Source organism: Ochotona princeps, chromosome 12 (genome assembly GCF_030435755.1).
Source record: "Ochotona princeps isolate mOchPri1 chromosome 12, mOchPri1.hap1, whole genome shotgun sequence".
Classification (NCBI taxonomy): Eukaryota; Metazoa; Chordata; class Mammalia; order Lagomorpha; family Ochotonidae; genus Ochotona; species Ochotona princeps.
This window is the reverse complement of record NC_080843.1, coordinates 180428-316591: the sequence shown is the minus strand read 5'-3', so window position 1 is coordinate 316591 and position 136164 is coordinate 180428. Positions and strand designations below refer to the sequence as shown.

The 136164-nt window shown below is 57.8% G+C and overlaps 8 protein-coding genes across 19 annotated transcripts in view; 4 read left to right on the top strand and 4 right to left on the bottom strand.

Moving 5' to 3' along the window:
- Nucleotides 1-29433, top strand: part of TMCO3 (transmembrane and coiled-coil domains 3) — a 31499-nt gene extending 2066 nt beyond the window's left edge. Inside the window, exons 2-15 of one of the 4 annotated variants that reach the window (XM_058670725.1) lie at nt 2707-2762; nt 3549-4075; nt 4693-4737; nt 5267-5446; nt 6312-6503; nt 7082-7210; nt 11074-11166; nt 13571-13757; nt 17730-17847; nt 22031-22226; nt 25820-25970; nt 27076-27155; nt 27966-28115; nt 28810-29433. In XM_058670725.1, coding sequence (XP_058526708.1) covers nt 3629-4075; nt 4693-4737; nt 5267-5446; nt 6312-6503; nt 7082-7210; nt 11074-11166; nt 13571-13757; nt 17730-17847; nt 22031-22226; nt 25820-25970; nt 27076-27155; nt 27966-28115; nt 28810-28923 — 2082 coding nt within the window. In that variant the 5' untranslated portion in view covers nt 2707-2762; nt 3549-3628 and the 3' untranslated portion in view covers nt 28924-29433. The remainder of the gene's footprint in view (nt 1-2706; nt 2763-3548; nt 4076-4692; nt 4738-5266; nt 5447-6311; nt 6504-7081; nt 7211-11073; nt 11167-13570; nt 13758-17729; nt 17848-22030; nt 22227-25819; nt 25971-27075; nt 27156-27965; nt 28116-28809) is intronic. The other 3 variants (XR_009246403.1, XM_036493402.2, XM_058670726.1) reach the window with 3 other exon arrangements.
- Nucleotides 29434-35189: 5756 nt separating this feature from the next.
- On the top strand, nt 35190-49524 carry TFDP1 (transcription factor Dp-1). 5 transcript variants are annotated; one of them, XM_058670730.1, is made up of 12 exons: nt 35190-35261; nt 36139-36212; nt 42211-42277; nt 42798-42904; nt 45131-45252; nt 45692-45857; nt 45954-46097; nt 47093-47161; nt 47611-47762; nt 47833-47999; nt 48280-48358; nt 48756-49524. In XM_058670730.1, exons 2-12 carry the CDS (start codon nt 36201-36203, stop codon nt 48904-48906), a joined length of 1236 nt encoding a protein of 411 aa, XP_058526713.1. In that variant the 5' UTR covers nt 35190-35261; nt 36139-36200; the 3' UTR covers nt 48907-49524. The 5 variants fall into 5 exon arrangements, with proteins under 5 accessions (XP_058526713.1, XP_058526711.1, XP_058526714.1 ...); XM_058670728.1 differs by lacking the exon at nt 35190-35261 and adding an exon at nt 35268-35405; XM_058670731.1 differs by lacking the exon at nt 35190-35261 and adding an exon at nt 35481-35619.
- Nucleotides 49525-50855: 1331 nt separating this feature from the next.
- Nucleotides 50856-54094, bottom strand: ATP4B (ATPase H+/K+ transporting subunit beta). The gene is made up of 7 exons (XM_004577346.2): nt 53983-54094; nt 53109-53237; nt 52794-52907; nt 52509-52708; nt 52021-52077; nt 51255-51350; nt 50856-51017 (listed from the first exon to the last, which is right to left on the bottom strand). Exons 1-7 carry the CDS (start codon nt 54092-54094, stop codon nt 50856-50858), a joined length of 870 nt encoding a protein of 289 aa, XP_004577403.1.
- A 2355-nt stretch (nt 54095-56449) lies between these two features.
- GRK1 (G protein-coupled receptor kinase 1) lies at nt 56450-63295 on the top strand. Its single transcript, XM_004577345.2, has 7 exons — nt 56450-57239; nt 57787-57914; nt 58021-58178; nt 60380-60463; nt 62029-62153; nt 62364-62565; nt 62938-63295. Exons 1-7 carry the CDS (start codon nt 56541-56543, stop codon nt 63234-63236), a joined length of 1695 nt encoding a protein of 564 aa, XP_004577402.2. The 5' UTR covers nt 56450-56540; the 3' UTR covers nt 63237-63295.
- Nucleotides 63296-67215: 3920 nt separating this feature from the next.
- TMEM255B (transmembrane protein 255B) lies at nt 67216-74150 on the top strand. Its single transcript, XM_004577601.2, has 9 exons — nt 67216-67270; nt 69839-69981; nt 70331-70393; nt 70877-70966; nt 71247-71327; nt 71892-71977; nt 72907-73066; nt 73266-73409; nt 74016-74150. Exons 1-9 carry the CDS (start codon nt 67216-67218, stop codon nt 74148-74150), a joined length of 957 nt encoding a protein of 318 aa, XP_004577658.1.
- Nucleotides 74151-78243: 4093 nt separating this feature from the next.
- On the bottom strand, nt 78244-89666 carry GAS6 (growth arrest specific 6). The gene is made up of 15 exons (XM_012926320.3): nt 89434-89666; nt 89105-89271; nt 85724-85748; nt 85499-85561; nt 83657-83779; nt 83245-83367; nt 82854-82976; nt 82107-82228; nt 81911-82029; nt 81559-81748; nt 81199-81363; nt 79748-79916; nt 79421-79596; nt 79045-79276; nt 78244-78542 (listed from the first exon to the last, which is right to left on the bottom strand). The coding sequence occupies exons 1-15, from the start codon at nt 89510-89512 to the stop codon at nt 78370-78372; spliced, it is 2049 nt and encodes a 682-aa protein (XP_012781774.2). The 5' UTR covers nt 89513-89666; the 3' UTR covers nt 78244-78369.
- Nucleotides 89667-101434: 11768 nt separating this feature from the next.
- C12H13orf46 (chromosome 12 C13orf46 homolog) lies at nt 101435-106173 on the bottom strand. 2 transcript variants are annotated; one of them, XM_058670723.1, is made up of 7 exons: nt 105842-106173; nt 105328-105379; nt 104646-104814; nt 103703-103750; nt 102183-102292; nt 101817-101896; nt 101435-101456 (listed from the first exon to the last, which is right to left on the bottom strand). In XM_058670723.1, exons 1-6 carry the CDS (start codon nt 106014-106016, stop codon nt 101830-101832), a joined length of 621 nt encoding a protein of 206 aa, XP_058526706.1. In that variant the 5' UTR covers nt 106017-106173; the 3' UTR covers nt 101435-101456; nt 101817-101829. The 2 variants fall into 2 exon arrangements, with proteins under 2 accessions (XP_058526706.1, XP_036349296.2); XM_036493403.2 differs by lacking the exon at nt 101435-101456 and having other exon boundaries at nt 101805-101896; nt 102183-102247; nt 105842-106171.
- Nucleotides 106174-106721: 548 nt separating this feature from the next.
- Nucleotides 106722-132312, bottom strand: RASA3 (RAS p21 protein activator 3). Of its 4 annotated transcripts, none has more exons than XM_058670496.1 (22): nt 131694-132307; nt 126844-126938; nt 125718-125794; nt 124905-124985; nt 124695-124767; nt 124330-124406; nt 122436-122540; nt 120846-121002; nt 120327-120475; nt 119625-119739; nt 119361-119435; nt 118884-119007; nt 117674-117780; nt 117147-117224; nt 116574-116651; nt 116057-116130; nt 115186-115292; nt 114733-114815; nt 113856-114022; nt 112299-112402; nt 108819-109002; nt 106722-107692 (listed from the first exon to the last, which is right to left on the bottom strand). In XM_058670496.1, exons 1-22 carry the CDS (start codon nt 131827-131829, stop codon nt 107617-107619), a joined length of 2322 nt encoding a protein of 773 aa, XP_058526479.1. In that variant the 5' UTR covers nt 131830-132307; the 3' UTR covers nt 106722-107616. The 4 variants fall into 4 exon arrangements, with proteins under 4 accessions (XP_058526479.1, XP_058526478.1, XP_058526481.1 ...); XM_058670495.1 differs by having other exon boundaries at nt 113856-114064; nt 131694-132306; XM_058670497.1 differs by lacking the exons at nt 106722-107692; nt 108819-109002 and adding an exon at nt 110425-110812 and having other exon boundaries at nt 113856-114064; nt 131694-132312.
- Nucleotides 132313-136164: the final 3852 nt, after the last annotated feature.

Sequence of the window (136164 nt, the reverse complement as noted above, 5' to 3'; positions counted from 1 at the left end):
CAGCCCGTGAGGAGCCCTTGTGTCAGCCCTGACTCCTGTCCCCGTGTGGGGTGCAGCCCGTGAGGAGCCCCTGTGTGAGCCCTGACTGTCCCCGTGTGGGGTGCAGCCCATGAGGAGCCCCTGTGTGGGCCCTAACTGTCCCCGTGTGGGGTGCAGCCCGTGAGGAGCCCCTGTGTGAGCCCTGACTGTCCCCGTGTGGGGTGCAGCCCGTGAGGAGCCCTTGCTCCATTTTGTTGGCTCTGCCTGCCTGAGCCCTGGCTGCAGGATTTCACTGTTGTCAGCCTTTATGTCTTTCACCTTGCAGTCTGGGACCGAGCTTCACTTGTCACACAGTCTTGTCACCCAACTTGTTGCTGTGTCAATAGCTGAAAATTACAGAAATGTAAAGACCTCATGGTCAAAGCTAATTACAGGTATATTTTCTTTGGAAGTGACAGTTATAAGAACTGAGGGAGACAGAGAAAGGGATCTTCCTATTGCTGGTCCACTGCCCAGGTGGCTATAGTGGCCTGGGGCTTGTGTCAGGCCCAAGCCAGAAGCCTGGAACTCAGTTCCTGTCTGTCACGTGGGTGCCAGGGCTCAAGCACTTCTTGGGCTATCCTCCACTGCTTTCCCTTCCCATCAGCTGGATGGGAAGTAGAGCAGCCTGGGCTGTGAACCAGTTCTCATAGAGGGTGCTGGCTTCTGCTTAGTCCACTGTGCCTCAATACTGGCCCCTGAATGGTCTTTGTATTTTATGTTTTTTAAAGATTTATTTTTATTACAAAGTCAGATATACAGAGAGGAGAAGAGACAGAGAGGAAGATCTTCCGTCCGATGATTCACTCCCCAAGTGAGCCGCAACGGCCGGTACGCGCCAATCCGAAGCCAGGAACCAGGAACCTCTCCCAGGTCTCCCACGCGGGTGCAGGGTCCCAATGCATTGGGCCGTCCTCGACTGCTTTCCCAGGCCACAAGCAGGGAGCTGGATGGGAAGTGGAGCTGCCGGGATTAGAACCGGCGCCCATATGGGATCCCGGGGCGTTCAAGGCAAGGACTTTAGCACTTTAACTGCTAGGCCACGCCACCGGGCCCCCTGAATAATCTTTTTAATAACTAAGAATAGCAATGATAACACTGAAATGAAGTATGTTGACTAGTTTACTAAAAAAGAACAAGAAAAAAACCTACACTTCCGTTTGTCCATAAAACTTTGTAGATACATTTGGAAGTAAACAGATAAGTGTTTAGGAAAAGACATGGCCGTTTTAATGGTTGATAAACAATTTTGTGTGCTAAGTGTTTCAGAGGAAAGTTGGTGTGACCATAATTTGAGTCCTCAGAGAAATGAGCAGTGCTGTAGGTGTAGCTTGGACAGTGCCAGGTGTCAGCAGCCTGGGCAGGGCTGGACACGAGGGTGCTATAGGCTGGGGTCCTGCAGCTCGGGGCCATGGGACAGCCATGCAAGGCCGCTGGGCAGGGCTAGACACAAGGGTGCCGTAGGCCGGGATCCTGTGCCTTGGGGCCATGGGACAGCCTTGCAGGGCCACTGGGTAGGGCTGGACACGAGGGCACCATAGGCTGGAGTCCTGTGCCTCTGGGCCGTGGGACAGCCATGCAGGACTGCTGGGCAGGGCTGGACACAAGGGCACCATAGGCTGGGGTCCTATGCCTTGGGACTAAGGGACAGCCATGCAGGACTGCTCAGTTTCCGTGTAAGTCCTGGGTGACCCAGATGGGCACCCAGATTCAGCACCTGGGCAGCTGAATGAGTCACTGAACTCACACATCCGTGTTTGCTCTGCGTGGCAATGAGCTCGGCTTGTTTCCCAGGTGGCAGCTGTTCCAGGAGCACAGCCGTGCCACCTGCCGTGCAGGCCAGCAGCAGCCAGCTCCACTGGGTAAGTCTTTCCTGCGAGGCTTGAACTCATCTCCTTGAGAGGTAGGGTCTCCAGGGTCTTCAAGTCCTACACTTAGCCCACTGTAGACTTCCCTTGACTGGGTTCTTGGCCTGACCACCAACAAGTGGGACCGACAGGACGAATTGAGGGCAGCTGAGTGGAGCTCCAGGATCCTTACGGAATATGGGTGGTTGCTGTTGGCGGTGCTCCTTGAGGTGACGGTGTTGTCTAGAAATCTCTCCCTGTCTGCTACACCTCATCTGTTTGCCTGGAAACTAGATGGAAGTGATAAGAGTTAACAATAGCAGTGACATAGCAGTATGTTTACTATTTGTGAGACCAGACCCCTGGGGGGGAGTATTGGTGTATTTGATGTCTGAGTAACACAGCAGGGTAGCATGTGGGGTGTCACTGTTCAAAGCAGGGTGTGTGTGTGTTTCCTCAGGTCTTTGTTGAGAGGGGGCCTGTTCCCCACGGAGCTGCTTTCTGTATCAGGGCTCTGATTTTCCCTTGGGGATAGAACTCTACAAGTGACAGTTCCAATGTCCTTGGGCTTTGGCGCTCAGCACCCGCCAGTGGCTGGTTCCCTGGGTGTTTCTTACCATTTAGTTCTGCTCCAGGCTCAGTCTCCAGCCCCACAGCTCAGCATTTCCTGGTGAGCTTTGCTGACTGCTGCTGCCATCCACTGCCTGCTAGAGGCTCTGAGCTGCCCTGCACATTCTCCACACTGCCCGTGGAAGCCGCCTCATTTGTCCAATATCTGCCTAAAAGGGGGGCTCCCCACACACTGCACCTGCCAGGTTGACCTGTCACTATGCTGTTCTAGGTTCCCCGGAAACAAGGATGAGAAGCCACCTGCAGCTCCGTGGTCCAGACATCCAGGTATACTCTCCTTGCCACCTTTACTGCCTTATCAGCCCTGACTGTGGCTGACTGGACCTGACCAGAATGGCCAGGCTGCATGCCCAGCAGGCTCTGTACACACTATGGTGGCAGGGCCTCAGGGCGTACCCAGCTGGTGACTCACGGACCACTTCAGTGGAGTTTGCTCCTGCCTGCTGTACAGGGCATGTGTGGCAGACAACGTTTTGGTTTTGTTTTATTTTCTAAAGATTCATTTTTATTGGAAAGGTAGATTTTACAGAGAGAAGGAAAGAGAGATCTTCATGCACTGGTTCATACCACAAGTGGCCACAACAACCAGAACTGAGTGATCTGAAGCCGGAAGCTTCTTCTGGGTCTCCCACATGAGTGCAGGTCCCAAGCATTTGGACCGTCCACTGCTGCTTTCCTAGACCATAAGTGGGAAGCTGGATGGAAGTGGAGCAGCTGGGACATGAGCTGATACCGATGACATGACATGACATGAACATGGTGCTGACAGGTAGAGGATTAGCCAGTTGAGCCATCACACCATCCCAGATGGTCTTTACAAACCACATTGGCTTTGGGGTTACCAACCTGGGATCTCAGCTTGGTGCTGAGCCCGGCAGGCCCTTGCTCAGCTTATATTACACTTGAACTCTGTTTTGAACTGGGTACAGGGTTTACAAGTGATTCTGGCATGGCAGGGACTGTCCTCAGAAAGGTGACTGTTGGGGAATTGAGTGCTGACATGCTGGTGATGGGTCCTGTCCTGACATACCTTGCCACAACCCTGTTTTCCAGCTGAAGATGCAGCTGTAAAATGCAAGCTCTGCCTGGCAGAGGCCCCTGTGCTGCCTGCCCGTGGCCTCTCGGCCTCGATCATGAGGATGCCATCGGGACAGCCTCTCTGCTGGGCGCTGCTCTTGGGCCTGCCCTGGCTGGCCGGCACGGCCGAGCATGAGGAGATGGCCAGGCATGTCATCAAGCTGCACCGTGGCAAGGCTGCTGCCATGGCCCCCCGCCGGCAGTGGCTGCTGGGCGGCTGCAGGAGGCTGTCTAGCCTCCTACATCAGAAGAGTGTGGTGCTGGACAAGCTGAGGAATGCTGTCCGGGCTGTGGAGCGAGATCCCAGGCTGTCGGAGGAGGAGAAGCTGTTCCAAGTGCATACATTTGAGATTTTCCAGAAGGAGCTGAATGAAAGTGAGAACTCAGTCTTCCAGGCCATCCACGGCCTGCAGCGTGCCCTGCAGGGTGATTACAAGGACGTGGTGAACATGAAGGAGAGTAGCCGGCAGCGGCTTGAGGCTCTGCGGGAGGCTGCCATCAAGGTAAGGCTGGGATGCGAGGCAGGAGGCAGGGCTGCTTACGGTGGGAAGCCCCTCAGGCAGGGAGAGACCTGCTGCTGGGGTTCCCTGAGCAAAACATCCCTTGCTCAGCCTCAGGGTCCTGCAGGGGAACCGCCTGGTATTCTGCCCTCATCCCGATAGGGCTTGCCCACAGCACTGTCGGAGGACACTGTAGACCAAGGCTCTTGGCCTGGACCCCGCTGTGTGCAGCCTCCGTCAGTGTTTGCCATGGCGTGTGGCGGGTTCCTTCCATCGCTATCCAAGGTTAGCGTTGAACAGTGTATGTGTTTCCAAGGAGGACATTGTCCCAGCTCACTCGAAAGGATGAGAATAGAGTCTCAGGCATGATGTTAGGTATGCCTCCTTCCCACACCGTAGGCCAGACCCCTGTCAGTTGTGTGGCCTCCTGAAAGTGTCATTTCTCTGGCCCCTGTGGAAACTCCAGCTGCTGCCACAGCCTGAAGGGACATGGGTTGGCATTGCATCTTCCTAGGAAAACCTCAGCTTAAAATGGGAACGTGTAGACTTCACTCAATTTTCTGTACCAAAATATGATTCTTTGGTACAAATAGGGTAATCAGTCTGATGTTTTTGTCAAGGTTTGTGAGAGCCCTGACCAGTCTCCTGCTGCCTGTGGTATACAGGTGTGTGAGCTCGGTCAGTTGTCTTGCCCATGTTGTGTGTGTGTGTGTGTGTGTGTGAACCCCATGACTGCTGTCACACATGGAGAGAGACCAGAAGCCATCTCTGGTCGGGGGACTGCGACCTCGAGATTCTGATGTAGATTGGGCTCCAGGTTTGTCATGAAGCAAATCAGACACAAGCCGGAGTGACCTCAATCCACTTACCTCATACCACTTGCATGACTCTTGTGTGCCAGCTGAGCCTCCTGTCTGGGATTCACCGGCATTTGCACCTGCAGCTGTGTCAGAGACACACGAAGGTGGCAGTGGTGACAGGGTACCTGCAGCGTCCTTATAGATGTGGACGAATGTTTCAGAAGTCAGGGCAGCGATCATGTGCAACTGTGTGTGTGAATGGCTGTCCGCAAATGCTGGCTGGGCTCAGTGCCGTGTGGGCACAGCTGGGTAGGGCTGGAGTTGCACCTTCTCCACCAGCAGCCTGCAGGGTGGTGATTGCCTAATAGTCTCACTGTTTCTTACAAATGCTTAGGAGGAGACTGAATATGTGGAGCTTGTGGCTGTGGAAAAGCATCAGGTGGAAGCTCTTAAAAACATGCAGCATCGCAACCAGAGCCTGTCCATGCTTGATGAGATCCTGGAGGATGTGCGCAGGGCGGCCGACCGCCTGGAGGAGGAGATCGGCGAGCACGCCTTCGATGACAACAAGTCGGTAGGGCTGCGTTCACAGGCCATGGTCAGTGCTGGGAGCGGAGGCTGGGGATGGCTGGCTCTGTCCCCAGGACGGAGAGGACCTCTTTTTATTGCCCCCAGTGCCTCGTGGCGCTGCATGTAGCTGTCCCAGCTGTGCTGCCAGTGGCACTGGACCTCTGGTTGCCACAGGCTCAAGCAGGCGAGTCCCAGGGCTGAAGGCTAGATAGTAAACTTTGCTGGAAATGGCTTTTGCACCCGGCTTGTGGCCTTGGCTGCCCGCTCGTCACAGTGTGTCCAAGATTCCAAGGGAAAAGTCAAGATTTATGCTGAAAACTGGCAGTGACAGTCTGTGTGGACAGATGCTCGGAGTCCTCCGTTACGAAGCAGACAAGACACTGTCACTCCCATCTCATTTCCTCCATGTCTCTACCTGATCCCTTGGGGGCCCCATCTGTAAGAGGCCACACAGGACTCCTCACCACCATTTTCTCAGACAGCTGGACAGCAGACAAGAGCAGGAAGGGCAGAGGAGAATGGATATGGATGCTTGCAAGCTGAGTGGTCTTGGGGGCAGGGGGCTTGAGAGCCCTGGGCTGCTGACAGAATGCCCTGAAGTTGATACCGGCAGCAGCAGAAATCTGGAACCTTCTGATCCTGAAGGTTGCGTCTTGAGCCAGTGGACAATTCACAGAGCGCTAGCACACTCCCACCATCCCCCACGGCCATGCTCCCATGTCTGTCCCACTGTGGCCGTCCTCCATGGCCATCGCCCGTGGCCATCTCCCATGGCTGTACCACAGAGCCATCCTCCTGGGGTCACTTGCTTTGCAAATTCTGAATGTGAGATTGTCTGATTGCTGTTGCACATGCCCTGTCTCTTTCAGGTCAGAGGGGTCAATTTCGAGGCCGTCCTGAGGGTGGAGGAAGACGAGGCCAGCTCTAAGCAGAACATGACAAGGCGAGACACACAGGGGGACCTGGGACTCAGCATGCTAATCGACTCCCAGAACAACCAGTACGTGCTGACCAAGCCCAGGGACTCGACCATCCCGCGGGCTGACCACCACTTGATCAAGGTGGGCACCGTGGGCCGGGCATGTCTCGGGTGGCTGAGCACTGCATGGGGTGCTGCCAGCATGCTATGTTCTCCTTGATTAGAGTTGTCTTGCTCAGCTTTCCCCTTGTTTCCTGGTGGAACAGGCATGTCCATATTTAACGTGAAATGTGGGAAAACTGTGCTAGATCCTGTCCCCAGCTGTCTGAGAACATAGTGGTGGGGAGTCCTGTGTGGCCTCTTACAGATGTGGCCTCTTACAGATGGGGCCCCCAAGGAATCAGGCAGAGCCACAGAGGAAAGGAGATGGGAGTGACAGGCTGCGGTCCAGAGGGAGGCCAGGCAGTGGCCTGTTCACTCGAAAGGGAATTTGTGCAGGAATGGCCCCCGGCCCAGGGTCCTGGGGGACGAGGGGTGGGGCAGGAGCAGTGGAGGCCCCTCCCGTAGGCTGGGCCTCATTGGCCAGCACGTGGGCGGCTGCCCTGGGGTCCTCCGGGACATCCCGGGGGGGAGGGGTCACTGAAGCTCCCCTCCTGGCCCCTGAGAGGTGGTCAGGGCTGTGGCTCCTGCCAGCGCATGTCTCTGCTTTACTCTGCCCAGGACATTGTCACCATCGTGATGCTGTCTCTGCCCTGTGGCTGGCTCTGCACTGCTGTCGGCTTGCCCTCCATGTTCGGCCATGTCATCTGTGGGGTCCTGCTGGGGCCCTCTGGACTCAACAGCATCAAGGTGAGAGGCTCTGTCCATGGGTGGGGGACATCACCTTGATGTGAGATGTCCACATGGCCTCTGGCAGTCAGAAGGTTGCCCCATCCTGGAGAGATGAGAAAGGAACATCTGTGGAGACTAGAGGACCCCGAGGGTCTGTCAGAGACCCCGTAAGCTGGGAGGTCCCTGTGTTCATCAAGCAGGGTGGCCTGGCCAGGGAGCACTGACCTGATTCCTTTCAGGTCGTCTCCTGTGAAGATGGACCAGACCCTTGAAGAGGCCCTGGGCAGCGGTTCATCCTGAGCTATCCCTGGGGTGTGGAGACTGGCTAGGGCCTGAATTGGCAGCTGGCTGTTGCTGGCACAGGCAAATGCCCCTGCTGGAAGAAAGGGCCCCTCTGCCTTCGGGGGCTTCCAAGGCCAGCATGCAAGCACACACGATGTGGGCGAGTGGGGAAGGCCATTGGGAGCCCCCAACCAAGGGGCAATGCTGTGAGGTGGACAGAGCCATGGAAGCACATATATGATGGACAGGTGATGTGCTGCAAATATATGCGCACACACACAACACACATGGACAGTGAGCTGCAGACCGACACACACACAGTGAGCTACAGACACACGCACAGACAGACAGTGAGCTGCAGACAGACACACACATGGACAGACAATGAGCTACAGACACACACACAGACAGTGAGCTACAGACACATACATACACACACAGACACTGAGCTGCAGACAGACACACACACAGACAGACAGTGAGCTACAGACACACACACAAAAACAGTGAGCTACAGGCAGATACACACATGGACAGACAATGAGCTACAGACACACACACACACACACGGACAGTGAGTCGCAGACACACAGACAAAGAGTGACTACAGACACGCACATACACACACAGACAGCTACAGACACACACACACGGACAGTGAGCTACAGACACACACACACACATGGACAGGTAACCACAGACAGACACACATGGACAGTTACTACAGACACATACATGGACAGTGAGCTACAGACACACACGCACACATACACATGGACAGTGAGCTACAGACAGACACACACACGGACAGACTGTGAGCTACAGACACACACACGAACAGTGAGCTGCAGACAGACACACGGACAGTGAGCTACAGACACACATATACACACACACAGACACACAGACACACACACGACAGTGAGTCGCAGACACACACAGGGATAGTGACTACAGACATACGCACATACAAACACACGGACAGTGAGCTGCAGACAGACACACACACAGTGAGCCGCAGGCAGACACACACACAGAATGAGCTGCAGACACATACACACACACACGGACAGTGAGCTACAGACACACACAAGGACAGACAGTAAGCCGCAGACAGACACACATGGACAGTGAGCTACAGACACACACACACGGACAGTGAGCTGCAGACAGACACACACACACGGACAGACTGTGAGCTACAGACACACACGGACAGTGAGCTGCAGACATGTTCCCCCTAAAACTCTTGCACTGCCTTGAAAGCACATATATGATGGACACATATGTGGTTCACATGCTGACCCAGGTCAGAGAACCTCCACAACTCATGACTGGGTCTGTGCCCGGCTGCCTGGGCCCCTGGGCTGCACTTGGCCTTCAGCGCTGAGCTCATGACAGACTCTGGGAGGAGTGTCCAGTGTCCCTGTCTGGTTGCTTTTCCTGACTGAGAGCTGAAGCAAAGACTCCCCGCCTGACCCACTCCTGCTTTCCCAGGGTTTGCAAGGAGAACCGTGTTCTTACAAACAGTAAAACTGGCTCCTAAGCAGCTGGACACGGGACTATGCCAATTCCTATGTCCGACTTCACAAGCAGGAGACAGGCCCAGGAGCACGCACTGGCCCTGGGGCTGGGACAGAGGCACCCCTGGCCGCACTGTTCACCATTGCCGGCAGGAAGTGGGTGGGCTTGACATTGTTAAGGAGCATTGGTGCTTGTCTTTCCTAAGGATTTATGGATGTATTTGGAAGAGAAAGTGAGAGATGGAGGCCCTGGTTCACCCTGCAAGTGGCCACTGCAGCCAGGCAGGAGCTTGGAGCGGCAGCTGGTTCTCCCGTGTGAGTGCAGGGAAAATGCACTGGGCCATCTCCCCCTGCCTCCTGAAGCCTCGTGGAGAGCAGCCAGGACTCGAATGGAGCTCATGGGGGGTGTCAGCTTTGCTGGTGGCAGCATGACCCTCTGTGCTACAATACCAGCCCAAAGAGGCATAGGTTTTAAACTGTTGAAGTCCTAAATTGCAGTCTAATTTTAAGAACTGAAGAAAATAAAAGTCATAGCAAGGAAATAATGACACAGACACAAAATGAGACGTGAATGAGCAAACACCCATCTCGGCACACGCAGAGGACACGGTGCTGCCCAGCGTTACTTATCTGCTTTAAGCTCTTTTTCCCCATTTTATTTGAAAGGCAGATTGACATGGAGAAAGAACTCCTGTCTGCTAGTTTCCTCGCCAACAGGCCCAACAGCTCCAACAGCTCCAGCCAGGCCAAAAGCAAGAAGCAGGAACTCGGCATGGTTGGCTGTGTGAACAGCAGGGTTCCACATGCTTGAACTGAACTGATGCTGGTATGCTCCCAGGGTGCGTGAGCAGGACGCTGGGCGTGGTGTCAGGCAGGCACTCTGATCCCAGGGTGCGTGAGCAGGACGCTGGGCGTGGTGTCAGGCAGGCACTCTGATCCCAGGGTGCGTGAGCAGGACGCTGGGCGTGATGTCAGGCAGGCACTCTGATCCCAGGGTGTGTGAGCAGGATGCTGGGCGTGGTATCAGGCAGGCACTCTGATCCCGGTGCAGGCTGAACTGAACTAAACACCCATCTTACAAAGTGAGGTTTGTAGGGAGTGCTCAAAGGAAGTCCTGTAGACCAGAGGTCTGATAAGGATGAAATACAGGAAGGGCTGCCACTGTAGTAGAAGAGGTTAGACTGCCATCTGTAATGTTGGCATCCCATGAGGGCACAAGTTCAAGTTCTAATTGCTCCACTTCTCATCCAGTTTCCTGCTAATGCACCTGGGGGAAGCGACACAGTGGCCCAAGTGCTTGGCCCCTGCCCCCATGTGGGCAGAACTGGCCCCTGTCTCCTACCTGGTCCAGGCCTGGCTGTAGTGGCCACTGGGGGAGTGTCCTTCTCTCCCACTCTTTCTACTTTTCTTTTCAAATAAATAAGATAAATCTTGAGAGAGTAAAGTGACCGTGAAAGGCCAAAGAGGACAGCACGAGTTTTGAGGAGCTCCTCAGAGGCATCAGTCACATGGGAGCAGGTTGTGTGTGGCAACACATGTACACACCCTCTTCCCAGATGAGTGTAAGCAGTTCAGTGAGGCTGGTCCATTTCTGGTGGGACCAGGAGACTGTCAGCCTCAGGGGGAGCAGGAGGGAGGTGTCTTCTGCGCGGACTCACTGCTCTGACACACTGGGTCCTAGCACAATCAAAGCCCATGAAGGCAGGGCTGCAGCAAGTCCAGGAGTAGCGTGCAAGAGGCAAAAAAAGGGTGAACGTCTGGGACCAGGTAACCCAGATTCTCAGCTGCAAGAGAGCTGAGAACTGCCTCCGCCGGCTGTGTGTGCATGTTCCCTGGAGTCTGAGCCTCTGTGTGTGTGTGTGTGTTCATCTTCTCTGGAGTCTGAGCCTCACTCAGCTCACCTCTGTGTGTGTATGTGTGTGCATGTTCCCTGGAATCTGAGCCTCTGTGTGTGTGTGTGTGTGTTCATCTTCTCTGGAGTCTGAGCCTCACTCAGCTCACCTCTGTGTGTGTGTATGTGTGTGCATGTGTCCCTGAGTCTGAGCCTCACTTAGCCCACGTCTGCTTGTTTTTCAGTCGATTGTGCAAGTGGAGACTCTGGGAGAGTTTGGGGTGTTCTTCACCCTCTTTCTGGTCGGCTTGGAGTTCTCCCCAGAGAAGCTGAGGAAGGTGAGCCCCACAGCTCAGGCTGTCCCTGTGTGATGGTTGTGGAATAGAAGGTACTGCTTGTTGGGTGTCTTGTGTAGAACATAACACACAGAGAGGAGCTGTGATATGGCCAGCTGCAGAGCTGCTCTGAACGCAGGCTCCCCCCTACTCCAGCTTCCTGCCAAGGTGTCCCCTGGAGGCAGCACAGAGTGGTGGGCAAATGACACGTGTTGTGAGGTCCAACGCAGGCCTGGCTGTAGTGTGCCCTGAAGAGTACCAGAGGCTGGGAGCACTGTGTGTCTTCAGCTTCCCATGCTCTCGGGGAAGCAGCACATCCCTGGGCGTTGCATGTGTGGGGGTCAGCACTGTCAAGCCTGCCTCTCCGGAGGAAGCAGGCCCTGCCTGGACCAGAACTGTCTTGGCCTGTACTGTGAAATACGGGGCTTCTGTCCCCTTGTGTTGTGTGGGCCTGTATGGGTTTCTTTGTCAGACCCACGGACGCTTACAGCAAGCAGTGATGGGCAGGGTCTTCACGGGGCACTGACCACTCCATGTCCAGTGAGAAATTTCAGAGGAGTTTGTGCTGGCTCTACATTTTCCAGGTTACTATATTCCTTTCTGTAGTATCTGAAATGTAGCAGGAATGTTGCATGGCATAAAGTGAATGTTGTACATTTTTTTAAAGATTTTTTTTTTTTTTTTGGAAAGGCAGGTATACAGAGAAAAGGAGAGACAGAATGATCTTCCGTCCAACAATTCACTCCCCAAGTAGCTGCAATGGCTGGAGCTGTGCCGATCCAAAGCCAGGAGCCCGGAACCTTTTCCGGGTCTCCCACGTGGGTCTGGGGTCCCAAGGCTTTGTGTTGTCCTACACTGCTTTCCCAGGCCACAAGCAGGGAGCTGGATGGGAAGTGGAGCCACCGGGATTAGAACTGGCACCTATATGGATCCCGGTGCATACAAGGCAAAAACTTTAGCCGCTAGGTTACCACGCTGGTCCCCAATATGGTACTTTTGAAAACCTGAGGCAGAGACTTCCCTGTTGGACTCACTGCCGGGTGCCCATAGTACCAGAGCTGGGCCAGCCAACGGCAAGAACCAGAAACAGTCTGGGTTTCACACTGTGTGTTGGGGACATGCAACAGCCAGTCCCTGCCGCTTCCCAGCGTGCGCACAGGCCAGGGCTAGCTAGCTGGGACTCAGACCCAGGCATTCCAGTGTGGACCAGTGTGCCAGATGTCTGCCCCAACGTGGTAATTTTAAACTTTTAAACAATAATGAAGAAGAATATCTTTACCAGTGTTAATGCTATGTTTTCCATCTGTGTTAATGCTATATATATAGTATTATATGTATATGTGTGTATGTGTGTGTATATTTATAAATATAGATATAAATTTTTTGGAAGAGTGGTATATATTTTGGAAGAGTTACAGAGAGGGAGAGACAGAAATTTTCCATCTGGGGGTTCCCTCCCTAGATGGCCGCAGCAACCATAACAAGGACAGGTCAATATCAGGCGTGGGTACAGGGCCCAAGTATTTGGCCCATCCTCCACTGCTTTCCCAGGTCATAGGCAGGGAGCTGGATGGGAAGTCAAGTAAGCAGGACAGTAACCCGTGCCTATATGGCCTGCCAGCACCACCCCAGTGCTTTTGGGGAATTTTGTACCCAGATGACTAAGTTGCTCCTTGGTGACCTAGGCTGGGAAGGAAGGGTTTGTTGCTGCCACCTAGTGGCAAGCCTGGGAATGTGGTGTGCTTGAAACAGGTTTCATTGCTGGGTCCCTTGTTTGCTATCCCTTTTTACTGCTGGGCTGCAGATGAACAGCCATACCATAGCACAGCCTGAAGGAGCCAGCAGGTCGCCCCTCACATGGAGGTGAATCCCTGTGGTTTCCTCAGATGCTGGTGGCCGCAGCGAGGCCCCCAGGGACCTTACACCCTAGAGCGTGTCTCAGGTACGTGGCCCTGTGGCAGAGTCTGGCAGGCAGCTCGTTAACTGAAGCCATCAGAGTCTGACGGGAAATGCACAGGAAACTTCTTCAGCAGTCAGGCTGAGAATTTAAACCCAGAAACTACTGGTCATTTGCCTGAGCTGCTGCACCGGTCCAGGCGTGTCACAGGTCTTGCACTTTCCACTGAGTCAGGTCTAGAGCTGGAAAGGAGGACCAGCCAAACACAGTTGGCGGCTTGTTCAGCAGGCATTCAACTCCCACAATCCCTCCCACACCTGGGGGACCTGTGTGCAGGTGCCTGCGTCCTGTTCTGATGTTCCTGTCCCCTGGGAGCTGCAGGTGCTCAGCCTGGCCAGGCACAGGGTCGTGTCCAGGTAGTGGTGCCGAGGGGTCCTGTGTGGACAGTGTGAGCCACAGCTGTGTCCCCACACGTGGACGCTGCTCAGGCCTGCTGGCTCTGTCTCATAGGTGTGGAAGATCTCCCTCCAAGGGCCGAGCTACATGATGCTGCTCATGATTGGCTGTGGCCTGCTCTGGGGACACCTGCTTCACATTGGGCCCACGCAGACCGTCTTCATTTCCGCCTGTCTATCCTTATCCAGCACACCCCTCGTGTCTAGGTTCCTCGTGGGCAGTGCTCGCACTGAGAAAGAAGGTGGGTGACATACAGCACACACGGATAATGGGTTGTGTGGGTGAGTGTGTGCCTGGCACACAGTGATGCTACGTGTGAGTGAGTGTGCCTAGCACATGGGTGACAGTGTTCTGGTGTTTGTGCAGTGTTTTACTTACCTGAGAAACAGCAGGTAGCGGAACGTGAGGAGAGCAAGTGCTTCTGTCTGCTGGCTCCTCCAAGCCCACGACAGCCAGAGCTGGGCGCTCGTACCCCCACCCAGGTCTCCCAAACGGGAGGCAGGAACGCAAGGAGTTGAGCCATCACCTCCTGAGAGCTGTGCTAGCAGGAAGCTGGATTGGGCGTCCTGCCCCCAGACTGAATGTCCATGTGGTGTCCTTCAAGGGTCAAACTACAGCTTGAAGTGAGGAGGCAAAGGGGTCACACCTGCTCGGGCTGGGTTGGGCTGAGGCCTCCTCAGGAGCTGAACCAAATCTGTTGGAGCCGTGTATACTTGCAGCTGTTAGAACATGTGGCCTGAGGGGGACAAAACTGTGATTTATAACAACAGCATTAAGTCCCAATTCTTAGGGGAAACTTCTCAGAGCGTGTGACTACTGGGGATTAAAAATCACAGAACAGGGGCCGCTGTTGCGGCAGTGTCCACATGTCTTCTGGGCACTGGGACTCCACTTCCCATCCAGCTCCCTGATTGCGTCTGGGAAGGCAATGATGGCTCAGGTGCTTGGGCCCCTGTTCCCATGCGGGAGGCCTGGGAAAAGTTCCTGGCTTCAGGTCAGCTCCGGCTGTTGCAGCCATTTAGGGAGTGAGCCAGTGAATGGAAGCTGTCTCCCGCTCCCTTTCCTTGGAATGCTGCCTTTCAGCTAAATCAGTATTTTTGAGAATCACAAGCATTACCGAGCACATTGGTGCAGAGTCTGTGCCCATGGATAGGAAGCGTTTGTGAAAAGAAGCTGTTTTCCCCAGATCAGTAAACTCGTGGTTATTTCGTAAGGCAGCTGGTTGTCCATGAAACTTGTCCAACTGACCCTTAGAGGTTACTTTTGTCAGTAAGCTACAAGCATGGCTGACCCTGGTCCTGCCTGGCCTCGGCCCCTCCTGCTTTATGTCTTTGGCCTCCTCCACTTCCTTGCTCTGCGCAGGGACTAAGTCTGCAGTGTTTGCCTCTCCTAGCTCGCTGGCCTGTAGGAGTGGCCACCAGCTGCACTCATTTTTGGGGTGGAAGCCTCATCTAGGCAGGGAATGTTGAACTCAGAATGGAAGTGACCGGGATGCTAGGCCAAGCCTCATGCGGTTAGATTGATCTCCATTGTCCTCCAAGCATCCGTGCAGCTGCATGTGATGTGGCCATGCTCAGGGCTATTGGATTCTGACGTGTGGTGTCCATTTGAGCATCCACAGGGCCTCTCCCAGGGGCTGCTCTGGGAGGGCATACCCACACTGCCAGGAAACAGATTGGTATCTTCCTGTCCTTTGCTCAGTTACTCTGTGGTGTTCCTGCCTTCCCGTTCGTTAAGTTACTGATGCCTGATGGTCACTTCCAGGCTTTGGAGGTTATCTCACTGCTGCACTTGACACTAAGTGTGAATTGTTGCCCAGGTATGGGTTGCTCCAAGAGGTGCTCATGGATCTCGGGAGAGGCACATGTCCTTCTGAGAGCTGTTCAGTGGCCCTGGCTGGTAGGAAGGAGACCAGAGGCATGGCTGACAAGCCTGCCCGCCGCCCAAGTCCAGCCCAACCATGGCAAGTTCCAGAATGTTCCCTGGCTGGGATGTGGCTCCAGAGAGGATGGGGCAGAGCAGAGGAGGGACACTGCCAAGCAGGTAGTCTGGGGAGAAAATCAGAGTCCTCCCATTGGTTGTTGCTGTTGAGTTTCCATCGTGGGCAGCAAACCCCTCTCCCCTGGATTCTGAGTTCCTGCCTCAGCTCAGGGCTCTTCTTCCCTTTAGGAGGGGTGGAGCCTGGGGCAGTGGTCACCTTTGCCCTGCCCTTGAAGAGGCACAGCCTCGCAAGCTATCTCTGAGGTGTCATTGTTAACGTTGGCACCTTTACTCCTTGTCTGAATCTAACCTTGCAAGGACAAGCTACAAGGAGCTAGCACTGCCTTGTGGCCAGGAGAATCCTTCCAGACCGCGAGACTGACCACAACGTGACGGGGAGCCATCCTCAAGCCAGGCTCACCCAAGCACTGGTAGAAATCACATTTTGACACCTAAGCAAGAGGAACAAGCCTTTACAGCCACGAAGAGGAACTTTGGGCGACAGGAGTGCAGGAAACACTGAACCCAGAAGAAAAGAGAATAATGGCACATCAAACTTGATGTCTTTTTTTTTTTTTAAAGATTTATTCATTTTATCACAGCCAGATATACAGAGAGGAGGAGAGACAGAGAGGAAGATCTTCCATCCGATGATTCACTCCCCAAGTGAGCCGCAACGGTCGGTGCGCACCAATCCGAAGCCAGGAACCAGGAACCTCTTCCGGGTCTCCCACGCGGGTGCAGGGTCCCAATGCATTGGGCCGTCCTCGACTGCTTTCCCAGGCCACAAGCAGGGAGCTGGATGGGAAGTGGAGCTGCCGGGATTAGAACCGGCACCCATATGGGATCCCGGGGCGTTCAAGGCGAGGACTTTAGCTGCTAGGCCACGCCGCCGGGCCCAAACTTGATGTCTTTTAAAAAATACGTCTATTTTTATTTGAAAGGTAGATTTTTATAGAGAACAGGAGACACACAGAGGGAGGTTCTCCATCTGCTGGTACGCGCCCCACATTACTACAGTAGCCAGAGCTGAGCTGATCCAAAGCCAGGAGCTTCCTCTGAGTCTCCCATGTGGGTGCAGGCTCCCAAGCACCTGGGCCATCCTCTACTGCCTTGCCAGGCCCTTGGTAGGAAGCTGGATCAGAAGCGGAGCAGCCAGCACTTGAACCAGTGCCTACATGGGACACTGGCGCTGCATATGGAGGATCAGTCCAACACATCACCACGCCAGCCTCAAATTTATTTTATTTTTAGTTTAAAGGCACAGTTACAGACACTTCCATACACTGATTCACTCCCCAGATGGCTGCAACAGTTAGAGCCCAGCTGATCCGAAGCCAGGAACCAGGAGCTTCTTCTGGGTCTCCAGTGTGGGCTCCAGGGTTCCAGGCACCTGGGCAATTCTTTGCTACTTTCCCAGGCCAATGGCAGGAAGCTGGATGGGAAGTGGAGCAGCTGGGAGTCCAATTGGTGCCCATAGGGGATTCCCACATTGCAGGTCAAAGCCTGCCTCATCAGTGTCTTTTATTTACAAAGGAATTTTTATAAGTCAAATGGTAGGGCAGACATTTGCTGTGGTAAACAAGTGGATATGCAGAACATGTCAGGTACCTGAACATGTCAGGTGAAGCTGAACAAAGTGTAAACTCAGGAGAAAGGCAGGCAGGGGCCCTCAGGCTGACATCCCGTGTACCCGGAGGAGCCCTAGCTCGGACTCTTCCTCAACCCTGGGAAGAAGTATCATGCTGAAAGGAAGTTTTGCTTCCAGACAGGAGGCCTAGAATGTTGGTGCAGGTCTGTACACACAGCCATGGCAGCTGCACCCTCAGTAGCAGAAGGCTTGTATCAGCCCAGTGCCCCTCACATACAGGCTGGGGTCAATGTCCTACACTGTGGTAGGATGCTGCAGAAGTGTGTTTCTTTAAAGATAAATTCAATGGAATAAGTGACAAGAGATCTCCAATGTGCTGCTTCACTTCCCTAATGACCACTAGGCCAAAGCTAGGAGCCAGGTGCTCTGTCTGGGTCTGCCACGTGAGAGGCAGGACCTCAAGCATGCCAACCATCCCTGCTGCCTCTGGGTGCGTTAAGAGAGAGCTGGATGGGATGCTGAGTAGCCAGGACTCAAATCAGCACTTCGAAGTAGGCTGCATCTGATGCCCTCAAAGATGTTACAACCCATTCTTATTTGTCGCTCAGATGTGTGGATAACTGTGACTTCTTTCTCTGGCAGGTGACATTGACTACAGCTCTGTGCTGCTGGGAATGCTGGTGGCACAGGATGTGCAGCTGGGTCTCTTCATGGCCTTGATGCCCACACTATTGCAAGCGGGAGCAGGCACGTCCTCCAGGTACATGGTGTACATACAGTTGTCCTGGTTCTGTCGTCTGTGAGGGTGTGAGGAGAGGTACCAGGTGCTCTCCTACTACCTTTGTCCCTGAACACGTAAGCTCTTAGTTGCTCTGCTAGTCTCACTGTCCTAACTTAGTTGTCCATGAGGGCGTGAGGTGGCCCTCACTGTCCTAGGCCCACTGTCCATGAGGGCGTGAGGTGTCACTCACTGTCCTAGCCTAGTTCCGTGAGGGTGTGAGGTGTCACTCACTGCCCTAGCCTAGTTGTCCATGAGGGCGTGAGGTGTCACTCACTGTCCTAGGCCCATGAGGGCGTGAGGTGGCCCTCACTGTCCTAGGCCCACTGTCCATGAGGGCGTGAGGTGTCACTCACTGTCCTAGGCCCACTGTCCATGAGGGCGTGAGGTGTCACTCACTGTCCTAGGCCCACTGTCCATGAGGGCGTGAGGTGTCACTCACTGTCCTAGGCCCACTGTCCATGAGGGCGTGAGGTGTCACTCACTGTCCTAGGCCCACTGTCCATGAGGGCGTGAGGTGGCCCTCACTGTCCTAGGCCCACTGTCCATGAGGGCGTGAGGTGTCACTCACTGTCCTAGGCCCACTGTCCATGAGGGCGTGAGGTGACCCTCACTGTCCTAGGCCCACTGTCCATGAGGGCGTGAGGTGTCACTCACTGTCCTAGCCTAGTTCCGTGAGGGTGTGAGGTGTCACTCACTGCCCTAGCCTAGTTGTCCATGAGGGCGTGAGGTGGCCCTCACTGTCCCAGCCTAGTTCCATGAGGGCATGAGGTGTCACTCACTGTCTTAGGCCCACTGTCCATGAGGGTGTGAGGTGTTACTCACTGCCCTAGCCTAGTTCCATGAGGACATGAAGTGTCACTCACTGTCTTAGTCCCACTGTCCATGAGGGTGTGAGGTGTCACTCACTGTCCTAGCCTAGTTGTCCATGAGGTTGTGAACTGGCCCTCACTGTCCTAGTCTAGTTCCATGAAGGCATGAGGTGTCACTCATTGTCCAACCTAGTTGTCCATGAGGGCATGAGGTATCACTCACTGTTCTAGTCTGGTTGTCCATGAGGGCATGAGGTGTCAGTCTTGGGGTTCAGTGCTGCTGGTTTCCCTCTGTGCTGTCTCCCATCTTTGTCTGAGAAACATTGACACTTGTGTGTGTTTGTGTTCACACAACATAAACAGTGGTTGTTGACATTCTCTTTGCTTCCTCCTCCCTGACCTGAGGCTGCTTAAATGCAGGGCTCGGTTTCCAACTGTGGAGGCTTCGCTGCTTCTGCTCATGCCTACTGCTGGTAGACTGACAGTACCCTTGTCTGCTGTGTAAACTTTCCTGTTTTTTTCTTCCAATTTTGATAATTAGATTAGATGTGTAGTGAACAGTGTCACAGATAGAATCATCTTGTGTTAATATGGTTGCATTTGCCAGATTTTTCTGACTGCTAAATATAAGGATGTTTTCACTCCCATTGTGCAAGTTTGTAGTGGCCCCTGGGTCTGGTATCTGAGGAAGGCGCCGAAAGGTGTGTGGAGCCAGGAAGTAGAAACAGGGCAAACATACTTCTGAGGGGGAGATGGAGCACACATGTGCCTGAAGGAAGACAGATCACACATCTGAGGGGAGACAGGACACATGCATCTGAGAGAAGATAGGACATACATATGTTGGGAGATGGGACATGTGCATCTGAGGGGAGACGGACTCACATCTGAGGGGAGGTGGAGGGCACACATCTGAGGGGAGACGGACTCACATCTGAGGGGAGGTGGAGGGCACACATCTGAGGGGAGACGGACTCACATCTGCGGGGAGACGGACTCACATCTGAGGGGAGACGGACTCACATCTGAGGGGAGACGGACTCACATCTGCGGGGAGACAGGCACACATCTGAGGGGAGACGGACTCACATCTGAGGGGAGACAGGCACACATCTGAGGGGACATGGAGGGCACACATCTGAGGGGACATGGAGGGCACACATCTGAGGGGACATGGAGGGCACACATCTGAGGGGAGACGGACTCACATCTGAGGGGAGGTGGAGGGCACACATCTGAGGGGAGATGGACTCACATCTGAGGGGAGACGGACTCACATCTGAGGGGAGACGGACTCACATCTGAGGGGAGACGGACTCACATCTGAGGGGAGACAGGCACACATCTGAGGGGAGACGGACTCACATCTGCGGGGAGACGGACTCACATCTGAGGGGAGACGGACTCACATCTGAGGGGAGACGGACTCACATCTGCGGGGAGACAGGCACACATCTGAGGGGAGATGGACTCACATCTGCGGGGAGACGGACTCACATCTGCGGGGAGACAGGCACACATCTGAGGGGAGACAGGCACACATCTGAGGGGAGACAGGCACACATCTGAGGGGAGGGGGAGACGGACTCACATCTGAGGGGAGACAGGCACACATCTGAGGGGAGACAGGCACACATCTGAGGGGAGACGGACTCACATCTGAGGGGAGACGGACTCACATCTGAGGGGACATGGAGGGCACACATCTGAGGGGAGATGGACTCACATCTGAGGGGAGACGGACTCACATCTGAGGGGAGACAGGCACACATCTGAGGGGAGTGACTAGACGAAGTACCGGAAAGATAGCTTCCCACAACTGGAAGGTGTGTGGTCAGCTCTCTTCCTGTGATTACTGTTTTCTACCAAGGGGTCATGGCTGCCTGCCCTCCTTCCCACCCCATGGCCAACACCACGCAAAGCCTAGCATGCAGCCCAGCAATCAGTGCCTCCTATGCTCCGGGGCCCTTGCTGAACCCTTGGAGCAGTCGAATCTCATATGAAAAGAGGTCCATTGGTTATCAGGCATGTGAAATGAGAAGTTAAGATGGCTCACACATGCACTGTCAAGGAAATTAGGGGTGCCTGGGGGGCCTGCTCTTTCAAACCCCAAGTCCAGGCAGGAAACAATGCAGCCGCCATTTCTGCTCCCCACCCATTCTTCTGAGTCTCCCTGGCTGCCATCACAGTTCCCCCAGTCTCCTGGGGCCTGTGGGGACCCAAGGCAAGTGTCTGGCACTGCCATGTTTATGTGTGGGATACTCAGAGGCAGAAGGAGGCAAGGGACTTGGAAACCAGGATTAGACTGCATGGTGGGCAGCTGTGTTCAGATGTCATGGCATCCTGAGACACGCATGTGAAAATCATGTTCCCATGAGCTGCTGGATGTAACCTTGGGGTTCTGGCCCGGGGTCATCCTTGGCAGGCAGCATGTTGTGCCTGCCTTGGTCCCTAACCAGGCTCTCAGCAGGTGGCCTTCTGCACAGTGCAGGCTGCTGGGTGGCCCAACCCCTGTGGAAGACAACTCTGGTTTCCTAGTCTCTGACCAGGCTCTCAGCAGGTGGCCTCCGCAGTGCAGGCTGCGGGGTGGCCCAGCCCCATGGAGGACATCTCTGACTTTCTGAGTTGCAGGTTTTATTTCACTGTTTTAAAGGTGTTCTTGGGGCCTGGTGTAAACCTAGTGGCAAAAGTCCTCATCTTATATGCGCCAGGATCCCATATGGGTGGCAGTTCATGTCTCAGCTGTTCCACTTCCCATCCAGCTCCCTGCTTGTGGCCTGGGAAAGCAGTAGAGGACGGCCCAAAGCCTTGGGACCCTGCACCCACATGGGAGACCTGGAAGAAGCTCCTGGCTCCTGGCTTTGGATTGGCCGTCCCAGTCACTTGGGGAGTGAACCAGCAGATAGAATATCTTTTTTTTTTTTTTTAAAGATTTATTTATTTTATTACAGTCAGATATACACAGAGGAGGAGAGACAGAGAGGAAGATCTTCCGTCCGATGATTCACTCCCCAAGTGAGCCGCAACGGCCGGTACGCGCCGATCCGAAGCCGGGAACCAGAAACCTCTTCCAGGTCTCCCATGTGGGTGCAGGGTCCCAAGGCTTTGGGCCGTCCTCCACTGCTTTCCCAGGCCACAAGCAGGGAGCTGAATGGGAAGTGGAGCTGCCGGGATTAGAACCGGTGCCCGATAGAATATCTTTTTGCCTATCTTTCCTCTCTGTACATCTGCCTTTCCTATAAAACTAAATAAATTTTTTTAAATGATCGTGTGTGCCCTGGGAGACTTGTTTGGTGGCTTGGGCTTTGGGAGAGCATTGTGTGATTGTGTGATGGTCTCGTCTTCCCTCCTAGCATCGTCATGGAGATGCTGCGTGTCCTGCTTCTCATGGGGCAGACCCTCTTCTCGCTGGCCGCCGTCTTCCTTCTGTGTCTCCTTGTGAAGATGTACCTCGTGGGCCCGTACTACCGGAAGCTGCACGCAGAGGGCAAAGGCAACAAGGAGATTCTCATCCTGGGCATATCTGCCTTCATCTTCCTGATGCTGACGGTAATCCAGTGTCCCTTCTCTCTAGTGCCCACTGGGTCCATTCCCTGGAAAGATGTGTTGGTGGGTTAACATAGGTAACCTGCTGATAGGTCTGACTGCCACTCTGATGCGCTCTGAGAGCATGTGAAGAGCCAGGAGGGCCCGTGTCTGTGTGCTTCTCCAGCCCACCTCGCCTTGCACTGACCGAGCCTGGAGGGACGTCAGTGTTGACAGGAGCAAGGGCAGGTTGACTGCCTCCCCGGGTCTTGCTGAAGAGGCTCATTTTGGACAGTTAGGGTTCTTCTGTAAGATGTGGGAACCACGCCTGAACACCCACATACCGCCAGAGTGACAGCAGCGTCACCATCTCAGTGGTCAGCACTTAGAATGAGAGAGGTGTGCTGGTATCAACAGCCACCTGAGGCCCTAGGGCAGCCCTGAGCTGTGCCACCTTTGAGCTGGGCCTTTTAACATGCGTTGGGCTCTCAGAAGAGGACCAGATGGGGTAGCTGGGTCCTGAGCATCCACGTGGTAGTTTCAGGAGGGAGACCCATAGGGGCCACTGGGTTATGGGCATCTGTGTGGTCAGCTCAGGAGGGCAGATCACCCATTTATATAGGGCCCTGCTGGCTGCTCAGTAGGCTACGATGAATTCCTCGTACACATGTATGTGAGCCTGTGGTTGTTTTGGAGTAAGTTGCAGCTCTGAGTTTGTTCCTTCTGGGTTTTGTCCTCTTTTTTTTTTTTTTTTTTTAAAGATTTTTTTATTATTATTGGAAAGCCGGATATACAGAGAGGAGAGACAGAGAGGAAGATCTTCCATCCGATGTTTCACCCCCCCCAAGTGAGCCCCAACGGGCCGGTGCGCGCCGATCCGAAGCCGGGAACCTGGAACCTCTTTCGGGTCTCCCACGCTGGTACAGGGTCCCAAAGTTTTGGGCCGTCTCAACTGCTTTCCCAGGCCACAAGCAGGGAGCTGGATGGGAAGTGGAGCTGCCGGGATTAGAACCGGCGCCCATATGGGATCCTGGGGCTTTCAAGGCGAGGACTTTAGCTGCTAGGCCACGCCGCCGGGCCCGGGTTTTGTCCTCTTGAGGAAAGGACAGGACCCTCACCTCCCACAGGCTAGGACCCTCACCTCCCCACTACCTCCTCTGACGATCTTCTCCATGTTGGGGACAGGGCTTCTCTGCATCCCACCCTGTTGTGTCCACTCCAGAGGACTTTTTTCTGTTGGAATCATTCTGACAGGCACATCGGCTTCCTGGAGCCCTCCCGCACCGTGAAAAGGTTGATCCTGCCCACCTCGGGCCTAGGCATCTTCTGATGTGACAGAGTCACAAAGAGGCGCCTTGTCCGGTGCCAGCTCTGCTTGTCATGCTATGTGCCGCACGAAGGCTACAGGTCAACCTCTTGCTGTCAGTTCAGGCTGTGAACTTGCACCAGCCTCCCAGTGTCTATAGGGTTTTGGACGCTGAAGGTACACCCACTTAGGTCCCAACAAATTCGCTCTTCCCTGTCCCACCCTCAGCTGCTGCACCAGTTTGCTCCCCTGTGTGGTGAGAGAAGGCAGATGTCCATCATCCCTCATTGTGATTTTAGCTGTCATCAGGAGTGGTGGGACCCTGATCCTTCAGTCATGTGCACTAGTCAGGACATTTGCGTGGACATGTGCCAATGCACAGTGCTGGTGGAGGGCTTCTGGTTATTGTATTCTTTTTTTTTTTAAGATGTATATTTTTATTGAAAAGACAGGTTTACAGAGAGAGAGATCTTCCATCTACTGATTCACTCCCCAAATAGCCACAGCAGCCAAAGCTGAGCTGATCCAAAGCCAGGAGCCAGGAGCTTCTTTCAGGTCTCCCTCATGGATGCAGGGTCCTAAGGACTTGGACCATCCTCTGCTGCTTCCCCAGGCCACAAGCAGGGTGCTGGATGGGGAGTGGAGCAGCCAGGACACAGACACCCATATGGGCTCCTGATGCTTGAAGGGGGAGGATCGCACCGGGGTCCTGGCTGTCGTGTTCTTATGTTCTTATAGCCACAGCTGGTCGGGGTTATTGTCCTATAGAGATTAAGCCTACTTCAGTTGCCCTGTCAAAGCGTACACATGGTCTTGGGTTTTCAGAGTGCCATGGGGCGTACACTTTCAGTATGCCTCCCCCACCCCAGCATCCCATGACCCTGCGTTTGCCATATGCCCTGTCGACTGCCGAGGGCAGCACCCTGGGCCCAGGGCCTACCGTGGTGCCCTCAGCCCCTCCTGTGGCGGGGCCGGCATCTCCCAAGTGGTGGCACCTTCTGCTTTGGCCTTGCCTTTACACTCAGTAGTGTGTTTTTTTACAGATGTTCTTGAGCTTGGCATGACCTGGTTCTCAGGAGTTTTCATGGTGGTTGGTGCTGTTACATTCTGTGTGAGGGTCCCTGAGCTGCCCCGGAGCAGGAAGCTGCCGTGTCCTCAGCTGGGGGCCTTCCTTGTCCATGTAGCATTGAACTCTGGGGATGCCATCAGCCTTCTCGCCTGCATTTCCACATGCCTCTTGCCTCTGTCTGCATCTCAGAATTCAAGGAGCCGGGCTTACCTCTGGATATTTGTGAGTGGCTGTGTAGGTGTGTGTGTGTGCTGTTTCAGGTGTGTGTGAGTGGCTGTGCAGGTGTGTGTGAATGGCTGTGCAGGTGTGTGTGTGTGTGTTGTTTCAGGTGTGTGTGTGTGCATGTGGTATGTGGCGTGCATGGTGTGTGATGAGTGTGAAGTTCCTGGTTCTCAGCTCTCACACTGTCCCACAGCCTGGCGTCATGACAGAGCTCATGGCCTTTGCACCCAGGGTGCCAGTCATGACAGTTCAGGAATTGGGTCACACCAACCATGTGGCTGCTGCAGGCATTTGGGGGGTGAACAAGTAGACATAAAGTCTGTCTCCCTCTGCCTTTTAAATAAGATGAAAACAAGTCCATTTTTGAATTAGCCTCTTGTGGATTTGTGCCCACCACTGGGTCTGCTTCCTGCCTCGCTGGGATTCACCTGTGAATGTCACCTTCCAGCTGCCCGTGGAGTTGAGATAAGGAAAAGGTCTTTTTTTTTTTTTTTAAAGATTTATTCATTTTATTATAGCCAGATATACAGAGAGGAAGAGAGACAGAGAGGAAGATCCTCCGTCCGATGATTCACTCCCCAAGTGAGCCGCAACGGCCGGTACGCGCCGATCCGAAGCCGGGAACCTGGAACCCCTTCCAGGTCTCCCACACAGGTGCAGTGTCCCAATGCATTGGGCCGTCCTCAACTGCTTTCCCAGGCCACAAGCAGGGAGCTGGATGGGAAGTGGAGCTGCCGGGATTAGAACCGGCGCCCATATGGGATCCCGGGGCGTTCAAGGTGAGGACTTTAGCCGCTAGGCCACGCCGCCGGGCCCAGGAAAAGGTCTTATACACACAGTCACAGTTACGAAAAATGCTGGTAGGTTCTCAGGGCTTGGGCACAACCTAGCTGAGAGATCATCGCAGGGATTTTGAGATCCAGTGGATTGAGCTGGCGTTGTCCTGAGCCCCACAGCAGAGGCCCCATGCCAGTCATGCTTGGGGCCCTGATGTGGGGCACCGTGTGTCCTTGTGCTCAGGTCACCGAGCTGCTGGATGTTTCCATGGAGCTGGGCTGCTTCCTGGCTGGGGCCCTGATTTCCTCGCAGGGCCACGTGGTCACCGAGGAGACTGCTGCATACATGGAGCCCATCCGCGATTTCCTGGCCATCATCTTCTTCTCCTCGATAGGTAAATTTCTTGTGTGTGGCCACATGCCGTAATTCCCCAGTGTTTCCAACTTTGCCATCCTTTTCGTATGTATGACTGATGTGGGTGCCTTCTGTGCCCCGGGTAAGCCCTGAGCATGCCCCACCCACTGCCTGCTCCCCACTCTGTGCCTCTCCCTGGGCCTCTGCCTTCTCTGTGCCACAGCAGTAATGAGATCAGGCCAATTAGTGATCCTGTGTGGAGTCCACCCTTCTCACGGTGAGGTGGGAGTTAAACTTGACTAGGCTGGACAAGGAGGCCACGTCAGAGCCAGGGTGGACTGACTGTTAGGCCCCTCCTGCCGTGTGCAGCAGGATTAGATCCATTCCTGGGACATACATGTGCCCACAGGGGAGATGCCCCCTGCCCATGTGGAGAAATTACCCTGGGTCTGGATAGAAGGTTCTGTCTGCAGTGTGCCAGTGAGTGAAGCACAAGTGGAATGCTGGGATCCCAGTCAAGTTCAGCAGCCTCTGTCATCCTGTGGCTGTTCCCATTCATCCAGTGTCCTGAGCCCGTGCCCATCCAGCGTCCTGGGCCCTCCTCATCCAGCGTCCTGGGCCCTCACTTATCCAGCGTCCTGGGCCCTCACTCATCCAGCGTCCTGGGCCCTCACTCATCCAGCGTCCTGGGCCCTCATTTATCCAGTGTCCTGGGCCCTCACTCATCCAGCGTCCTGGGCCCTCATTTATCCAGTGTCCTGGGCCCTCACTCATCCAGCGTCCTGGGCCCTCACTCAGTCAGCGTCCTGGGCTTTCACTCATCCAGCGTCCTGGGCCCTCACTCATCCAGCGTCCTGGGCCCTCACTTATCCAGTGTCCTGGGCCCTCACTTATCCAGTGTCCTGGGCTCTCATTCATCCGTGTCCAGGGCCCCCACCTGTCCAGCTGGCAGGGTAGTTTCATACAGGAGAGCCAGGCTGGCCAACAGCCTCCTCCCAGAGCCACCCTGCGGTGTCCATGTGCCTTTGCCAACGCCTCCCAGCATCGGGCTGCAGCCAATCCCCAATGCTGGAGTTCGCTGAGCTGCTGGCCAAGCATGTGACAGAAGCGGGGGAGCTGGCGCTGACTACCCTGTGTCCCCACAGGGCTCCATGTGTTCCCCACATTCGTGGTCTACGAGCTTGCTGTGCTGGCATTCCTCACACTCTCCGTGGTGGCCATGAAGGTACGCTGTCCAAGTCACTGGCCACTTCCTGGAGGGGACCCTGAAAGACTGCTAGGCCTGAAGGGTAGCCCATGCTACCCCACCGTCATATGCCAGGGTGGTCAGTCTGGGACCTTGGGGTTGGGGTGTTTGTCCTAGAGGGTTCCAGCAATTGGGAAAGGAGACACTGTGGCTGGCAGATGCGCATGCCCACACCGCTGCCAGTGCTGGCTCCGGTACTAGCTATTGTCCACCCTGTCCCAACCACAGGGCATTGAGTTTTTCTATTAATAGAGGCTGCAGAGGAGAGCATCTCTGATGCTCTGGGTCACTGTAGCTGGCTTGTCACTCTCCAACTTCCTGAGGAGCCTGTCTGCAGTGAAGGGCTCAACTCCCGATGCTGTGCCTTGCCCCTCAGCCTGCCCTCCCACCCTGTGCAGGGAAGGGCCCGGCCCCCACCACTGCCCCTCAGCCTGCCCTCCCACTCAGTGCAGGGAAGGGCCCGGCCCCCGCCACTGCCCCTCAGCCTGCCCTCCCACTCAGTGCAGGGAAGGGCCCGGCCCCCGCCACTGCCCCTCAGCCTGCCCTCCCACTCTGTGCAGGGAAGGGCCCGGCCCCCACCACTGCCCCTCAGCCTGCCCTCCCACTCAGTGCAGGGAAGGGCCCGGCCCCCGCCACTGCCCCTCAGCCTGCCCTCCCACTCTGTGCAGGGAAGGGCCCGGCCCCCGCCACTGCCCCTCAGCCTGCCCTCCCACCCTGTGAATTTGCCTTTTGGTACCCCTCAGTGAGCCAGGGCAGGCGCCCTGTGGTAACAGCTCACACCTCTTGCAGTTTGTCCTGGCAGCATTGGTCCTGACCCTCATCCTGCCCAGGAACAGCCAGTACATTAAGTGGATTGTGTCTGCAGGGCTGGCTCAGGTCAGCGAATTCTCCTTCGTCCTGGGGAGCCGAGCCCGGAGAGCTGGCATCATCTCCCGGGAGGTGAGTGTCCACTTGCCGGCCAGAGCACACTCTTGCTCCGAGTCGGGGTACCAGGCACTGGTAGCTGGCTCAGGTCATGGTGGGCCTGAGGCTGTGGGCAGGAAGTGGAATTTTTCAGGACAAAGTTGGTGCCAGTTTGAGCCATTAACCATCACCTGTGGCAGCAGTTAACACTCCCTGTGAGGAGGTAAAACCTCACTGTGAGCCCCACGAGTGGCTACCTGCTTCCCCATGGTGGCGTGGGCCTACAGCGGAGGCCACTATGCACTCCCTCACCCTGATGGACCAGGCAGCGCTGTGGCAATGTGCAGAGGTAACAGCAGTGGAGTGGGTGTTGGGGACACCAACCTGTCCTGGTCCCAACTGATCATGGCCCAGGGATTCAGGGTGGCCAGTCAAATAGTCGGCCACCCAAAGACAGTTATCGGGCAAGCCCACTCTAGGCTGTGACCCAATTCACCAGAACTGACAACAAATCCCAATGACCTGCAGAGCCCCCATCAGTGGCTGAATCAGGTTGTAACATGAGACCTGATTTGCAGCTGAGCCACCTTACACTCCTGACCACACAGGGCCATGTCCCTGTATAGGTGAGCCACTGTGCACATGGCCATGCAGCACGTGTACCTGTTACAGACACGCATATACAGGAGTCCCTCCTCACCCTGTGACCTCTCCTGTTTACCTGTTACAGGTGTACCTCCTCATCCTTAGTGTGACCACGCTTAGCCTCTTACTGGCCCCAGTGCTGTGGAGAGCTGCCCTTTTGAAGTGTGTGCCCCGGCCAGAGCGACGGTCAAGTCTGTGAGGTCACCCAGTGGACGGCCTGTACAACTGTCCCTGCCCAGGTCCTGCTCTGGCTGCACTGCCCTGGAGTGGGGCTCGGGGATATCAAGGGTGACCCCGACAGTGGATGGCAGCTCTTGCTGCTGCTTTCCAGGCCTTTGCCCGAGACCTAGCGTGGCAGGGTCCCGGTCAGCCTGGCCGTGACCAGGCATGGCGGGGTCCTGGTCAGCCTGGCCTTGTCGCCAGGATGTGCCTTTTCACAGAAACTGCAATTATCTTCCTCTCGTTCATTCACTGGCTTTATTTTTTTATGTCTGTTTTTTGGTGAAGAGAGCTAGTTGGCTTTTTCATGTATTGTGTATCTGTAGAGCCATAGCCTTCATCCAGTACTTGTTTAACATCTCTGTGACTCGGAGTCTTAAGACTTCTGTATTTACTTGAAGGAGCTGGGAATTTGCTTTTGTTCCTGAAATCCTGTGTCTGCCTTTTATTATTACTGTGTTTCAATAAAATGCTTTCCAGGCCGTGTGAACTGTCAGTTACCACTCAGCCAGGCAGTTACGGTGTCCACAGTCCCTGCAGGAGGCCCAGGGTCCCAGTTCTGGGTCCAGCTTCATGCTCCCTGAGGCTTCGTCAGCTCATGGGGACCAAGACCGCGTTCCTGCTCCCAGCCTGGTCCCAGCCAGCGCCATGGGGCATAGTGTGTAGCCCCACCATGTGTGTGTTCTTCAGTAAAGACCAGCTGTGATAAGGGTGTAACTCACTCAAGGCTCAGCGACTGGTTCTCATCACGACAGCACACGGTTCACCCCACTGTCCTCAAGGCAAGCGGGGTGCAGTACTGTCGGAGGACACTTGCATCCTATCTTAGGGTATTCAGCAAGCATGTCATGGTTTCCATGTGAGAGCCGACAGACCAGGACTCTCCGCAGGGGCCATCTGCTCTACCATGCGGCTGTTGTCAAGGCTTCAGGAAGGGTAGGCAGGAGCGACACCTGCTGGCCCCTGACCCCTCCTGCATGTGGCGCTGGGATTACAGCCTGGGGTGGGCAGGGAGAACCAGCTCGGACTAGAGCACATGCTGGCTTTTGATTTCACATCTGTCCCCTTGACATGACGACACAGCTAGCATTGAGTGTGTCCCACATAGCAGGTGCTTCCTAGTGTGCCTTTGGGGCTGTCGGTGTGGGCCACATGTAACCTGTGCCCTGCTGGGCCAGCAGGTGGCAGGCCTGCAGCCTCCAGGGAGAGCATACAGGGCAGGACTCAGGAGTCTGCTGCCCAGCCCCTGGCTGCAGCATTTGCTTGTCATTGTACCCCTGAGGTGGAAGCCTCAAGCCTGGGGCCAGGGTGAGGAACAGCACCCCACCTATGGTCACACCTGGGGTCCTGTAGGTCAAGTGACCACTTGTCAAAGTTGTAACCTCTTACCAGGACCTGGGGTGGTGTCAAACAGCCCACCCCTCCTTGGCTCCTAGGCTCCAGGCAGTGGGAAGAGAGCTCCTTTCCTGTCCAGACCACTCCACCCCTGAACATGGCCCGTGCCCGTGCTTGTCACCTTTAGATAAACTTCACACACACAAAAATCTAGAATTTAAAAGCTCAAGAGGAAAATGATGGACAGATCAGATGAAAAATGGGCTCAAGACCCAGGAGACATCTTCAACAGGGAAGACCTGGGGGACAGGAGGTGCAAAATCTCCTGCTGTCGGCCAGCAGATGGCTGCCCCTCACACACACCACGCACGTGCCACTCCCGAGTGCCAAGTGCCACGCACACAACATACCATACACGTACCACATACACATTTCACACACACCACACGTGCCACTCCCGAGTGCCAAGTGCCACACACACAACATACCATACACACACCACATGCCATACACATACCACATTTCACACACACCACATGTGCCACTCCCGAGTGCCAAGTGCCACACACATCTCATTCACACACACATCACACGTGTCACTCATGATTGCCATGTGCCACACACATACCACATTTCACACACACCACATACATGTCACTCATGAATGACATGTGCCACACACACACCATACTACATACACACCACATGCCACACCACCCCCAGGAGAGGCCTGGAGGTGCCCTGCATGATATGGGAACAGGGCCACACCTGGCATCTGAGACAGACACAGCCAGGGTCCTGGGCAGTGAGCCACTCTGTGTGGTGTCTGCCTTTGTCTGTCCACACTCACAGGGTGTACACCTGAGAGCCAGCCCAACAGCTGTGCCTCCCGGCAGGCAGGAATGACAAAGATCCAGCCCATTGCCGCTGTTCATCTTTTTTTTTTTTTTTTCACTTTGAGTGAAGATCTCTACTCTTCTTTTTTTTATATATTTTATTTTTTTTTATTCATTGATAACATTGTATTATGTGATACAGTTTCGCTGGAACTGGGAATCACCCCACCCCTCCCCCCGCCCTCCCCCTTGTGGAATGTTCCATCTTGTTACATACCCACTGATCAAGTACAGTTGAGAGTCCCTCTTTGCAAGCATAAACTAAACATAGAGTCCAACATCTTATAGTCCAGTCTAGTTCCTTGCCGCTCTTCATCTTAAGCTGCTCTAAACATAGTCTGTTTTTACTTTAAGGGTTAGTTTTCTAAAGATTTATTTATTTGAAAGGCAGAGAGAAAGAGAAAGATCTTCCATCTGCTGGTTCACTCCCCAAATGGCAGCCACGGCCAGAGCTGAGGTGATTCAAAGCCAAGAGCCTCTTTTGGACCTTCCACGTGGGTGCAGGGTCCCAAGGACTTCAGCCATTCTCCACTGCTTTCCCAGGCCACACACAGGGGGCTGAATGGGAAGTGGAGTAGCAAGGAGTTGAACTGGTGCCTATATAGGAAGTCAGTACCTCAGGCAGAGGATTAGCCTACTATGGCACGTTGTTGGCCCCTAAAAGTGGGTTTTTTTTTTTTTTAATTATTTTTTGGTCAATTATCAGGGAGGAAAAATTCTATGATTTTGATAGCACTAACTGTAGATCAATTACCCAGTGTATCAGTTTATTCTATGAAGTCCTGAGGCAGCTGGGGCTGGCCCAGGTCGGAGCTAGGAACTTGGAGCTCCATCTTGCAGGTGTGGGGTGAGGTCTCACATGCCTCCCGGGGAAGCAGGTGTCAGAACCCAGACAGCTAAGCCTTGGACTCGCTGTGGAGTGTTTGGATAGAACTTCTGAGCATGAGAACAGATTCCCAACTCAGTCCCTGTATTCCAGCAGTCAGCATCCCAATTCTGCTCCCCTCACTCCCCGGCACCACATCATGGTGCCTGGCCAAGCAGCAGATTCTCCCTCCAGTATCGGAAACAACAGCGTGACCCCAATCCTCCAGGAAGCTTTTAGAAACCTGCCTCATTGCTGTGCAATTCCCAAAGCATACACTGTTTCCCAAGGTTGTGATACAACAACGCAGGTAACAGAAGTTGCAACTTTGTGCAAGTCAGCAGGGCTAAAGGCTGTCCCCAAGTGTGGCCAAATCCCACAGGCTCCAGCTGTTCCATGGCATGTCTCACATGCAGGCTTCCACCACGGACCCTGTCAGAACCCATTCCCTCTGTGTGTCTCGTGCGTAAACCACATCTGTTCACCTGGCACTTGTTTCCTTTCCTCCCTTTGTCTGCCACGACTCATGCTACAGTGAGACTCATGCTACAGTGAACATAAGCCAGCGATGCAAGCGCACGCGTGTGTGGGGTGCTATGCGACTCTGCTGGCCTCACATTGAGCTGCCCCTGCGTCCCTGGAATCGGCCTCGGTCAGCTGTGCCATGTCACGGGATGAGAAGTCACTGCAGGGACCCACACCAACAGGTAACTGAACTCAGGACAGAAGCTCCGGGGGCACTGAAATCAACAAGGGAGACAGGATTTGCCCCTCTCAAGCCACAGAGGAGAGCAAACAAATGCTGCCCAGTGGGGAACCTGTGTCAGCAACACTTGCCCTCAGAAGTGGGGCTGGGGTAGTGATGCCACCAGGTTGAGCACAGGCAGATGCACTGTCCCTGCCCACCAATGCAGAGATACCAAGGGGGGCCCTCCAGGCTGGCCAGATGGATGCCAGGTGGTGATACATGAGCAATGTCCAGCAGACCTGGGTATTGTGGGAACTGCAAAGCCAGCGTCCCACCTGTTCCCACAGGTCCATGCCCATGTGATTGAAACTACAAATGATTATTGAGCCACAGTTTCAGGGAAACACAGTGCATAGAGAGGTGAATGGAGGGGCCAGGTCTGCATTCAGCCACAGCCTGCCACAACAGCATCCCATATGGGCACCAGTTCAAGTCCCGACTGCTCTATTTCCGATCCCTCTTCCTGCTTATGGCCTGGAAAGGCAGAGGAGGATGGCTTGGGTACCTAGGACCCTGCACCCCTATGGAAGACCCAGAAGAAACTCCCAACTCTTGGCGTCAGACCAGCTCAGCTCTAGCCACTGTGGCCATTTGGGGAGTGAACAGTGTCTACCAAGCAGACGTGGACAGCTCCGTGGCCATGAGAGGAGTTATCCCAGGACCCTCACACACAGTTCTCCCTGTTGCAGAGACCCTGGAAAAACCCCTCCACCTGTGCCTGCTGAGGCCCCTGCTGTCCATTGTGCAATCAGCATGGTCCACTTCCCAACACTGCTGCTGGGGGAATAGCAAGTTCTGTCCTGGCACTTGGAGCTGGGCAGGGGTTGTTGGGAGCACTCCACCTTGGGCTGGGGCCTCCACAGATGCTGAAGCTGGCAACTGCCCATCCCAGCTGCTCCCTACACACCTGGGCCCAGGCTGCTGTACCTGGGCTACAACATGGTCACAGGCGTGCCTGTAAGGAACCTACCTCAAGCTGACCAAGAGCCTTGCCTAGTGCCAGTCTACCCATGGGTGGGCCACAGGCTCCAAGGCTAACACATGTGGGGCTGGGTGGGTGGCAGACAATAGCAGCAGAGTCCTTATCACATTTCTGGAAGGGTCTGGCAGGTGTGGACTTCCAGGTAGCTGTGTTTGGGCTGTGCCATCCATGGCAGAGGGGTGGCTGGCATCTGACAAGGATCCCAGCCCCAATTATGGCTCCATCCCAACCTTCCCACCCCCAAATACCCCTTCCTTGAGGTCAGGACACAGTGAGGGGAACTCATGTGCGCCCAAGTCCTGGGTGGAGTTCACTGCCTGGTCTGACGCCCAGGAGGCTGGGGCAGCCATCCACCTGAGGAAGGGGCCATGGTTTCCTGAGCAGTAGGTCAAGTTTAAGAGGCTGTGTGGATGGTGTCCCCCAGCAGCAGACCAGGGCACCCCCCAACCACAGTGTTCAGGGGCTCCTCTGTCCCCATTACAGCAGGCAGGGGGGAGATGAAGGGGAGAACCTACCTGTTCACTCCCCAGATTCCCAGGTGGCCAGGCTGCAGCCCTTGAGGGTGGTGGAAGCCCTCAACAGTGCCTCCTAGGTCACACCAGCAGAAAGCTGCAGCCAGGATGGCCAGTGTGGACACGAGGCTGGAGTCCACTCCACGGGTGCTCATGGCATGTGCAGAAGACAGGAGGGTCAGAGGCTTGCCCTGACAGCGAGACAGGTTTGAGAGTCACAGGGTCCAGAGAGCCACATTGCAAACCGCACAGCATGCTGAGAGAACCGCGTCTCTCAGAATGAGAGCGAGCAAGCGAATGGAACGTCCATCCGCATGGCCACACCAGCCAGGGCTGGGCCAGATCAAAACCAGGTGCGGGAACCCATTCCAGGTTTCCCACGTGGGCAACAGGGACCCCAGCACTGACTGTTGCTTGCTGCCTCCTAGGGAGGATCAGAGGCGGAGCTGGGCTCTCCCACAGGGCAGGGAGTGCGGGGAGGGCAGGTGGCCTAGTGGACTCGCGATACACACCACCTGCTGCGGATGCACACACATATCCTCAGCTATCCCAGGGCCATGAGCGCACACGTGTGTTCTCAGCTGCCCCAGCGCCGTGCACACTGTCCTCTGTGCCTCCCTCCCGGCAGGTGCAGCCGAGGTTTCCCCCATCCCCGCATGCACACCCACCTCCAGCTAGCCCCTCCACATGACCCCTTTCTGCTCCGCGTGCGCACACACACACGCGCGCGTGCGTGCGCACATGCGGCCCCTCGGCTCCGCGCGCGCATCCCGCCGGCCGCCGCGCACGCGCAGGCTCGGCCACGCGCGCATGCCCTCCCCTCCCCCAGGGCGGCCGGGGCGGAGGAGGAGGAGGGCGCCGAGGAGGAGGAGGGCGCCGAAGGCGCGAAAATGCGCGCAGGCGCGCTGCGCGGAGCGGGCCCGCCGCCGCCCACGTCACCGCGCCGCGCGCACGTCACGCCGGCCCGACGCTCGGCCAGGGTGAGCCCCGCGTCCCGGCGCCGCTGGCCAGGGCAGGGACCCCGCCAGGGCCGGGAGCGCCTCCCGGCCGCCCGCCCGCGCCCCGCGGCCCCGTCCCCGCGCGCGGCCCGCGCCCCGTCGGCGCGGCCGGACCGGGCGAGCCAGGTGCGGGCAGCGGAGGATGCGGTGGGCGCCGGCGCGGAGGGGCCGAGCGGGCGCGGGGCGCGGGCCACGCGGGGCGCGGGCGGGCGGCGGCGGCCTCGGGCTGCGTCCCCGCCACGGGCGGGTGCCGCGCGGCTCCGGCCTTCCCGCGCCCTCCGGGCCCCGCGCGCGCCGGGGCGCCGTGCCAGGCGCCCTTGCTGCGGGCGGGGGCTCCCAGGTGACCGGGCGGCACGGGCGGGGGGCTGGGGCCGGGCCTTGGGGCCTGATGGCCGCGCCCGCGCGGTGCGGGGTCGGGGCGGGGCCAGCGTGCGCGCGGTGGCCGCGGCCTAGTGACAGGTCGCGGCGGGCGGGGACCCGGGAACCCACCTGTCAGAGTTACCGGTCGGCGCCGGAGCGGCTGGGCGCGCAGCACCTCGGGGGGCTTGAGGGTGGCCCTGAAGGCCTGCACGTTTGGGTCATGCTCTGTGCGGTGGAGGTATGCGTCAAGCTGAGGCGGTCAGTGCACCCGGACCGGCCATTTGGGGTGCCCCGCGGGGTCCCCAAGTGCTGGCCATTTGCACGGAGCTAGGTGTGCTGGGGTCCTAGGGCAGCAGCCGCCTGGGGTGAGCCCAGTGGGAAGGTTCCTCAGCTGCCACAGGCCCTGGTGCAGGCGGGAGTTGGAGGTGCAGGTGTGACAGCTCCCCCACTTCTGTTTTCATTCTTGCTCATTTCTTTCTTTTGTCTTTCTTTTTGCCAGAAAAGTCAGTTTCTTCCCTGGAGAGTGAATGTCTGTAGCCTTGATTTTCTGGACCTGGTAACATGGCCAAAGATGTGAGTATTGCCACTGGGCATGGCCCACCAAACTGGTTCTTGACACTGGTGGAAAAGGGGATTATTATTGATCTGGGAGAGACAGATTCCCCCACCCGCTGGTTCATTCCCCAAATGACCACAACAGCCAGGAGCTTCTTTTGGGTCTCCCATATGGGTGCAGGAGCCCACGTGCTCAGACCATGAGTTGGGAGCTGGATGGGAGCAGCCGGGACAGCACAGGTGCCTGTGCCAGATGCCACATCAAGGAGCAGTGTTAGCAGCCATGCCACATACCAGGTGATACTGACTTAGAAGCAAAGACACATGAAAGGAAACAGAGACACTGGCTGTGGGCCGTGTCCAGGCCTGTCCTGTGTGTGACTGTCCTGTGATCTGTATCCTGAGTTTGACTGACCCTGTGGGCGGCCTGGCCGTGTCCTGTGTGTGACTGTCCTGTGGTGTGTGTCCTGTGTGTGACCGACCCTGTGGGTCGTGTCCAGGTCTGGCCATGTCCTGTGTGTGACTCACCCTGTGGGTTGTGTCCAACTTGGCCATGTCTTGTGTGTGACTGACCCTGTGAGAGGCCTGGCCGTGTCCTGTGTGTGACTGTCCTGTGGTGTGTGTCCTGTGTGTGACTGACCTTGTGGTCCATGTCCACGCCTGGCCATGTCCTGTGTGTGACTGTCCTGTGATCTCTGTCCTGTGTGTGACTGTCCTGTGGTCTCTGTCCTGTGTGTGACTGACCCTGTGGGTCATGTCCGGACCAGTCCGTGTTCCGTGTGTGACTGACCCTGTGGGCCGTGTCCTTGCTGGCTCTGTCGTGTGTGTGACTGTCCTGTGGGCCGTGTCCTGTGTGTGACCCATGTGTGCTTGCTAGCCTCATCTGTCACAGGCTTTGTTAAATGGTAATTGCGGATGCTCCTGTTGGTGAGCATGGAGCCTCTTCAGGTCTGCCCTGGTTTGGGCTGGGGGCTGTAGAGGTGGGTGTCCAGCCAGCACTAGCTGTCACAAGTGGTCCACGTTCCCCAGGCTGTTCCTATGTTGGTTCTTTGCCTGATGGGATCAACAAGTGCAAGGATAGGCCTCTGCGTCGTGAAAGTTCTAGAGATTTTTAAAATCAGTGTATTTAAAAGACAGGCAGAGAGAGCTTACTTCTATCGGTTCATCCCCAAATGGCCGCAATGGTCAGAGCTAAGCTAGTCTGAAGCCAGGAGCTGCTTGCAGGTCTCCCATGCAAGGACAGGGGCCCGAAGAGTTAGGCTGCCTTGAGCTGCTTTCCCAGGCCTTTGTCTTGGAGCTGGATTGGAAGTAGAGCAGCTGAGACTCACACTGGCCCCACAGGGGACACTGGCACAGTCGGCGGAGAATTAGTGCACTACACCGCCCTGCCCACTGGGCAGTCTGTCAGCCTGGGACCTCTCATGTCCACTGTTTGTCTCATGCTGCCTTTCATTCTCCGGGAGCAGTTGTTGCTTGTTTGGTGCTTGCTGCACAGAGCTGAGCCAGGCTGGGCAGGAATGTGTCTGCACCTGCAGCCTGGCCTGTGGGCACCTCATATGGCATCTAGAGGGGGTGGTGCAACATCCCAGGTGGAGGCACAGCCAGCCTCTGTGAGAGGAGCTGGATTCTGGACCCAGAGGATGAAAGTGGATGATGTTAGGGTAGGGGAGGAGCCGCCTGGGGAAGGGTGTGTGTCCAGGGCCTTTGCCACACTTGGGCCCTCAGGTGAGATGGTGGTGTTTGTGTCCAAGAGGGTGTGGTGCCAGCTGCTCTGGGCCAACAGATGTGGTCCAGGCAGGGGATGGATGAGTGGTCTGCATCGAAGGGACTCCCTGCCCCAGAGGCTTCCACCAGTGGATGCGCGCTCAGTGCTGTCTGTGGTCTCACCTGGGGGCCATGCTGCTACCTCCCAGCTCCAGGTCCCTATCCACACATGACATGTCACGGGGAGGTGGCCCCAGTGCTGGCGTGGTGGATAGTGTGAGGCCACATGGCCGTCTGCCCTCTGCCAAGTGTACAGCTCACACCCTGTCCTGTCTCGAGTACAAATCCATGTGTTGTTGAAGGGTTTCTGAAGGGATGTGGTTCCCAGCAGTGTGCCCGTGTGTTGGCCATGTGCCCAGCCGTGTGCCTGTGTGTTGGCCATGTGCCCAGCCGTTTGCCTGTGTGTTGGCCATGTGCCCAGCCGTGTGCCTGTGTGCTGGCATGTGCCCAGCCGTGTGCCTGTGTGTTGGCATGTGCCCAGCCGTGTGCCTGTGTGTTGGCCATGTGCCCAGCCGTGTGCCTGTGTGCTGTCATGTGCCCAGCCGTGTGCCTGTGTGTTGGCATGTGCCCAGCCATGTGCCTGTGTGCTGGCCATGTGCCCAGCCGTGTGCCTGTGTGTGCTGATGTGGCTCCACATGTGAGGTCATCCAGGCACCCACCTGAGTGCTGTCCTTGCATTGTTCAGTATTGCTGAGCTGGCTGCCTCCAATTGCCTGGTTCCGATGCTTTTGGGGACACGGTGAGGGAGGGGATGGGCCTTTAGGGAAGGTCCTAGCTGGGAGGCCTGGGACAGAGCTGAGGGCCTGGGTTGTGCCCTTGAAATGCACTCCGACATGGATCCCGTGACATGTCACGTGTGGATAGGGACCTGGAGCTGGGAGGTAGCAGCATGGCCCCCATGTGAGACCACAGACAGCACTGAGCGCGCATCCACTGGTGGAAGCCTCTGGGGCAGCGAATCCCTTCGATGCAGACCACTCATCCATCCCCTGCCTGGACCACATCTGTTGGCCTGAGCTATGGGACCACCCAGGGTCAACCATCTTCAGTGTGGAACGCTTGGGGTCTACCTGGCTGTCCGGGATCTTAGGGGAGAGGCATGGCTGATCCAGGGGGCATGGCCAGGCTGGTGTCTGGGTTCCTTGCGTTTGGGAGAATTGAGAAGGAGACATTGTATCTGAGCAGGTGTTGGCAGTGCTCAGGGTTACACTGTGTCTGGTTCTGGAACTGTGAGTGATGGAAACATGGCTTCTGGGAGCAGTGGGAGTCCAGCTCCCCAGGGTGGGTAGGACCCGAGCAGTTCTCTTCCCTCCTAAGGCTTGGACCCCAGGCCTGTGGGTACTGGGCAGAACCATGGCTGTGCAGGTCTCCATCCCTCGGTGACCCTCCCACTGCACCCTGGAGGGCCAGAGCTGCCCACATGCAAAGGTCTTTGCAATTAGAGCTCGAATGGTTAGGGAATGCTCAGGTGGAGCTTTCTGCTCACAGGGGTTGCGGAACTGTTGACAATTCCTAGGAAGGTGGGAGGCAGCAGGTGGTGCCATAGTCCCCAAGGGGCTTGGTGTGGCCACAGCCTGGTCTGTCTCCCATCAGGCATGTGCCCCCTGCACTGGACTTGGCAAGTGGGGACTATATGGGAAACAAGGGGCCGTGAGCTGGCCTGTGGTCCATGTGTCACAGCCGCCGGCTGTGTCATGCAGGAGCCCACGCACAGTCAGCCACATTGGAGGAAGCCCAGGAGCCTCTGTCGGCCCCCTGCGGCCTGCAGTTGTTGGGTGGGCTCCTCAGGCTGCGAAGTGCAGCATATATGGGGGTGTAGCTGAGGTGGGTTGAGGGCAGGATCTAGAGACGGTTTGTGGGTGAGTAGGGGGAGCAGCTGCCTGCCCAACTTGGGTCCTGCCTCCTGCTGGGTACTGGTGGTTTTGGGTAAACTCTTTAAAAAATTTAAACCTATCCATGGTGAAATCCAGTTAACATGATGTGTTGCCACACGGCCAGTGGTATGCCCATGTGTGAGTGCACACACATCCTGTGCTGGGGACGAGTTAGGCTATGCAGTCATGGGGGGCCTGACTGGTGGACAGCAACTGCCCCGTGTCTCTCCCAGCACCAGGTGTAAGAACTCTTAAAAAATGTGCTTCATCTGATAGATGAATTTCTTTTCTTTTCTTTCTTTTGTTTATTTTTTTAGAAAGGCAGATCGGAGAGACAGGGAGAAAGATTATCCATCTGCTGGTTTACTCACCAGGTGGCCGCAACAGCAGCTGTGCCGATCTGAAGGCATGAGCCAGGAACTTCTTCCAGGTTTCCTACATGGGTGCAGGGTCCCAAGGCCTTGGGCCGTTCTCCACTGCTTTTCTAGGCCACAGGCAGGGAGCTGGATGGAAAGTGTAGCAGCCGGGACATGAGCTGATGTCCATACGGGCCACAGTGCCAGCCCCAACATTTGTGTTCTGATGTCACCTCCATTGCGCTACATGTGATGTGTTAGGGGTGGCGTGAGTCGTAAATCAGATTCATAGTCATGGGATGGCGGTTTTGTGGTAGGCAGAGTATTCTGTAAGAATGACTGCCATGATTGGATCCGTTTCCCTGTGACTCCTGGACAGGTTGTGGTAGTGTTGTCCTGGACTCGAGGTAGCGTTGTCATCGTGGACAGGTTATGGTAGGGTTGTCAGCTTCTTGGACAGGTTGTGGTGGTGACAGGTGGGCATCAGCTCCTAGGACCCTGTGGGACTCCCTGTGGTCACTGTGTTGATCCTCCGTGGACAGAGCAGGGCTGTCTCCTCGCCCCAGCCCTGTGCATCATCCACCACAGGCTTGGTTCATTTCAGTGTCCAAGCTAGGTCAGGGGAGGTACATGTGCCCACTGGCGTGGGTCATGGGCCATAGTCTGTGGATGCTGTGGAACCACGGCATTTGGCTCTCTGACTCCCACAGTGGGATGAGTGGCACAGTTCCCATGGGGCTGGGAATAGCTGGGCCGAGCCATGGGGGTTGGCTGGCCCACCCCTGACAGAGCTGGCAATGTCCACCAGAAGCTGCTTCCTGGAGGGGCCTCATAGCAGTCACATCCTGTGTGCTGCTGGCGTGGACGCCGTGCTGTGCCTTGCTGTGTACTGGAGACACTGCACTGGCCACATGGACCCCAGGGAGAGGTGCCTGGCATCATCCCCACCTCACCAGACAGAGTCCGTGATCATGACCTTGCCCAGCCTGCACACCTCACCCTGTGGGATCTCTGACTGACGAAGCATCGTATTAGCGCTCAGCACCTCCTGCCAGGAGTCCCCCAGTGGCATCCCACTGAGATCACCCCCAGGTGTGCCTGGCCCTGCCCCAGGGGCTAGAAGGTGCTGTCCAGTGGGATCTAGGGCACCTGACATTTGGCTCAGGCTGTTCAGTGTCTGCATGTATGGGCATGTGTGTGCACTGAGGTGCTGTGTGCAGTTTCTGTGTGCAAAGTTGCCATGTGTGTTCATATGTGTGCTGGTTCTGGTGTGTGGAGTTCCTGTGTGCATAGCTGCTGTGTGTGCACATGTATGTATCGGTTCATATTTACATGTGTGGACTGGTTCCTGTATGGAGTTCTGTGCATACAGCTGCCATGTGTGCACATGTATGTATTGGTTTGTGTGTGGTTATCATGTATATACACATGTGTACTGGTTTCGGTGTGTTGAGTTCTGTGTACACCACTGCCATGTGTGTGCACGTGTGTATTGGTTTGTGTGTGCATTGTGTGGTTGTCATGTAAGCGCGTGTGTACTGGTTCCGGTGTGTAGACTGTACACAGCTGCCATGCCTGTGTACATGTGTGGGCTGTTTCGTGTGTGTGTGTAGAGTTCCTGTGTATACTGTTGCCATGTGTGTGCACATGTGTGTTTATTGCCTGTGGCAAGCACGTCATTCACAGGGGCTGTGCCCCTGACACTTGGTGGGTAAGGTTCTGCCCAGGAGTCTCCTTTGGGGGCTGCCATCTTCCTGAAAGCTGGATCGGGAGGTCCATCTCCTGGGCTTCCAGAGAAGCAGGTGCAGGGTGGTTGGCAATGCCCAGTCCTGCATGTACTCCCTTCCTGGCTGCTTCTAAGGGGCACCAGGCTCTCTCATCACTGCCCTGCAGGCCCTGCTGTTGTAGCTCCTGGACCCCTCTCGTGTGGGCGATAGCTGCGGCCCTGTGGTTGGGAGGATGTCTCGTAGACCCCTTAGAGCAGCTGGGACGCGCACTCACCTTGCTGTCCTTACGCTGCAGGCCGGCCTAATTGAAGCCAACGGAGAACTGAAGGTCTTCATTGACCAGAACCTCAGCCCTGGGAAAGGTAAAGGGGTGGGCCCCAGGCTGGAGCATCCCTGCATGGCAGGAGGCTGTGGCTGCTGGAACCCGAAGCCTTCACCCAACTCTCAAGCCGGCGCCCTCCCGCAGGCCTGGGCTGCTGGAGCTGGTGTATGCTTGCACCAACTCAGCCACAGCCAAGAAAGCAAGGGCTCTTAGAGACAGAAAACAGGGGGCCAGGTGGCTTGTCCCTCATCAGTCCTGTGGGGCACTCAGCTGTCCTTGGTGGTCAGCAGTACTGGGAAGCTGTCTTCATGTGGGGTGACTGCCCATTTGAGGGGCGAATGCAGGTTCGGGGACCCGAGAGCCTGTGGAGGTGCTGGTTTTGATGCTGCCTGCTGAGTGCGGTCCAGACATTTCAATGAGGAGTGAGGCACTCTGGGCTGGCCTGAGGGTTGAGAGTGGATACCCACGGGGTGCGGGGATTTAGGGCTTGGGCCAGGCCAAGAAGGGGCCACATGGGCCTGGGCCTGGGGGTGACTCCCGACTTGCACACCATGTTGCAGGAGTGGTATCCCTGGTGGCCGTGCACCCGTCCACTGTGAACACCATTGGAAAGCAGCTCTTGCCAAAGACCTTCGGGCAGTCCAATGTCAACATCGCCCAGCAAGTGGTAAGGGGTAGAGTTGGAAGGAGCCGGGAAGTGGAGATGGGGCCAGGAGGCCACCCTCTACAACAACCTTGTTCCTCGGGCTTGCTAGAGAATGGCCCTTTTGCATGAGCTGGCCCATTGCACGACCCTGGGTGGCTTTTCTGATTCTTCAGGAGGGTGGGGGGGTACGTGGGCCTGGCAGGCTGGAGCTGCCCTCCAGTACTTCCATTTCTATCTGCACGTGCACCCAGAAGTAGAAGTCTCAGGACCAGTCCCCCCACCCCCAGGCACCTGCAGCCCCTGCCCTGGGAACCCCGACATGCTGTTCCCTCTAGGTCCACCCTGGTGAAATTGTCAGATTTTCAGGCTGGTGGCTTTGTCACCGTGTCACAGTGGGGTGGTTGTGGGTACAGTCGGTGGGGGAAGGACTTCTCAGGGGTCTGAGCAGCTGAAGTGTCTAGCAGTCCCCTAGAACTCCCCGGCTCTGTAGAGGTGGAGTAACAGACTACTGGCTGGTGTGGGTCCAGTTCCTCCCACTGACGCATTTGCTGCCCTCCTCAGTCCTGTTGACTGAAAGAGAGGATGGGTTGTTTTAAGATTCGTTCATTATTTGAAAGGCATAAGTATAAACGGAGAGAGCTGTCTTCCATCTGCTGGGTCCTGCCCAGATGACCATGACAGCCAGAGCAGGCCTGAGCCAGGCTGTAGCCAGGAACCAGGGCCCCAAGCCTTTCTCTTGTCTGCCTCTCAGGTAAGTGTGTACCATTGTTCCTCCCTGGGTGCCATGGTCCTGCCACTTCCGGCCATCCTCCCACTGCTTGTCCGCTGTTCTGCCTGCCTCTCACCCTCCCTGGCTCAGGTCTGGGCAAGCAGGAGCTAAGGCCAGCGCTGCTAGAGCCTTGTCTGGGGCTTCTCAGTGGAGGTGGGAGAAGTACCCCAGGGGAGGCGCCGACTGGGGTGTTCTGGAGACTCTCTGAGGCCACACCCTACCTTCCTGCCACAAACTTTCTTTGTTAATGATCATCTTGGGTCACAGTACCAGATGAGGCTAGTTCTGCAGCATGGCTCACCTGGCGGGATAGCAGGTGCATGCTCACCTGATGGGGTGGCAGGTGCACATGGTCACGTGGTGAGGTGGCAGGTACACAGTCACCTGGTGGGATGGCAGGTGTACAGGGTCACCTGGTGGGATAGCAGGTACACAGTCACCTGGTGGGATGGCAGGTGTACAGGGTCACCTGGTGGGATAGCAGGTACACAGTCACCTGGTGGGATGGCAGGTACACACGGTCACCTGGTGGGGTAGCAGGTACAGACAGGCTCAGGGGCTCCTCAGCCTGTGTATCACTGACCGGGTTGTGAGGGGTTCTTAGTGAGCCTGGTCATTGCCACCAAGTGCTCGGGGCAGGTGGGCTCCTGCATTCCAGCCTGCAGCAGTGGCTCGGCATGTGCAGCGAGGAGGTTCCTGGCAGTAGCTCAGGCTCTTGCTGCAGCTTTGCACAAGCAGGACCAGCCATGCATTCCGGTGTGGGCTGAGCACGGAGGCAGGAGCTGCCCCTGCAGCCTCCTAGGGCCAGTTTGAGCCCAGGTACTAGTGGCCGTCCCACCACTTCTGACCATGGCCCTTCTGGAAAGTTCTCTGTCGTGGCGCTGACCTGTGCCCCATGCACTTCCTGAAGACAAGTCTGGGAAGTACCCACTCCCTCTGGTGATCTGGTGACTCCCTCTTGCTTCTGTTGAGTTTTTTGGACGATTAGTGCCAGTGCCCATGGGGAAAGCCAGGCCTCTTACCCGTGGTGCCATCCACCTGGTCAGGTCTCTTGCCGGAGTGTGGAGGGGGCCTGGGCCGGCATCCCTGAGACCCTGTTTCCACTTAATGAATCCAGTCCAGCAGAGTGGGAACCGGTCTGAGAAAGGAGGCAGTGTCCCTTGCTACTCCTTCGAGGCTGGCTCCATGAGCTCAGGGGCACGGTGTTCACACCTGGGACAGGGGTTGCCCCTAGAGGACGGAGTGGGGTCCTGGGACTTCTCCCACCAGGCATGCTGGAACTGCTTTCCAGCAGCCGCCTCAGTCCCTGGGTCAGGAGGAAATGCTGGGCAGGGCTGTGCTGGAGTGGCTGTGTCCTGGCCTCTTACCCTCTGGGTGCCTGTGTGTGGCCAGGATCCCTCAGGCTTGCACCCTCCATCCTTGCTCCTCTGGGTGTGGCTTAACCCCGGGCTGTCCCAACATGCCTGTTCCTCCTGCAGGTGATCAGCACGCCCCAGAGGCCGACTGCGTCCAGCACGATCGTGGTCGGGAGCCCACACACACCCAGTGCACACTTGGCCTCACAGAACCAGACCTCCGACTCCTCACCCTGGTCGGCCGGGTGAGTGCGCTAGGCATGTCCTGGGCAGGGCCATGAAGGCGGTCACTCCATCACTCCCAGCAGCCCTCTGCTGGCCTGCCAATGGGTTGAGGGTGGGTTTCACCACAGCCTCAAGCAGGCTGTCACAGGAACGGGTTCCTGGCAGCCATCCTGCAGCCCAGACATGGGCAGCTGAAGCTGTGGGATTCCTGCAGGCTCTGCACTTGGACCTGTGCCTGTTCCCTGCAGGGCGGAATGTGTGGGGTCTTCACCAGGCATTGCTCAGCCAACATGGTTGGCCCAGTCTCCGTGGAGGAAGCACCATGGTGTCGAGTAACCTCAGCCCTAAGCCCGTGTCCTTGTGGTCTGGGAGAGCCATGTGTGGCTCCAGCCACCATTCCCTCCCCCTACGACTTGTGGTGACAGCTTGCCTGTTCCCCCCCCCCCCCCCACCTCGCAGCAAGCGGAGCCGCAAGGGTGAAAAGAACGGCAAGGGGCTGCGACACTTCTCCATGAAAGTGTGTGAGAAGGTACAGCGAAAAGGTACCACGTCCTACAACGAGGTGGCCGACGAGCTGGTAGCGGAGTTCAGTGCCGCCGACAGCCACATCCTGCCTAGCGAATCAGTGAGTGTCCATGCTGCCCGCCCTGCCCACATGCCCGTCGTGGCCCTGAGGAGCTGTGGGGAGGCCCCAGCCGTGCCTGTACTGCGCTCCCTCCAGGCCTACGACCAGAAGAACATCCGGCGACGCGTGTACGACGCCCTCAACGTGCTCATGGCCATGAACATCATCTCCAAGGAGAAGAAGGAGATCAAGTGGATCGGCCTCCCCACCAACTCGGCGCAGGAGTGCCAGAACCTGGAGGTGCTGTGGGGGCGCCAGGAGGGCTGCTTACTGGCGTTTCTGGCCTCACCGAGGGCCTTGTACCCAGCAGGTCACAGAAACGCTGTAGTCACACCCAGGGGGAGAGGGACCCCTCGTCTATGGTGTCTGTCTGGTCCTGTGTCCCCTCACATCACTCTGAGCCTGCGTCCACCTTTGGCCTGTTTGTCTGCCATGATGTGGCCATCCTGTGTGTCTGTGCCATGGAGTGCCCACCCGTGTCTCTGCCATGGAGTGTCCACCCGTGTCTCTGTCTGCCATGGAGTGCCCACCCGTGTCTCTGCCATGGAGTGTCCACCCGTGTCTCTGTCTGCCATGGAGTGCCCACCCGTGTCTCTGTCTGCCATGGAGTGCCCACCCGTGTCTCTGCCATGGAGTGTCCACCCGTGTCTCTGTCTGCCATGGAGTGCCCACCCGTGTCTCTGCCATGGAGTGTCCACCCGTGTCTCTGTCTGCCATGGAGTGTCCACCCGAGTCTGTCTGCCATGGAGTATCCACCGTGTCTGTCTGCCATGGAGTGTCAATCCTTGTCTGTCTGTCAGCCAAGGAGTGTCCACCTGTGTCTTTCTGCCATGGAGTATCCACCCGTGTGTGTCTGTCAGCCATGGAGAGTCCATCCTTGTCTGTCTGCCATGGAGTATCCACCTGTGTCTGTCTGCCATGGAGTGTCCATCCTTGTCTGTCTGCCATGGAGTGTCCACCCCTGTGTGTCTCACTGTACTGTGTCCCCCCGTGTCTCACTGTGCTGTGTCCCCCTTGTGTCTCTTGTACTGTGTCCCCCCGTGTCTCACTGTACTGTGTCCCCCTGTCTCACTGTACTGTGTCCCCGCTGTGTCTCACTGTACTGTGTCCCCCTGTGTGTCTCACTGTATTGTGTCCCCCCCGTGTCTCACTATACTATGTTGCCCAACTGTCTTGTGGAGTGGCCAGGCCCCCTGCTCATGCAGGTGCGATGCTGCAGCGCTTTGTTCCTGCAGGTGGAGAGGCAGAGGCGGCTGGAGCGGATAAAGCAGAAGCAGTCGCAGCTGCAGGAGCTCATTCTGCAGGTAGAGCCTCCCATCACCTGTCCGAGTCGCCCTGCCAGGCTGCGCCCTCCTGGTACGGACACAGCTGGGGACATTGTTGCTCGCTGGCTCAGCCTGTGGCAGCAAGTCCTGGCAGTATTCCCTCACTGAGCAGATGAGCCCTGCCTCGCGTGGTACCACCATCCCTAGGCTGGCAGGGGCGAGTGGTCTAGACTGGGTCAGGGCATGTGTGTTTACAGTGGTCACTCAGGGGCCTGGTTGTGGTCCCCACTGTCCTCCGGGGGTATGTGGTCCTCGCTGCCCTCAGGGGTGTGTGGTCCTCAGGGGCTGTGTGGTCCCTGCTGTCCTCAGGGGTGTGTGGTCCTCAGGGGGTGTGTGGTCCCTGCTGTCCTCAGGGGTGTGTGGTCCTCAGGGGATGTGTGGTCCCTGTGGTCCCCAGCTGTGCCTCAGCAAGCCTCCCCTTCCTTTAGCAAATTGCCTTCAAGAACTTGGTGCAGAGGAACCGCCAGGCCGAGCAACTGGCCAGCCGGCCGCCTCCACCCAACTCAGTCATCCACTTGCCCTTCATCATCGTGAACACCAGCAAGAAGACCGTCATCGACTGTAGCATCTCCAATGACAAGTGTGTGGAGGGGCAGGGGGGCGGCTGGGCCGGGGTGGGCAGCGGGATGGGCTTACTGTGTCCCCTGCAGGTTCGAATACCTGTTCAACTTCGACAACACGTTCGAGATCCATGATGACATTGAGGTGCTCAAGCGCATGGGCATGGCCTGTGGCCTGGAGTCAGGCAGCTGTTCGGCCGAGGACCTCAAAATGGCCAGGAGCTTGGTGCCTAAAGCACTGGAACCCTATGTGACGGGTCAGCTGGGGGGTGGGGGCGGGGCCCAGGGGAGTGATGGGTCAGCTGGGGGGTGGGGGCGGGGCCTAGGGGAGTGATGGGTCAGCTGGGGGCTGGGGGCGGGGCCCAGGGCAGTGATGGGTCAGCTGGGGGGTGGGGGCGGGGCCCAGGGGAGTGACGGGTCAGCTCTGGGGCCCCAGGGTGGGACTGCCCTGTTACCATGTGCTGGTGACCCTGTCCGCACACAGCAGTGAGTTCACCCTGCCACTCCCACTGCTAGTGATGCTCTGTTCCTCTCCAGAAATGGCTCAGGGATCCCTTGGTGGTGTGTTCGTCTCCACAGCGGGCTCTGCATCCAACGGCACGAGGCTGTCTACCAGGTGACGGGCAGGGAGGCGAGCCAGGGCTGCCTGGGGGAGTTCATCACCCAGTACCACATTGGGAACCAGCTTCTGTGGACTGGGGCCCTGTGCCACTGGCCCACTGTACCCCTGAGCTGAGGGGATAGGCTGAGCCGACGAGGGTCTCCAACATTGCTGCATGCCTCATGGCACTTTGTACAAACCTTGGAGAGTTAAGGACTGAAGGAGTGAGATCCCAAACTGTCTCCCAGTCCGGTGGCGATCCCAGCACGGAGATCACTGGCTGCTGCCCCGCCAGAGAGGGGGGCTGGGGTGCTGCTCCCCAGGGTCGCCTGGCCCTTACCCGCAGCATCCCCGGCAGGCCTATAGGTGGGCCGCCCGCAGCCGCCTGATGTGCCGTCCCCACTGCCCACAGTGACCTGACCAATGGTGCCGACGGGATGCTTGCCGGAAGCTCCAACGGGTCTCAGTACAGCGGCTCCAGGGTGGAGACGCCTGTATCCTACGTGGGTGAGGACGACGACGATGACGACGACGACTTCAATGATAATGACGAGGAGGACTGAGGTGGAGCCACGCACGCAGTCGCGTTGTTCACGCGGGGCTCTCGCCAGGGCAGGGCCGCGCGGGGCGTGGGCAGCTGGCGGCGCTGTTTGCTTGGCAAGCCACTGTGTGCTTCCGTTTCCGGCTCTTCTACAGTCAGACTTGGTTCTTGCCTCTCTCATCCCCGCCCCAACATGCCCGCCAGGTGGCTGCAACCAGCAGCCTCCACCCACTCGGACTCGCAGTGTGGCTGTGGGCGCCCAAGACCTGGGGCGTGGCCTCTGAATCACACAGTGTCCAAAGACAGGAACAAGAGGCCGCACCTGCCTGGACCCCAACGCCTGGCGGGTGGCGCAGCTGGAGTTCCTTAAGTTATACTGACCGTGGGGACTCCACCCAGCGCTCACTCGCTCTCTTGCAGCAACAAATTGCTAAGTTCTCTCTCTCTCTTTCTCTCTGTCGTTTTGTTATGCTGGGCAAAGGCGCCTGCCGCTGGGCGTGGCCGTGGAAGCTCCCGGAAGGTTTGTTGCCTGATTTCTTACAGGCCATACTCGGAGACTTTTCATGAAATAGCTGTTTACATGCTGATAAGGCGTCGGAAGACATGAACCGAAGCTGGCGTGGGGTCCTCCCCCTGGCCATCGCCCCCTGGCCACCTCCCCCTGGCCATCGCCCGTAACCTATCACCACGTCGGAATTAAACCTAGAGAATGTTTTAACAGTTTTTTAACTCAGAATTTGTCAATCATTTTTAATAGTTCTTTTTTTATAAAGAGATAAAAGGAAACTAGGGTTCAGGCAGGCGTCTATGGAAGACGCGTGTGCGGCGTTCCCTGTGCAGCCACCGCCAGCTGCCTGTGCGGAGCCGATAGTCTTTTTATTGAAACAGAATAGACTTTTCTGTAATATTTTATGGAATATAAAGACTTTAATGGTCTGACTTGTTTAACTTGGCACTGTTAGTTTTTATTAATAAAACGCGCATGAGCATTTTAAAGTGGTCCTGTGTTCTCTGTCCTGGCAGCCCACAGGGGGAGCCCTGTGCCAGGCCTGGGCTGGGGCCAGGAAAGCCTTGCTTGGAGAGACCACTGTCCAGGGCTCACAGCGCTCCTGGGCCTCTTTACCCTGTGGATTCCACAGGTTTCACCTTTAGAATGAAAGTTCTGGAAGGGAGTCGGAGCAGGACACACTTGCAGCTGTGTCCCACAGGCTGTGGAGGCACCGAGCCCACCTCAGGCACAAGGCATGGCTGCCTGCTCTGGGGAACAGATAGGCCTGTACTCCAGCCATGAGGACACGGGCAGGACAGGCACCCTGGGTTCCCTGCCCGGGGAGCCAGCTGTGGGTGACGGTGGTTTCTGAGAGGACCCTGGTGCTTCTTCAGTGCCTGGCAGGGTGCGAGAATTAACCAATCCCTCCTGTGATGACGTGGCACATGGTAGGCCCCCCTCTCCAAGGACTCCAGCTCATGGATGCCTGTCCCTGGGGATTGTCCCTGGTGGACCCTGCTGTGATATAGGCAATCCAAACAGGTGACTGCATGCCCTATGCTGTGGGTTCCTCCAGGGCCTGCCTTAGCAAAGAGACCCCAGAAACGGGGGGTTAGAGTGTCACTGCTCTCTGAAGAAATGCGATGGTTCCATGCAACGCAGACTTTAACAGACTTTATTGCCTGAACTCAGGGCTATACCCTGTGTGGGTTCCTGTGGGCACCCCGTGTGAGAACCCTTGCAGCCCCTACCCGCCTGGAAAGCTGGGTGTACTGAAGCTCAGAGCACCGGGACAGCCAGGAGCTGCTGCCCCAGGGGGGGTGATCACAAGCAGCCTGGCCGGTATGTTCCATCCTGGCTGACGGCCATGCCGCCACTGGGTGGGGTTTGACAGGAAGTGGCGGGACCAACATGCTGTCCCTGCCACAGCTGCCTAGAGCCCCCACAGGACGCGGGAGCCACGGGAGATGCTCTCGCCACCTTCACTTCTCAATCTGGAGCTTGAATTCCACTTTGCCCTCGTAAGGGTCATGGGGGTTGTCAAAGGTCACATGGTCAGCCAGGACCCTGCAGACAACCACGACCTGCGTGTTTTTGGGCACATTGAGGAGCTTGGCGGCCACCAGAGGGTTGCTGTAGTGTGGCTGGGGAGAGAGGCAGGGTGTGAGGTGAGGAGGGGAGGGAGGGAGGGAGGGCGCAAGGTGTTGAAGCAGCAAGAAGGGGAAGAACTCCTGGGGGTGGGCCTGGTGCCCTATCCTTAAAGGACTTGGGGCATCTCAGGTCACAGCGTACGGGTGGGGCACCAGGGGGTGTGAGGGTGAGGACTTGGTCAGCCTCTATGAGCCTTCGCATTGCCCAAGGGTGGGGGGTGCACCACATACCTGTGCCTTCTTCCCATAGTAGGGAAAGTAGTGCAGGCTGAAGGTGCCATTGGGCGGGTAGTACTCCACCTGCAGCGGCTCCCGGTGGGGCTCATCCTGGGGAGGAAAGGCATACATTAAGAGCGAGCCCACGTGCGTGAACACAGCATGCCCCCATGAGCACACCCGTGTGCCCATGCGTGTGTGTGTCTGTGTGTGCACCTGGGAAACTGCTGCCTGTGAGCCCTGACTGGTCAGAGCTGATACGCTGGAATGTGGGTTTTGAGCTCCAAGCTGAGAGGTTGCCAGCCTGTGTGTTGGACCAGGCAGCATGGGCTCTGTCCCATTGGGTGCTGGGCAGCAGAGACGTGCCCATGAGAAGCTCCGGGGGCCAATCTCACAGCAGCCCACATGCGTGGTTGGACTAACAGAGCCACAAGGAAGCCTGGAGGCCTGCTGGCACGCAGTCACAGTTAGCAGAGTTTGCACAGGCCACGATGGGGTGGTGTGTTTAGGCTTCTGGAGTCACACTTCACTGAGGTGGGTGCCGGGAGAACTTAAGGACGGCGAACACCTTGCTGCTGACCAAGCAGAGGGGTTTGTGAAATCTGCAGCCGTAGGGGGTACAGGGCGGGGCCTTTCCCCAGGGCCACCAGGCCAGGCCAGCCAAGAGGACAGTGGGCTGGGGTTTGGTGGCTTGCCATGAGGCCCTACTGGGCCCCAGTTGAGGACTCTGAGCCCGCGGGCTGCTTCACCTCTGCCAAGCTATGGTCGCTTCCACACTCACCAGGAAGCTGCAGTCCACACGGGGAGGTGTACTGTTGCTGGGCAGGAACTTGACGATCTGGAACAGAACGGTGTCTGGGTGCAGGGTCTCTTCCCAGCCCCCTGCTCCTCCTCTTCAAAGCCAACCCCAGATAGCCTGTCTCAGACATCCTGGTCCACTGAGGCCATCCAGCCCCTGGGGGCACCCCCATCTCCCACCAGCCTCACTGAGGTTAAGCATGAGGGCTGACTCCACATCTGAGGTGCGAACACTGCTTCCTGGCAGGCCTCCTGTCAGCCACTGCTGCCGGGGTCATCTGCGTCTAGCACACGGTAGGGGGAGGGCCCAGGTCGGAAGCTCCCTCTCTGTATTCCTTCCACCACTGCAGGCCACTTGTCCTGCTGACCACGGGCCGAGGACACACCACGCCCTAGGCAGGGTCAGTCCCTGGGCCAGGCCGAGCCGAGGTTGGAGGGCTCAGGGCTCCTGCCCGCCCCCGTCGTGCTCACCCTGTTCATCTTGATGAGGAAGCAGGGCTTCCCCTCCTGGAAGCCAAAGCCGGGGTCCCTGACGCCCGAGCAGCCCCCCAGCATGTCTGTTGTGAACTTGCAGGAGAACTTGGTATGGTTGGGGGCCCCGAAGGTCTCCTGGAAGAAGTAGGTCTTGGAGGTGCAGTTGATGTTGTCCCTCTGGGCAGCAGGTGAGTAACCTGCAGGCAGAGGCAGCACAGCATGGGGCGGCCCTGGCCACTGCAGTCAGTGTGAAGCACCTGCTGGGCCAGGTAGGTCACTCACCTGCCAGGAAGCTGTGCAGCATGTGTACGAGGCCAGCCCAGGTGCTGTTGTCGGAGATGTTGTAGTGGATATCCAGGCCTTTCTCCCCATACATGTCCGGCCGTAGGGTCACACCTGGGGCACAGGGGACACGGTTACTGTCATACCCAGGCTGCATGGGAGGGAGTGGGCCAAGCCTGAGGATGCCCCCCAGCCAGAGGCCACTCAGCCAGCCACAAGAGGCCAGACCCCCAACCAGAGGCCAGACCCTACCCCTGACCGTGCTGCTGTCCCTAGCCACCAGAGGGCGCCACCTCCCTGACAGGCTGTGCCCACCTGGTGACTTCAGCTGGTCCTGGTAGTCGGGCGTGTAGGGGTCGATGGTCTGCATGAGCACGTAGAGGCACAACGCGAACAGCCCGGTCATCACCACATAGAAGGCCACGTAGTACAGGCTGATCCAGACTGGGGGTGCGGGGAGACGGGTGTCAGAGGTTGTGACTGCCACTGGGCACATGCTGCACAACATTGCCTCTCAGCCACCCACAGAGTCCTGTCTCTTCCAGAGTACAGCCGCTCATAGATGCTTCCTGCTCCCCTAGTCAGAGCCCGTGCAGGTCATGGGTAATGGGTCAGCCCCTGATGGGCATTTCTAAGGAAGGGGGCATACCTGTGCCTATTCCCCTTTAGATCTTTCTGGAAAAGTCTGGAAAAGAGTGCCCAATGCTGCCTGTCCTCTGGGAGTGGACTATGCTGGGTAGGTCACTGCAGGCAGCAAATTGGGGAGTACAGATGCTCGTGGGGTCCAGTAGCACCTGTTCCCTTGCCCCCCAGCCTGATGTCAGGCCCCACCATAGGCTCTCCTGACCTGCTTGCCATGGCAACTCCAGGAACCCATGCAGGTGTGATGGCCTTTGCCAGACAAGGGGCTGAGGCTGCCCTGGCACCCTGGGCAGGTGCAAGCATGGACATGACGGTGGGTACCCTCTGGCCCCTGGGCCTATGGCCGTCTTAGGTGGGTACACCAGCAGGCATCAATGTCCCTCAAGACTGGTCAGGGCCACAAGGACCATGAGGGACCCAGAGCTGCCTGCTTCCCCAGTGGGGTCAAAACATGGGCTCGTCCCTGGGTGATCTGAGCTGGGAGGTGCTGTCCTGGCCCTGAGAGGCTGAGGTGGGTGGGGGTGTCTAGCAGGTGGTCTGGTCCTACCCCAGCGGATTGGTGTGCGACCCAGCATCTGACCGGTGTCCGGGTTCCAACAGTAGTGGCGGAACTCCTCCATGCGCTGGGCGCATGTCTTCTTCTCCTGCAGGGCAGCCATGTTCCTGTCGGGGAGCCACACCACACCCCGCACCCGCGTCTAGAGAGGCCCTGAGTCTTATAGCCTCAAAGGCATTGCGGGCGCTGGCCTCAGGCGGTGCTATCAGCCGTGTCTATTGGCTCCCCAAACACAGGGGCCTGGGCGGCACTGGGCCCCTGCTATCGCACTTGCACCTGCCCGGGCGCCGGCTGGCCACAGGGTTCGGCCCACTGCCCTTGCATGTCCTCAGCTTTATCTGCTGTGCCAACACTGACCAGGGCTCTGTGTCCTCCCACCTCCTGCCTCAGTGAGAGGAATGCAGGTCACTGAGCACCCAAGGGTGACCTTGGCCACACCTGCACAGGGTGTGTCAGGGGTCCCCGTGACTACTCTGGTGGCCCTGCCCATGGCATCTCTGCCAAGTGCTTCTCCATTTGGTGCCCTGCTGATGGCGGGGTCAGGGAGTGGTAAATGCAGTGCAGGTCAGATGAGGATGTGGGGCACAGGGCAGAGTGGGTGTTGCTCCCCAATGCCTGAGATCCGAACATAATCCTCCATTGTGGAGAAGGCCAAGGGGCTGGGGTGGGTCCTGATCAAGGGCTGGTGTTTCAGGTCCTGGCCCAGGGCCCAGTTGTCTCTGAGTCTGCCACCAGGAGGGGATGTCCACTCTTCTGCTCAATTACAGTGAGCTTGTCAGTGGAGGGTGTGCTCAAGTCTCTCTCTGGGCAAATCTGATGCCCAAACCTGAGGCAGTGGGGCGGCAGGGCCTCTGCTTGGGCCTTGCCCTCCAGGCAGCTGCCCCTGGCCCTGCTCCAGCAACCTTGTGGACCAAACTGCAGTCTTCCTGCTTGTGGGATCACGCAGTGCCAGGGCAGCAGCCTGGGGGCTTAGAGCGAGCTGCGTGGACCTGGGGTCTCGGCCTGTGGCCAAGAGCGGCTTCCCACAGCAGGCTGTGAGAACAGGTACTCAGATGCCCATAGACTCAGGGTGGGGGGAATCCTGGACCACCAGGGCTGCCTGCAGTCACTCGGCTGCCCCTGACTCCCCACAGCCAGGGAGCTGGAACTGTGTCCCCACTAACCCCCATGCTGCCCAGCAGTGACCGGCAGTCCACCCAGTCCATGTTCAGATGCAGCCCAGCTGAACTTATGCCAAAGGCAAGGAGCAAATGATGGGGAATTGGGAGAAGCCTTGGACAGCTGAGCTGGCCACAGGGTCAGCTGCCGTATGGGTACCTCCCAAGATGCTGCGTGGAGTCAGCACCTGCTCCACAGTCACCCGGAAAGGGAAAGATGAGAGGACATCTGCCAATGCATTTAAACATTTTCAAGAGATTTTTGTATTTTTATAGAAGGCAGAGTGACACAGGGTGGGAGTGAGAGAAATCTTCCATCCACTTGTTCATGCCCCAAATGCAGCAGCCAGAGCTGGGCCAGACTGAAGCCAGGAGCGCGTCCAGGTCTCTCACATGGGTGGCAGGGGCCTGAGCCTCAGGCCTACAGGCAGGGTCATGGTGGCTGAGACCCAGCACTGTGACCCTGCTGAGAAAGAGGTGACTGGTAGGGGGAGGCCAGCTATTGGCCAAGGTCACCTGCTGGTAGTGGTGCTGGGGGGATGGAAACAGGCAAGGCCCAAGGTGTTGTCCACCTTAAATATTTGCTCTCCAGTCTGCGGCCACTGAGCTTGCCAGCAGCTGGGCTGGCCCCATACACTTCTCAGTACTCCCACAGGCCACTGCTGCCCCCTGGCCTGCCGGCTGCTGTGCTGTCTCCTGGCCCACTAGCCATTGTGCTGTGCCCTGGCCCGCCAGTTGCTATGTTGTCCCCCTGGCCTGCCGGCCACTGTGCTGTCCCCTGGCCTGCATGAAGAAGCCCTGGTCCCCTGGCCCCTGGCCCCCTGGCCCCAGTGATTCATCAGAAGTCAGGGTGCCTCCCCCGCAGCCCCATGCTCATCCTTGTCCTTCCCACATGGTCACGGAGCAGTCCCACTAGAGCTCAGCGTTCCTACTGGTTCTACTACCCCCAGGTGCACCCAGGTGCTTCCAGGGGTTTCAGGTGTGCCCACCTGCCTGCATTTCCCTGGGGAGGCTCAACCCGGGTGGATTCAGCCGGGGCTGTGTTCCCCCTAGGGAGGCTACTCGTGGCAAACCGTAGGTGAGGAGAAAGACCACTGGACACTGGCCGCTCAGCTGTGCTGGGGCCTCACCTGGGGAGAGTCAAGTCAGACCTGGAGCCAGAGGCTCTGCCTAATCCTCCTCCAAGCGGCTTAGGAGATTCTTTCTTCTGCACCTGCCAGTGACCCCTGAGTGTCCTCGCTGATCCTGGCTGGGATTGAACCTTGGTGCTGCGTCAGCTGTAGATCCCGGGGATTCCTGGCCAGCGGCCTCACCTCAGAGGACGTCTCCCTGGGCCCCAGAGGACAGGAGCAGGCCACAGGCCAAGGGCAGAGGGGTCAGGCCAGCGGCACGATGGATTTTGGAGCCCTGGAGACGGTGGTGGCCAACTCAGCCTTCATCGCTGCCCGGGGTAGCTTTGACGGCAGCGTCACTCCATCTTCACGCGACAAGAAGTACCTGGCCAAGCTGCGGCTGCCCCCACTGTCCAAGTGTCAGGCTCTGCGAGACAGCCTCAGCATGGACTTTGAGAGCCTGTGCCAACAGCAGCCCATTGGCAAGCGACTCTTCCAGCAATTTCTGGGCACAGAGAGCAGGCACCTTCCAGCGCTGGGGCTGTGGCAGGACATTGAGGACTATGACACAGCCGACGATGACCTGCGGCCACACAAGGCCCAGGCCATCCTGGCCCAGTACCTTGAGCCCCAGGCCACACTCTTCTGCAACTTCCTAGAGGAGGGGGCAGTGGCGCGGATGAGGGAGGGGCCCCTGGCCAGCCAGGACAGGGTCTTCCAGCCACTGCTGCAGGCCACGCTGGCCCACCTGGGCCAGGGGCCCTTTCAGGAGTACCTGGACAGCTTGCACTTCCTGCGGTTCCTGCAGTGGAAGTGGCTGGAGGCCCAGCCCATTGGGGAGGACTGGTTCCTGGACTTCCGGGTCCTGGGCAAAGGGGGCTTCGGGGAGGTGTCAGCCTGCCAGATGAAGGCCACCGGCAAGATGTACGCCTGCAAGAAGCTCAACAAGAAGCGGCTCAAGAAGAGGAAGGGCTACCAGGTGCGTGGCCCGTGGTGGGTGGCAGGGGACATGCAAAGATGGCTGTCGGGCCTATGAGCACAGGATGTCCCCTGGACTCCTGCCCTGGCTCTTGGGAGGGCACAGGGAGACAGCGGCTGGGCAGGGGGCTGCTGCTCAAGGGACTGGTGCTGGAGCCTCCACCCCGCTGATTCCCCACCCCCCACTGGCCTTGGTGTCCATATCCACTTGGGCAGGTCAGGCAAAGCTGCGTAGTCTCTAGGGCATGACTTGGGTGTGGCCTTGCCCCTCCAGGTTGGTGGCCAGCTGTGGGATCAGGTAGAGGTGACTGTGGTTCTAGTGGCTGAGAACTCTTGCAAGCCTCTCACCCTGCTAGACCTCAGCATGCTGACCCCACTGGGCAGGAGGGAAGAGTGGGCATGCCTCTGAACCCTGGGCTGCACGCTGGAGACGCCAGGCATGCGTTCCCAGTGACTGGGTGGACCTGGCACGGGCAGGCCAGATGCGGTCCGCACCCGGTGTCTGCCCAGATGCCCAGCGCAGGCCTGTGCCCCATCCCGGCCCGCAGGGAGCCATGGTGGAGAAGAAGATCCTCGCCAAAGTACACAGCAGGTTCATCGTGTCCCTGGCCTACACATTCGAAACCAAGACGGACCTCTGCCTGGTGATGACCATCATGAACGGTGGTGATGTGCGGTGAGAATGCTGGGGGCAGGGCTCCACGAGGATGTCCCGGTCCCCTGCATGGCCACAGGAGGGTGGCCAGCTGTCCCACACGATGCTCAGCCCTGCCCTCCCGCAGGTACCACATCTACAACGTGGATGAGGAGAACCCCGGCTTCCCCGAGGTGCGTGCCATCTTCTACACAGCACAGATCATCAGTGGCCTGGAGCACCTGCACCAGCATCGTATTGTCTACCGTGACCTCAAGCCTGAGAACGTGCTGCTGGACAATGACGGTGGGCATGAGCTCGGCCAGCCCGCACTGCCCCGCACTGCCCCGCACTGCCCCGCACTGCCCCACACAGCCCTGCACTGCCCACACAGCCCTGCACTGACCTGCACTGCCCCACACAGCCCTGCACTGACCTGCACTGCCCCACACAGCCCTGCACTGCCCCACACAGCCCTGCGCTGACCTGCACTGCCCCACACAGCCCTGCACTGCCCCACACAGCCCTGCACTGCCCACACAGCGCTGCGCTGACCTGCACTGCCCCACACAGCCCTGCACTGCCCCACACAGCCCTGCACTGCCCCACACAGCCCTGCGCTGACCTGCACTGCCCCACACAGCCCTGCGCTGACCTGCACTGCCCCACACAGCCCTGCACTGACCTGCACTGCCCACACAGCCCTGCACTGCCCCACACAGCCCTGCACTGACCTGCACAGCCCACACAGCCCTGCACTGCCCCACACAGCCCCACACAGCCCTGCACTGCCCCACACAGCCCTGCGCTGCCCCGCACTGCCCCACACAACCCTGCACTGACCTGCACTGCCCACACAGCCCTGCACTGACCCACACTGCCTCGCACTGCCCTGCATTGCCCTGCACTGCCCACACAGCCCTGCGCTGCCCCGCACTGCCCCACACAGCCCCACACAGCCCTGCACTGCCCCACACAGCCCTGTACTGCCCCGCACTACCCCACACAGCCCCGCACTGCCCCACACAGCCCTGCACTGCCCCGCACTGCCCCACACAGCCCCACACTGCCCCACACAGCCCTGCACTGCCCCGCACAGCCCTGCACTGCCCCACACAGCCCTGCACTGACCTGCACTGACCTGCACTGCCCCACACAGCCCTGCACTGCCCCACACTGCCCCACACTGCCCCACACTGCCCCACACAGCCCTGCACTGCCCTGCACTGCCCCACACAGCCCCACACTGCCCCACACAGCCCTGCACTGCCCCGCACAGCCCTGCACTGCCCCACACAGCCCTGCACTGACCTGCACTGACCTGCACTGCCCCACACAGCCCTGCACTGCCCCGCACTGCCCCACACAGCCCCACACTGCCCCACACAGCCCTGCACTGCCCCGCACAGCCCTGCACTGCCCCACACAGCCCTGCACTGACCTGCACTGACCTGCACTGCCCCACACAGCCCTGCGCTGACCTTCACTGACCCACACAGCCCTGCACTGCCCACACAACCCTGCGCTGCCCACACAGCCCTGCACTGCCCCACACAGCCCTGCGCTGCCCACACAACCCTGCACTGACCCACACTGCCCCACACAACCCTGCGCTGCCCCGCACTGCCCCACACAGCCCTGCACTGCCCCGCACAGCCCTGCACTGCCTCGCACTGCCCTGCGCTGGCCTGCACTGCCCCACACAGCCCTGCACTGCCCCGCACTGCCCCACACAGCCCCACACAGCCCTGCACTGCCCCACACAGCCCTGCACTGACCTGCACTGCCCCACACAGCCCTGCACTGCCCCGCACTGCCCTGTACTGCCCCACACAGCCCTGCACTGCCCCGCACTGCCCCGCACTGCCCCACACAGCCCTGCACTGCCCCGCACTGCCCTGCACTGCCCCGCAGTGCCCCACACAGCCCCGCACTGCCCCACACAGCCCCGCACTGCCCCACACAGCCCTGCACTGCCCCGCACAGCCCTACACTGCCCCACACAGCCCTACACTGCCCCTAAAAGCCCTGCACTGCCCCACACCGCCCTGCACTGCTCCGCACTGCCCCTAAAAGCCCTGCACTGCCCCACACCGCCCTGCACTGCCCCACACAGCCCTGCACTGCCCCACACCGCCCTGCACTGCCCCACACAGCCCTGCACTGCCCCACACCGCCCTGCACTGCCCCTAAAAGCCCTGCACTGCCCCTAAAAGCCCTGCAATGCCTGACCTGCACAGCCCCCTCAGAGCCGCACACAGCCCTGCACTGAGCGCTCTGTGGTGCCATCAAGCACTGTGGCCCAGAGGCTGGTCCAGTAGCTGTGTGTGGAGGGATGTATGCATGAGGCGTAGGTGTGATGTATCTGTATGTGGGTGTTCTGTGGGTTTATGTGTGTACACACGTCTGTGAGTGTGTGTGTGTCTGCAGAGGGTGCTGCTGGCCCCTATGCTCTGAACTCGCCAGGTGCCCTGGTTCCGTGTGACCTCAGCCGTGTTTGCTCCCAGGCAACATCCGCATTTCTGACCTTGGGCTGGCTGTGGAGCTGGAGGAGGGACAGACCAAAACCAAGGGATATGCAGGGACCCCAGGTGAGACTGTAAGCACAGGTGGGCTGGGAGCAGGGTGGGCAACCTTTGCCTGGCCTGGGGGTGGCTTCTCAGCCACAGGACAGGCACCAGAGTCGGGCCAGGTCCCCCCCAGAGGCTCTGTGCGCCCTGCAGGTGGCCCACACACATCTTACACGCCCAATGACCGACAGCTGTGGTGCTGTCAGGGCTGCTACATCACGAGATGTACACACATGACCCTGAGACTCCCTGGCTCTCAGGGTGCCAGCACAATGAGGGTGTCCAGAACCTGATGCGGCTGGAGCCCGAGCGTGCTGCGAGGCCACACCACAGAGGACCTGACACAGCACACATGTGTTCACACAGGCTTTCACCCCCATGCATCCTGCACCATCGAGTCTACATGTGTGTTCCGTACATGGTACATGCACCATCTGCCTGTTTGTGTGCACTCATATGTACAGTTGCCAAGATGCACATGTGTGGCTACATTGCTGTGTTTGTGCACACACGTGTTTATTGCTGGTTGTACCTCCGTGTGTTCATGCATTCACAGTATGTACAGGTCTGTGTGTTTGAGCTACTTCCTGACCTTGAGCTGGCCGTGCAGCTACATGCTGTGTGGATACAGCATATACGTGTCTCTGTTTATGTCTGTCTGTTTGGCCATGTCAGTGTGTGTGTGGACATGAGTTCTGCCTCAGTCCCAGGCAGGCAGGAAGCAACACACGTCGAGTGGGCAGGGTCTGTGTTCCAGGCCACCTTGGGGTCTTCCCCTGGACCCTGAGCCCCGGGAGGGCACTGGGCACATGGGGTGTGTGTTTGCAGCTGTCTGCCAGTCTCCTGTGCCCCTGCCCTGTGTCTCTTACTGTGCAGGCAAAGTTCTGGAAGTCTGTCTTCCTCCTGGGAGTTTTGCGGGGAAAGGGCTTCCCCCAAGGTGGGGCTGTGCAGTGGCTGGGTCCAGTGTGTGTCCTGGGACCCCTGGAATCCCAGTCAGCCTGTGTCCTCTGCAGCCTGGGGCAGGGCAAGGGAACGCTGAGCCACCCCAAAACCTGAATTTGAGGCTCTGAACTCCAGAGCCTGTAGCTGAGTGCTGCGTGTGGACACCCAGCAGGCCACCAGAGGCGCTGCTGCCCTTGCGCTGGCTGCCAGTCCAGCGTTTTTCCTGAGCTACGATGGACGCTGGGCTCCGGCCTGGCCAGCACGCTCAGGGCTCAGATCCTGCACATGCTGAAGTCAGGGCAGATGTCAAGATCCCGGCGAAGCCATGCGACTGTCTCCTGGATCTTGCTCGGCCCCTTTGCTGGCGCGGACAACTGCCTGGAGAGCTGCTGCTGTGGGTTCATGACCAGTCCACCACAGCCCCCAGCAGCGAGTGAGGTGTCAGTGAACACAAGACGAGGAGAACATACCAAGACAGAGTCCACCCATCCCCTTGTCCATTCACGCACTGCAGTGGGACTCCGCAGACACAGGCCCTGGATGTCAGCCAGCCCTTGGGCTGTGTCCATCCCTGTCCGTGTTCCGGCCTTAGGCTGCCCTGCCCCTAAGCCTGCAGCTCAGGGCCCGGCTCTGGCCCTCCACAGGGTTCATGGCCCCCGAGCTGCTGCGCAGTGAAGAGTATGACTTTTCCGTGGACTACTTCGCCCTGGGGGTGACCTTATACGAGATGATCGCGGCCAGGGGACCCTTCCGGGCCCGGGGAGAGAAGGTAGGAGCCAGGTTTGGAGGCGGAGGAAGGGGTGCCCGTCGAGGTGGAGAGGGGTGTGGGGGCGGGGCAGAGAGCGGGCGGGGCCGGGGCGGGGCCAGGCTGCTGGCCAGCTCTCAGGTGTCCAGTCCTGCCCTCTTCCCGCGGTCCGGCCCTCGGGGAGCCCTGGATTGGAGCTGCAGGGCTGGAGGCTGACCTGGGCGCGGCCTGCAGGTGGAGAACAAGGAGCTGAGGCAGCGCGTCCTGTCCGAGGCCATCTCGTACCCGGACAAGTTCAGCCTGGACTGCAAGGCCTTGTGCGAGGCGCTGCTGGAGAAGGACCCCGAGAGGCGCCTGGGGTTCCGCGAGGGCAGCTGCGACCTGCTGCGGGCCCAGCCGCTCTTCAAGGACATCAACTGGCGGCAGCTCGAGGCCGGTATGCCCATCATGCCCCAGAGGGCCCAGGCCCGGGACAGACCACAAAACCAGCTATGGTTCACCCCCAGACCAGCTGCCAGGGCTTGCCCACTGCCTGCGTCTCCGCCCTGTTGAGTGTGGGAGAGAATGTAGACCTGTGTGAGTGTGTGTGTGCATGTCAGTGCATAGACCTTCACGTATGTGTGTCTGAGTGTATGTGTTAACTGCGCGACTGCATCAGTTCACTTGCTAGTAAATGCACATATGTGTCAGTATGTTTGCATGCGTGTCTGAGGCTGACTTGCACAGGGCCACACCCCTGGGGGCTGCGCTTTGCCATGGGCCACGCGGCTGCCCTCCAGCCCTGGCTCAGGCCCCTGCTCGCCCACAGGGATGCTGACTCCGCCCTTTATCCCGGACTCCCGGACTGTCTACGCCAAGAACATCCAGGACGTGGGGGCCTTCTCCACAGTCCGGGGCATAGCCTTGGAGCAGGCAGACACCGACTTCTTCCGAGAGTTTGCCAGTGGCACCTGCCCTGTGCCCTGGCAGGAGGAGATGATCGAGACGGGCATTTTTGGGGACCTGAACGTGTGGCGCGAGGATGGCAAGATGCCTGATGACATGAAGGGCCTTGCAGCGGAGGACCCAGCACCTGTCTCCAAGTCGGGGATGTGCCTGCTCTCCTAGGGGCCCTCCTGGCCAGGTGTAGTGGGTGGAGGCTCTGGGGGCCTCCAGCCCAGGGAGCAGGGGAGGGGGCAGAGCCCTGTCCCAGGCCTGCCTGGGCACCAGGAGGAGGGGGAAGCCAGGGCAGGGATGGGGCGGCTGGACCTGACCTGAGGGCTGTCGTGACTTTTGCCCCCTCCACTCCAAAACCCCACAGAGGTGCCGGCTGCCACATGGTGTCCACCTGCACAGAGAGGGTCCCTGGTGTGGATGGCAGCCCAACCATTGGTGTGGACACCCGAGGTCATGCAAAAGGCTGGCTTGGAGAGGCCCCCCTCCCACTGACTCCTCTGCTGGCCGGGACGCTGCCCAGCCCCACTGGGACACAGGGCCAGGAGAGGAGAGCTGTACTCATCAGCCCTGGACAGATACTGGCCTGGAACAGTTTCCACAGCAATGTCCATCCTGTGGCTAAGCAGGGCCTCAGGTGAAGCTGGTCCAGTAGGAAAAGGTTGGGGCTTCAAGGCCGAAGGACTCACTCCACAGCAGGGGCCTCGGCCTTTCTAGGGAGGAGTTGGAAGACACGAGAGGGAGTGGGTGCCACCCAAACGTCCTACGCCAGAGAGGAAGGACAGAGGACTCTGCCCTCAGCCTGAGGGTGGGAGTGGGAGGACAGTTCCTGTGGTCCAGAAGGGTCTGGAAATGGCCAGGGGTGACCGGTAGAGCCAGGGTTCCTGGGGAAGGGCACTTCCTGCGGACATTGAGTCCCAGGGGAAGAGTGGTAGAGGAATGGAAAACACAAAATCCCAGGGCTCCCTGCCCACAGGTTCAGAGACATCATGCCAGGTGTGGTGGACACAGGTCCTCAGGCCATGTGTGTCGACTCCTGTGTGCTCACAGGTGCCAGAAAGTGAAGCAAATAAAACATGAATTGATGAGATGCCGGCGGCACAGACAGTACCCTCACCTGGATTGCCACATGCTAGTCCCAAGGATGTCCATGTTCATAGTAGGTGTCCCATGTGGTCAGTGCCATGTGTGGACGCACTGTGTCCTCGGTCATTGCCATGCATGGTGCATGTGTGAGCTCTCTGCAGGAAAGCAGCATGTACTGCACCCACACCCCAGGCTGTCCCCAGGCTGCACGTTCTTCCTCTGTGAAATGGAATGATCGTGGCAGCAGCCGTGGATTGTGGTCAAAACTGGGCCCTGACTGCGTGCTGTTTGTGTTAGGCCACCGGCAGGAATGGTCAGCTGGCCAAGACCCAAACACCTTGTGGGAGTAGGGGTTGCCTTTACCAAACCCTGGAGGAGCTAGTGTATTAGAAACGATAAGGGTCTCCAGTCGCCCACTGAAGGTCTGTCCTAATAAAACCTCAGCATAGCCACCCTCTGTCTTCCGCTTCGTCTGATGCTGTCATTGCAGAATCCACAGGAAGAGCCTGAGAGCGGCCTCTGCATTGTGGAGGTGTGTCCTCAAACTGCCTGGGGCATTCATCTGAGCAGCCCACTGCTTGAGACCCTCCTAACCAGGTTCTGCAATTGCACACTAGACAGGAATCATCCCTGCCCGGTTTCCAGGTGCACAGACTGAGCACGCCTCTCCCTTGCCAGGTTTCCAGGCTCGCACACTGAGCATGCCTCACCCCTGCCCTGTTTCCAGGCTCACACGCTGAGCACACCTCGCCCCTGCCCTGTTTCCAGGCTCACACGCTGAGCACGCCTCGCCCCTGCCCGGATTCCAGGCTCACACGCTGAGCATGCCTCGCCCCTGCCCGGATTCCAGGCTCACACGCTGAGCACGCCTCGCCCCTGCCCGGTTTCTAGGCGCACACGCTGAGCATGCCTCACCCCTGCCCTGTTTCCAGGCTCACACGCTGAGCACACCTCACCCCTGCCCTGTTTCCAGGCTCACACGCTGAGCATGCCTCACCCCTGCCCTGTTTCCAGGCTCACACGCTGAGCACACCTCACCCCTGCCCTGTTTCCAGGCTCACACGCTGAGCACACCTCGCCCCTGCCCTGTTTCCAGGCTCACACGCTGAGCACGCCTCGCCCCTGCCCGGATTCCAGGCTCACACGCTGAGCACGCCTCGCCCCTGCCCGGATTCCAGGCTCACACGCTGAGCACGCCTCGCCCCTGCCCGGTTTCTAGGCGCACACGCTGAGCTGCCCTCACAGCAGGGTGTGCAGTGTTCTGCATGTACAGTGGAAGGTCTGGCCGGTCAGGCTTCTCACTGACTGAGCATTACCTTCTGAGGCAGCCACAGGGCTGACAAGTACTTGTGAAGGCACACATGACTTTAGGGAGTGGGAGGTATTGTGTGGTCCATCCTGGTCCTATCTTATGCTGTGATGTCACCTGGTCATGTACTGAGGGGTGATGCCATTTGCCCATCTCAGTGTGCTGCCTGGCCTGCCCAGGGCCCTCCACAGAAGCTGAGCTGACCCAGCCGTGCAGTGGCTTAGGCGCAGTTCTACCTGGGCAGCAATATGTGCCTCCCACGGTCAGCGTTCTCCAGGCTGTAAGGGAGCAGGAGGGATAGGAGGGCACCTCTTCAGGCCAGCAGGCCAAGCTCACTCAGGGCTTCCCCAGAGAGAAGGGCCCAGAGCAGCTGGGCCCAGGGCTGTCCCCAGCCGGGTGGGCCACCCCTAGGCTGACCCCAGCCTCCGTTCACCTCCCCTGGGTGGCTCCTATCTGGGTTTTCACACATTTGCTAAACACAAATGGGCTTAGCCAGAGCCAGAGCTGCCAAGCAATCAATCATACAGGGCAGCGGGCAGCTGGTGGTCCCAGCCCCTGCCCAGCCAGAAGATTCTGTCTTCATTTCCAGCGTCAGAAGCTAAACCTCGACCTCCTCCGGGCAGCAACTGTCCAGGCCACCCCTGGGTGCCAGCATGGAGGCCCCTGGGAGGTCTGGGAATAAGTGTAGTACACAGGGGATACAGGGCCTCCCTAGGGACCCTCATGGCCTGCCCTGTGCATGACTGTGGCTCCTGGGGTCCTAGCATGAAACACACGGCATGGCAGAGCCTCCCTATGGGGCTTGTTATCTGGGCTGTCTTGGCCATGGACCCTCCAGCCCCCTGACCCACTGCAGCCAGGCTCTGCCGGAGCTGAATTCCAACAATTCCTATCCCCCTCATGCTTGGCTTCCCTGATGGCGGGTTTGCATTATTCATCCTGGTGCCGCGTTTCAGAAACTATTGGGTTACGGAAGGACTCGTGTCCAGCCAATAGCCGCCGGGCCTCCTGAGAGCTGCAGGGGCCAGGTGCACATAGCCCGGAGACCACTGACTGCCCCAGACACCTAGGATCTGTAACAAGCAGGCTGTAGCCTGGTTCACACAGGTGCACCTGCTAATGCTTTGGCCCTTACTTCCCTCCTAGAGCTGCAGAGCCCACGTCACAAACTCACAGTGTCCTGGTGGTGTCGGCAGCACAAGTCCTGTGGTATCCCTGCCGGGCAGACAGCTTTCCCAGCAACAGCTACACATTGATCACTGCAGAGATCCCCAGCACACCAGACTGTGAAAATGCCTGAAGGAGACTTTCCTTTCTTGCCAGCACGCGAGGCCCTCAGATGGTCACTGCCCTGGCCCAGTCCCGATTCTGTCTGCCCAGAGCAGCTTTGAAGCTGACAGGAGAGTAGAGTGGGGGGGCGGGGCACCAGGCATGTGGATGGGCCCTGCCACTCACTGGCTGAAGAAAAACACAAAGCTAACACAGTGTGGAGGGCAGCGTGTTGGGGTCCAGGTCCAGGGGCAGCATCTCCGAGGCCTGTTGTCCTCTGGCCCCAGCCCAGCAGCAGGTGCAGACTAGGACCCCATGGGGCACCCTGGAATGGCCTCCCTGTGTCCCTCCCTGCAGGGCTGGAGCCGGAGGGGGCAGGGGAGGAGAGAAGGAGCGGAGGGGTGGAGCTCAAGACTCCTGTGTCACCGGGCAGTGCTGGCTACCAGAGCAGCTGCAGCCACCCCAGGCACTGGTCCTGGTGCCACCGTGATGCAGCCACTGGCGCCTCCTGTGCCAGGGCCCTTGGCCCTGCTGGACACCACAGGTGAGCTAGGGCCCTTCCTAGTGGGCAGTGTGGGGGCTGAGAGACAGTGCTGGCAATGGGCTCTGGGCCAGGTCCCCTCTCCCGCTTGTCTGCTTGGCACTTTTGGGACCCGTGTTGAGAGGGGGAGGCCACACTGAGCTCCTCCAAGGTTAGTTTCCAGGGTTGGGCGGCTTCTCCTCACTTAGGAGGGGTAAGGGTCCTGACTTCCGACCTTAACACAGAACTGTCCCCTGCTACTTCCCAACAGACAGACATCGGCCCTGACTCCTCCAACAGGGGACATGGGACAGGGCTGTGAGCCGACCATGCGGGTGCTGACGGGATACGGGACGGGGCACTGAGAGAAGATACCTCCTCTGTCAGCAGTTCTCAGGGGGCTGTTTGGTTCCTGGGGGCCATGGTCACTGGGATGCTGGCTGGAGCATTTTCAGTAAACATATTTTCAAACCAGATCAATTAGTGCTGATTAATAATCCAGGATGCGCTGCTCTGCCTGTGGGAGCTGGCCGCCGCTGGGCTCTGTTGAGGCGGTCAGCTGGTGCTCTTACAGTTGTACCAGGGAGACATGAGGGACCCCAGGCAGCTCTTTCCTCTTTCTGGGGGGCACGGAAGACCTGCTGTGTCGGCCCCATGTCTGGAACGCCCCCTGCAGGATCTGAGGGTCTGCTGGGATGGTGGATGCCTGAGCTCTGCCCTCCGGTCAGGGCCTGTATGCCCTCAGATTCCTCAGGCTCAGTCCCTCAGGCTGATGGGGACAGGGGGCTGGTAGGTGGGAAGGGCAGGAGGGTGCAGCTGGAGCTGTGGGTGCAGCCTCCATCCTTTCAGGGCTCCCCACCCAGCCTGGCCTGGGTGACGCTGCACCATGGGAGGCAGCCCTGTCTGCAGGAGGATGGGTCCTGTATGTGCCCCTAGCACCACTTCATAGGTCAGGAGGCGAAATCTGTTTGGCCCTGGACACCAGGGGTGTTCCCTGTGTCCTGGTGAGGCTGAACCTGGGCCCAGTCAAGCAGACCTACATGACCATCACCCTGCAAGTCCTCCTACCCTCCAGTCAAGCTCACAGTCCAGGCCCGAGGGTCTATGGGAGCCACCAGCTTCATCAGCGGACGTGTTGGGGCTGGGCTACTGCTAGCCTCCCAGTGCCGTGGTGCTCACACTGACCCCTGGGCCAGCAGAGTGCTGAGTCCTGGGGGCTGTGGTGCTTGTGGCTGTGGCCCTTTCTCTCCAGATTGGAACTAGAAGCACATCTCAGCAGGATGGCTCACTGTATCTTCCTCCTGTCACCTTCATGGCACCTGAAGAAATAGGAGACCTGTGTGGGTAGAACAGGCCCTTCCTGGGGTCCCTGCCTTCCCCAGGACGCTGTGGAAGTGCTGGTGCCAGGCCAAGCTGTGAAGCAGCCAAGCAACTGATGTGGGCCCCGGAGGATGAAGGGCCTCTGTGGGACATGCCTAATCACCAGCATTGCAGGTCAGGGCATGGCTGGATGGCTTGACACAGACGACAAGTGCTAAGCCAAAGGTCACAAACAGGTCCTGAAGCTTCCAGAACCAGAAAACAGCTCCTCAACAGGAGCCCAGGGAGGCCAGACATGCACTCAGAGCAGCGTCTGCTTGTGGTGAGGGACATAGCAGTTTCAGGTACTTGCTTCTGTAGGTTCAGGAAGGATCCTGCTGCTCTCACAGGCGCTGGAGGGCCTACAAGTGACCCAGAGCTGGCATGGCCAAGGCTGCATGGCTGAGGGGAATCTTTGTGGCTTAGCGAATCCACACGGCTCAAGGAGACCCACATGGCTTAGGGGAACCCATGTGACTGAGGGAGATCCCTATGGCTGAGGAGAATCCACGTGGCTCAGGGGCATCCCTATGCCCATATGGCTGAAGGAGATTCACCTGGCTGAGGGGAGCCCGCCTGGTGGAGGGAGAAGTCTCACGGTCCAAGGAAAAATCTACTTTGGGGAGAGTAGTCCTGTGTGGCCCTGAAGGGGACCTCACCACTCGGGGTTATTTGTCGCCTTCCGCACATCTGTTTTGCTAACTCCCACAATCCAGACTAACACACAGTGTGAGGGGTTGAGACATAGCAGGGTAAGTCTGAGCTGACAGGACAGCATCCCATAGAGAACCGGTTTGAGTCCCAGCTGTTCCACTTGCACCTGCAAGGCACTGAGGTGGCTGATTGCTAACGCTCCTGGTTTGGGTTTGCCCAGCCCCCACAAGGAGCTGACTCGCCTACCCCAGTCTTCTCTTGCCCACCTAGCCCCAAGAGGCATTGCTGCCTCTGCTCTGTCCACTGGCTGGGGCCGGAAAACAGCCTTCATCCCCAGAAAGCCGCATCCCCCTCCCCCCGACGGGGGTACCTGTCTGGTCCCTGCATGCTCTCCCTGGGGATGTGGGGAGAGCACCCCTGGGCAGCCAGGTGGCTCCCAGGCACTGGCTCTGTGCAGCAGGCATGCAGGTCTGTGGGACTCTCCAGGGAAGGACGCAGAGCAGGGACAGAGCCTGGCAGAGAGAGAGAGGCTTACCCCAAGCCCCCAGCTCACTGAGGCCCTCCTGGTCCTCCCTGTAGAAGGCTTTGGAAAGAGGAAGAGGACGGCCCAGTGGTTTGTGGGCTCCCTGCTGGCAGTGTCCATTCTCATAGTGACAATCGGCCTTGCAGCCACCACCAGGACGGAGAACGTGACCGTGGGAGGCTACTATCCTGGCATTATTGTAAGTGCCCGGCCCTGGGAGGGGAGGGCTGGGCACGGCCTGCTGAAGCAGAGCTGGGCTTGGGGCTTCCTGCTCTCTTGTGTGTGGACGCAGGACAGTGACACCTGGAGGTGAGGTCGTGCTGGGTGGGCCTGAGCGAGGTGCGCTGGGGTCCCAGGAGGGGCCGGCGCTGTCTCCTCACACTGGCTCACCGAGACAAGGTGTTTTCGGGGCAGGTTCTGCCCCAATTCTCTGCCCAGCCCCCCGCAAGCTTGCCCCTGCCCCAGGCTGAGGCTTCAGAGGAGGTTCGTGAGGGGGGTCCCTTTGTCCTGACCACCTGACAGATCTCCCTGAGTTTTCTTCCCCTCAGCTGGGCTTCGGGTCTTTCCTGGGGCTCGTGGGCCTCACTCTGGTGGAGAACAGACGGCAAATGGTGAGCAAGGGGCGGTACCCAGGCGAGGGGGCATGGTGGGTGGGGCGTGGCCTCCCAGGTGAGAGGCGTCAGGCAGGGGTTCCACCCTGGAGGACACCGCATCCTTCGGTCCAGATTCTGGGGTTCAGAGAAGCTGGCTGTGTCCTGCAAGAGTGTGGGGTCCCCAGGGAGGCTCTACCTGCCGTTGCCTGAAGGCCCTACTGCATGTTCATGGGACGGGTTGTGAGAATTGAAATCCAACTAAACTTCATTTAGGCACTGGCAGGGGCCACTTCTGCACCTCCACAAAATTCGTCTATTACGGCAGGAAGAAGCTAGAGGAGTGCGTGGCAAGGAGGCACATGCAGGCAGCTGTGCGCACACGACCTGGATCTGGTCGGTGTGGGCACTGAGCTTACCGTGTGCAGTGGCCACTGCTGTCCTCTTCAGAAGCAGGGATCACCCCAGGAGGCTCACCCCCAACACTCTGTCCTTCCCTTTCAGCTGGTGGCGGCCATCGTGTTCATCAGCTTTGGGGTGGTGGCTGCCTTCTGCTGTGCTGTGGTGGATGGGGTCTTTGCTGCCAGACACATTGTGAGTTGCCAGCTTGGCTCTTCCTACAAGGAAACGTGGAAGGTGGTCTGCAGCCTCCACCAGGGTCCTCGGTCTTTCCAGCATGTGTCTGACTTTCACTTTCTGTCTCAGTGCTGGGGATTCAGACCCACCCACCACACCGCATACACATGACACAAGCACATGGGAGGATGGTGAACCTGTGGACTGACCGGGCCGGCTGTTCCGTGTCTGTGTGAAGGCTTGGGCAGATGCATACATGGCTTTTCTGTGCCCCTGCACTGTGTGTCTCTGTCCCCAGGAGCCGAGGCCGCTGACCACAGGCCGATGCCAGTTCTACTCTGGCGAGGAGGGACACTTCTATGACGTCCACCACACGGAGGTGAGACCGGATCTGTCCAGTGCTACCTAGCCCCTCCCAGTCTGTCAATCTGCTACCGGTTCCTGGCTTGTGTGGGCGGTGACACCTGATGCCCCGCCCTGGGCCTGGGCTGCTGGGTTGCCCTCCCACACGGCAGCCCCACCTCGTCCCAGATAGAGGCATCCATGGCTGAACGGACAGCAGCAGCCTCCATCCACCTCAGCTCTTTCTGGGTCCTCAGAGCTGCTCTGGACACTGCAGAGAGGGGCTGCTCTGGACACTGCAGAGAGGGGCGTACGTGGCCTCCTGGCTAATGCTGCTGGTCAGGCCTCCCACCTGGGCCAGGGGACCTGGCTAGAACAGGCAGGGGCCTGGGACAAGGAGGGGCAGCGAGCCCTCCTGTCCTCTGCGCTGCTCAGACTTGCCCCCTCCATTACTATTGGCTGAACTGGGACTCACTCAGCAGAAACTCCTGCGGGGGTGGAGTCTTGCTGCCCCACACGCACGCTGCATCTGGGTGATCCGGGCAGAAAATGGCCTTGGGCCCAGTCGAGGGTATGGACCCGACCAGGTCTCTGTCCCCAGGTCACGTGCTACTCAGTGAGTGGCCAGTGCCAGCTGAGGGTGAGAAGCAACACCTGCTACTGCTGTGACCTGTACACCTGTGACAGGTGAGGGGCAGGGCTCAGAGCAGGCTGGGGGGCACACATGCACACATGTTCACATATGCACACACAATGTACATATGTGCACACAACCACACTGCAACTCATACAGATATGCTCACAAGGCACACCTACACACATGCACATGTTGTATACAATCACACACATGTTCACACATGCACACAATGTGCATGTGTGCACACAGCAATTAATATATACATGTTCACACAGGCACTCATGCTCACACATACTCACAGGTGCAAGCATGCGCATTTACAATGCACATATGTGCATGCATGCATAGATGGTCATGCACATGCACAGGTTGCACGTGGGCCACCCCTTCTGTGGGGGCAGCAGCTCCAGCATGCCTTCATTCACTGGCACAGTTGTATGATGTCTCCAGGTCACAGGAAGTGCTGAGGGCTCAGGACATGTAGCCAGCATCAACTTGGCCCAGTCCTGCCTGGTCCAGCCTGGGACAGCGACCAGCCTGTCACTGCTCAGGGCAGGGGCCTGAGGATGTTTTATCCTGCCATTCTGACTCCTTCTCATGCTGGTCCTGGGAGCGATGCAGGTGCTAAGCCCTGCCCCTCCCCCAGGTGAGAGCAGAGAGGCCATTTTGCTGGGCCCAGCCCTGTCCCCATAGCCCCACTGTCACCTGCTCACCACAGAGATCATAGGTCTGTTTTCTGTGTGCCTAGGGCCCAGTGAGTGAGGTCAGCCTCTCCCCAGGTGTAGCAGAGCCCCAGGGGACTTGAAGCATAGCCACAAACCCCCATGGCCACACTCAGCCTCAGCAGACTCCCGCTGCACAGTCACACTCAAACTCAGCCAAACCCCCTGCCCTGGCCATACTCAGGCCCTGGCATCCCCTTTTGCCTGCTTCTACACTGCCTGTGCAACCCTAAGCTCATCATGTCCCATCCTGTCAGCCCCTCCCCAGTGCCTGTCTACCATGAGTTTCTGGGTGTGCGCGGCTGCCAAGATGTGTTGCACCTGTACCGCCTACTTTGGGTGTCCACAGCGCTCAATGTGCTGGGCTTGCTGCTGGGCATCATCACAGCTGCTGTCCTTGGGGCCTTCAAGGACATGGTGAGTGATGGGCAGGGCTGCAGGACTGGGGCATGGGAGAACCAGGTCCCATGGCAGCCAGTACTGCTCTAAGGGAAATCCCTGTGTGTGCCCTCATTTAGGGTCATAGCCACCCCTACTGATGGGACTTGCTGTGTCATGAGTCCTCCTCCTTGTGTGATGACCAACTGTCCATTATCACCTACATGTGCCTTTGCAGGTGCCGCTGTCCCAGCTGGCCTACGGCCCATCTGCCCCACCCCCCGCCATCTACAACCCGGCCCAGCAGCACCTGGCTTTCCCAGGCTTGTGCTCACCACCTGCCACCCTCCCCACCTGCTCCACCTATCCTCTGCCACTTCAGGTAGGATGTGCGTGGCCACCAGGGTTGTGGGCCTGGCCCCTCACTGCTGAGAGAACCCAGTGGCACTGCCCATCTCGCTGGCCAGGGCTCGGGGGACATGGGGAGGGGAGGCCTAGTGATTGGAGTGCATGAGCTGTGGCCACGGTGATCACCTATGGGGGCTTGGGACACAATCCCAACATGGCACACATGGGCCCAGGATGTGAGGCCCAACATAGCACATGTGTGCCTGGGACACTCTGGGAGAAGGATGCTGAGGCTTCTGGTCTGCTCGTCCTATGTCCACTCTGGTTGCGGCTGCTCCTTCTGTGCCCCAGCAGGCTGTGCTTAAAAACAAGCTGGACTGCATGATTGCTCCTCACTCATATATACATGTGAGCATGCATGGAAACACACACGCACAGTCACATACATACTACACAACATTATGTAGCACCTGCAAAAGTTTTTGCACCAAAAATCCTGATTGCATGTCCAGGATTTTTTAAGTCCCCTGGTGTGCATGTAAACACACATGTGTGCACACATACTCCATATGTGTGATCTCTGTGAGGAGACGTGTGGTGTGTGCGCCTGCTGACCAAGAGCATCTCTATCCACTTGCAGGCGTGCAGCCGCCTTGCAGCCACGTCTCTGTCCGAGGCCCAGGGCGGCCGGAGCGACTTCCCTCCCCAGGCCCCGCAGCTCCGCTCTGTGGCCTCCTTTCTCCCCGGAGAGAAACCTCCTCCCTACGCTCCCTGACGGAGCTTGGCTGAAGCTGTCCGGGAAAGTGCCACCCCAACCAGAGGCCCTGTTTCTGTGGCCGCCCCCATGGGCCCCGGGGAGAAGATTCCAGAGACCTGTGTCCCCCTTCCCTCCCATGTGACAGACCAACCTTGGAGGCCTTGTGGGCTGGGAAATTCCTTGCTGTCCTCTTGCCATGGGGCTCTGGCCAGGGTGGGACTAATTTCCAGATGAGTGCAGAGTCCCAGAAGCAGCTCCTGCTGCCTGGCCACCACCCATTCACAGCCTAGAGAGGTGCTCACCTTGCTTCCGAGTCCAGAGGATGAGGGGGAAACAGCCCCAGCCATGCATGGTGGACACCACAGCCCATGTCCACGCGGGACGGGCGCAGCTCACCGACACGGCCTAAACACACTGCAGTGTCCATGCATACAGCAGATGCCCTCAGTTTTCTGCTGGCTGGTAGAGCTGGGCTCTCTGTTCTGAGACCACAGCCCTGAGGCCTCCTGACGGGGACAGGAGGCTACTCTAGCACCTTGAATCCCGCACCCTCATGGAGTCCACAGGGAGCTCAGATCTGCAGAGCAGACCCCCGTGGCAGCCTCAGTGGACTCTGACCTTGGTCACCCCTCACCCTTCCCTCCCACTTCCTCCAGGCCCTGGTCAAGGACAACTTCTGAGGAGCCCAGGCCAGGCCCTTGCAGAGGACGCGCACACAGCTCCCACCACCAAGTCACCTCAGAAGCAAACAGTGTGAAGAAAACCTGAGGAACTGGCTGGTTTCCAGGTTGAAGGCTCATGTGGGAAAGTGGAAGAATGGGGTCTGACTGGTTTTGGCTGGATCTGCCTATTCTGACTGGTCCCAGTAACTTGGGCAAGGGAAGGGAACTGATGACGGACAGCACGTCCAAGGCTCCCAGCCTGAGCTGCCCATTTTGTGGTGCTAGAGACCAGCTGGCCCTTGTTACTCCTGAGTGTGGCTAGGTTCTGTTCATGGCCACAGAAGCAGATCCATTGTGTTGCAAGAACACATGTGGGTTACACAGCTGAGATTAGGGAGCCATGAATGATTCTGTTAGGATGCAGAGCTGTGTTTGGATTTCAGTACATAAACCACAACATGTAAGCTTGCCAGGGTCTGTGTCCCGTGGTCTCTGTCCCTGAGGTCAGTGTCCTGTGGTCTATGTCCCTGCGGTCTCTGTCCCTGTTGTATGTGTCCCTGTGGTCAGTGTCCCTATTGTATGTGTCCCTGTGGTCAGTGTCCCTGTGGTCTATGTCCCTGTGGTCAGTGTCCCTGCAGTCTGTGTCCCTGCGGTCTATGTCCCTGTGGTCTGTGTCCCTGTGGTCTGTGGCTCTATGGTCAGTGTCCCTGCAGTCTGTGTCCCTGTGGTCTATGTCCCTGTGGTCAGTCCCTATTGTATGTGTCCCTGTGGTCAGTGTCCCTGCAGTCTGTGCCCCTGTGGTCTATGTCCCTGTGGTCTGTGTTCCTATTGTATGTGTCCCTGTGGTCAGTGTCCCTGCAGTCTGTGTCCCTGCGGTCTCTTTCCCTGTGGTCTGTGTCCCTGTGGTCTCTGTCCCTATTGTATGTGTCCCTGTGGTCTGTGTCCCTGCAGTCTGTGTCCCTGTGGTCAGTGTCCCTGTGGTCTCTGTCCCTATTATATGTGTCCCTGTGGTCTGTGTCCCTGCAGTCTGTGTCCCTGTGGTCTCTGTCCCTATTATATGTGTCCCTGTGGTCTGTGTCCCTGCAGTCTGTGTCCCTGCGGTCTCTTTCCATGTGGTGTGATTTCCTGTGGTCTGTGTCCCTGTGGTCTCTGTCCCTATTGTATGTGTCCCTGTGGTCTGTGTCCCTGCAGTCTGTGTCCCTGCAGTCTCTTTCCATGTGGTGTGATTTCCTGTGGTCTGTGTCCCTGTGGTCTCTGTCCCTATTGTATGTGTCCCTGTGGTCTGTGTCCCTGCAGTCTGTGTCCCTGTGGTCTCTGTCCCTATTGTATGTGTCCCTGTGGTCAGTGTCCCTGCAGTCTGTGTCCCTGTGGTCTCTTTCCATGTGGTGTGATTTCCTGTGGTCTGTGTCCCTGTGGTCTCTGTCCCTATTGTATGTGTCCCTGTGGTCTCTGTGCCTATTGTATGTGTCCCTGTGGTCAGTGTCCCTGCAGTCTGTGTCCCTGCAGTCTCTTTCCATGTGGTGTGATTTCCTGTGGTCTGTGTCCCTGTGGTCTCTGTCCCTATTGTATGTGTCCCTGTGGTCTGTGTCCCTGCAGTCTGTGTCCCTGCGGTCTCTTTCCATGTGGTGTGATTTCCTGTGGTCTGTGTCCCTGTGGTGTATGTCTCTCCTGTGATCTGTCGTGGTGACCAGATCCAAGCTCAATCACTTCTGTCACTGGTTTTGCTCAAAGTCCAACATGGCTTTCTCTGACTTGGGGACCTCATGGTGTTTGGGGTATCTGTTAGGCATCTGAGGTCCTACATGGGCCTTCCTGGCAGTCACTCCCACTGGTGCTCAGTAGCTCTCTGTCGTGGCATTAACAGGCATCGCCTATGGTGCTGCCCAAAAACTCAGCACAAGGAGACTCCAACAAGGGTGACTACTGAGAGTCTAGCCTGGGCTTCAGGACACGGTGTCCTGGGTGACCAACTGAGCCACAAGAGCAGGGGTTTCTGCGGGTGACTCAGTAGGGGATGGAGACTTCCACAGGCTTCAGCCCTGCAGGTCCTCATTCATCTTGGGGGAGGGCGGCTGCAGTGGGTGAGCACTGGCCTTGTTCTTCCTTGTCTGGCCTCCAACCTCTCCAAAGGCAGGTAACTTCAGGCCAGGCCAGAGCAGGGCCTGCCTGCTGGAACAGGGTTGGGGTGTGCTAGGGGCCAACCCACCTTCCAAGGGTCTTAGGGGATGGAACGTCTGGGGGTTGTCCACCACAGCCTAGGCCTGACCATTCACTTGGTCCAAGTTTCCTTACCCTGCCTGGAGTCCTGTGTGGTCAGAAACCTCAAACTGCAAAGCCCATTTTTTTCTCAGAATCATCAGCCTTGCTTCGCCCTGGGGCAGAGACCTGCCCAGCAGCCCTGGCATACCACTGCTGTTGGCCTCTCAACCTCGGGGAATGGGGCTGGCAGCAAAGAGGCTCCCAAGGCCAGAGGAACATCTAGAACATTCTGGAACCACCTTCCAGTGTAGGGAAGCTGGCAGGCTTAGCCATGAGCACTGTGGCCCAGGGCAAGCTGCCACCAGCCGCATCCTTCTAGGGTCTCCTGGCGGGAGTGGGGCAGGGGTAGGGAGAGGGTGTGAGTATGTGTGTCTGGAATCTGCTTCGCACTGCCCGGCCCCTGCTCACCATGACCAGCGCCAATCTCGGTGCCCGTTCCTCCGCGTGCATGGAGGCACCTGTACTGCTCAGGGACTTACTGAGGCCAGTGCCTCCCCTCTGGCAGCGGTAGTTGGGGTGTCCCACACCACACATGGGGTATAGAGGTAAGTTGACTGATCCAAGCAACAGCAGCCCCAGGACCCGGGCACTGCACCAAGGATCCATGCTGACTGAGCAGAACAGGGCAGCAGGGCGGGGCCCTGTGGCTCAGGGTCTGAGAGAAGGGGTCTCCAGGCACTGGCTCCTCTGCCTCCACCACTGGGTACCTGCTATCCTCAAAGCCACTCCTCCCACGCAATGCCCGCCCCTGCAACTCTGGGGCCTCCTCTGGCCAGGCATGGCTGCAGCCCACTTTATGTACACATAGTGACTGGGAGCCGGGCCCAGAGCTCACTGACCAGCAGTGATGGGCTCTGTGCTCTGCACCAGTGGCTGAGCTGGGGTGGGACCCACGGCTGTCCAGGCCTGCCCGCACACAGCCCTGCTCCCAAGGGGCCAGTCCAATCTGGTCCAAGACTTCCCAAGACTGAGGAAAAGTAGCATCAAAGGGCACATGAGCACCCCATCCTGCCCACAGGGGCAACCGTAGCTGGGAAGCTGAGGGGCCAGGAGAGGCCAGGACCAGAGGCATGGCCAGGGTAGACAAACACGGGTGGCCCACCCAGCCCAGGGTGGGGGCACTCCAGGGGACACCACGGGGGTGTCCACCACCCCCTGGGGCTTGGGGCAGCAGCAGCCGCAACACAGGCTACAAAGGCGTGGAGATAGTTTATTTTCACGCTTTAGAGGAAGAAGCGTTCAGTAATAAAAATAAGAGTCTCACCAGCCCTGCCCCACCCTGCGACTATCTACATGTGGAGCAGGGCAGGCGGTGGCTACGCGTGTCCAGAGGCAGCCGTGGAGGTGGCAGCCACTGGGGGACAGGAGTGTGAGGTGATGTCGCTGTGCTTGTGTGTAGCCTCGTCCAGGTCCAGTGGCATCCCGTTGACCTCCAGGGTCATGCAGCCACGGTAGAAGGCAGTAACTGGTGTGGACGTTACTGGCACATCTAGGGGGGTGAGGAGAGCAGAGGCTGTAGTGGGGCAAGGACCCCTTGGGATGGGGAGCGTTCTGGTCACCCCCCACTCCCTGCCTGTGCACATTAGACCGTTATAAATTTCCTGAAGATCACAGCATCACTGACCAAACAGGAACCATGCACACGACACCCCCTCCCCCAGTCCCTACTGTCTGTCTGGAGCCTTCCTGCCTGACTCTGGGGAGCCTGAGAGTGACGCTGTATCCTGGTTCCTCTCCGCACTTTCTTCCACCACTCCATGTGAGTGACTGCCTTTCTGTCCCTCGGAGAGCAGACCCAGTTTGGGGGTTCCACAAGGATGTCTCTAACCAGTGCAGGGTATTGATTGGCAACAAACCTGATGGAGCCCTGGGTCGGGGGAGACCCTCACTACTTCTGTCTATAACCGCAGGAATCCCGGCAAGCTGGGTGGGGCTCCCAGGCCCAGCAGCCCCTCCCCAGACCATTCCCTGGGTCTGGGCTGTGTTCCTACCTGGTAGCCCCCCAAGCAGAGTGAGCACGGGGCCGTGCACCAGGTGCCTCTCCAGCAGGCTCAGCCTCTCCTGCAGCTGCGTGGCGTCTACCTCGCTCCGCCCCATACTGCCGTCCACTACCAGCGTGGCCACACCCTCCCTCAGGGACACACTGACCACGTGCTCCTGCCCGTTGCAAGCCTGGATCTCTGCGAGCACCAGCGGCACGTGTTCCACAGCCAGGACCACGAGCTGCAGGGTCAGGGGTCAGGGCCACAGGCGCGTGCGGCTCAGGGGTTGTAGTTGCAGCTGCCTGTGTTCCCATGGGTCCTCCGCTCCCCCCACCCCCAGGCAGGCTTCTGTGAGCAGTGTGAGAGCGGGAAGGGGGCACCATACCTGCTTCCTGAGCCTCCTGGCCACATGGTGGTCCACCAGGGCCAGTGAGAGAGGCACAGAGCGGTCGGTGCCAAGCAGCGCAAGCAGCACCCCAGTGTCCGCAGCAGGGCGGAGGCGGGCTGTCACCTCCACCGCCCAGGTTGCATCAGAGCTGCTGTCTTCCTTAGGTGCACTCCCTGCCAGGAGAGGGGCGCGCCACGTGGTGGTGCAGGGGGCAGGGTCGAGAATTGGGAGCTGCCAGCATACTTGCCCTGCACGACTTGGAGGAGCACCTGCCCCCCGCTCCCGTTCCCCTCGGTACCTGCCCTGCCCCTGGCCCAAGCTCACTGTAGTCCAGGCTGAAGGAGGCGTATCCGCTGCCGGGGTAGAAGGAGCCATCCTCCGCAGCGGAGAAGCATTGCATCTTGGCGTTGCCACTGACTGTCTCCTGGATGGTGGCCTCCTCTTCGTCCAGCCAGCTCCAGCCACGCATGCAGCCGTCCAGCCGGGGGTTGATCTGAAGAAAGTCCCCACCCCCACGAGACCTCACTGGCTGTGCCCCAGGAGACCTTGCTGGCCGGGTCCCCAGGAGACCATACTGATTATACCCCCCAGGAGACCACCCTGGCCATATCCCCAGGACACCATGCTGGCCATGTCTCCACAAGACCTTGCTGGCTGTGTCTCAGGAGACCATGCTGGCTGAGTCCCCAGGACACCATGCTGGCCATGTCCTTACAAGACCTCGTTGGCTATGTCCCAGGAGACCATGCTGGCTGAGTCCCCAGGAGACCACCCTGGCCATGTCTCTAGGATACCAACTGGCCATGTCCCAAGTAGACCATGATGGCCATGTCCCAGGACACCATGCTAGCCGGTTCCCCATGTCCTCCCAAGAGACCACCCTGGCCATGTGCCCCCAAGAGACCACACTGGCTGTGCCCCGGCTCAGATTCATGATGGTCAGAGCTGAGATCCGCTGAGATCCCAGGAACTCCTAGGGGAGGAACATGACTCACACGTGGGTGGGGCCTCTGCTTCTCCCTACACAAGGCAGCTCCTGTTCTACTCCTCTCTCCTGAGCCCATGCTTGCCATGCTGTATGCCAACCAGGTGGTATAGCTAGGGCTTCCTGTGATCAGCCCTCTTAACCTGACACCCTGCCCTCATCACTGTGGGGAAGGGGATGAGGGCATAAATGACCTGGAAGACTCTGGGATATAACCTCCCCCCCGATGTGGTCTTCACCCCAGAAGATACCCCCTAGGGTTGACACCGGACATCCTGGGCACTGTCTGCTGTGACTACAGCCAGACATGCTTATTACTCACCCCGCTCATCTAGACAGAGGGCCTTCTAGCCTACCTGGCCCACCTGACACCAGTCTGCATCAGGCCCACCTGGTCCTCCTGACACCTGGCAACACTTGACCCACCTGACACCTGGCTGCACTTGGCCCACCTGGCCCACCTGACACCTGGTTGCATCTGGCTACACTTGTCTCACCTGGTTATACCCAGCCCATCTGCTTACATCTGGCCCAGCTGACACCTGGCTGACCTGGCCCACCTGACACCTGGCTGACCTGGCTGACCTGGCTGCACCTGGTTAACCTGGCTGCACATGACCCACTTGACACCTAGCTAACACCTGGCCCACCTGGCTGCATCTGGCTCACCTGACACCAGGCTGCACTTGACCCACCTGGTTGCTGGCTTCCAGGAGTCCCTCATCCCCTGCCTCCGTGCCTGGCACAGGCAGAGGCTACCAAAGCAAGTGTGGCAATAGGGGACACTCACAGGCTGCAAGAGATGGCTGCTGGGTAGAGGGATTCCTCCCAGGGTAAGGTTGAGGTGGTAGAGGCCTCGGCGTGGGTGGAACAGCTCCCGCGGCACCGCGATATTCATAACGGCTTCATCATTCACCTTCACCACGAGGCTGCGGGCCAGCTCCTCCACGGACACCTGAGAAGGTGGGAACAATGGGATGGGATCTCCTCACCCCTGCCTGGGCACTGGCCTCGGGCATCTCTCTCCCTGCGGGCTGGGTGCTGGGGTCACATGAGCTGCCAGCAAGTCCCTGTCTCCCAGGATCCTGCACTCTTATGTTCCTGTGCTCCCCAAGGCTCACAGAGTCCAGGCCCACGCTCCTTTGCTCACCGTCTGCCAGCGGCCATGGTTGATTGCAGGACCCCCACTGGTGACACGTTTTAGACCCTGGCAGTGCAGCTGCAGCTCCAGGCGCCCCGCACGCAGGTTCAGCAGTGCCCACGTGCCCTCCGGGTCACCACCCACGAAGAAAAGGACACCCTCAGGGTCGAAGGTGCGGAAGTCGAACTGTGCCACCAGTCTGTGAGCAGGGGCTGAAGCTCATCACTGGAAAGATCACCGTGACTTCCCAGGCCGCACCATTGCTGGGGGAAGGGGCCAGGGCCTCCCAAACAGGGGGCATGGGTGGGGCTGGGTGAGGAGGGGGTGTGGTTGGCTGAGGTCCAGGGCCCCCAATACCCACCGCACACGCTGTAGCCGCTTCAGGCGGAGCCCGACCACGGGGGTCCTGTGGAACAGGCGGCCCAGGTACAGGGACTTGGCGCTACGGGCCAGGCTGAAGGGTACGCAGGGCAGGATGTCCTGGGCAGAGTGAGGGGTCAGGAGGGTCCACAGGAGCCCACCCCCTGACCCGCATCTCTTCTCGCTGCTTCGCTCACCTCACAGGCGTCCATGTCTGGGGACAGCTTGAGGCCCCCACGGCCATCACAGTGGCAGGTGTAGCTGCCAGGGGCATTGACGCAGGTCTGCTCACAGCGACCCTGCTGACACTCATCCACATCTGTGGCCAGACATGGGGAGGGGAATCATGTATGTGACAGACGAGTCAGGTCTCCACGGTGATGCATGTGGGGGACGTGCAGCCCAGGAACCATGTTCCCGCCCCCTACACAGCACACACACCCCTGGTCCTGCTGCCCACGCCCCCTGCCGCGACTCCGGAGATGGAAGGGCTCGAGCGCCCAGCCTGTGAGAGAGGCATGGTCGCAGCTGAGACCCTCTCCCTGGGCACTCGCCCCAGTTCCCTGAGCTTTCAGGAAATAGGACTGGCAGCCACAGCTTGGGGCTTGGCAGGTCTCATGCTGGGGAGGAGCCATGGTCCCAGGAGCTGGGGAGGGGTTCCTTCATGCCTATGGGGGGCTGGGGCAGGCACATGTGTGCCATCATGCCCATGTGTGCATGGGCACATGTGTGCAGGATGCATGTGGATACATGAAGGGTGCGTGTCTGCACATGTATGCAGATGTGTTGTGTGTCACAATGTGTGGCCAGTGGCAGATGCAGCCGTGGGCTCTGACGTGTCCCAGACTTCATCTGTCTGGCATTCTGGGACCCGGGGGGCCACCCCTCATGCACATGGCCTTCAGGCAGCAGTCACAGTAGTTGTGGAGCAGGGCAAGGTGTACCTAGACAGGCCTTTTCCTGGGAGTTGTAGGTGTAGCCCGGGTCGCACATGCAGGAGTAGGAGCCGGGCAGGTTTTCGCACTGTGCCGACCCACAGGTGCTCACGTCTGCACATTCATCCACATCTGTGGGTGAGAGTGTGAGGCCAGAGCCAGAGCTGCCTGCTCGGGGCTGGGGAGGGGTCCAGAACCGCCAGGGTGGAACCAGGACCACAGGGACTGGGCTAGAGTTGCCCAGTAGGAAGAGGGGGTGGGCCAGAGCTGCCTGCTTGGGCAGGGGCCAAGGCCTATGCCCCCACAGCGCTGGGCAACGAGTCTCCAATCCCCCCAGCCCCCACCTGTGCGGGCGCAGAGTCTCCACAGAGCTGGGGGGAGGGCACAGGGTAAGGCTCACCTCGGCAGGTGCTTCCATCCGAGCCCAGCGCGAAGCCACTGTGGCAGGCACAGTGAAAGCTCCCAGGCTGGTTGTGGCAAACCTGGCTGCAGCCGCCGTTGTTCTGACTGCACTCGTCCACATCTGCACCCAGGGCAGCTGTGAGGCCTCCGCAGGCACCACCCAACCCTGACCATGTCCCTCCTTCCATCCCTGCCCCTTGGCAAGGTCCCCAGGAACCCCAGAGCCCAGCAGGGAGAAGGGAGGACAGACCTTCCTGAATGACCACGAAGACCCAAAGGATCAGTGGAGCCAGTGGTACCCGCCCCCACCGCGCTGGAGCTCAACTCCAGTCCTGGGACCCCCTGCTACTGGGGGGGGAGGAGGGCTCTGTGGGTAGGGCAGGATGGGGACCAAGGGTACGGGGTCTCACCTGAGTCACACAGCCGCCCCCCCCAACCAGCTCTGCACAGGCAGAAGAAGGTACCCATGAGGTCCTGGCAGGCTTGGGTCCCCATTTTTTCGCAGGGGTTTGGGGTGCACTGGTCAGGCAGGTCTGAGACAGAGAACACTGTGGTAAGGCCTGAGCTGCACCATGACCAGGAATGCAGCTGGGGTGGCCCCAGGAGTACCCCTCTATAGTCGATGAAACTTCAGATGAACTGGATGGGTGCGGGGGGCACTGCATTCATACAGCCAAGATGGAGGAACTGTGGGCTAGATGGGAAGGGCTGTGGATGAGGAAGGTGGGGCTTCCAATCAGGTGGGAGGAGGCTCTAGGGGCTGGATGCGGACTCCACCTCCCCTACTGGCTGCCCTCCAGCTGCAGCCACACAGCTCCCAGGAGCAAGTCTACAGCTTTTCCCACAAGGCTGGGTGGTGGGTGGGCCTTGATTTCAGGCTGGACTCCTATAGCTCATCCAAGGCTTTTGGGTCAACCCCTGTCTGGCTCAGGCCCACTCAGCATCCGCAGGTCACTGGGACCATATGGCTGCTCTGGGGCCCTTCCTGGCTCGCCCCAGTATCTGCTGTTATGCACGAATCATGTCTGGCACCAGCACCTTTAACCCCTGAGTGTGCAGAGATGGAGTCCAGTGTCATGGTCCCAGGAACGAGGACGGGGACCAGGCTCCACACCATCCTCTATCAGAACCCCAGCTCCTCAAAGCAGCGTCTGGCTGCCATGGAGGCTGCAGGGGGTGCCTGCTGTCCACCCTCAGAGCTTTGGACACAAGAGACAGAGCCAACTCAGGACTCACCAAGTGCACAAAGCAGTCTCTAGACTCATAGGTAACCAGCATGACCTAGTGGTTAGACTAGCATTGAAGTGGGTAGACCAGCATGAACTAGTGGGTAAACTGAAGTCTAGATGGCAGAGTGTTAAACTGGTGGTCAGAGACGTCTGTGGACTAGAGTTAGATTCATCAGTAGCTCAGTGGATGGGTCTGTGGATTGGCTGGTGGAGAAGTCCAGTTTCTCTCAGACCCCCTCTTGACCAGCTGGATGTCAGGCTCAGGCCATCCTGACAGAAGCCAAAGTGTGCTGGGCCTGACCCAGGGCAGGGGGCTCATGGGGCTGGGTTGGGATGGGTTCTGTCCCACAGAACCACGTGTGTGAGCTGAGAGGGACGACAGAGTGACGCTTGTCTGGGGACGTTTTTGGGTCCACCGCCTGTGGGGTACCCTCGCTGGGAATCCCAAGGTCCTGCTGTTGTGGCCAGGGCCAGCAGCTATGCCGTGAGTGGGGAAGGAAAGGAGGGAGTGGGTTCTGTGTGTCCTCAGCACTAGCCTTGCTGCTCCCCCAGCTCCCCATGGCTTGTGCCTGCTGGGCCACAGAACCAGGAGCAAACAGGCAGCCACGGCAGCAAGTCAATCGGAAGCTGAGACCTGCCACCCTGGGCTCACTTCACCCCTTGGGAACCCCAACTGGGACCCTGAGGCCCTAAGGAGAAGCAAGACCAGAAATTCAACTAATAAGGGAGGTGCAAGGTCACTGCCAAGAGCCCAACTGGGGCCTCTTGGAGTAGAAGTGGGCAACTCAGGTTAGGGAACAGCTGGCAATAGAAATGCTTGGAAATGTGCATGCTGTCACGTCCATGCATGGTGTTGGTGATCAAGGCTTGGAAGCCCCCAAACACTGGCACCCTGGGCACCATGGGAACAGGAGGCACAGGCTGTGTGCATGGGATTGAAGGTAGGCCTGGGTGAGGATTGGACACACAACCCCATGTGGATTCCATCCTGGGCTTATGGGGACATGTGAAAGCAGGGCTTACTTTGAACACATGTGATGAAGTCTGGGCTCTTGGTATACGGGGACCCATGCTTGTTGATGCAATCTGTAAAAGACAGAGGTGTCAGCACCCACTGGGCACCTGGAGTACAAGACATGCACCTCAGCACTTGCACGTTCCTGCCCCCAGGTGACCCCGGTGTTGCAGGCCATGGAAGAAAGGCCATCGCTGGCTCCTGACCCACTCTGCTGATAGGCCAGCACTTACCCAGGTATCGGGGGTAGAAATAGTCCTGCAGAGAGAAAGAGGAGATGGTCAGTGGCCCAGGAGGACAATGCTGGCAGCTGCTGCAGCCCTGGCTACCCAGAAATCCAGGAAGGACGGTTGAACCCAAAAAGCCAGTGGGATTCATAGCCACTGGGAGAGACCCCTCCTTGGGTGTGTGTGTGTATGTGTGTGGGTGTGTGGGCACACAAGTGTCAGCCAGGGACATGAGGCCATTCACTGTCACACGGGCTGGCATTCACACTACAAACTGTGACTGGGTGAGGCTCTGCGTGTTAATGTGGACCGTCCTGCCCACTCTGAGCCAGGGGTCAGGATCCTCCTGTCATAGTCCAGATGCCAGGGCGTCTGCCAGAAATGCAGACCAGTCTCCAGCCCAGGGTCAGCTGCTCTCACAGCTCAGACCTAAACAGGCTACTGAGGCCAGGCCATGGGCATGACTGACCAGCACCAGCAGTACAGTCACATGACTCTGCTGAGCCTATAGATGGATTCCAGTCATGACTCAGCACTTCACAATTCACTACTGAGTCCTACAGATGGAGATGGGGGTGAACCCTACAGTTGGTTGCCGGCGCACCAGATGACTCCCCTGATAGTCAGGTGCCCAGGAGTTGCTACAGTTCAGGAACCATGGTCCAAGACAGGGGATGGGCTATGCGGCGTAGAGGGTGGTATCATGAAGCTCTGCTCTGCTCTAGAACAAGGCTTTCTGTCACCTTACAGCTGTTCCCCCCAGGAGTTTATCACTGCATTGTTTGAGCAGTTCATGACAAGAAGTGGGTCAAGGTTCAGTGTACTGTATCTTAAAAAAAAAATGATAACACCCACTTGTCACCCTGTGGGTGAGTGAATGCATGGGTGGGTGGATGGATACTTAGATGGCTGGGTGGATGGGAGAGTGGATGGGTGGATGAATAGATGGATGGATGGATGGATGGATGGATGGTTGGTTAGTTGGAGGGATGGTTGGAGGGATGGTTGGAGGGATGGAAGGTTGGATGGATAATTGGATGGATGGATGGGTGGGTGGATGGAAGGATGCTTGGATGGGTAGATGGATGTGTCAATAGGTAAATGGATGAGAGGATGCTTGGATAGGGGATAGATGGACGGATGAATGGGTGGATGGATCCCCAGAAGGGCCAGCAGGCCCTCATCCCCTCTGAGGCCTACACAGCCCCTGGCACACAGGTATCATCATGCCCAAGTACCAGGCTCTGGTGTTCTGTAGTGACCTTGTGACTGGGGTCAAGGGTCATGGTCCGTGCTGGGCCTTGAAACCAGGGGTGCTACAGGGTCATTGGGGGGTCCTCCTACCTCCCCATGCCTCATCCATGGCTCCTGGAGTTCACCAGAGATGCCTGTCACCGGCAGGCCCCATCCCTTTTTCCACAGCCAGGTTCTCTACTGGGCTGGACCCTGGCGTAGCCCCAGGTCCAGGGCCAGGCACTGGGCAAGTCTGAGCTGGCAGAAAGGGAGGGTGGGTCAGGTGTTTGGGAGGCCATCTACCCAGGAGTGTGAGGTGGGAAGTAGCTGGGAGGAAGTCGTGGAGCAGGTGGCTGGGGCAGGGAGCTGTGGGGGTTTGTGCAGAGTCCAGGCCTCCAAGGCCTCCAAGGCCCTTGCTGTGCACCAGACTGGGATCAAAAGGCATGGGCAGGCACCCAGGGTCACTCCTCCAGTATCCTTCTGTAAGCAGAGGTGACTGCCCAGATCCTGTTGGGCTGGAAGGATGTGGCTCTGGGCTCCCAGGGCCCAGAGCCAGGGAACTAACTGGAGGAGGCGCCAGGAAGGAGCAGAGACCTGGGGCCAGGGGAGATAAGGAGGCCGCCACCCCCCAGCCCCAGAGGAGACTCAGGAAGCTGGGAGATTAGAGCTGGTTTGGGAGGGAGTGAAGAGGAGGAGGGTTAGGCCAGAGGAATGCAGGGAGGGGCTGCCCGGCCCACACAGCTGGGCTGAGCCCAAGCAGGAGGCTAAACCCCACCTGCTAAGAGAGGGGGAAGAGCAGACAACCACGAGCACGCTGCTGGCTACAGGCAAAGGCCCAGAGCCAGGCAGCTGTGGGCCAAGCGGCTGTGCCCCAGCATGCACAGGGATGCCAGCCTCTGCAGGGATCACACAGACACCCCCACACACACCACACACATACCACACCTCGACACACTGCACACAGCTCACCCATCACCACACACACCTCACATACCCCCCATATCTCAAATACATCACACACCCCTAACACACGCCACACAGACACCCCCCCACACATTACACATCACCATACACACCACACTGCACACACCTCATACACATACCACACACATCATACAATCACACCTCACACACATACCACACACACCACACACCTCACACATATACTACACAATCACACCTCACACACTTCACAAACACCACATACACACCCCGCACACATCACATACATCACACACAGCCTTCACACATATCACACACACCGCACACAAATATCACACACACATCATACCCATGCACCTCACACACCCCTAACACACATCCCTCACACCCACACCCCCCCACGGCCATGGGTTCCTGACAGGGCAGGGAGAAGGTAGATTTCCTGGCTGCAGAGGTCACTACAGCCTCCGGTGTCCTCTTTGCTGCCTCAGCCCAGCCAGGGACTCCAGGAGCTGGATACCTGGCCTGCAGCGCAGCGCTGGACTCCAGGAGCAATACCACACACATACCACATACCTCCCTGGGTGTGCACAGCCTGGAGGTGTCTGGCGTGGGACCTGCGTGGGGACTGGACCCTAGGAAGCCGTGAGTACCTGGAGAGGCCTCTGCTGGGCCCACGTACCAGGAAAGGCCAGGATCAAGCAGCCACTGGGGCTGGTACCGCCCAGTGCTGTGCCAGGGCACGGCCATGAGGTGCTGCTGACCCCCTCCTCTCAGATGCCAGGCCCCTCCCAGGGGCCCAGCAGACCCCACACCTGCTGACACTTCCCTCCTGGGCACATGCTGCCACTCGCGAATACACCTCCCTGTGCACACAGCTGTCACTCACACACACCCCGCCCCCTATGTGCACATGGCTGTCACACACACAACACCTGGCAGCAGGGTCCCTGTGGCTGGGCTCCTGCAGGTGGGAGTGTGGAGCCACCGGGACCCTGATTCTCCTCAGGGACACCGCCTACCCAGGCACCCATGCACCCAACCACACCTGCGTCCAATCGGCTCTTGCAGAAGGGACAGGCAGGGACTGCTAGGTTTACCGCCCCCCTCCCTGGGCGCTCCAAGAAGCTCCTCCGAGGGCGCTCCCGCTCCCTCGCTGGGAGGCCTCGGAAGGCAGCGCCGCGCAGGGCGGAGGCCGGGCGCCGCACTCACCGTCTCGGGGTCGTTCTCGAACACCTCCCGCGCCTCCTCTCGGCTGCACAGCTCCTCCACGCACTCGCGCTCCAAGTGGCCCTGCTTGGCCTCCTCGAAGACCTGGTAGGCGCGGCGCTGCCTGGGCCGCAGGACCTGCGCGGCCTCACGCGCGCTCAGCAGCACGGCTGCGGGGAGAGGGGCGCGCGGTCAGGCTGCGGGGCGAGGACGCGCGGCCAGGCTGCGGGGAGAGGGGTGCGCGGTCAGGCTGCGGGACGACAGACGCGCTGCGGGGCGAGGGACGCGCGCTGAGGCTGCGGAGCGAAGGGTGGGGTGCGGCCCGCACTCACCGGGCGCCGACTCCGAGGCCAGCAGCAGCAGCAGCAGCGCTGCGCCCAGGGCGGCGGGGGGCCCCGGCGGCAGCGGCATGGCGAGGCGGGAGCGCGCACGGTCAGAGCGCCGGGGAGGCCGCGGGGATCCGGGGGCGCCGCGGGGCGGCGGCTGCGGTCATCCCGTCCGGCTGCCCCGAAGGTCACATCCCGGCGGCGGCGGCGGCGGCTCCCGGGCGGGCGGGCGGGCGAGCGCGCGGGCGGCGCGGGGCGGAGGCGACCGGGGGCGGGGCCGGGGCGCGGGGCCGGCCGCCCAGCTCCTGTCCCGGCTCGCGGGTGCTGGCGGATGCTCTGCTCAACCGGCCTGTGCCGGGCGGACCCGAGGCCCCGGGGGACAGGCTGGGCGCTCGGCACGGACGCAGGTTTCCGCGCAGGCCGGTGAGGACCGCGCGCCCCAGCAGGAGGCCCCGCCGCTAGGCCCCACTGATCCCGCCAGACATGAACTGGGCTTCCATCTGGGCTTATGGGGTCCACCGGGGTGACCACGGTGCGGGCGCTCCTGTCCCTGCATACTCGCCTGGGGGTGACCCGGGCCGCTTGGGGCACTCCTGCCCGTGAAGCGTCTCAGGCCGGGCGCCCCTGGCCTGGGCAAGGCCGCTGCTGGGCGGTTGCAGCTGCCCTTGGCTCCTGGCTGGGAGGAGGAGCCGCTGCTGGCACAAGTCCCGTAGGCTGAAGAGCCGGAGAGCTGCAGCGCAGCTAGGTCCAGAGGCGAGGCCTGTGCCGCGGCCCTGGGAGAAGCAGCGCCATGGGTTGTCCGCAGCTGTGCCCAGCTTGGCTTTGCAGAGACAGTGTAGCCGGTTGTGCCTCTGCCCTCCACCTCCTGGGGGGCCTGTGGCTCCCGCCCCTTAGGGACTTGGTTAGCGGCCACACCTGCTGGCCAGAGCAAGGAATGCAGGAACCAGATGTGCAGAATGGGGTCTTTGAACTGGCTATAGGGGCCACTGCTCAGAGGGTCTCACTTGAGTTGTAGCTTTGGGTGTGCGTGTGTGTCTGTGTGTGTGTGAGAGAGATTTGTTTTATTTTTATTGGAAAGCCAGAGTTAGAAGGCAAGACAAGAGATCTTATATCCACTGATTCACTCCCCAAATGGCTGAAACACCCAGGCTGGGCTGGGCCAACACCAGGAGCCAGGAGCTTCTTCCCAGTCGCCACCAGGGTGCAACATAAAGGCCTTGGGCCATCCTCTGCTGCTTCCCCAGGCCACAAGCAGGGAGCTGGACGGGAGGTGGAGTGGTTGGGACACCAACTGGTGCCCACATGGGTGCCGATGTTGAAGTTGATTCCCAGTGGCCCCGTGCCCATCCTGTGTGGGGCTGCAGGTGGGTGGAGGTGCCGGCTGCAGCTTTCCCTCTCCCGTAGGGATCAAGAGCAGTCTGTGACATGCTGGTTGCCATCCACACGCCTTCTTGGTGAGGCGAATCTGTTTTCTTTCTTCTTGGGATGTTTGCTTGTCTAGTTGCTGAATTTGCAAGTGTTTGTTCCCTGTCCACACATTTGTTCTGTCTTTCAGGGGCAGAGGCTGTGGTGCAGGGTCCCAGCTCCAGTTCATTCTTGGCTGCTTCACTCAGGCCCAGCTAATTGGCCTCCAGCAGAGCAGCAGAGGACCCCCAAGTCCTCGGGCCCCAGAGCCTGAAGGAGGACTTAGACCGAGGTCTGACTCTGTCTCTACATGTCTCTGCCTCTTTCAAACCCTGCATGTCCACAAGGAGCGTGAGTTACTTGTTCTTGCTGTCATAGCTGTCCTGCCTCAAGCCAGCTGTGTGATGTGGAGTCCGCCACTCGGGGACCTGTGGCCGGGCCTTGCTGAGCACGATTCAGAGGGGTGAGACTCTCATCTCCCACCAGGAACAAGCAGGTGCTCTGGCAGAACTGCTGACCCAGCTGGGTTCTCTCTCCTCTTCCTCATCCAGTCCTGAGCCCTGGGCCTGCAGGGGGAGGGGCCTGGGACAGCCCCCTCTTCCTCACCTCCTATGCACACCTGGGCAAGTGCTGGGTATAGTCAGGCATCTCAACTGTCTCTCCAGACCCCCACCTGTCAGACCCCCACCTATCACCCCAAACCCATCACTCCAGACCTCTCTGTGGGGAGGGGCTGTCACTGACTTGGTGTCTGTTACATGCAGGGTGAACCAGGACAGAGGCTGTGGCCTGAGTGTCCCCTGAACTCCTTAGCCGTGTGGGCAGGGGAGGCTCCTGGGCTGGTGATGTCGGGGGGCACAGGCCTGGGTCTGCTTCCTTTCCTGAGGACCCTGAACAGCTGCCTGTGCTCTGCAGTCCACCCTGCAGGCCAGTGCTGAGCCCGCTGGTTGTCCTTGATGCTGGTCAGCTCTGTGGTGTTGAGAATCGGGGGACTGCCTAGCCCAGCCCAGCCTGGCGGATTAGAGTCCCGGGGTGCATGGGCTGGCCAGCACCTAAGCAGGGAAAGCAAAGCTGGGGCCAGTGTAGCGGACTTGAAGTCTTGCTGTAGTGCAAGCTCTGTAGAAGCCATGGCTGCCCGGAAATGGGATCATGGGGGAGTGGTGTGGCCTTGGAAGAGGAGAGCGGCCTAGGCCCTCGGTGACATCACAGGGCGGCCTGATGGTGGGGGATGACACTGCGCTGTCCCTATGATGTCATCGTCGGGCAGTGTGCCCCTCCCCCACTCCTGACCTCCAGGTCTCACAATGGGGCTCTTGGTGGGCGATTTCCCTCAGGGAGTCCTGCCACGTGCAGTGCCACAAAGGGCTCCTTGTTGCCCGACGTAATTCTGGGACTTTCTGTGAAGCCGGGAGCGCCACAGGAGGCTTATCCACTCCCTGACCTGTCCCTGTGAAGCCCAGGCCCCCTGCTGGGTAGAAGCGCACAGCTGAGGCGGGGTCCAGGCCTCAGGACCCCTTGCTGGCCTTGGGCACTGTAGAAAGCCCAGCCAGAGCTGCCCTCCTCCTGCTCCGCCCCTGTGAGCCTCAGGTCACTTCAGGAAACTCAGCAGCCAGCATCATAAATAGCTGAGGCAGGTCCAGGCTTCCTCCTGACCCCGTGGCTTTGGCATGAGGGGGGACTGCACCCCTTGGGGACGGCTTGTTCCACTGCTTCCCGCTGCAGCCTGGGATGTGGGCCCTGCCGGCAGCCCCCCTTGTTGGCTCCCCACACCCCGGCAGCTGGCGCTAATCATGGGGTTTCCTCTGAAACACAGGAAATGTGTGCCTGTTCCACTCCATGTAGCTGCCCGTCAGCATTCCTGAGATTGATTGATGTTGAAAGAGTTAGAGACAATCTTCCACCCACCGCTTCACTCCCCAGAGGGCTGCAGGGGCCAGGGCTGGGCCAGGCTGAAGCCAGGAGCCTAATCTGGGTCTCCCACTTGGGTACAGGGGCCTACGTGCTTGGGCCATCCTCTGCTGCTTTCCCAGGACACAAGCTGAATGGGATATGGATGGGGCAGCTGAAACTGCCCACCCCTTTTATGGGATGCAGTGTCTAGTGGAATCTTACCCAGGACACTCCAGCTCTGACTCCACAGCCCACAAAAACCTCCTCATTCCACATGGCATGTCAAAGGATGGAGCTGGGACGTGGGCGGAATCTCCACACCCCAACACCCACTGCAGCAAAGGTGACTCCGGCCACACAGCATCCCCCAGATAGCTCAGGCGGTGCATGGGTCCCTGCGGTGTAGGGCTGTGGGGAGGTGGGCACTGAGCAGCTCACCTCCCCCGTGAGGGAACGACAGACCACAGCATGGTATGTGGCACTCTGTGTGGCCTGCAGTGCCCTGAGGGCCTACCCCAGGAGCCCCTGAGTGGTTGAGGAATCAGGAGGTGCTGGGACTCTTAGAGATGCCTACCCAGTTCCTTTTGCCTGCATGGGTCACAACAGGTGTATGTGTGTGTTATCACAGGTGTGTGTTATCACAGATATGTATCATCACAGGTGTGTGTTATCACAGATATGTATCATCACAGGTGTGATCATAGATGCATATGTCATCACAGGTGTGTCATCACAGATGCGTATGTCATCACAGGTGTGTGTTATCATAGATGCGTATGTCATCACAGGTGTGTGTTATCATAGATGCATATGTCATCACAGGTGTGTGTCATTACAGGTGCATGTCATCACAGATGTGTGTCATCACAGGTGTGTGTTATCACAGATGTGTGTCATCACAGATGCGTATGTCATCACAGGTGTGTGTCATCACAGGTGTGTGTCATCACAGATGTGTGGGTTAGGGTAGGTTCTCTCTTTCCTCACCTGGTGTTCACGCTCTGATCTCACTTAGTTCAGGCACAGCCTTTACTCCATGGCTGGTCCCAGCAGCCTTTGTCCCATGTGGGCAGCTCTCGTTGGCCTCTTCTTGGCATTTGTAATTCTTGCCCTTCTTAGCAGATCTGCCTGGCTGTGTCCCTGCCCTGCATGGCCCTGCTGTCCGCCACATCTGCCTACAAAGAGCTGACACTTCAGGGTACGGCCAGCTGACTCAGGCTGGACCCGCACTGGCTCACATCCGGCATGTGCTAGGGTGAGTAGGACCCACACCCAGCCCCAGCTTCCTCTGTGGGTTCTGTCAGCTGCCTCCCTGGCCCCAGCTGGCAGAGACAGCAGCACCACAGCCAGGACCACAGCACCCACTGGGCTGAGGGCAGGGCAGGACCCTGGGCACGGTGCCAGGGGCAGCAGCAAGCCCCAGGGTGAGAGCAGACTCCCAGGAGAATGGCCTTATCAAAGTCTCGGGATCTCGGGATCAGGAGGCCCAGTGCTCAAGGTGTACCCCAGCAGGCACGAAGCTTGTAGCCACGGATCTGCCAGCCCTGGCGCCAGCTGTGGGCCTGACAAGGTGAGAAACACACACACACATTAGTCATGTTCATGAGCAGAGGGGCTAGGAAGGGAAGGCTGAGGCAGCCCAAGGTCTTCAGCTCCTCGGCTCCCCGAGACCACACTTAGATGCTGTGGGGTGCCTGGACACAGTGGCTCAGCTCACGGTGGGAGGAGGTTCCCTCTGGAGGCCACAACACATGTCTGATGGCAGCTGAGTCCTTGCATGCAGTCTGTGTTAGATCACCCACCTTCCACCTGCCAGCCCTGGCCTAGACCACGTGCTCTGTGGAGCCAATGTGCAGGCAGAGGGGCCTGACCAGGGCTGTGCCCACAGCATGGCAGTGCCACCCTCTCCCACAGCTGCTCCCTGCCCAGTGGTCACACCCTCCTCCCCATCACTGGCAGCCTGGGCACCCACAGGCTGGCCCCAGGATTTGGCTGCAGAAGCTTTGTGGAGGAGCTTGTGGCAGTTCACATCAGGACTCACCAGCTGCAGGTGTTGTTGAATGGAGGCTGGCCAGGGCTGCAAGCTGGATCCAGACTTGAGAGGAGGGTGGTGCCATGGCTTCGAGGGGGATGTGTGCCAGGCACTGCCCTTACAACTCATGTCTGCCTTCTTGTGGCCAGGATGGAGCAGGACGCCCACTAGCCATTCACCATGCCAGCTCCTGGGCCTGATACTGGCTCCCAGGCCCCCAGCTCTCTGCTGTCCACACAGACACAGCTTGGCCCCCTTGGTCCTTCCTTCTCTGGCTCAGGACCTGAAAAGAATCCCCAAACCACACTGTCATCTGGACTCATAGGCAAGGGGCCACTCACAGAAGTACACCTACTTCTTGCTCCACATGGTCTTGTCAGACAGAATGCCATGCTGGGGTCTTGGCTGCCAGCCCACAGGGATCCTTACCACTAGGAGACAGACCCAAGTCCTGGGGCTGCCGGGGGCACCAGGAGGCAGCTGGCATTCTCTCCCAGGAACGTTGAGGAGTTTTGTGGGAGACCAAGGAACTGGGCCTGCTTCTGGGCTCGGCAGGAGCCTCCAGTGTATAATTGAGCTTTGCCCAGCACCGGCCAAAGGCGTGTGGGAGGCAAGGCCAGGCACAGCTCCCAGGCCTCCAGCAGCTGTAAGGTGCCGCCCTCCATTCCCCCCAGGTGTCCTACATGGGCCTGGGAGCAGGGGCCTCCCATGAGGTCGTCTGCTGCCTCTGTCAACAGCTGGCATCTCTGCGGGCAGGTGTGGCTGTTGCACTGGCTTGGGCACCGGGCCCACAGTGTAGATGGCACCAAGGGTGTTTGAGAGCAGGGTCTGAGGGGTGGAAGGGACACCCGGGCAGGGGTGGGCAAGAGGGGAGGCACTTGGCATCCACACCCCGCAGGGACTGAGTTCTGCTCGCCCTGGGCCCAGAGCAGCTGTCCTCCTTAATAGGGTGCCACATGGTGCAGCCCAGCCACTCCCGGCCCCACAACGGCTTGTCAGACAGAATGTGGTGACTCTCACGCAGCTGGCCGTGGCTACAAGCAGGCTGGTTGGACTGTGGCAGCATCACAGGCACACTGACCTGTGGCCATGGCTGCGCTTGAGGTTGCCCTGTGCTGTGGCCATGGACATGCATGTGGTCACCCCTTCCTGTGATCTGACTTTGCTACCAGGATGGCGCCAGCATAATTCTTAGGTCATTGTTGTTGATTCACCCTGAAGTCTCATAGTCCTGGGCTTTAATTAGGAAATGTTACTATTTTTTTAAATAATATTTTATTTACTTGAAAGGCAGAGTTAGAGAAAGAGGAGACAGAAACAGATCTTCCATCCGCTGGTTCACTCCCCAAACGGCTGCCACGGCCAGAGCTGAGCTGAGCACCATCTTCCACTGCTCTCCCAGCTCACAGTGACCAGGGCTGGGTCGGGGTGAGGCCAGGAGCTTCTTCGGGGTCTCCTGCAAGGGAGCAGGGGCCTGGGTTCCTTCACACCTTGCATCAGCCCTGTAGCACTATGTTCCCAGAACTGTGTGGGCCTGGGCTGATAGGGAGCGTCTCACGCCCCAACAGGCCCAGCAGGCCCAGACTGCCTGGTGGCCTAACACACATGGGCAGCTGGGTGTGGACACATGAGTCAGCCTGGCCCCTTCCCTGGAGCCTGGGAGGAGGGGTGCCTTTCATCACCCAGCATGGGGACACCCCCATCCCCATTCAGCCACACTGGGACTGCTGGACCTGGAACAAAACTGACCCTGTGATAACAGTGGCGCTGCTGGATGTGGGGACACACACCTGTGAGGACACTCCGCCAGGGATGGCCTCAGGGCCACGGTCACCCACAGGTTCCTTGCTGGAGTCTGTCATCTGTCACAAGGCAGCCTTTCCAGGCTGAGGTCTCTCACTGCTGCCCCCACAAGCCTGTGGCTGGGTGCCAGGTCACCCCAGCCTCAGGCTGCTCAGGGGCACCCGTTACCAAGGCCATTCTTCTTCTGTTTCCCTGAGGTTCTTTGGGGTTTCCCAGAGCCCAGCAGGGTGCAGTGAGCAGAGACCTGGCCAAGGACCATCCTGACTCCTCAGTGCCTTGGGATTCCTGGGTTGAGGTATCCGTGCCAGCCAGTGGGGATGGAGCCTTCCTTGCAAGGAAGCTCACTGGTAGACAGGTGAGAGACGTGTGCATGAGAGAGCCGGGGGGCAGGGCCAGCCAGCAGATGAACCCCAGTGCCACCCCCCCAGTCCCAGCATCCTCAAGCGGCAGGTGTGTCCCTGCCCTACTCGCCCCCATCTGTGTGCGGTGTTACTGGCACACAGGACCACAGGGATGTTCCCATAGCTGCTGCCTGCTGCATGTCTGCCCTCAGGAGTGCATCACTTCCCAAGAGCCCTGCACCAGCACAGCTCACTGACCCAGTGACTTCTACCAGGTCCAGCAGGGAGGCAGCCAGAGGCTAGGGTGTGGGTCAAAGTCCGGGACAGCCGAGTCCTGACCCAGCACCACAAAAGCCAGCTGCACAGCCAGGTGAGTGCCAGCCCATGCCCACCAGACACCTGCAGGCCCCGTGAGGGTTCCGGGACACAGAAGGGCCTCTCATCTGCCTGAGCCCAGGAGCTGCCTGTTGGAGCTAACAGCTGCCTCCTTCCTCTTGCTCACCACATGCCAGCAGGTTAATGCATGGGGTCATCCTGTCAGAACCAGCTAGACAGCCCAAGTCCCATGCTGATGGAGCCCAGAACAGTAAAGAGCATAGCACAGTTCCACCCCCAGGTACGTGTGGTACAGTGAGCATCCTCACCCTGCCCCAGCTCTTGTTGTCCTGAACTGAGAGAGGTAGCCCAAGGTTGGGTCTGAGGGAGGAGCAGGCCAGTGGTTCTGACGGAGGAGGCCCATCTGATTCTGACAAAGACACAGGGTTGGTTCTAAATGAGGCCCAGGTGGTTCTGACGGAGACACAGGTTTGGTTCTGAGAGAGGAGGCCCAGGGTTGGGTCTGAGGGAGAAGGCCCAGGTGGTTCTGACAGACACACAGGTTTGGTTCTGAGGGAGGAGGTCCAGGGTTGGGTCTGAGGGAGGTGACCCAGGTGGTTCTGACAGACACACAGGTTCGGTTTTGAGGGAGGACGCCCAACAGAGTAGAGCTGGACATGCTGACCAGGCATATTTGGGCAGGAGCCAACATTCATTGGCAGAATGTGGGCCTGTTTCTCAGATTCGCCATCTGTAACTGAGAGCTGGATGGAGGCCATGTGTTGGGGACAGGTGATGTCTACCCTGATAGGATCTGGGCATCTCAAAAGTACTCTGCCGTCCACCTCCAGGATGGCCCAGGATGCTTCCACACTGGAGTTACTAGGAGGAGGCAGAGTGGCCACTCGGGTAATTTTCTTGCAGCCTCCAGTCTGTCCAAGGACCTAGGGACCTGGTGACCTGAGAGCCTGCACCCCTCACAGGTCCTGGGAGATGTGGCTGGCTAGTCAGGGGTGTGCCTGATCTGTTCCTGCCACTGCCTTCCTGAGCCTCAGTTCTACTGTCTATGAAGTGGGACTGCTCCTGTGAGTGGCAGGGGCCATGGACACAGGGCTCCTTCCTCCTGGCCCCTCACAGAGCCAGGCTCTCCTCCCTTCCCCATCACACACAGGTCCTCCAGCGGCAACCCATGGAAAATGGGAACACAAAGGGCCCGGCTCCCTCATGCTCTCCCACACGCATACACCATGCCTCAGCTCCTAGGGCAAGCCAGACCTGGGAAGAGAGCTGGACCTGTCTGACACACAATCAGCATCTAATGACCTTGAGCAGTGATTGGTAACCTTGATCAGTGATCTTGACCAGTGATCAAAGACCTTGATCAGTGATTGATGACCCTGAGCGGTGATTGCTGACCTTAATCAGCGATCCATGACCTTGAGCAGGGTGTGACAACCTTGAGTAGGGCTTGGTGAGGGAACCTGGCCCCTCACGGGTTAACCTGTAAAGGGTGGTGTTCTTGCCCTACCATGACAGGCACCCAACCAACATGGCGGACCTGGATTCCACCGGCCTGATGTTCTCGTCGTCCGTGAAATCTTGTCAGCTGCTGAGGGGGCCTGGCAGCCAGCCTGGTGTCTGTTACCCATGGCAACAACTATTTGGGGTAAACTGTGTCCAGGGCCTCCAGGCAGGATTTGCCTTCTTGTCCTCACAGCTGTTGGCGCCTCTCTGCTCCTGGCCACATGCCCCTCCCTGCTTCCATCTAGGCGACGCTCACATCCACTGCCCCCCCAGTCCCACCCAGGAGACACCCACAGCCACTGCCCCTCCCACACATAGGCATTCTTTCAGTGTGGAGGGTGAGGCTGGGAAGATGGCTGTGACGAGAAGGCCAAAGTGACTGATTCTGGAGGTTAGGGCCTCAGCCAAGCTGTGGGAAGCAACTCCTGGGCTCTGGGACCTCCTCCCTGCCCTCCTGCCTGGCTGCCTCTGTGGGACACCAGCCACATTGGCTCCCTGCCTCCAGGGTGTGATTTCCCTTTGCTACTGTGAGGGCTGCGACATGGAGCCACCAGCCCCTCTGAGCCCCACAGCTCAGAGTGCCCAGAACAAGGATTCATCTCCTCCATTTCGGGGGCAGGGGACGGAGGCTATCTCGGGGCTGGCTCATTCTAGGATCTCTGGGATAGAACCAGTTTCTTCCTTTCAGACTTGCTTGCCCCTCCTAGGGCCCCCTCCTCAGCAGGCAGAGGCTCTGTCCCCACTGCCAACCTCCTCCTACCAGTCCAGGACCCTTCCTGTTGTCCTCTGCAAGTGGCAAGTCAGGGACCTGTGACCACAGGACTCGCTGGAGGTTGAGGCTTGAGCAACCCTCCTGGACCCATCCCCTCCTCACATAAAGCCCCAGATGTGGCCAGCATCTGGGCAGTGCGTGGACAGGCTCACACTGGTTCTTGCTCTCATTCTTGCTTTGTCTTGTTCTTTCAAATTCTTGTTACAAAGCCAGAGTGGTCGCAGGGGCCCACTGTGAATCCCCATTCATACTGCTGGTCAGTGTACCTGGGGCCAGCAGGTGGTGCTGCTAGTGGCAGTGGTGGCAGCAGAGGGGGGTGCTCTCTGTTCAGGTTCTCAAGGGACAGGGACCAGGCCTCCGTCCAGCTCCCAGGGACACACACAAATCTTCAGCGAGGGAGTCCTGGTCCTCCTCCTGTGACACCTCACCCTGGGCTGGGCACCCATGGAACAAGACTCTGGGCCCGAGTCTAGAGGAGCCAGAGTCCACTGGGGCAGGGGTGCCGGTGGATGGACACATGGGGGCACAAGGCCCAGGTCACCAGAACAGGGAGCCACAGGGTGGAGGCAGCCGAGGGCCCCAGGGAAGGAGAGTTTAGAGCCAGCCCCTGGGATCACACAGCCTCTCACTCCTGCCTCTGGAGACACTTTTCCCATCCGGAAACGGGCATCAGCAGTTCCCTGCACCTTGGGGCCTTGTTCCTCAGAGTGTCCAGCCCATGTCCATGCAGAGTCCCCACCCACTGTCCCCTCTTGTCAGCACCTGCACAGCTGTGACCTAACCCCTCAGACACTAGTGCTGTCCGGGTCCCAGTCACAGGCCCTGCGCACTGGGCTGGTCAGAACCATGCAGGCTGAGACACCCAGCGATCACTCCACTCCTCATTGAGGTCTTCCCTGTCACCTCACATCAGCTCTCCTTGTGAAACCCGCCCTAGTCATGTCTGCCCTAGGCACTGCCTCAGCAGGGTACACTCACACACATGTACCACATGCTACACACATGAACATCGCAATCCCTACATACAGCTACCTGTAAAATGCATACCACATGCTATGCACTTGAACACATAAACCCACATAACAGGTCAATCATTCATCTCAGCTATATGTTGGCAGCGAAATATGGGGCAAACGGAGACTTTATGATGGACTATTTCAATCAGTGGACGACCTCATCGAGCGAAACTGGCAGCGATTCATAACTGGAGAACTATTAAAACCACTTGAGCACATATCTCAGAGCATGCCCCACATCCGGGACTTGGGGTGGGCGGGAAACCGGGTGGGGCTTCTTCCTCAATATCTCCCTTTTACCTCAGATACATGATGGAAACAATATGGACATAATAGTATTACCCACTTCCCTATCCCCCTGAACCTTTTTTTAATCGTAATTAACTATGTAAAGATTGTCAACAACAATACAATAAATTTTAAAAAAAACCCACATGGATCAGTATGTGTGTACCACAACATGCATGCGTGTTACTATGTGCTCACACAGCCACAAACATACAATATCTGCAACACCCACCACTTGTACACATGTGTGCATGCCCACACATGCACACCTTTCCAAGGCTGACCCCCACCCTGTCCTGCAGGGCAGGGGCTCAGTCAGAGCCCTCATTTGGAGCCCGGGTTGTGGGAGGAGCAAACATAAGCTGGGACTGGCCTTGCCCCTGGGCACTCAGGTCGACCCTGGGGTGCCTGGGCTGGGAAGGCACCCCAGGGCCACATGCAGGCAATGCTGGTGTGGCCGGGCCTCGGGTACAGCTGTGGACAGGCCCAGGACCTGCGGGGCTGTGGTGCAGGAGGTGTCCCCGGCCGGCGCGAGGTCGTCCCGTGAGTGAGGTCCGGACTGCGGTTACACCCAGCCCATCTTTTAATGAGAAGCGCTGAGGGGCAACAGGGCCGCAGGGAAGCTCCGAGTTGGCCTAGGGCGCCTGAGAGAAACAGAGTTTGGGGAGCCGTCGCGCCGCGACACCAGGGGGCGCTGCAGGCGTTTCCCACCATCCGGCACAGCAGAGGCTAAGGCCTGGCCAGTGGCCACTGCTTCCTGCGTTCCCTCCCTCCGCCTCTCGCCCCAGACAGCAGGGACCAAGCCGCATCTGGTGCTTCTGACCTCTGACCCAGGGGGCCTCGGAAGTGCTCCTTGGTACCCGCCGGCATGTATGGCCACTGCATACATGCAAGTGTGTGGCCATGCATACATGCACACGTGTGTTCAGCTGAGCAGTGAACCAGAATGTACCGCAAGACAATGGGTCTGCGTGTGCCTAGCCCTCTTCCCTCCCAACGCATACCTCCGACAGGCCACTAGGCGCTGTCCTTGGCCTTCTTCTTGGTGGTGTATGGGATGCAGCACACCCAGCTCGTCCTTGTCCTGAAGGCCGGAGAAAGGGCAGGCCAGTGACAAGGGCCCCCAGGGCAGCCACTCCCACTTGCCTGCCCTGCTTGCCAGCCACCCCAGCCTCCTGGACACCCAGGCCAGGCATTGGCTGGGAACCAGGACAGCCAAATCCCTTCCTTCTTCCTCTCCTCTCCCCTAATTCCTGTCCGGCAGTTCCAGGGTAGGGGTGGCATCGTGGGGGCCCTCTGAGTGTGTGCTCAGGTCCCACCTACAGGAAGGAAGGCACGAAATGGCCAGCACAGCCACAAGTACCACTTACTCATCCTCAAACAGGTCGGGGTCCATCGGGGACTGCTTCTCCTCCTGGGGGGTGCAGGCAGTCACCTGAGGGCATGGCCACAGTGTGTCGGGGACTGGGTGCCGGGTTCCCTGCAGAGCCCAACAGGCATGGAGGTGACCATAGCCCAGGAGGTGCCTCCAGCAGATGGTCCTGCTGAGCAGACACTGCCCAAGGGAGCCCCATTGCCCTGTGCTGCTGAGGAAGGGGTCTTGTTCCCAGCCTCTGATAGCCACTGGGGAGTCCCTCAGAATCCTTGGAGACTGTGAGCCCATGAACAACCTTGAGGGGGCAGTGGCCAGCTCCTTTCATCTTGTGGGCTGCTCCAAGGGCATAAGGGGATGCCAGCATGACCTGGAAAATGGCCATCTCTGGCAAAACTGAAATCTGTAGAATTTGCCCTAGCTGGCTGCACTACTGCTGCAATGCAGGATGTGTCTGACCTGTGTGCTGGGGTCCAGAGCACTGGGTCAGCCACTTGTCCTGGATGCTGATAATGATGGCCATGGGCTGGTGGTATTACTGATGGTGGTGATGGTGGTGATGGTGGTGATGGTGATGGTGATGATGATGATGATGATGGTGATGATGGTGATGGTGATGATGGTAGTGATGGTGATAGTGGTGGTGATGGTGGTGATAGTGATGGTGGTGATGGTGGTGATGGTGATGGTGATGATGGTGATGGTGATGGTGATGATGGTGATGATGGTGGTGATGGTGATGGTGGTGATGGTGGTGATGGTGATGGTGGTGGTGATGGTGGTGATGGTGATGGTGATGGTGATGATGGTGATGGTGATGGTGATGATGGTGATGGTGGTGGTGATGGTGGTGGTGATGGTGGTGGTGATGGTGGTGATGGTGGTGATGGTGGTGATGGTGATGGTGATGATGGTGATGGTGGTGATGGTGGTGATGGTGATGGTGATGATGGTGATGATGGTGGTGATGGTGATGGTGATGATGGTGATGGTGGTGATGATGGTGATGGTGATGATGGTGATGGTGGTGGTGATGGTGGTGATGGTGGTGGTGGTGATGGTGATGGTGATGGTGGTGATGGTGAGGCCCGGGGTGGTGACATTGATGGTGAAATCCTAACAGTTGTAGTAATGGTGGTGGCCATGTTGATGAGGCCTAATATCAGGGCTTTCTTGGTTTGGGGTTCTGTTCTGAGAGCCTCTGAAACACTTATTCCAGAGAAGACAGCAGAGGCTCAGGGGTGTGATGAGTGTTTTGAGCATTTATCAGTAAAGTTGTGCACCTCTGAGATCTTGGGTCAGCACCATTTCCACCAGGCTAGAGGATCCCAGGGAGGCTGAGGGCTGGCTGGGGCCCTAGAAGCTCTGGCAATGCTGGAGTGTGTGCCGATTGGGGGGCGGGTGTGGAGGAACTGGGTCCTCTCCTGAGCTCCTGCCCTGCCCGCCCACTCATGCTGTTACAGGGAGCCCAGCCTGGCCAGTGCCACCCAGTGGCTGAGTCGGTCCTCCTGGCATTACCTCCTCAGTGTGGTCTCCCAGATCAATCTCCACAAACACAGACGACTTCTGTGGATGGAACCAGAGACAGGGGTGACCTCTGGGTGTCCAGGAGGGGAGCCAGCATGGGGATCTGGAGTTCCCTGTACCATCGGGGCTTCTGGTGGTGGCAGGAGAACAACAGGAGAGGGCATTGCCTTCCTGTGCTTCCCCACGCACCTCCCATCCAACCTCCTTCACCTTCACCCTCTGGTGACTGGGAAATGCCGAGGATTGGGCAGTCCTGGCCTCTGCCTTGGTGAACTGCTGGGGGCCCCATTTATGGCGCCTTGACCGGTCAGACTGGAGCAGGTGTCCATGTTACTGGGGCATGTGAAGGAGAGGCATGTACAGGACACAGCAGCACAGGCCTGGGAGCCAAATACAGCCCCAACCGCCCACAGGCAGGTGGAATTAGTCATAATGAGTTTTCCATCTCATCATATCAGACACCTGTGAGGGCTCCACGGCCATCAGGATCCATGTCTGCCCAGCTCCTCCTGGGCACGGTCCAGTGGAGTTGGGCAGGGATAGCTGTACCCAAGGCTGTCAGCACCCCATGCTTCCAACAAAGGCACTTTGGGAAACCAAGATGAGGACATCCCTGAGACCAAATGGAGACATAGCCTGGTCTCATCCCAGGGAGGGAGGGGACCCAGGGACAGGCAGCCTGGGGAGGACAGGGCCCAGGGACAGGCAGCCTGGCCCCAGCCTGGGAAGGATGGAGCTGGGTCCAGTGCCTGGCTCAGTGCCTGCTGAGCAGAGCCCTTGACCCCACTTGTCTCTGTGGCTGCTTGGGAGTGCTCGCCTCTCTCCAGGTTGCTCAGCCCTGTGGACGCTGGGCCCTATTCCTGCAGAGGGGCAGCAGGCAGGTTAGCAGGGCCGGGCTGAGGCCCCAGGAGGCTGGTGGGGCTAAGTCAGGCACCTGGGCCTCTGGGATGCTCTCCATGGGCTCTGCCTCCTGCTCCTCCTCGTTGGCGCTGGCTTCAGAGTCGCTGCACTCTGGCTCAGGGTCTCTGCATCCACTCTCACGGCCCAGGTTCCTTGGGGTGTCCTGACCCCTCAGCCTCTTGTCTTCCTCCATGTTTGCTTGGCTGTGGCAGGGATTGAGGGAGTGGCTTGGGACAGGCACAGCCAGTGAGGGCTCCCTTCTGGGGCAGCACCCTTTGGCTGAGGGACTTGGTTGGGTACTACAGGAATGGTGGGGCTCCTGTTGGTCTGGCCTGGTCTGCCTTGATGTTTCCCTGGGTGGCTGAATGTGGCAGGGGGATGCTTCTTGTACCCAAGGTGACCACCCATGCCTGCCTTGGGTCATCCAGTGATAGGAGGCAGGAGGGTGTGGAGGGGAGGTTGGTCAGTAGAGTCGACATGGCAGGGATGTGGGGGGCCTGGGGAGCAGAGTGGACACGGCAGGGCTGTATGAGGACATCATGTCTGGGCTATGCCCTGAAGGCAGCTTTGGACATTAGCTGAGCCCTGCAGGTCACAGCCTGGGGACACTGAGGCCGGGTGGGCTGACCAGGGCTGCCTGGAGAAGCAGAGGCTAGGGCAACACAGAATGGCCTGCAAAGGCCCCCGTCCTCTCAGGCTGGCCACCAGCCACTCACCAGTCCGCGTCCTCAGCGTGGCTCTGTTGCTCCTTCTCTTGCTCTTCAGACTCTGGGGGAGGAGGACGGGACTGGCTGGTGCTGCCACCTCCCAGAGTGGCCCACAACCCAGCTGAGGCCTGAGTGAGTGCCCTTGTCCCACAGTCAAGCTAAACAGAGCCAGAGTGGTCTAGGGAGACCTCGGGACCCTTGGAGGATGCAGTGGCGCAGGTTGGCAGGGAGGGGTAGGACTCCTCCCAGACGTCTCCACAGTGGTCCCCAGGCCACGTGGCCCTTTCACAGAGTGGGTACCAGGAGACATCCGGACCCGGCCCTGCACATGGCTCTGCCTCATCCTTTGAGCATGGGCCGGACCCCCAGGCCCCGTCCCCTACAAGTGGCCACTGCACAGAGATGCCTCCCAGAGGGGCTAATGGGGCGGAAACCCCACATCCCCAGACACAGTTCTGATGTTCCTGCCTTGTGGGCTTCACTCCCGCCCTCTGAGGGCCCTAGCACCATCCCCTGGGCCTACCCAGGTCCTTGGCCACCTTCCTGACATGGCCTGGGGGGTCCCCTTTCTGGTGCAGGGCACCCTCACTTCTGCTCCTCTGCAGTTCTGGGACCTCGCTGGCCATCCTGCCACCAGAGAGGAGGGTACCGGTGCCAGGCCGGTGCCTCCTGTGTGCTGTGGCCAGGTCCTTTTCCATGCTGGGCTGGGAAAGGGTGCCACCCGCAGCCTCAGGCACGGGGCATGGCTGTGCCAAGGCTGTCGCCCTGGGGCTGCTGTGACATCATAGGTCAGAGGTCAGTGGGCCCAGCCCAACTCAGCCTCCTTCCTCTCGAGTCCAGCTCCATGGTTACCAGCTGTGATGGTGGCTATGCGGCAGAAGGCACCATTCTCCACCTGGGGTCAGCATTGGAATCTTGGAGAAGCCATGGGACCCACTGCCTGGGTCCTACCCCAGATCCTCCTACAGGCTCAGACCCCACCTCCTGTTGCAGCCCTTTGGTGCCTCTTAGGGCCAGCAGAAGTCAGTTCTGGGTGGGCCCAGCCTAGATGGCCCCAAGATCCCCCCTGGACATCCATCCCCTCTGGCCTGCCAGCCTCATGAGCAGAGGCCACTCAGGCACAGCTATTCTCTGCCCAGTGGCGTTCCCCCTGGAGCTGCCTGCAGTGCCTCAGTCCCAGGTTTCCGCCAGAGCCCCTCCACTCACTCCTGCCTCAGGAGACCTGGAATGACCGAGCTCCCTGTGCCCGGGGAGGCCCTGTGCTTGGCCATGCTACTGGGTGGCAGCCCCTGAAACACGGTCCTGAGGGCAGATGGGCTGGATGCTGCCTGGCACAGAGGCACGTCCCCAGCCGTCCTCCTCCCCAGAGCTGTACACCAAGGGCCCCCCTGGCATCCAGCCAGTTCTGGGAAAGAATAAAATGCAGGCTTTAATTGCATCACAAGTCATTAGTATTTTATAAACAGAAGTGTTAAATACAAATCCAGGTTAAAAATTACAGTTCTGTGCAGCCACGCAGCTGTGAGTCCCAAAGTCACCTTTTTACAGTATTTTCCTGCTGTGTCATGTCTTGCTGGTGGCATCATAGCAGGGGCCTTGGGCTGGGGGTCTGTGGTCCCTGGGGAAAGTGGCCCAGGCCCTGCCTGCTTCACTGTGGGCCTCAAGCCCTCATACTACCTTTCTCCCCTGGGTCTCCCCATCAGAGGTCCCTCCCCTCAGCACAGCCTGGGTCCTGAATCCTGTCAGGATGAATGGAAACGGCCCCACAACAGTGTTGACAGAAACAGCTCCAAGATGCATGTTTCTGCTCCGAGGTCCTCTCAGCTCTCCCTCTGCCAGGTCCCATTTAACAGCAGAGCTTGCATGCACCTGGTAGGCCTACAGGCTGGAACCAGGAGCTGTGCGGGGGGAGCTGGTGCTTTTGTAACCCCTTCAGTAGGGTGGGGCTGGTGGAAGCTGCCTCCACCACCAGCTATTGGCAAACATCCCCGAGGGCCCAGTGTGCCCAGCCCAGATGTGGGGCTGAAAAGGAGGGGTGCAGCCCCGGGGGCCCAGGGCATGGGGAAGGAGGGGCCCATAGCTGGCTGTTCTAGACCACTGGGTCCCCAGGACACCAACCATCCCAAGTTCCTGACATGTGATTGGGCGCCTAACACTGGAGCTGGGCAACACACACGTTGCATGGCCTCTTCAGGGCAGCTCTGGGGAAGATCTCGGCTTCCTTGGGCAATGGTGGGCATGGGATCCATGTCCTTGCCCCTTGTCATGGCTGTGGGGCCGTCTTGGATGCTGCACACTCTATATGGAGTGGGTGGAGCACTCTGACTGCTGCTGGATGTAGTTCTGGAAGCTCTTGTCTCCAATGGGGTGCTCCCTGTAAAGGCACGGGCAGAGTAAGGAAGGACACCTCCAGCTGCGGTGTCCTCAGTCCAGTGCTCTGCCGCACGTAGCACAGGACTGCAGACACCCACTGCTTCCCTGGCCTGATTGTGCACGTGTGTGTGGAACAAGCAATGTGCAGTGTATGAGGTGTGAACACACATGCAGAAGGTGTATGCATGCTTGCAACACAAGCACATACGTTGGGGCAAGCATGCAGACACTAACATGTGTAAGCTGCCCACTGCCCACTATTCTTGAAGCTAGCATACATATGTGCGGTGTGTGCTCGGGGAGACACCATGAGTTGGAGGCACCATGGAGCCAGGGTCTCTCCCCAAGGAAGATCAAGGTGTTTGAGAACAAGGTTGGAGCCTTGCCTGGCGTCGCCTGGGAAGCACCTCTTGCTTCTCCCGTGACAACTCCTACCTGTGCTCAGCTCAGCCTCTGAAGGTGCCCTGACCGACTGTGCCAGTTTGTGCCCTGACCAAGTCCCCTCTCTAGTAGCCCTGCCCGACTGTGCTGTCCTGGGCCCTGATACTCTCTCCCAGCAGCCCTGTCTGACTATACTATCCTGTGCCCTGACCCCGCCACCCCCCAGCAGCCCTGCCCAACTGTGCTGTCCTGGGAGGTCCACACTACACAGAGCTCCCTACGGGCTCAGCATCCTTAATGAGGCTGTGTGTGTGTGTGTGTGTGTGCATGCCCATCCCTGACATCTGACAGACAGACCCAGGTGATGGATGGGGACACCAGATGGACAAGGACAGGGGCTCTAGGGGCTTTGCATTCAGTGGAGCCAGAGGCACTGCGCTGAACTTCCCCTGGCCACACAGCCCTCGACTGGTGCTGAAGGTGACCACAGTCAGCTTGGCCTTTCTGTCCCTCCCAGGAATTCGGGTGGCACGGAGCTCTCTGGGCTCATCTGGGCCTGGGAGATCTGGGTGACCGAGGACAGGCAGGCACCATCCCCAAGAAGGAGTCTGGTTGAGTGGGGCATGTGGTCAGGAGTGCCAGCCCCTCTTGGCGCTTTGACACAGCCTGTCAGGGGAGGCCCGGCCATAAGGATCTGCTGCAGACACGGCCCCGGCTCAGGCCCATGGCCACCTCCTGGCACTCACTGGCTCCCGTATTTCGTCTTCTTGAACTTGTCCCTCCGGTACTGCGCATGTTCCTGTTCCAGGGTTCCCACTGCAGCAATGACCTGCCTCAGGGTCTTGTAGGTTTCCTGGGGGTCATCGATGACAAATGCCGAGTACTCCTCCTGCTCAGGGCCGTCGTACACAGACCGGCTGCCACAGGCCTCTGCAGGGGTGTGGGGAGAGGTTAGCTACTGCAGCACCTCCGCTGAGGGCTCATGGCTCAGGCAGACACAGGTGCTGACCCTGGGCAGGGTGTGTCCTGCTGAGCTGGGCAGCAGGGGCCCCGAGCTGGCATGGCCGATAAGCTGGACATTGGGAGTTTGTCCACTTCCTGATGGCTCGCCCAGTGGGCCCACCCAGGAAAGAACATGACCACACCTGGAGGCTGAGCCAAGACCCTGGGCGACCTCAGGGCTCAAGCTGGGAGACCGAATATATCTCTCTGCAAAAGCCCTGATTCCAACACACCTTTCTTGGCCAGCAGGACACTTCTCTATCTTACAGGGCCCGACAGTCTCTCCTGGTCACATTGCAAAGCAGCCAGCTATGCGAGCTGTCTCCACCCATATCCCAGGGGATGAAAGTCAGACCTGACCAGAGGTCCAAGGGAGTCTCCTCTGCCCTGCACCTCCCCCATCCCCACATGGGAGGACCTGGCAAGCAATGGCCATGTGTGACCTGAAGGCCATATGCACACCTCTGAAGGGTGGCACCGGGACACAAGACCAAGGACAAGAATCTGCATCTGGGAAACAGGAACAGGTGGCACTTGGGTCCAGCAGTGCAACTGACCAGGAAGAGCAAGGCACCGGTAGCAAATATTTAAAAAAATGCTGTTGGTGCCTGTGCAGTGGATCCTGAGGTGCGAGGGATGTGGCAGAACCACTTAGTGTCCTCTCATTGATTCTGGGAGGGCTCAGGGAAGGACAGAGATGATGGACACAGCTGAGGAGACGGGGTGAGGGACACAGCAGAGGAGAGGACAGGGGCTTTGGACACAGCTGAGTGGAGGGCAGGGGGGATGGACACAGCTGAGGGGTGACAGGGGGGATGGACATTCCTGTTGAGAGGACAGGGTGATGGGCAGATCTGAAGGAACACGGATTATTTAAATAATTGATAGGAAAGAGGTGGTGGAAGTAGCTGAGGAGAGGTCTATGAAAACTTTCAAGTTTCTGATGGCCTTGACTGGTAGCCCAGTGGCTAAAGTCCTTGCCTTGCATGTGCTGGGATCCCATGGGCACTGGTTCATATCCCAGCTGCTCCATTTCCCTCCCAGCTCCATGCTTGTGGCCTGGGAAAGCAGTGGAGGATGGCCCAAAGCCTTGAAACCCTAGACCCTCATGGGAAACCCAGAAGTTCCTGGCTTCATATCAGCTCAGCTCTGGCTGTTGCAGCCACTCAGGCAGTGAACCAGTGGATCTTTGTCACTCCTCTCTGTAAATCTGACTGTCCAATAAAAATAGATGAAATCAAGCTTGAAAAATTATGTCAAATATTTCTGCAGCGAAATAAACTTAGGTTCTTTGCCACTTTCCCACAACTTGATTTCCTGTTGTCACTTCACCAACCTTCACATGGTATTGATGCCTGTTTTATAGACTAGAAACACCAGCTCACCCATCAGCATCTTCCTGAAGCAGGAGACTGTTCAGCAGCTTCACTCCTGCTGCCACTTGAATGCCTTTCTTGTCATTCACCGTGCAGCAGCCTTTGGCACGGCATTCCATTGGGCTCATGAAGAGCCGAGGAAACCCCTGCCACATGACCGTGCCCATATCCTAGGCCAGGGCAAAGTGGCATTCCCCAGGCCCTCAAGGCAGTCACTCCCAGGATGAGGACCACCCATCTGGATGTGTGTCTGATATACATACATGCACACAGATCACCAGCCTCAACGTGATTGTGACAATTCTCTGTCCCAGGATGGATTGGCAGGGCTTGGGCACTGAAGGAGTGAGTGACCTATGCCCCTGAAGGACCAGGGTAAGCACTGAGGTTCCCAATATACGTTACTATCACGTGAATGAACCACTACTGTCAAGGTAACCTCTCACTGGGAGGGAGGCTGATTGTGACACCACTTTCCATTTGTCTGTCCACCCATTTGCCCATTCATCCCTGTGCTCTGTTGACCATCCACTCACTCAAGCACTATTTATCCATCTACCCATCTATCTATCCACCAATCAATCCAACCATCCATTTATCCATTCATCTAAGCATCCTCCTATTCATACACCCATCCATTCACACATCTATCATCTATTTACCCATCCATCCATCCATCCATCCACCAATCCACCAATCCATCCATCCATCCACCCATCCATCCATCCATCCACCAATACATCCATCCACCCACCCATCCATCCATCATCCATCCATCCACCTATCATCTATTCATCCATCCATCCATCCACCAACACATCCATCCATCCATCCATCCTCCCATCCATCTATTCATCCCTGTACCCGTCATCCATCCACTTGTCTGTACGTGTAACAAACAGGTGTTGGGTATCTCTTCTGCACAGGGCATGAGCTCTGCTTTGTATGGAAGGTGAACAAGGAATACAGAATTTCAGGCTGTCTGACAGAGAGGTGAGAAAAAGCCCTCATTCAGAGTCTTACAGGATGAAATAGCATTGGCTATGCCCCAGGCTCCGAGTGCACTGCAGCGTGGTACTGGGGTAAGCCCAGGCCATGCAGCATTGCTGGGAGGGGTACAGAGAGACCAGGAGGACTCATTCATGAGGCTTGGCTGTGCAGGTGGCCTTCTCTGTCTCAAGGCTTCTCCCTCACCTCCCCCCGGTTGCTGGTGCAGGTTCACAGAGCAATTCAGTATCAAGGACAATCAGGAGCCACAGAAAGCTGAGATACACTTTGCCAAGCATGACTGTGACATATGTGTACACATGGATGCATATCCCTCTGCACATGTGCCCACACATTGTTTTGCACATGTGTCAACACACATGTACATCCCTTTGTACACCTGTCCACACACATTGCTCTACATGCCCCCACACACCAGTCTGCAAACATGTCCATATATATGCACACCCCTTTGTACACATGTCCACACACAGAGGTCTGCACACATGTGTCCACACATGTGCACAAACACCCCTGTGCACGTTTCCACATATATGAACACAATCGGACATTGCTGTACACATGTGTCCACACATACACATAGCTCTGGAAACTGGAGGGGAGGAAGCTATATTCACAAACAAGGTCCTGTGGTTCCAAGATGAAGATAAACCCACTCAGCAGCCACCTGGAGAGCGGATCAGTCCCCTTCTCCCAACAGCAGTTTCCCATGCTGCACGCATTGCCCACCAACACTAGAGGCTTGGCAGGGGACTTTGTCTCTGTAGGACAGTGGGGTCCCAGACTCAGTCAGGTTTCCTCAGGTCCCCATATCTCCCGTGTGCCTAGAGCTGCACTCACCTTGCATCTTCTCCAGCCTGCCCAGGTAGCAGCTGAAGAGGGAGTAGATGCGTTCTGTCTCGCGGTCTCCATCAATGTCCAGCTGGATATTGGCTGGGAGGCCCCTGTTCAGACACGGAGAGGACACAAAGAACGACGATTTACTTCTGAGCAACACATATGCTCGTCATATTAATTTTTTCAAATTACCCAAGAGCAAAGATTCAGAGACAGACATGAACATGGTCCCTAGCAGGCTTCGCTGACGAGGCCAATGGCCACCTCTGGCCACACGGTTGGTGTGGACAACTCAACAGCACTTGGAAAGGACTAGTTGGCCATTTGCAACACCAGCACCCATGTCAGAGTACTGGTTTGAACCCTAGATGCCTCACTTCTGAACCAGCTTCCAGCTATACACCCAGGAAGGCAGCAGAAGGTGGGGCCAGTGCTTGAACCCCTGATTCCACTGGGGAGAATGAACGGAGTTCCAAGCTCCCGGCTTCAGCCTGGCCTACACCTGACGCTGCTGCCATTTTTATTGGAAAGTCAGATTTATAGAGAGGAGGAGAGACAGAGAAAGATCCTCCATCCACTGGTTCACTCCCAAGTGACCACAATGCCTGGAGCCGAGCTGACCCAAAGCCAGGAGCCAGGAGCTTCTTCTAGGTCTCCCACAAGGGTGCAGGATTTCAAGGCTTTGGGCCATCCTCTACCGACTTCCCAGGCCACAAGCAGGGAGCTGGATGGGAAGTGGAACAGCCAAGATACAAACTGGAGCCCATATAGGATCCTGATGCATGCAAGGCAAAGATTTAGCCACTAGGCCATTGCCAGGCTTCTCTCTCAGCCTTTTAAATAAATAAATCTTAGAGAGACCTGCCCAGCCTTGGTGACTGGAGTCTCTTGGGACTTGCATATCCACCAGCCAAACCAAAAATCAAATGACAGGAGTGACCTGGAATACACCTCTCTGGCAGGCAGCCCCTGACGGCTTAGCTGTCCCAGCTAAGGGGTGCTGCAGGGTCTCCTGTGCCTGCCCTGAAGCTGACAGCAGAGGAGAGACCCCTCCCTCGCAATCCCCATCCCAAAAGCTGGGCACCCTCGCCACATGAAGCCTCCTGGAGAGCATGACAGGCGGCTCCTCCCAGGACATCCCTCCCCCCATTCTCAGCATCTGCAGCTGTGACATAGGGTACAAAGTCCCCTCTCCCAGAGGTGGCCCACTGGTGCCTGCAGGAGTCAGAAGTGAGGGGCTTGAGCTCGCCATCAGGAGCACAAGGAACAGGCCTGTGAGCTGGCAGGCCAATCTGCTCAGTGCAGGGCCCAGGGTTGCCAGCAGGCAGCATGGGCTCTCCTAGGGAGCAGGGTAAGGTTCTCCCTAACAGGAACTGAGCCCCTGGCCCCTGCCTGCAGCTCCGCCTCTGCCGTGAGCCCCTCCACCTCCCCCATAGTGCCTCACTGCTGGCTGGGACTCAGGAGGAGCCTGGAAGCTTGGTGCATGTGCATATGAGGTACGGGCTACCTCAGCCTCCCCTGTGGCTTGTCTGAGTGCCCGTACAAAGGCAGCCCACCCACCCGGTGCAAGGGGAGCAGCCAGGCGCAGTGTCCGAGGTGGCCCGGCAGCACAGCCAGTGTCCGTTGAGGTGGGCCGAAGGATGGTAGAAAGTAAGGCGCCGCTGGTTGCACTGGCTCACTTTGGTGAGCACGTCGATCCAGTCCCGGGCCTCCACGCAGTTGCTGGCCTGGATGTAAAGGGCACGCTCCGGCTGGACCACCTGGAACATCTGTGCGCACACAGGCTGAGGGGCCGTGTCTGGCACACAGCCCTCCTGGGGACGTGGGCACTACACCCTGCGACTCTCTTCCTCACAAGGATTGCCAGGGCCCAGGCTGTAGTGTTTGTTATTCAACTGACAAACACTCCCAGGTGCCAGACGCTATCTTGTGCCCTAGGGGACACCATGAGGCCACTCTGTCCCCTGGAAGGCCAGGCAGGGGCTGTGTCTAGGATCTGGGGAGGTAATGTCAGCAATGGACAGAGAGCCCAGCTGCACTCACAGCAGGTGGAAATAAGTGGAGGATGGGTGGAAATAAGTGGAGGATGGGTGCCCTGTCAGAGCAAGGGGAACAGCAGGTGCATGTATCAAGGTGGCAGGAAGAGTGGACACAAGGATCCAGGCTGACCATGGACAGTGTGAGGGGACAGCATCCAGTAATGGGGGGAGGGGATGCATTGTTATCCCCAACACACAGGGAGTTCATGGGGAAGCCTTGTCCTCTTCCCCACCATATCCCCTCCTGAGGCCACCAAGTATAGGTTCCCTCTTCCACCAGTCAGCCTTAGGCTGAGGTTTGGGTGCAAAATCCCTGGGACCAGGGTGGACACGAGTGGCCTGGACAGGGTGACAGGGCAGAAGAGGAGGAGCTGCTGGTACTCAAGGGCGACACTCACATTCTTCATCTTGAAGGACTCCTCCTCCAGCTTCTCCACAGCCAGGATGTTCTCAATGGGGATGCTGTACAGTGGCTGGTCCCCTATGGCAGATGGGGCATGGGAAGTTGAGCTCGGCCCTGGACAAGGGGCCCTCACTGGGGACAAGGAGCCCTCACAGTCCAGGAACGAGGAGTCCTCACTGTCCGAGGATAAGGGGCCCTCACTCTCCGGGGATGAGGGGCCTCACTGTCCGGGGATGAAGGGCCCTCACTCTCTGGGGACAAGGAGCTCTCACTGTCCAGGAATGAGGATCCCTCACAGTCCAGGAATGAAGGGCCCTCACTCTCTGGGGACAAGGAGCCCTCACTGTCTGGGGATGAGGGGATCTTACCATTTGGGGACAAGGCACCCTCACTGTCCCTCCCCCATGCAATCTCCTCCAGACCCTCGCATGGCCGCCTGTGTCGTCACCTCTGCACTTTCTGTATGTGAACTCATGGTTGGTCAGGCAGAACCACCTCTTCTTGAAGTTCTTCATCCCAAAGCGCTTCCTCCCCTGCGCCCTCTTGATCATGAACCTGCGCAAGGGTGTGAACAGCTCAGGGTCAGGACAGTGCCTGTGCCTGAGACCAGCATCACTGTGTCTTCAGGGGGAGTGGAGAGCTCTCCTCTGCTGGGCCAGATCGTGTGATGGGCGGCAATAACCATGGGCAGGGACAGCAGCTGGTTGGCATCTCAGCAAGGCCTGGGCCTCTGACTTCCCACACTAACTCCCAAGAGCAGGGTGCAGACCCCAGCACTGGATGGCCAAAAGGCAGCTGTAGAACCACACAGCCAAGGCAGCATATTCTAGAAAGCCTCAGTGGATGGGTGCTGGAGGACTTGCCTGGCCCACTGGGCAGTCTTGCTCATGTCCCACATTCACAGATTTTCTCTGCTCAGCTCTGAGAGGTGTGAGAACCCTGGATGCCGGGGGCTGGGAGCTGTACAGGAAGCCTCAGCCCTCCCATAATGGGTGGGTCAGTGCAGAATTCAGACACGTGTGGCACTGGGTGGTGGAAGGAGGCCACATTGGCCTCAGGGCCATGGAGCTGAGGCCACCACAGGCCCAGCAGGGTGCAGCAGACACGCAGGCAAGGCCTTGGGAGCAGGGGAGACTGGGTCAGGCATGTAGAAGTCTCCCCATGGGGACTCAGCCACCTCGCTGCTCTCCCACAGTCCACAGAGAATGGTGTAGATGTCCAGGCATCCTGTCACAAAGTCTCCAAGGCCCATGGCCCAGGATAGGCCCCACAGGTCAGACCAGGGCTGAAGGGTACAGCCATGATAGCCAGACGCTTACCCTTCCTTCAGCAGGATCGGCTGCTCAACGCTCTTGGGATCTCTTCTCCCCGATGAGGAGATCAAATCTAGGAACTGAGGAGGCAGAAATGGGAGTTCTGGGGGAGAATCAGACATGCCCAGCACTGGTTCTCATGGTGGCCCAGGGACAAGAGGTTTGTGCTGACCTGCATTGATATGGTCAGGCGTGCCCTGGGCAGGTGTGAGGGCAGGTGTGTTGGAGGTGGGCGTGCCCGGGGCAGGTGTGAGGGCAGGTGTGTTGGAGGTGGGCGTGCCCTGGGCAGGTGTGAGGGCAGGTGTGTTGGAGGCGGGCGTGCCCGGGGCAGGTGTGAGGGCAGGTGTGTTGGAGGTGGGCGTGCCCTGGGCAGGTGTGAGGGCAGGGTGTGTTGGAGGTTTCTGTGTGTGCTGGGGGGTTACAGCAGTAACAGCTTGCTGGAGGAGGGAGAAGCTCCCTGCTAGGTCCCCACAAGGTGTGTCCCTGGCCCAGGGCCACAACAGTGCCGTGCGCCCACACTTACATTCTTCACGGCATCCCCGTATTTCTGCTCATTGAAGAACTCATAGAATGAGGCCATGTAGGACTCCTTGAAGCTGGCCTAAAGGGAGAGCGCTTGCCTGGGAGGGCAGATTAGACACAGACCCAGCGCCACCTCCCACAGCCCTGTGTTCCCATTCCTGGCAGCTCCAGGGACCTTGGGAGCCGATGGCCCATAACACTCATTGCAGTCGGCTAGACCCAGGGCCTCAGATCACAGGCCTCCCTGGATGGCACTGGGCAGTCCACGGCCTGGAGCCCACCACCCATCCCTGTAGATGCCAGATTCTGGCCTGAGCAGACCCCCTCACAGGGACCCTGCCCCTAGGCAACAGCCAGTCCCAGACAACAGGAGAAATGCCTAGATGGCGAGAGGCTGAGATAGACAAAGCAGTGGCTGAGCCAAGGGAAGGCCGGCCTGGGGCAGGTGCACCAGAGGAGGCATCCACAGGAGCAGCCATGGGGCAGTGGGCAGGACCAGGCAGTCCCTCACCAAAGCCCACTTGAGTCTCAATCCCCTGCAGAGCAGAGACCCCATGTGCTGGATGTGACTCACAGACTTGGACTTGGACAAGCTACCCAGCGTCTGGATGGTCTTGGAAATGAGCGTCAGGGTCCGGGATGTCTGAGGGTCCTGGGAAGGGGACAGCAGTGTGACTGATCCTGTCATGTGGCATCCAGGGGTAGGGCTTCAGGCTGGCCCCCAGGCTCAGGAGAATGTGTGGGCACTTGGGTACAAGGCTACAGGAGCCCACACTGAGGAACAGGGCAGTGCCCAGCTCAAGGCTGCTGTCTTCCCCAGCTCTTGGCTGGAAGGTTGATGCTGACACAAGGAAAGCAAGGAGCAGTCTTTCCAGGGAGGAGCCCAGCTGAGCAGAGGTGTGGGCACACAGCAGGTGCTGTCCTGACTGACAGACAAGTGACAGTGAGCACACACCTGGCTCCAGCAGCTGGGACCCCGCCCTGACACTTCCTCCCATGCACAGGCCTGTGGGCACGGCCTGAAGGGACCCTGCCCACACCCCCAGCAGTCGTGGCCAGGGTAGGGTGTTCACTGGGCCTGTCCTGGCCTAGCTGACTTACCGTGTGGTGCGGCGTCAGGTGGAAGAGGTTGGGGGAGAGGATGGCGGGGGCAAAGAACCTTAGGAAGATGAAGCCACTCACGGCCGTGTATCGCACGTCAGGGTCATCTGCGGACAGAGACGGGCGTCCAGAGGCCTCGGGAAAGGCCAGCCTAGCTCTGCTAAGTCACTTGTTTGACGGCAGAGATATGTCCCACATGCCCACAACACGGGCACTGGGCCAGGATGGCCAGGAATCAGTTCTGTTCAGGTCTCCCAGTGGACAATGGGACCCAAGGACAAAACCATCACTGTTGTTGCCTAGGGGGCACCGCAGGATGACAACAGGGGCAGGGCCAGGACCAGGACCCAGCCTGCACTCTGATGGGGAAGGTACATGAAGGAGTCTCACCCACCCCCTAGTTCCTTTGTGGCCGTGGCTGGGTGGAGATGGCTGTCCCTCCTTCCTGTATGTGGTCACCACTCCCAGTGCTCATGGTTGTCACTCCCGCGTGTACGTGGCTGTCCTCCCTCTTGTACACGGGTGTCCTCTCTCCTGTACGTGGCTGTCCTCCCTCCTGTACACGGGTGTCCTCTCTCCTGTACGTGGCTGTCCTCCCGCGTGTACACAGCTGTCCTCCCTTTTGTACACGGCTGTCCTCCCTCCTGTACACGGCTGTCCTCCCTTGTGCATGTGGTTGTCCTCCCTTGTGCATGTGGTTGTCCTCCCTTGTGCATGTGGTTGTCCTCCCTCCTGTACAGGTTGTCCTCCCTCCTGTACACATCTGTCCTCCCTCCTGTACGTGGTTGTCCTCCCTCCTGTACAGGCTGTCCTCTCTCCTGTACGTGGCTGTCCTGCCGCGTGTACACAGCTGTCCTCCCTCCTATACACAGCTGTCCTCCCTCCTGTACAGGCTGTCCTCCCTCATGTACACAGCTGTCCTCCCTCCTGTATAGGCTGTCCTCCCTCCTGTACGTGGTTGTCCTCCTCCTGTACAGGCTGTCCTCCCACCTGTACAGGCTGTCCTCCCTCCTATACACGGGTGTCCTCTCTCCTGTACGTGGCTGTCCTCCCGTGTGTATGTGGCTGTCCTCCCTCCTGTACATGGCTGTCCTCCCTCCTGTACGTGGCTGCTACTTTCTCACAGTCATGGCTGTCACTCACACATATATGTGCCTGCCACTTCCTTGTGGCTGTGGTTGTCACTCACTCATTCCCCCTTGGACCTCACCTTGGAAGCGTTTGGCAGCTGCCTCACGCAAGCAGAAGAAGATGTCACACATGACGGTTGGACAGCTGACCCCAGAGGTGGTAATGGCAGTAAAGACGCGGTCCACGTGCTGGCGCAAGGTCTCCTGGGAGTGAAACACGGCATCCAGCATGACTGAGGCCGCCCACAAGGCCATGGGCAGCAGGGGCAGTGGGCATAGTGCTGTTCCTCGGCTGGGTAGGGTCCCTGGGACTCTCTCTTCTGAGCAGGACTGCATGATTTGTGCCAGGCAGTATCCCGTGACAGGACAGCATGAAGGGTCATGTCAGGGCACAGCTCCAGGGGGTTTAAGTGGCCTGGCTATGGACATGGATAGGGAGGGCCTTTGGCAAAGCTACCCAGCATTCAACACCTCCCCAGCATGCATAGAGCCCCACCTCAAGCCAGAGCTGGGCACATAGTCCTCTGCCCACGCACAGATGGAGGCCCCAGGCTCACCATGTTGTTGTCAAGGCTGTCACTGTCCCTCAGCTTCACAGGGTCGATCTCACAGGGTCTGTGACTCTGGCATATCTGGGGAACATTGAGACACCAGGACAGGGCTCTGTGAGGGCTCCTCAGCCCCTGGCTCAGAAGACAATGGCTCATGACCTGTTACTGGCACAGCCACACCTCTAGGCCCTCAGGGGCCAACATGCTCCACACACACACACACATACACAATCCTCTAGGCCACATACAGTTCCTCTATCACACACATACCTCTTCAATGACAGGCTTCAGTGTGACGTGCAGGTAATGCATTCCAGCCAGCTTCATGGTCTCATCAATGCACTTGGAGGTCAGCGAGTTTCCTCGGAAAATGGTGTTGGGGTCCCTGGAAGCAAAGTGGAGGGTGACTGTGTGACATCAGCAGGAAGGGATGGGGCCTTCCTGGATACTGGGTTACCAGCCAGCAGGGCTCCATCCTGGCTCGGGCCACCCTCAGGTGTGTGCCATCATCAGAGTGTTATGACCTCAGGCATGGACTGGGCTGCCTTGGCATGGACATGTGCCAGTCAGCTCCAGCCAGAAGTAGCCCTGTGCAGCTTGGGGACCCCAGCTGGGTTACCAGTGCCTCCTTCCCTTTATTCATGCCAGATGTGTTCTTCAAAAAGTGACAAAGTGTGAGTGACAGGACTTGGGTTGCAGAGGTCTCAGTCAGTGAAGGACAAGCTCAACAGAAGCAGGACCAGCGCCTGGACCAAGGTCACTTTCCACTTCATAAGCTCCTGGAGAACTCACCAGGTATCCAGGCCCACCCTGATCTCCTGCAGGACCTGCACCTGGGGGACCACACCCACCCTGATCTCCTGCAGACCCTCCTCCTGCAGGCCCTGCACCTGGGGGACCACGCTCACCCTGATCTCCTGCAGGCCCTGCACCTGGGGGACCACACCAGGGCAGGTCCAGGGGGGCACTCACTGGGTCCTTTTCAGCTCGGCGTTGGCGATGGAGCTGAGGAAGGGCACAATCCGGCCGCAGTGCAGGAAGAGCCTCACCAGAGGGACGGCTGCCTCCTGCTTCTCTCGGCACACCTCACCCAGAATGTGAGCAGCTGACGCCGAGACTGGCTGTGCCAAGAGGGCCAGGAGGGCTAATTCAGGGTGTGCCTGAGGGCCCCAGACTCCTCCCCACACAGGGACTACTGCTCCTGACCCCCTCTGCTCCCGGACTCCCTGAAAATCCTGCAATAGCAGCTGCTGCTGAGGGTGGGGCCTGTCCTAGCCCAGACCCAAACACAGTGGGGTCCACAGGCAGTCACAGCAGGATCCCGAGTGCCCCAGCACAGGAGATGGGGTGCCCCAGGAGGGAGTGGACTGGAGGGGCCCTGAAGGAATTACCCACAGGGCCAATGGGGGAGCCTGAGCCTGGGACTGGAGCTTAGGATAAGGCCTGGCTCTAGCGGCGGAGCCTGGGGCAGGGGACAGGGACAGAGCCCACCTCCACATCAGCAGACTTGAGCAGCAGGTCACGCAGCGGACTGTAATATTGGGAGGAGAAGACATGGTCTTCTGTGTAGACAACATTTAGCCTCAGTGAGCCCAGCTCGTCCTGCTTCAGGCTGCGGCTGCCGTTGTCCCGGGGCTGGAGGAAGTACCTGGGTGGGAAATTGGAGAACCACAAGGTAGGGTGGGCACTCTGGTCTCTGCTGACCCTGGAGGTCAGCTTAGCCTCAGCTGTCTAGGCAGTGTGAGGAGGGACCTTGGCTGGGAACCACAGGTGGGGCCTAGGGTAAGCACAGCATCTGGACCCCTTGGACGTCTCCAGAGGGGTCCATCACCAGCAGGGCCCCTCCTCTTCTTTATGGAACATTCTTTGTGTTGGAGCAGAGGGAACAAGGCTTTTTACTGTCTGGTCCTTGGTGTGATGTCAGAGATGCTGGCCAGGCCACATCTCTCGCCTATGTGGTGTGGGGAGACTGGGGGAAGAGGGCAACCTCTGTGCTAGGACCCGTGTTGGAAGTCTGGTTCCCATCCCAGCCACTCCACATTTACCCAGTATCCTGCTGACACACACAGGAGGAATAGAACCTGACCTAAGTGCCTGATCCCAGCCCTGGCCTGGCCCAGCACTGTGGGCAGTGCAGAGGGAACTACTTGACAGATGAGCCCTCATTCTCTCCTGCTGGCACACTGCCTTATAGATAGACAGACACACATACATGTACATATGCACAAATACATAGATATGCACACACAGAGGCACATATGTGTAAACATACATGCATAGATGCATGGATATTTATACACACATGCATGAACACATAGATGTGCATACAGACACATGTATACATGCATAAACACACCGATATGCACATAGACACATGCATAAACATACATTCATAAAACATGGACATACATAGACACATGCATAAACGCACATTCATAAACAGACAGATATGCATAGGCACATGCGTGCACACACATGCATAAACACAGAGATGTGCACAATACAGACACATGCATAAACATACACTCATAAACACACGAACATGCATGCATAGAGACAAACGCATGCACATATATGCATAAACAGATAGGCATACATACACATATGTATACACAAAGATGCATAAACATAGACATACATGCACACAGGCACATATGCATAAACATACAAGCATAAGCACACAGACATAAATAGGCAAATATAAACACAGACACAAATACAGAATTAGACGCTTAGATATACACATACATGCATAGACACAGACATATAGGTACACATAGACACACTCATCCACTCATGTGTACACAGATGCATACATACAGATTAGACAGACAGATAAACCTTAAAACAAAGCAAAGGCACAGCCTGCATCCACCACATGGATGGAGCCAGCTCAGCTGCAGACAAGGCCTAGACCAAGCCAACAGCAGTCCCACAGGCTACCCCAGGAGCTGTCCTGGGTCGTGCCACATTCCTCACGGCCCTAGGTCTGCTACTGCTGTGGCTGCCTGACCAGTGCAGCAGCAATGGGGAGAGGTCAGTATGAGCCTCTGGGATGCGTACCTGCCACATTCTCCTTACCATGCATCATAGCAGCTGGATGCCCGCAGCACCATCAGGGGCACGCGCAATTCTCCAAGGAACTCATCTCCAAACTTGAGGTTGCTGGCATTCCAGAGATCCACTCTGAAACCATGGAGCACAGTTCTCATGCCAGGGTGGGGTAGGGGCAGTAAAGATCCCAGGAGCATGGGTAGGGAGGAGTTAGCACCACCATGCCTACAATAGCCACCCACACACCTTCCACTCACCTGAGACATGCCAACCCACATGCCCCCTCCACCTATCCTACCTGCCACATGCAGTTCTCACATCTTCCAAATATCTGTCACACAGTTCTCACACCCTCCACTCACCTGTCACATGCAGTCCTCACACCCTCCACTCACCTGTCACACGCAGTCCTCACACCCTCCACTCACCTGCCACGTAGTCCTCACACCCCCCACTCACCTGTCACATGCAGTCCTCACACCCTCCACTCACCTGTCACACAGTCCTCACACCCTCCACTCACCTGTCACACAGTCCTCACACCCTCCACTCACCTGTCACACAGTCCTCACACCCCCCACTCACCTGTCACACAGTCCTCACACCCTCCACTCACCTGTCACACGCAGTCCTCACACCCCCCACTCACCTGTCACACAGTCCTCACACCCTCCACTCACCTGTCACACAGTCCTCACACCCTCCACTCACCTGTCACACAGTCCTCACACCCTCCACTCACCTGTCACACGCAGTCCTCACACCCCCCACTCACCTGTCACACAGTCCTCACACCCTCCACTCACCTGTCACACAGTCCTCACACCCTCCACTCACCTGCCACACAGTCCTCACACCCTCCACTCACCTGTCACACAGTCCTCACACCCTCCACTCACCTGTCACACGCAGTCCTCACACCCTCCACTCACCTGCCACACGCAGTCCTCACACCCTCCACTCACCTGTCACATGCAGTCCTCACACCCTCCACTCACCTGTCACACGCAGTCCTCACACCCTCCACTCACCTGTCACATGCAGTCCTCACACCCTCCACTCACCTGTCACACAGTCCTCACACCCCCCACTCACCTGTCACACAGTCCTCACACCCTCCACTCACCTGTCACACGCAGTCCTCACACCCTCCACTCACCTGTCACACAGTCCTCACACCCTCCACTCACCTGTCACACAGTCCTCACACCCTCCACTCACCTGTCACACAGTCCTCACACCCTCCACTCACCTGTCACACGCAGTCCTCACACCCCCCACTCACCTGTCACACAGTCCTCACACCCTCCACTCACCTGTCACACAGTCCTCACACCCTCCACTCACCTGCCACACAGTCCTCACACCCTCCACTCACCTGTCACACAGTCCTCACACCCTCCACTCACCTGTCACATGCAGTCCTCACACCCTCCACTCACCTGCCACACGCAGTCCTCACACCCTCCACTCACCTGTCACATGCAGTCCTCACACCCTCCACTCACCTGTCACACGCAGTCCTCACACCCTCCACTCACCTGCCACACGCAGTCCTCACACCCTCCACTCACCTGTCACATGCAGTCCTCACACCCTCCACTCACCTGTCACACGCAGTCCTCACAGCCTCTACCTACCTGTCACACAGTCCTCACACCCTCCACTCACCTGTCACACAGTCCTCATAAACGTCCACATGCTTGCCTGCATGTAGTCGTCTTGCCCCTCCAGTTACCTTCCCACACACGGTCCACACGTGATACACCCACCTGCCCACCTACACACCCACGCCTGCCAGGGGAGGCCCTTTGTTGTGTGCCCACCATCCTGGGCATGTGTGCCAATTGCTCTGGGCTGCAGCTTCCCCCCACATCCTGGTCCTGCAGGTTCAGACGGGAATGGGTTGGGGCTCACTCACCTGATTTCCAGTTTGTCCACATCCTCCTCCTCAATGTCAAAGTGTGACTTTCTGCTGTAGCTGCTGGGCCTAGTCACCTGTCATAGAGAAGGGAGTGTCTGGGCCTTGCCCACTGGCAGGATCCAGTTAATGCCAGATTCTGCCTTGGCTGCACCCCGGCGCAGGATCTCAGAGGCAGCAGGACCACTGGCCTGGCTATCTTCCTCTCTGCTTCAAAAGCGTTTCTTGCAAACCAACTACATTGTCCTGATTCTCCATACCTTGCCCACATCCCAAACACAGCAGAAACCCTGGACCCTATGTCATGCCAGTGCCCCACACTCTGGGTAGACTCCAGGCTCTGCAGGAAGGAGAGGGAGACCCACCTCGAAGTAGAACACTTCATCAAACTGGGGGTTGGTGGTCTTCCTCTTCACTTTCGTCTTCTTGGCCTCTGATCTGCAACACAGAGGGGTGGGTAGGCACTAGGCGTGCCTATGGAACCAAGAGGGTAGACAAGGACTTCTGCCCCCAACATCAGCTGCAGGGCAACTCCCAGGGCCACAAATGAGACTTTCCAGGCAGAATAAACTTGCCTGAGTGGACCAGCCAGCGTCACTGTGGCGTAAGGGTCACACTGCCCGTTGACAATGGGGAGGCCTTGGCACTCGATAATACTGAGGAAAGAGAGGACATGGGGTGCAGTGAGAGACAGGACCAGTGTGCACAGACAAGACCGAGGGTGCAGTGAGAGATGGGGCCTGTGTGCAGTCAGAGGCCATGGGGTACAGTGAGAGATGAGGTGTGTGTGCAGTCAGGACATGGGGACAGTGAAGAGACACATGTTCCCTCCTTTGAGGAACAAAGCTTAGAGTGAAGGTCTCAGCAGGTGAGTACACCCAAGACCCAGCAGGGCTGCCCTTAGGCCTCTGGTTAACGGTGTTTGCATGTGTGTGTCCTAGGGTACATCTGCATGTGTATGTGGTGTGTGCATGTGTCCATCCTGGGGTGCATCCGCATGTGTATGTGGTGTGTGCATGTGTGTGCCTTAGGGTGCATCTCTGTGTGTATGTGGTGTGTAGATGTGTCCCAGCATGCACAGCCTCCAACAAGTGACTTAGGGCCCAACTGTGTGGCAGAATCTGCACTACAACTATACAGCTCTTCCTTGCTGGGGGCCATGTCCTTGTCAGGTGACCCCGGCTATGTCACATCTAACATAGGATGGCAGCACCAAGTACACGGTGCATGGAGACATGACAGTCTCTGGCTAGCATTTGCTCTGCTGGAGGCTGGAGCACCCATCCATGCTATGATCTGGGAAGTTCCTGAACCTGGTGCCCCAGCACTTCTATATGGGAATAGCCCTGTGCAGGCTGGGTAGCAGAGGAGACCTGGCTGTGCCTCACCGGGCGGCAAGTTTGTGGCAGACAATGCCCGTGTCCGTGATGACCTCACTCAGTCGCAGATCCAGGTGGACCTTGCCCTGCGAGGCACAAAAACACCATCAGAAGAGGAGCAGGAGACAGTTTGAGGGGACAGTTGAGGGGCAGAGGTACCTAGAGCCATACCCAGGCACTGGCTCCCAGCTCTGCCGAAGCAGGTCTGGCAACACAGGCAAGGGACCCAGATCACAAGAAGTTACTGGACACGGAAGTAGCCTGGATGCTGTGTGCTCCAGCAGCACATGTCTGCAGGTGACACATACAGGGCTCATGAGCAGGTATTTCAGGGTCTCCAGGTGCCTGGGAAGACAGTCAGCAGGTCTTGCCCAGAGGGGCTGAGGGGAGTCTTCCCTGGACCAGACTGCAGCCCTATGCAGCATGCCATGTGGATAATGAGTGAGGAACACACACTCGATGCTACTCTACCCCTCAGCCAAGGAAGCAGGGGCTGCAGGTAGAAGCCAGTGCAGTTCTCAGAGTCTGCTCACCTCCAACCACAGATCAACATGTGTGTGCTTACCCGATTACACATCAACACGTGTGCTTACCTCTAACCACAGCCCAACATGTATGTGCTCACTTGATTACATATAAACACGTGTGCTCACCTCTGACCACAGATCAACACATGTATGCTCGCTTCAGACCACATATCAACACATGTGTGCTCATCTCTGACCACATATCAACACATGTGTGCTCACCTGATTACAGATCAACATATGTGTTCACCTCTGACCACACATCAATGCGTGTGTGCTCACCTGACCACAGATCAACATGTGTGCTCACCTCTAACCACATATCAACATGTGTGTGCTCATCTGATTACAGATCAACATGTGTGTTCACCTCTAACCATATATCAACATGTGTGTGCTCACCCGACCACAAGTCAACATGTGTGCTCACCTCTAACCACATATCAACACGTATGTGCTCACCTGATTACAGATAAACACATGTAGATAAACACATGTGTATTCACCTCTGACCACACATCAATGCGTGTGTGCTCACCTGAGTACAGATCAACATGTGTGCCCACCCCTGACCACAGATGGACATGGATCCCAACCTCATGCCTCACCTGCACCTCTGAGTCAGCATCCACATGCTGTAACTGGAACCAGGTGTCCCTGTTGTGGTACTTCTGCAAGTCCTCTTTCTGGATGGCCACCTTTCCTGTGACACACATGGTAGACACCCTTAGAGGGCAGCCCCTTCCCCAGTCTCTCTGCCCTTCCCAGTGGGATTCTGGCAGTTACCCAGAGTGGGTACCCAGTGACGGGGTAAGGACACAAGCTATTAGGGTTTCTCCACGTCCTTGACTCCCCCCAAGCAGTGAACAATGCAGCCTCCTTCAGAACTTTTACACTGCATCTTTCCTCCAACTGCACAGGAGGCCAAATCTTTCAAATTTGAAAATGCCCCCAAAAACTATTTTAGCATCATCCCCCTTCACCCCTCCCCTTTCCCTGTATCTTGGAACTTTCCCCACAGCCCGGACCCTAAAGTTATGAAAAGCCCAGCCTGCTGAAAAATTAGCCTGTACTACATGCTTCTTCTGCTTGCATGTTGGGAGCTGGTCACATCCTTGAATTTAACTTGAATAAATCCAACTTGGCTGTGAGTCAGCTTGGGGCAGGGCTGGCCCAGGCAGCATCACCATGTTTCCCCTAGGGGCCAGGCAGGCCAGCTCTGCCTGGAGGTGCAGGCACCATGTCCCACCCCACAGCACACAGACCCTCCCCTGGAATCAGGCACCGAGCTGCACGATGCTGTCCTGTCCCTTCCCCAGCATCCCCTGGGGTAGCTGTAGGGATGGGGAAGAACAAGGGCTCTGCCAGCTGTCTGCACAGCAAACATATCAAGTCCCAGGAGGATGAGGGTGGAGAGAACAAAGATGAGGGCAGGTGGCAACCATGACTGGCCCCACAACACAGAGAGCTCCCTGATGTGTGCTCACATGAGTTGCAGCTCAGGACATACCTGTGCACACACGTACGTGCGGTCTCCTGGCACAGCTGGGTGAAGAACTTCCTAATATGTGCTCATGTAAGCTGTAACTCAGGACACACCAGTGCACAGGACATGTCAGTGCACACCCATAAGCAGGGTCTCTTGGTACGGAGGCCCCAGGAGCTCTCAGCTAGAAAACTTCCCAAGGAAGAGTCCTCAACCTGGCCCTGGTATTGCAGGAGTGACACCTAGAGTTTCCAGTATGAGTCAGCAGATTTGAGGAAATGGATCATGCCCCTTTACCCAGCCAAGCCAGTCCGGGCCTCCAAGCACTGAGCACTCCACTTGGTCATGCTGCCTCCAGGCACCTCTCAGAAGCCAGGGCTGTTTACTTATCAGGCCGCAGTGACTCTGTGTGTGCATGTGTGAGTATGGAGTGGAGCCTCAGGTATGTTGTCAAGGCAAGCCATACCAATGACTTGGGTGCCAGGCCTAACGATGAAGCCCCAGGGCTGCAGGAGACCCGAATCAGCCTAGGCACGTGGAGCTGTCCTCCTGAAGCTTCCATCTCCAGGACACTGTGTCTTCCCTCACAGCCGAGACCTGGGAGCCTCAGCATCATGGGCTTACGTGGCAGGGGGTGGCCAGTGAGAGCTCCAGGGCTGCATGCTCCTGACAGGTAGGTGTGTCTCGGCCAGGTTGCCTGAAGTCTGACGTCCTTAGCCTAGCTTTGTACTCCTTTCCTGAGGAGTTCCTGTTAGGGCTGATTTTACTTTCTCTCCCTTGGGTTTGCTCCAACATGTGTGAGAGCCTCAGGCATGGGACAGGGCCAAGTGTGACAGAATGGTCACCATCACACCCAACAGAAGGCAGAGGAGTCAGGGTCTGCAGGGTGTCACCAGACTCATGGCAATGTTGGCTGCACCATCCCAAGGGGCTCCTTAGGAAGCGGGCCTCACGCCCCAGGGTGCTGGCTGAGATGTTGGCCTGTGGAGGTACAGAGCCCTAAGCACAGCCTGGCTGCTTGACAGAGGGGTTCTCACATACCCCAGAGAAGACCTCTGAACTTAGAGTACACCCCAGCACCAAAGGCCCTCATGGGACACAAGTGGTCCCTGTGGGAATGCTGGGCTCCAGTGCTCCTCCTGCTGTGTGCCAGCTGAGCCAACTGGAAACAGCAATCATGCTGCAGAGAAGTTAACTCTGGGCTTTCGGGAGAAGGGTCCAGGACTGCCTGCAACAAAGCCCAGATGGATGCCCTGAAGCCACACATAAACCCAAGCCAGGCAGCATAAGAGATATACAGAACAAGTACCTGCTCGGCTGGGGAAGCTGCTGGGTACACACAGGGCCTGGCTCTAACATGGGTCTCCCAAGATGGCTGGTGCAGCCAGGCAACCCCAGGCACTGCAGAGCCCCCCCACACATACCCCCACCCTGCCAGGGCAAGGGCCTATGGTCCAGAAACCTCCACCCAAAGTGGGGCAGGGGCATGTCTTCTCACACATGTGACTTGTCTGCCCATGTAAGTTTTCAATTTGTAAAAATGTGTTGCTAATGATGAAAAGCAAGATGTTCTGCTGCTTTTAAGAAATGGGAAAACCTGGTGACTGAGGCCACCATACACAGAGAGAACGCAGAATCTGTTTCCAGTGGAAGATCCTGAAACAGTACAGCATAGCAGCTCCAACAGGGCCCTATAGTCCTGAGGAGCCTGGGTGTCAGCCGACAAAGTCCCACTGAGCTCAGCCTCAAACATGGCAGACAACATTTGGTCAGCACAGTGTCCCCTGCCACAGGGACCTGATCAGATGGTGTCTCTCTCCTGCATCTGACACGGAGTCAGATGGTATCCCTTGCCCTGTTTGTGTCATGGGACTTCATCAGACAGTCTCACTCCTGCTCTTATCACAGGGACCTGATTAGATGGTGTCTCCCTCCTGCTCCTGTCATGGGAACCTGGTCAGTTGGGGTCTCCTGTCACAGGGACCTGGTCAGATGGTGTCTCTCTCCTGCATCTGACACGGAGTCAGATGGTATCCCTTGCCCTGTTTGTGTCATGGGACTTCATCAGACAGTCTCACTCCTGCTCTTATCACAGGGACCTGATTAGATGGTGTCTCCCTCCTGCTCCTGTCATGGGAACCTGGTCAGTTGGGGTCTCCTGTCACAGGGATCTGGTCAGATGGAGTCTCCGTCACAGGAACCTGGTCAGTTGGGGTCTCCTGTCACAGGGATCTGGTCAGTTACAGTCTCCTGTCACAGGAGACTGATAAGATGGAGTCTCTTGTCACAGGGACCTGGTCAGGATGATGTCTGTTGTTCAACCCAGGCCATCAGGGCCAGGATCAGTCTGCCTCCAGATGTTGTTACAAAGAAAGACACTTGCTCAGTTCTTTATCACATGTTACGGCAGTGAACACAAAGATACAAAGGGCCATTGGTGTCATGCTGGCATCCATGAGCATCTAGCTCCCTCAGTGAAAGCTGACCAGAGACCCAGGTATGTAAGAAGTAAGGCTGGATGGAAGGAACAAGTGTACTTGGGCGCCAGTAGTTGGTTTGCACTAAGTGGGAGGAACAAGTATGAACCGAGTGACTGTGAGGAGCATGTGTGAAAAGCATATCTGAGGTGTGTATGAGGAGCACTGTGAGGTGAGGACTACATCTGAGGTGTGCATGAGCACGTGCGGGGGCACTGAGGTGAGGACTACATCTGAGGTGTGTATGAGGAACATGTGTAACGGTATGAGGAGCACTGTGAGGTGAGGACTACATCTGAGGTGTGCATGAGCATGTGTTGGGGCACATATGAGGTATGTGAAGTGCATGTGAGACTAATGTGACAGGCACATGTGATTTATGTATGATGGTGTATTTCAAGTGTGAGAAGCGCACATATGTTGCTGTGAGCAGTGCCTGGGAACTTGGCATCACCACTTCAGTGTCTGTCCATCCTGCGGTGGTCGAAGCTAGGTTTCTGCATTCCACTGAATTCTGAGGGACCTCAACTGCTGCCCACCGGGGTGGCCACAGCTCACAGGGCCTAGTCAGCCACGCTCCTCAGCTCCCTTGATAGGCTCAGGAGTCCTGCACCCCATCTCCCTTCCCACACCCTCCACCCGGCACACATCGGGTCTCTCCAAACAGAAACCATCCCATGGGCCTTCCTGTCTGCCTCTGCTCCAGGCACAGTTGTCTTCTGGGGGAAGTATGTTATTGCCACCTTCTTAAAACCAGAGAAGAGCCTCAGGGGTTCCCCTGGCCCTTCACTGGTCCATAAGGAAGCCATGGCAGGAGCAGTGAGGGTGACCCTGTACAGAACCTGGGAAGCAGGCCTGGTGATAACATGCCATAGGGGATGGTTTGGGGTGCCCTTGCCCATGCCTCGCAAGACTGGAGGCTATGTGTGGAATCCAGCATGGGTTCCTGCTGATAGGACAATTCCTCCACTGAATGGGGAGATGCCCACTGAGGCCAGCAGCTGCTTAGGCCCTGCTCCATGGGCAGCCCATCACTCAGAACTACCTGTGGGGCCCGGCGGCGTGGCCTAGCGGCTAAAGTCCTCACCTTGAACACGCCAGGATCCCATATGGGCGCCGGTTCTAATCCCGGCAGCTCCACTTTCTGTCCAGCTCCCTGCTTGTGGCCTGGGAAGACAGTCGAGGACGGCCCAATGCTTTGGGACCCTGCACCCGTGTGGGAGATCCAGAAGAGGTTCCTGGTTCCCGGCATCGGATCGGCACAGCACCGGCTGTTGCGGCTCACTTGGGGAGTGAAATATCGGATGGAAGATCTTCCTCTCTGTCTCTCCTCCTCTCTGTATATCTGGCTTTCCAATAATAATAAAATCTTTAAAAAAAAAAAGAACTACCTGTGACTTGGAACAGGGACGACCAGAAAGACACTCCTTGCTCCCACTGGGATGGGATTTGATCCCCAAGAGGCAGAGAAGAAGCCATCCACCCCATCACCTACCTATGATGGAATCCCTCCGGAAAACATCCCGGTCAAAAATGTAAAACGACAGGTAGCGGAAACTCCGGGGAATTTCACAGTAGAAGTCTTCTCCATAGAAGGGGCTGGAACACAAGCAGTGGTCTGTCAGACCCATTCATGTTCTAGGAGGTGTATACCAGCCCACCCCAAAGCCACTCCAACTTCTCTGCAGGTCCTCTTGGGGAGCCACTTCTCAGCACCAGATGTGACTTTGTCGTTTTGCTTTTGTTTCTATTTGAGAGACAAAGGCAGATCTCCTATTCACAGAGTCATTTCCCAGATGCATGCAGCATCCCAGGCCAGAAACTCAGACCCCATTGGTTCCTTCACCTAGTGAAGAGGGTCAAGACCCAAGCCAGCGGGCTTGCTTTCCACGTACCCTAGAAACAGTTGTTACACCCACAGTAAAGCAGACAGTACAGGGTCTCCTGCCTTTCCTGCGCCTGTCACAAGGGACCAACAAACCCCTGTACACAGCCCGGCTGAGCACAAGCAAAGTCAGAGGGCACAGCAGGGCCTATGGCTGTTGGCCCAGCCAGGCACTCTGGGATGGTGGCTAGCTGGGGAAGTCAGCAGGACTCAGTGCCCAGGGCCACACCTGCTCCTTTCCCAGAGACCAGACGCTGTCCCAATGGGGACAGGTGGCACAAAGTCACTCTTGCACTGCCAATGGCCTAAGTCCCAGAGGGGACCCCTCTAAACGGAAAGCAACAGGAAGACACCATGCTTGCCAGGGGCATCCCCACGGCCTACCCAAACATTACCTTAGCACAGCCTACAGAAGTGGTACATCACAGATTCCAAGAAAAAACACAGAATCAATCTGGAACCTGGAGCCCAGTATAGATTTTCAGATTGGACCCCTGCTGGGCATGTAGGCAGCTGTGTGGCTCTGACATTTGTGGAATAGTAGCTTATTGGTCATGGGTGTAGACTGGACCACGTGATGTACTCTGAATGCTGGGGAAGGGCGCAGGCCTCTGGGTCTCTGGAGGTATCTCCAGAACAGGTACTCAGGGCCTGAGGATGTCAGTTCAAGTTCAGTCCAGATGCTGTTTTGGTTCACAGCCAGACTTGGCTGCCCCATTCAGGATGAAAATCCCCACCAGTGCCAGGTGATGTGCCTGCCATACCCACCAAGAGCAGCCCCACCAGTGCCAGCTGATGTGGCTGCACACCCATGCTGAGTGGCCCCCACTGGAGACAGATGTAATGTGTCTGCCACACCCACCAAGAGCAGCCCCACCAGTGCCAGGTGATGTGTCTGCCACACCCACCAAGAGCAGCCCCACCAGTGCCAGCTGATGTGGCTGCACACCCATGCTGAGTGGCCCCCACTGGAGAAAGATGTAATGTGTCTGCCACACCCACCAAGAGCAGCCCCACCAGTGCCAGGTGATGTGTCTGCCACACCCACCAAGAGCAGCCCCACCAGTGCCAGGTGATGTGGCTGCAATGCTGAGGAGCCTCCATGAGAGCCAGGCCTAGCAGCCTTGCTGAGAACTGAAATAAGACTCCTGATTCCCAAAGAAGTTCTCGGGGGTATTTTAGTAAACACACCCTCCTCCACATACATACACAAAACAGACTAGCTACATCAACAGCATAATTGCCTTTAAAAAGAGCAAATCAGACTCAATGAGAGAACTAATTTGATGACAGCTAAATATTTGCTTTAAAACCAGCAGGATGATGCCAAAGTGACAGAGGAGGAACATGGGTAATGCAGTCATCTGACAAGAATCAGGTATCTGAACCAACAAAACTCCACAACTCAACAGTGAGGTCACAGATAAGTCGATAAAACTGGAAACTTGGATACCCTGAACATAGTTTATGTCTCCCCTCGCACACCTCCCTTTTTCTCTCACTGTCACCTTGCACATCCCAGCCTCCATGAAGGTGTCAACATCCTTGTAGTTGACCAGGGCCCTCCCTGCTGCTCAGGATCTCAGCTAGACCAGCGACTTACACTGAACTCCATGCTGCATTGGATAGATGTTGTTCCTAGCCTGGCCTCCAAGGCCATGCCATGGGCTTTTATACCGCAGTGTTTAACGGGCACAGTGACAAAGAGCAATAGCATTTTCCACCTACTTGGTCACTCCCTATTAACCTCGACATCCATGGCTGGACCAGGAGGTAGAACTGACTCAGATGTGTCTCTTGTGGGTGCCTAGGACCCACAATATGAGTTACCACTGGCTGCCTACCAGGGTGCCCACTCATGTGGCTGGCACTTTGATGGACGCACTCAATCCCGGACAGTCTGCTAAGGGATGCAGGCCATCCCCCTTGAACATCTCAGAAAGCAGCTGGGAGAACCTCTTCCCTGCACCCAGGGATAGGAGATCCAGCTCCCCAGGGGCTTCTTTTTGCAAGTCAATATTCCCGAGGGTCCCACATCCACACCTGCATCAGCAGCCGGCACTTTGGCCCACAGGCAGGAGCTGGGAGGTGGGGAGACCTGTCCTCTCATACCCCAGTAACTGTCCTTGTTCCTATTTTTATTTACATTGCACTGCTCAATGCTCCCTCTTGTCCCTCATCTCACACCCTCCAGAAATGGCAGGGCATCTGTGGAAGACAGCCAGAGTTCCGTTCTGACTGCCCCCAGCCCTGATGTGGGCTAACATATCTTGATTCAGGAGATCTAGCAGCAGATTGAGCATCAGTGCAAATAGGGAGGAGGAAGAGGAAAAATGCAGGGACCCTGAGGAGGAGGAGGGCCCCCGGTTTACACTGCTGTGAGGAGGGGCAGGTGCAGGTTTGTTCTCTACCCACAGCACACTGGAAACAAGCTAAAATGTGGAAACAAGCTAATTTTTCCGGCAGGTAAAATGTGCAGCACACCAGGGAAGCTGCCAGGCTACAGAAACACAGGGAGCAAATGAAGGCTCATGGACACAGCTCCAGCTGCCTTCCCACAATAAAGCAGGAATATGTGCACACATTTCCACACATGGGAACTTGGCCCTGATGGCACCCCCTCACAGCACACACCTCAGCTGGTCCTCCTAGGGGATGGCTGCTCCCAGGGCGGTGGTACCCAAGGCCTCAGACAGGCTACGCCCTCCACAAGTACTGAGCAGCTGACACCTGCCTCCTACTGGGTCCTATGAGTATTTTTAAACTTTGTAAAACTTGAAGAAAAAAAAAACCTAACTATTTTATTCAAAATTTTAAACATTCTATTTTTAATTTTAAAGGCAGATTTATACAGCGAAGGAGAGACAAGAAAGAAAGATCTTCTGTCCACTGGTTCACTCCCCAAGTGGCTGCCAATGGCCGTAGCTGAGCCAATCTGATGCCAGGAGCCAAGAGCCAAGAGCTTCTTCCAGGTCTCCCACACAGGTGCAGGGTCCCAAGGCTTCATTGCTTTCCCAGGCCACAAGCATGGAACTGGATGGGAAGTAGAGCAGCCGGGACTTAAACCAGCACCCATATAGGATCCCGGCACATACATGGTGAGGATTTAGCCACTGAGCCATCATGCTAGGCGCTATCTGAAGTATTTAAATTCCGGTTGAGGTTGAATATCCCATATTAGTGCTACATGACCACCACAGGCATGGTTGGACCAACTGAAGCTGAGAGCTGGGAACCCTACTGAATCTCTCACACAGGAGGCAGGGGTCCTGCTACGTGACCACCACAGCCATGGCTGCGCCAGCTGAAGCTGAGAGCTGGGAACCCCACCAGCTCTCCCACACAGCAGGAGGGGTCCAGTTGCTTGAGCACCACTGTTACTTCCCAGGTCCACATAGTAGGAAGCTGGACTAGGGAGCACAGCCAGGACTTGAACCCAGGCTTTGGGCAACCCAGGTGTTGCTTTTTATCAATTTCTACTTTCTCAGGGTTGGCAAGTGGCATAGCAAGTCAATCATCTGCTTGCAGTGCTGGCATCCCATATGTGCACGGATTTGTATCCTGGATGCTCCAATTCCCTTTCAGCTCCCTGCTTGTGACCTGGGAAAGCAGCAGAAGAGTCAAGTACTTGTGACCCTGCACCCATGTAGGAGACCCAGAAGAAACTCCTGGTTCTTGGTTTCGGATCAGCTCAGCTCCAATCATGGAGGCCACTGGGGAGCAAGTCAGCAGATGGACGATCTCTCTCCTCTTCCCTCTACAAAATCTGCCTTCATAATAATAATAATAATAAAGTCTTTAAATGAATGAATGAATGAATAAAATTCCACGTTCTCTTGAAATGTTGCTGGCCTACTTCCTGCTAGAACATCCTCTTTCATGTTCTCCTGCTCAGGGTATTATCCACTCAGAAATTCTGATTTTGTGTGGCAACTCACTGAAAGAGCAGTATGGACAACACGTGAATAACGTCTTTCAATGAGAACACCACACATGTTAACAGCTTTGTCACCAGTGGCCATGTATGACCCACGGTTCTGAAACACAACATTTGAGGCATATGGACCCCCGCCTCAGCCAC

What these genes read in the sequence shown, in the direction of transcription:
- TFDP1 (XM_058670730.1), top strand. An exon ending in AGGAGTGCCAGAACCTGGAG is followed by an intron (nt 46,098 to 47,092) that starts GTGCTGTGGGGG and finishes TTGTTCCTGCAG; the next exon opens with GTGGAGAGGCAGAGGCGGCT. An exon ending in TGTAGCATCTCCAATGACAA is followed by an intron (nt 47,763 to 47,832) that starts GTGTGTGGAGGG and finishes TGTCCCCTGCAG; the next exon opens with GTTCGAATACCTGTTCAACT.
- ATP4B (XM_004577346.2), bottom strand. Translation starts at nt 54,094, where the DNA reads ATGGCTGCCCTGCAGGAGAAGAAGACATGCGCCCAGCGCATGGAGGAG. An exon ending in GGACCAGCTGAAGTCACCAG is followed by an intron (nt 52,908 to 53,108) that starts GTGGGCACAGCC and finishes CCTGTGCCCCAG; the next exon opens with GTGTGACCCTACGGCCGGAC. An exon ending in GTGTGGACTGCAGCTTCCTG is followed by an intron (nt 51,351 to 52,020) that starts GTGAGTGTGGAA and finishes TTTCCTCCCCAG; the next exon opens with GATGAGCCCCACCGGGAGCC.
- GRK1 (XM_004577345.2), top strand. Translation starts at nt 56,541, where the DNA reads ATGGATTTTGGAGCCCTGGAGACGGTGGTGGCCAACTCAGCCTTCATC. An exon ending in AGAAGAGGAAGGGCTACCAG is followed by an intron (nt 57,240 to 57,786) that starts GTGCGTGGCCCG and finishes CCCGGCCCGCAG; the next exon opens with GGAGCCATGGTGGAGAAGAA. An exon ending in CGTGCTGCTGGACAATGACG is followed by an intron (nt 58,179 to 60,379) that starts GTGGGCATGAGC and finishes GTTTGCTCCCAG; the next exon opens with GCAACATCCGCATTTCTGAC.
- TMEM255B (XM_004577601.2), top strand. Translation starts at nt 67,216, where the DNA reads ATGCAGCCACTGGCGCCTCCTGTGCCAGGGCCCTTGGCCCTGCTGGAC. An exon ending in ATGACGTCCACCACACGGAG is followed by an intron (nt 71,328 to 71,891) that starts GTGAGACCGGAT and finishes CTCTGTCCCCAG; the next exon opens with GTCACGTGCTACTCAGTGAG. An exon ending in TTGGGGCCTTCAAGGACATG is followed by an intron (nt 73,067 to 73,265) that starts GTGAGTGATGGG and finishes GTGCCTTTGCAG; the next exon opens with GTGCCGCTGTCCCAGCTGGC.
- GAS6 (XM_012926320.3), bottom strand. Translation starts at nt 89,512, where the DNA reads ATGCCGCTGCCGCCGGGGCCCCCCGCCGCCCTGGGCGCAGCGCTGCTG. An exon ending in TTTCTACCCCCGATACCTGG is followed by an intron (nt 85,562 to 85,723) that starts GTAAGTGCTGGC and finishes TGTCTTTTACAG; the next exon opens with ATTGCATCAACAAGCATGGG. An exon ending in GGATGGAAGCACCTGCCGAG is followed by an intron (nt 82,977 to 83,244) that starts GTGAGCCTTACC and finishes TCTCACCCACAG; the next exon opens with ATGTGGATGAATGTGCAGAC.
- C12H13orf46 (XM_058670723.1), bottom strand. Translation starts at nt 106,016, where the DNA reads ATGGAAAAGGACCTGGCCACAGCACACAGGAGGCACCGGCCTGGCACC. An exon ending in AGAGCATCCCAGAGGCCCAG is followed by an intron (nt 103,751 to 104,645) that starts GTGCCTGACTTA and finishes TTCCATCCACAG; the next exon opens with AAGTCGTCTGTGTTTGTGGA. An exon ending in CCCGACCTGTTTGAGGATGA is followed by an intron (nt 101,897 to 102,182) that starts GTAAGTGGTACT and finishes TCCGGCCTTCAG; the next exon opens with GACAAGGACGAGCTGGGTGT.
- RASA3 (XM_058670495.1), bottom strand. Translation starts at nt 131,829, where the DNA reads ATGGGTCTGACAGACCACTGCTTGTGTTCCAGCCCCTTCTATGGAGAA. An exon ending in CCGGAGGGATTCCATCATAG is followed by an intron (nt 126,939 to 131,693) that starts GTAGGTGATGGG and finishes TGTGTGTCACAG; the next exon opens with GAAAGGTGGCCATCCAGAAA. An exon ending in CACATACAGAAAGTGCAGAG is followed by an intron (nt 114,816 to 115,185) that starts GTGACGACACAG and finishes CATCTGCCATAG; the next exon opens with GGGACCAGCCACTGTACAGC.